The sequence below is a fragment of the Ursus arctos genome, unplaced genomic scaffold (genome assembly GCF_023065955.2).
Source record: "Ursus arctos isolate Adak ecotype North America unplaced genomic scaffold, UrsArc2.0 scaffold_31, whole genome shotgun sequence".
Classification (NCBI taxonomy): domain Eukaryota; kingdom Metazoa; phylum Chordata; class Mammalia; order Carnivora; family Ursidae; genus Ursus; species Ursus arctos.
This window is the reverse complement of record NW_026622997.1, coordinates 673,295-795,190: the sequence shown is the minus strand read 5'-3', so window position 1 is coordinate 795,190 and position 121,896 is coordinate 673,295. Positions and strand designations below refer to the sequence as shown.

The 121,896-nt window shown below is 46.9% G+C and overlaps 4 protein-coding genes and 9 non-coding genes across 23 annotated transcripts; 5 read left to right on the top strand and 8 right to left on the bottom strand.

Moving 5' to 3' along the window:
- Positions 1–347: 347 nt before the first annotated feature.
- Positions 348–17,694, bottom strand: TRIM27 (tripartite motif containing 27). Of its 2 annotated transcripts, none has more exons than XM_026489525.4 (8): positions 17,099–17,694; positions 15,838–15,933; positions 13,491–13,745; positions 6,979–7,001; positions 5,157–5,272; positions 4,993–5,025; positions 3,499–3,525; positions 348–1,971 (listed from the first exon to the last, which is right to left on the bottom strand). In XM_026489525.4, the coding sequence occupies exons 1-8, from the start codon at positions 17,516–17,518 to the stop codon at positions 1,376–1,378; spliced, it is 1,566 nt and encodes a 521-aa protein (XP_026345310.1). In that variant the 5' UTR covers positions 17,519–17,694; the 3' UTR covers positions 348–1,375. The 2 variants fall into 2 exon arrangements, with proteins under 2 accessions (XP_026345310.1, XP_026345311.1); XM_026489526.4 differs by having other exon boundaries at positions 13,491–13,721; positions 17,099–17,691.
- Positions 17,695–34,371: 16,677 nt separating this feature from the next.
- On the top strand, positions 34,372–34,477 carry TRNAL-CAA (transfer RNA leucine (anticodon CAA)). Its single transcript has 2 exons — positions 34,372–34,409; positions 34,432–34,477. It is a non-coding gene; the product is annotated as a tRNA-Leu (tRNA).
- Positions 34,478–34,776: 299 nt separating this feature from the next.
- TRNAQ-CUG (transfer RNA glutamine (anticodon CUG)) lies at positions 34,777–34,848 on the bottom strand. The gene has a single exon. It is a non-coding gene; the product is annotated as a tRNA-Gln (tRNA).
- Positions 34,849–38,268: 3,420 nt separating this feature from the next.
- On the bottom strand, positions 38,269–38,350 carry TRNAL-AAG (transfer RNA leucine (anticodon AAG)). Its single transcript has one exon. It is a non-coding gene; the product is annotated as a tRNA-Leu (tRNA).
- Positions 38,351–38,989: 639 nt separating this feature from the next.
- TRNAM-CAU (transfer RNA methionine (anticodon CAU)) lies at positions 38,990–39,062 on the top strand. Its single transcript has one exon. It is a non-coding gene; the product is annotated as a tRNA-Met (tRNA).
- A 1,813-nt stretch (positions 39,063–40,875) lies between these two features.
- Positions 40,876–40,948, top strand: TRNAK-UUU (transfer RNA lysine (anticodon UUU)). The gene has a single exon. It is a non-coding gene; the product is annotated as a tRNA-Lys (tRNA).
- A 2,161-nt stretch (positions 40,949–43,109) lies between these two features.
- Positions 43,110–43,182, bottom strand: TRNAM-CAU (transfer RNA methionine (anticodon CAU)). The gene has a single exon. It is a non-coding gene; the product is annotated as a tRNA-Met (tRNA).
- Positions 43,183–48,990: 5,808 nt separating this feature from the next.
- TRNAF-GAA (transfer RNA phenylalanine (anticodon GAA)) lies at positions 48,991–49,063 on the bottom strand. The gene has a single exon. It is a non-coding gene; the product is annotated as a tRNA-Phe (tRNA).
- A 369-nt stretch (positions 49,064–49,432) lies between these two features.
- Positions 49,433–49,504, top strand: TRNAE-CUC (transfer RNA glutamic acid (anticodon CUC)). The gene has a single exon. It is a non-coding gene; the product is annotated as a tRNA-Glu (tRNA).
- Positions 49,505–52,969: 3,465 nt separating this feature from the next.
- On the top strand, positions 52,970–53,051 carry TRNAL-AAG (transfer RNA leucine (anticodon AAG)). The gene has a single exon. It is a non-coding gene; the product is annotated as a tRNA-Leu (tRNA).
- Positions 53,052–57,998: 4,947 nt separating this feature from the next.
- ZNF311 (zinc finger protein 311) lies at positions 57,999–72,408 on the bottom strand. 10 transcript variants are annotated; one of them, XM_026489522.4, is made up of 9 exons: positions 71,035–72,408; positions 70,620–70,698; positions 69,219–69,335; positions 67,097–67,188; positions 66,688–66,838; positions 66,238–66,342; positions 62,579–63,999; positions 60,898–60,987; positions 57,999–59,229 (listed from the first exon to the last, which is right to left on the bottom strand). In XM_026489522.4, exons 1-8 carry the CDS (start codon positions 71,041–71,043, stop codon positions 60,940–60,942), a joined length of 2,022 nt encoding a protein of 673 aa, XP_026345307.2. In that variant the 5' UTR covers positions 71,044–72,408; the 3' UTR covers positions 57,999–59,229; positions 60,898–60,939. The 10 variants fall into 10 exon arrangements, with proteins under 10 accessions (XP_026345307.2, XP_057160842.1, XP_057160841.1 ...); XM_057304859.1 differs by lacking the exon at positions 57,999–59,229 and adding an exon at positions 60,531–60,631; XM_057304858.1 differs by lacking the exon at positions 57,999–59,229 and having other exon boundaries at positions 60,544–60,987.
- Positions 72,409–80,973: 8,565 nt separating this feature from the next.
- LOC113248140 (olfactory receptor 2W1-like) lies at positions 80,974–81,918 on the bottom strand. The gene has a single exon (XM_026489524.3). The coding sequence runs from the start codon at positions 81,916–81,918 to the stop codon at positions 80,974–80,976; it is 945 nt and encodes a 314-aa protein (XP_026345309.2).
- A 33,028-nt stretch (positions 81,919–114,946) lies between these two features.
- Positions 114,947–119,301, bottom strand: LOC125283545 (olfactory receptor 2W1-like). The gene has a single exon (XM_057304860.1). It carries the CDS (start codon positions 115,889–115,891, stop codon positions 114,947–114,949), a length of 945 nt encoding a protein of 314 aa, XP_057160843.1. The 5' UTR covers positions 115,892–119,301.
- Between the last annotated feature and the right edge of the window lie 2,595 nt (positions 119,302–121,896).

Here is a 121,896-nt window from a genome sequence, read left to right as displayed (position 1 = left end):
CGCAAGGGCTTAGGCTGGTGGCCGTGGGCTGGGAAGCCAGGTCTGGGCCCTCCGATCTATGCCGACCATCGCTGCATTATCCCACACCAGTTACGAAAAGGCCTCGAGAGAAGCCTGTCCTAGTGAAATTGCGAGATCAACCAATACAGAGCTGTAGGCTGCGGACGGCCAACACTGCTTTCTCCCCACCATGGGAGAGTGACATGGTCCACGTCCAGTATCAAGTAAAATATCGGCCGGAACCGGATTCGGGACCCGTAAGGGAAATCACCACCACAAACCAACCCCTTCGATCCCACTCCAACCCCTACGAACCCACTCCCACCAAGACCCAGAAAACAACAATGTAAACAACATCCATAGTCACTTTATTTTCAAACAGAGGGTCATGTACCCAAAGGGAAGCAGGACTAAGAACCACTGGGGGGGCTGGAAGTGATCTGCCTTCTGGCCCCAGACTGCCTCGGGGCCCAACGGCTATGGGGATGGAACCGCCCCCTGATGGTACACACATTAGAAAGGTCAATTCCCCCATTCCCCAAAGGAAATGGGGAAAAGGAGGCAAAAAGTCAATGGGTCCCCAGAACACTGCCTCGGAATCATTCCAGGGATGGTGTGTGACTGACCGTCAGTCCACAGATGTGAGGGGGGGGGGGGGATTCTAGAACGATGGGTGGTGTTGGCAGAAAATTATCCTGGACGGTGTGCACCCGGCACCAGGATACGGCTTTCATTAGAATGAAGGGAGCAGACAAAGCCCTCGGAAAGATACAGAGGCAAAGAGCACATTGATTAGAACAGTATCTCGTAACAGCGGGGGGGGCCACTTCCCACCATTACTGTAAAATAACTAACTAATCAAAACACATATAGGCCTCTTGAGTGGAGTTAATAAAACTACGGCGGAATGGGAATCAGGGAAAGAGGTACTATTCCCAAAGGAAAACGGGGTTAGAGGGAGCCATGCTGACAGGGCCAGGCAGGTCCAGTCTAAGTTCTTAGAAAGGAGCCCTGGTCCCGACACAGCAAATATCCACGATCACTATGTGGGACCGAACCAGGGGAAGCCAGGCTGAGCCACGGGGAGTACGCTGAATGCTCTCCAAGGATTATCCCTACTCTGCATCCCCCCCAGTACTGTGTCAAACCGAAGTGTGGGGACACTGGAGGTGGACATGGGGTTTTTACTTCTGGGCAATCTTCTGACAGTTTGCACGGGAAGGGAAAGGACAGCGGACACCCCGTCTCCCACGGCAGGGTCACAGGCAGTGGCAAGGACATCCAGCTGCGATAAGCGGGACGAGGCCAGGCAACAAGACGCCTCAGGCCTGGGGTGGGATTGTGGCCAACAGCCCTCCTGGCCGGGTTCACCTCCTCAAGGGGAGGTCTCCATGGAATGAGCGTGACTGCCAACGTGGCCAGAAAACCCATCGATGCCACTCATGGGGCAGATGATGAGAGGGGCTGCGCTCTTCCCTCCCGAGTAACTCAGACTGAAGTAGGGCCGCACGGGCCCACAGAAGGTGGCGTGAGAGAAGGTAAAGGTGTGACACCGCTCTGTCACGTTGTAGAAGGAGACCTCGCCCGCGTCATAGTCCAAGAAGATCCCCACCCGCTGGAGAGGGGTCCGCAGGGGGAGGGCCGTCATCGGGGAGGTCAGAGCCCAGTATTCTTTCCCGTACCACAAGGACACGGCCCAGAATCCATTCTGGGGGGCGGAAGTGACGCCACCTTTTCTGCACACCGAGTCTTCACAGACACCTATGGTCCACTTGGCTTTATCTCCCACCTCCACCTCCCAGTAATGTCTCCCAGCGATGAAGCATGGAGAGCCCAAGACACAGGGGAACAGGTTGAACCGCTCAGGGTTGTCGGGCAGGTCCTGCTGGAGGTAACTGTACCGCACTTGCCGCAGGTTATCGGAGAGGATCAGGCTGGGGTAGGCTGTGTCTGGGTCCAGAGTCACATCCACTGCGGAGACACCGAGGGCAAGGGGGCGGTCAGCCGAGGCCGGGACGGCACACCCGAGGACACCCAGCGCGCCTCCCACGTCCCCCCATGGACAGAACACGAGCAGCCCACGCAGGGCTGCGCTCAGCCTCGAAAGTCGTCCTGGAGGTTACAGGTATTCAGAGTGCCGAAATTATACCTCCATTCCCTTTCCTTCAAACATCTCAAGCCACACTGCCCATCATAAACTGAATTCCCAACTTAAATTTGGGGTTCTGGGTACGTAACTAGGGGACTGCAAACCTGTGTCACCTTCAGGGCCGCCTGGGTGGCTCAGTCGGTTGAGCGTCTGACTCTTAGTTTTGGCTCAGGTCATGACGTCAGGGTCGTGACAGGCTCTGTGCTCAGCGCGGTGTCTGCCTCGGTTTCTCTCTCCCATCCCCTCTCCCCCATCCCCACGTGTTTGCACGCTCTCCTCTAACATAAACAATCTTAAAAAATCACTTTTATATCCTCCATTCCACGAGATCTTCCCCAGCACATGCAAACCCCATTCATCTTCTTCTAATGTCCAACGCAACACCCACATCTTCCCGAGAAAGCTGCTGTTAACCGGCCATCACGCTCTCCCTCTCCTAAACCTGAAACTACCCCCCGTGTCACGTCCTGGGGTGTTCAGTATCACAGCTTCCTGCTTTAGAGCACTGGTATGATTCTCTCCGCTGCTGCTCAATCTTGCTCAGGGGGAAAATTCCCAGCACTACCTCCCCGGACCACAGCTCAGGCGGGCTACATGATGCCCACAAAACGTTCCTGACGGGCAACCGTGGGGGTGACCGAGAGCCCCAGGTACTAGGTCCGTGGTCCAACCATCCGTGCACAGCAGTCACTGATCTGTCCCCCAGCTCATAGGTGTGCCTCGTACCTCCAACCAGACACCCAACTCCAAGCTCCTCCCTTCCCCCTACAGAAGCCCGCACGGTGTTACACAGTGCAGGACACGCGCACGGTATCCAGCTAATACTTGCTGAAGGACGAGGTATGGGGCACAGCGGTGGACACCGTAGAAAGGACACCTGTTGTACGCCTCTCTTCCACGCAGCTAAGATGTGAATACCCCTGGGACCACAGATGTACCCAGTTTCCCGACCCTTCGGTGATGCTGATGGTCAAGGAGAGCTGAGTTCCTGCCCCAGCACAGAGGGGATGACCCGAGATGCCTGCACCCCTAGCCCTCAGAAGAACAGTCGGGCCCCGAACTCCTGGCAGGACGACTGCAGAGCACACACGGCCCCCGAGCGCGGCAGGCAGCGCTCCCCTGCTGGGGCGGCACCCGAGCCTGATCTGCCTCCAGCTCGGAGGCATTTTGGGAAGCACAGATACTGTAAACACAGAAACAACCCATGGTTTTCGTGGGTGCTGTTTATCACTCTGAGACGCGTAATCTAAAGAACCCCAATTCAGGCAATTTCCAAAATCATTCACACTAGTACTTGGGTCTTTAGGACTTTTTCTCCTGTTTCATATGGTTTTGTGTCCAACACCTACCTGAGTATAACTGAGCTTCTCTCAATTCTGAAAGAACAAGAGAGAAGGAGTTACGACATGTATTTCCAAGAACCACCTAACTGAAGGGGCTTCCCTGAGAGTCCCCGTAAAGCTACAGTCTCATCAGACAGCCCGGAACGCCTGTTGCCAGTCGTGTGCTGACTTCTCTACACAACCTGTGACTCCATCGTTGAACCAAGAGCCCTAAGGGAAGAGGGACTGGGAACTCTGGTGGAAGGGTAACCACGTGCTTGAGACGGGTAGTAAATGGGGTCAAACTGAGCCGAGATCAAGAATTCCACCCCCCAGTGGGCCAGCTGGCCCTGCAGGGGGAAACACGGTCCCACGTCCACGTCAGACGCGACTCTCAGCTTTCCTAAGCCACCTCCGTGCTAGGGGCCGGTGCTCAACTGGGTGGTGCCCACTACCACGCTGGGGCGGACAGGACCACTCACTTCGCGCCACTCAGCAGTGGACAAAGCATGTGCACAGTAAGCTCTCACAAGCCTTTTAAACGGCAAGAGAGGAGGAGAAATCAGTGAGAGCCAGATCACGGAAGGCCACGCCGTCCGGCGTCAGGCACCGGGGCAGTGCGGTTTGTCCCTATTTGTTTGACTGTGGAAGACACCTGAGTGTCCCCCATGTGTGTATCTGAAAAGATAAAACGCAAACAAGGTCTCAGGATACGTCCTACAGAAAACCAGAGATGATGGGGATCCGTAGTTTGTAACAAGACAAGGGTTTACCAACTTACAGAGGTTTCGGATCCCACTAGACAGTCCAGGGATTTGAGCACTTAGGATACAGCCAAACGTCACCGAGTGCGACCTCCCTGTGCTCGACCAGAACCAGACTGGCATCAAATTTTCCGGTCGGAAAATTTTACATCTACAAGGGCTTCCCTTGAATACCTAACCCACTTGATTTAATAAACATAATACAAGGTTTATTATACGTCAGGCTCCATTCTGAAGGCTTTAGAACTTAATCCTACAACCTCATGAGGTAAGAACTATTCTTGTCCTCATTCTACAGGTGAGGAAGTCAGCGTAGAATCCTTCCTAAGTGCCAGAGCTGGGCCCAGGGCAGCCGGACTCCCGAACCCCCGCTCCCGTCCTCGACCCGGGCTGCTTGATTCCCGCCCCCATCCCCACCCCCAGCCTGCCCTCGAGCGGGAGGAGAGCAAATGAAATGCAACCAGGATGGTTTCTGTTCATTCTTTTTCCCAATTAAAAAAGAATTAAGCAAATTCTGGATTAATTTTGGGATTGCCTGTTTTTCACCTCAATACAGACTGAGAACTGAGTGCATATAAAGGACGTCATATTCAAAGGAGAGGCTGTGAATTGAAACAACTGAAGCAAAAGGAAGATGCAGCCGATGAGAAGGCGGGCCAGTGGGTGCCGCCCCCTCCCATCGCCCCCCACTTCTAAAGTAGATGTCCACCTTCCCAGGAACTTCAACATCAAAAACCCAGTAAATACATAAATTTACCTTGGATTTTCTCCATATCTGACTGCATTTTTTCTAGGGGAGAAAAGACGACATTCAGTTTGCATCCCACATCTGGCCGGAGAGTCTGTCCTCCCCTCAGGCACGACAGATATTCAGAGCACGACCACATTTCCCCTAACGGACCCCTCCTCTCCTCCTAGTACCTGTGAACTGCTTGAGGCTCTCGGTCAAGAACAGACATTTTTGCGCAAAAATGTGGATTTTCTCTTGCAGGTCTGGAGGTGTGATCCAGGGCTCAGGGATGCGGATTCTTTCAGCCCTATGTTTAACGAAAAAAGAAAATGAGTAAATCCCTCCCCCAGCCCCGCCACTTGCAGAGCCCAGACCAAGCCTGGGTTAAACTGACCGGCAGTCTTTAAAAGCAGCCACCCCAGCTCTCTCCCTATCCTCCTCCTAGGCTCTGATCCTCTAAACATCTTACCCATTTTCATTCCCCCCACAGCACCTAGCTCATGGACTTTCAAATGACTTGTCCTCAGAAAGGTTTACTGAATTAAACTGAAGGTAAGGCTGACCTTGCCAGAAAGCACTAGATTCCTAGACAAAGTCCTGGAGATTCAGGGTGGGCAACAACCCAGAGCCCTCAGGTTCCCAAGTACGGTGAGAACCCCTCCAGACAGGTACGCGCCCTGCTCGGGGGTCCATGGCAAAAACTGATTGCCGGCTGCCTCCCTAACATCCCTCCCCCCATCTTCCAAATTATACGGGTTCGTGGCTGCCCCGTCTAGATGTGACCTTATGACTGGGTTCTGCCCAATAAGAGGTAAGTAGTGTCTCGCAGTAATTTGAGAAGACTGCTTAGAAAGGAGTATGCTGTGACTTACGTCCCCCGTGTGGCTGGCATTCCATTTCGGACTGTCAGACCGAGGACCACAACTCAGGGACAGCAGGAGAGTGAGGGAAGGAGACCACCAGCCCAGCCCAGGGCTACCTACCTGCACATATATGGCGACAATGTCTTAAATAATGTTTAAGCCTTAAGCCAATGAAATTTGGGTTTCCTCTCTCACACAGACAAACATTAATGTCACAGAGAGCGAGGCTCTTAAGACCGACCTCCCTGTGCTCGGCCGGAACCAGACTGGCATCAAAAAGCACAAGTAACAGGTCAGGGCAGTAATCGCTGGGGCCATGTGGCTGGGACTGGACACCTAACTCCTCTCCCTCGAAACCCTCAATTTCACCAGCATCATCTATCCACGTGGCACTCCAGCCAACCTACTCCGTCTACGCGGCCCTGCCCCAGCCCCTCGGGTGTTCGCACACAGCCCCACTGGACTCCTCTGCAGGGTTTTCACCACTCAGTATCTTAACCAGCTTCAACGTTCAGCTCCTGCAAAGTCAGTCTCTGTCCCGGTGGGCACTCCTGCACCAACAGCGCGTTCCCAAGGCCGACCCCGCTTGCCCTCACGGTCTGCCCTACAAACACTAGCGAGCCTCGCCATCTTGCCCGCTGAGAGCTCTCCCTTCTCCTAGAGCTTCTCCTCACTCCCCCCGACAACAGAGCCAAGCAACAATGAGAACAAGAGAATCCGGGTAACCCAGCACTAATTCTGCAACTCTGAACCAGTCACACTCTTCTGAGGCCATATTGTCCCCATTACGGAATTAGGGGGAGTCCTGGGGGGAGGTCTCTGAAACTCTGAAGCAGCAAGGACGACAAGAAACCTTGTACTTTGCCCAGGTGTGTGTGTGCCTTCGCTCCCTCCATGGACGTGTCCTCACAAACCATGGGAGCCCCATCCTACCCGTCACCCTCCCAATTTGTCCGTAATTCCTGAACTTTACGGAGAAGAACTGGTCCATCTAGCTCTTTGCACGCGAGTGACTTGTTCAGAGACGGGCAGGGTGTGTGTCACTCTGGTAAGATGTCCTTCTCGGGCTCTGGGCTCCTTCAGGGTTTATGAGCGCGAGGCCAACGCCCTCCTGCACTTGATTTAGTGCTGGGGAGGGAGAACACGGTACCTGCTCAGGGTGTCCCCGATGTCCTGCAAGAGAAAGGGAAAGGATGACCGCGAGGAGCCAGGGAGACAAGGAACAGGGTTCACAGTGAAGGAGCTACAAATCTGGGGTGCACACTATTTGCTATCCCAGCATTTCCTATGTCCTGCTCCTGCCCCACTGGCCAGGGACCTCACACTTTCAAATTTCCTAACAAGAGTCCCACCCTCACACCCCAACTGCCTACCTGTCCAGTTTGCTTTGACTTTTTCTTGTGAAATAATTTCAAATACACAGAAAAACTGCTAGCATAGAGCTCCTGAATACTCCTTCCCAGATTATTATTACCACATTTACACTCAGAACCATTTGAGAGATCACTGTTTACATTATACAACGTATCTTTGCCCCCTTAGACTTCCTAAGGGCAAGTACGTTTTCTTACAGAAATACCGTCCAGTTATCAAACCCAGGAAAAGGAGCACTGATCTAATGATCTGTGAATCAATGATCTGAATGAACCTTTATCTAACCCACAGTCCATGTTCCCGTCTAACCATCATCTCAATAAAGTTACCTGCAGCTACTCCCCTCCCCGCTCAGTGACCCATGACCATTCTCCACACTCAGCTGTCACGACACGTCTAGTTCCGTAGCACCGATCTGTCTTTCGTGACACTGACTCTGGTTTAATATAGGCTATTTACTCTACAGGAAGCCATCCCTCCTCTGGGATCGTCCCCTCATGATGAAACCCAGGCTGTATCGTCCGTGAGGAGGTATGGTGTGTCTTCCTACAGGTACATGACACTCGCTCGCCCCTTACTGGCCGTATTCTGATCACTGTATAGCTACCATCTTTCCTTTTGTAACTAATAAGCAATCTAGGAGTGATACTTTGAAATTATGTTAGTACTCCAATCCTTACCAAACTTCCTCCCTTGGATTTAGCATCCACTGATAATTCCTGTCTGAATTAACTTTTACTATGATGGTTACTAAAGGGTCATTGGCTCGTTTCAAAATCCCTTCTATATTACTTAGTCGACATTTTACTAGGAGTAATTTCCCCCTTTATTATTAGTATGGGCTCATACATTCTTATTTAATAGGTTATAATCTATCACTGTTCTTACTTATTTTGGTGCTCAAAAAGTCTCCTATTCCATCGCACCCTATTTTCCCCATTCCCATCTGGTTTACCCTTCAACCGTTTCCTCCACAAAAATAAGCAGATACATGATGTTCCAATGATCTCTCTTTTCTTACACAACAAGTAGCACACTCTATACTCTGCACTATGACTTTCACTTAAACATTCCCAGAAACCCCTCTCCATCAGTTCTTAGGTATCTTCCTTGCTCTTCCGTACAGTTGCCCAGAATTCCACTGTATGGACACACACAGTTGATTCAACCTCTTTTCTCGGCTTGGAAGGTGGGGTTTTCCCAATATTTTGCAATTACAAACAATGTTACATCAAGTCACCTTGTATGTATGTATTTTTGTACGTATTTTCATACTTAGATTATATCTTGAACATAAATTCCTGACAGGATTCTTCGTCAAATTCTAACTACATAGATACTTCTGTTAAATACTGCCAAAACAATGTCTTCCCACCAGCATTCCCACATCCTTGCTAACAGTGTACTGAATTAAGAAAATTTTGCTATTCTAATGGGGGAGAAAGGGTATTATAGTATGGTTTTTAATTCGCATCTCATTTTTTTAAAACAAAAATTTTAAAAGACTTTATTTGTCTGATAGAGAGTGAGAGAGAGCACAAGCAGGGGGGAGGAGCAGGCAGAGGGAGACCCAGGCTCCCTGCTGAGCAAGGAGCCCGAGATGGAACTCGATCCTGGGATCATGACCTGAGCTGAAGGCAGATGCTTAACCGACTGAGCCACCCAGGTGTTCCTAATTCGCATCTTATTAAAAGTACAGTAGAACACTTTTTCACAAGTTCATGGTCCAACCATTTTTTTGGTAAATTGCCTATTCATATCTTTTGCTCATTTTTCTATAGAACTTGTCTTCCCCCCCCTCAATTTTTTGAATGTTTTTTATATATTATTTCTATTATCCCTATTTGTGATATTTGCTGCAATTTTCTTTCCATTTGGCACTGGTCTTTTTTTTTTTTTTTTTAAGATTTTATTTATTTATTTAGCAGAGCGAGAGACAGCCAGTGAGAGAGGGAACACAGCAGGAGGAGTGGGAGAGGAAGAAGCAGGCTCCCAGCGGAGGAGCCTGATGTGGGACTTGATCCCAGAACGCCAGGATCACGCCCTGAGCTGAAGGCAGACGCTTAACGACTGCGCCACCCAGGCGCCCCTGGCACTGGTCTTTTGAAGACTTATTTATTATTTTAGAGAGAGAGAGTGCACGGGAGCAGAGGGAGAGGGAGAGAGAACCTCAACCAGATCCCCGCTGAGCACGGAGCCTGACACAGGGCTCAATCCTAGGACCCTGAGATCATGACCTTAGCCTTAATCAAGAGTCGGGCGCTCAACCGACTGAGCCACCCAGGCACCCTTGACACCGGTCTTCTGAATGGTTACAGTGTATAATGTTACGTTTTTCCATTGTGCTGTTACCAGCTGTCTTAGTTACACAGGCATTACAGTACGTTCTAATGTCTAATAGGGCCAGTTCCCACCCACAGCTCTTCTTTCTGTGTTTCCCAGCTATTTTCGTGGGCTCATTTTTCTATCTGAACTTTACCATCACTGTGTCTAGCTCCAGATAAAGTGTGCTGTGTTTTTGCTGGGATTGCATTAAGTTTACAAATTAACTTATGACGAACTGATGTGATGATATCAACATGTCTTGGCCAAGAACAGGGATGTCTTTTTTATTAGCTCAAGTCTATCTTGTGTCATCAGGAGTGTTTTATAGTATTTTCCACACAGGTTTTTACACATTGCTTTTAAGTTTATTTAAGTTTATTCCCTGGTATTTTACTTTTTTTTCTTTTTCAATTGGAAATGGGGCACCCTTTTCTAAAATGTCTTCTGGTGGTTATCAGTGCAAAGAAGGGCTGCTGATTTCTGTCTGTTACCTCACATCCTACTGTCTTGAATTCTTTATAATTATATAACACATATTCTCCAAAAAGACAGTATAATATCTTTTCTAATTCTTTTCTTTTTTTAAAGACTTTAAGTAAACTCTACACCCAACGTGGGGATCGAACTCAAGGCCCCGAGATCGAGAATTGCATGCCCCACTCACTGAGCCAGCAAGGAGCCCCAGGCTTTTCCAATTCTTATGCCTGCAATTGTTCTGACTACATTGGTTAAAACCTCCAGTACAAGGTTAAAGAGGCAGATAACGGTGGGCATCTTGCCCTGTTCCTGACCTCAGCGGGAATGCCTCTAATAGTTCCTCTTAAGTAAGATTTAGCTTGCTTTTCCAGGGCCACCCACCATAACCCTCCCTCTCTCTCATTCCACGTGCACGACCCCTCTCTCTTCAACAGACCCCATCTGTTCCAGAATGTCCTCACAAATATCTCCCGTGTTAAGAACACAAGTTTTGAAGCCTCAGTGCTCGCATTGGCAGTACGCACACCAAGTGGGGGGTGGCCCCTGCAGACGAACGCTCCAAGCTGCTGAAGCCCATCACGGCGCCATCAGAGCACTGCCCACAACCACCCCACGGTGAAACGAGGCGGACGTCCCTCAGCTCGTGGACGCAGCCCGAGTCCACAACATGTGCTGTCTACCCACACCACGGAGCATTATCCAGCCACACAAAGAAGGGAAGCACCACCCGGGCTACAACGGGGACGAACCTTGAGAAAAGTACCCCGAGTGAAAGAAATGCGATACAAAAGGCCACATATTATGCAGACACTGTGTGTCTCCACATAGTGGAGGATTGATGGTTGCCAGTCGGGGGAAAGGAACAACTTTATTTAGTGGATACAAGGTTTCCTTTCGAGGCGCCGACAGCGTCCGGAACTACACAGTGATGACTGGCTAAACGCTACTGAGTCGTACACTCTGAAGCGGCCGAGACGATGAGCTGACGTTACGTGTATTTTATCGCCGTAACAGAACTAAACCGAACCCTCACTGCACCTTGCAAAGCGCTAATCCGGGGAGCACCCAACCACCTGCTCGCCCCACGCCTGCCCCACGCCTGCACGAGCGGTCACGGGCTCGGAAAGCGCGAGGGAAAGTCGCGCAACAGGGCAGACCGACCCCAACCATAACCCTACTGTGTCTCACAATCCTCCGGGCTTCCCCACACTCTGAAACGGTAATTCCCAAACTGCCCCTATTCTTCAAAGCTTGCTTTCCCTAACTCCTGCTCGAGGGCCGCCAGGGATCCTGCTTTCCCATGTCAGACATGAGAAGCCGCGGGGTTTCTGCTACCAAACCTCACCCCACCCCCTCCCTCCCAAAGATCTCCCAAAACTACCTCCTCCCCATGTGCCTTAGTCCCCTTCCCTTCCCTTCCCCAGCAGACCTGAGTGAGAACTCACCTACCTCACGGCTTCAGGGAGTCTCCTGGTGGATCCTTACAACAGACCCTCCTGCTGCATATTCCTTTCCAGTGCGTGGAGCTTGCTTCTTTAAGCAGCCCCTCCCAGGAAGGCCCACGACCCCACCCCACCTCTCAGTATTTTCTTACCTCCCCTCCCGGTGTTTTCCCTTGACCCAGGCACCTGCTGCTGCACTGGCCGCTCGCCCTGCCCGTCCCCTCCCTATCACGGCTCCTGCCCCAGGCACCTGCTGCTGCACTGGCCGCTCCCCCTGCCCATCCCCTCCCTATCACGGCTCCTGCCCCAGGCACCTGCTGCTGCACTGGCCGCTCCCCCTGCCCATCCCCTCCCTATCACGGCTCCTGCCCAAACTGCTCGCTGCGGCGGTCCTATCTGAGGGCCCGTGATGCCCTATCACGGCTCCTGCCCAAACTGCTCGCTGCGGCGGTCCTATCTGAGGGCCCGTGATGCCCATGGTTTTAAACCAAACGGATGTCGGCCCTCAAGTGCATGGGACTCTGCTGTCCACCCCCTCTTTCCTGGTCACACTCTGCTTCTCTGGCCAAGTTCCCGCTGCAAACTCCTCCTTCATCCCTGGCCATTAAATACTGGTGTCTGTTGAGGCTCAAGGCTTGGCCTTCTTAGGAGTCCAAAGCAGGCGTCGGTCAAGTTTTTCTCAAAGGCGGGACAGTACCCACTTTGGGTTTTGTGGGCCAGGCGTCGTCTCGCAGTTGCAGCCCTGCCGTGTGGTGGAAAGTAACCCCGCGCAGCAAGTACGGGACGGGATGCGTGTGGCCAATAAAACGTACAGACAACGAAGCTTGAGTTTTACATACTTTCACACAGCACGAAACAAAATTCTTCTGATTTTTCCTCACCGTTTAAACTATAAAAACCAGGGGCGCCTGGGTGGCTCGGTCGGTGAAGCGTCTGTCTTTAGCTCAGGTCATGATCCTGATCGGGGTCCTGGGACCAAGCCCCTGCTCAGCAGAGTCCGCTTCTCCTTCTCCCTCTGCCCTCCCTTCAGCTTGCGCTCTCTTTCTCCCAAAGAAATAAAATATAAATAAATAAATCTGTAAAAACCAGGGGTGCCTGGGTGGCTCGGTCGGGGAAGCGTCCAACTCTTGATTTCTGCTCAGGTCATGATCTCAGGCTAGTGAGATCACGCCCCCAGTCGGGCTCTGCACCCAGCGTGGAGCCTGCCTGAGACGCTCTCTTCCCCTCTCCCTCTGCCCCTTCCCCACTAAACACCACCACCACCACCACCACAAGAAAACAGAGAAACAAAAAACAAAACCCCCCAAAACCGTCAAAACCACGCTTAGCCTGCAGGACATACAAAAGCAGGTGGGGCAGTTTGCTGACCCCCGCCGTACGCCCCCAGGGCTTCTAATGACATTTACCCACACCCATGACCCCCACTGTTCAACTGTCTGCCCTGACGTCAGAACACGAACTTCAGGGGAGCCTCTGCACCCTTAACCCCAGAGCTGGGAACCGTGCCTGACCCAGAACAGTTCACACGCAGCGAACGCTCAACAGCTCACCTCCCGTGGCCAGTGCAGCCTGTCACCCGCAGGACAGCAAGGTGAAACCACGCACAGCCCGGGCCAACTGCTCCCTCTCAAGGGCTCAGTTTTGTGGCTGTGCCAACGCCCACACAGATGCGAACATTACAAGATACTGCACGGAGACGGTCTTTAAACGGCATGTGGGCCAAACTCCTCATTCCATCAGGGGCAGATCAGGTCACTGAAGCCCGGAGAGGTCAAGAGCTTTGTGTGTGACCAGACCCCCTGGCACAGGACAGGCCTGGGCGTCAGGGGTTCCCTCTGCTCTTTCTGTGAGACGACGCAACTGCCCAATCCAAGCGGTGTCGATCGGAGCTTCCGCGATGCCTGTGTTCCCTCCGACAAGCCCAGAGAGCTGGGCTGGGGCTCGCTACCGCTGGGGCTGACGGGGAGGAGGGGGCCCTCGAGACGCGTGGCAAAGGGGGAAGGGAGACTTTGTGGCGGGCCCGTGGCGGGGCTGCGAGCCTCACCTGCAGGAGCTCCCTGGTGGGCTGCTGCTGCTTCTCCTCCAGCTGCGCAATCAGGCCGCTCAGGTGCGAGATGTTGCAGGAGAACTGGGTGATGGCGCCGTTGATGCTGTTGTAGATGGCCAGGTCCAGCTCCTCCAGGCGGGCCAGCAGGCGGTACTCGTGCTCCTTCAGGGAGTGGTAGAGCTGCTCAAACTCCCAGACGATCTTCTCCCTCTCCATCTGGGTCAGGCTCTGCGCAGGTGACAGGGCAGGGCACTGAAGGGACGAGAGGCTCCCTTCTAGACCCTCGTGTTTCCTCCCCGACAACGCACCTCATCCCAGCACCTTGTTCCCTCGCTCACGACTGGACACACGACAGCTGAGAAGTGTTACCCCGGGGGGATAACAAAGGCACTCAGTCCGTGAGGGTCAGGTTCACGTGACACGTAATCACAGGTGGTACGTGGGGACGGGAGGCTGGTACAGCCTCCACAAAAGCACCGTGGACACAGTCCGTGGGAGGAACAGGAGTTCACCCTGTGGTCAGAGCGGGCAAAGATTCCATCTGGCTGAGCACGTGAGCGTTGAGGGGAAGCCGGGAAAGGTAGGAGCGCAGAACACACCTTGCCTGGCAGGCCAGGGTGGGGCAAGACTTTGTCGCAACTGGGAGCCATGAAAGGCGGCCAGGGAAGGGATGGGGTCGGCTACGACCACGCGGTGATGGACTGAACACTCAATCCTCGCATTGTCACTGGGACCACATCCCTGAGGCCCTTCCTGTGTAGCCCGTACCCCATTTCTGGCCTCCAGGAGTGTTCGTCAACTGCCCGTCACTGGCTGTGGGTGTGGTTCTGCCCTTCCTTCTCTACCCCCTTCCAACGACAGGGCTCAAGGCTCCCTGCAGCTCCCTGCGTTTACTCCTGGGGAATGAAGTCTTATTGGGGTAGAGCCACACCCATCATGCACATGTTATATTTAGCTGCCTCTGGGCTATGACAACACAGTTGTGGTTGTGAGAGATGATGTGGCCCACAGAGCCAAAAATACAGAAGCCTGTCGACACCTGTCCTAAGCTCCGCCCCTCCTGAGAATCTTCCCCAAGCACCGTCCCTCTCGCCGCCCTCAGCACTCACTGGGCAGCACACACCTTCCTTCCAAATCCTCTGGGTAAGGTCACAGCTCTCCTTAGCTGAAGTCTTTCAAAGACATAAATGATACAATGTAACCTCAGAAATGGAAAATTAAAGCTGAAAGAGACCATAAAGAGCAACTGATTCAGGGCTTCTGGAAGGGGCTGCTCCTGGCGCCCCGGTGGGGCAGTTTTGCCCGCCATGGGACTCCCTTGTACTGCATGACCTCCCCTCCGCAGTCACTCAGTTCCTCGAGTGACAACCGAAGGAACACCCACACGCCACGGGACGGAAGGAGAGGGCAGCACCAGCCTTGCAGAAAACCACAGGCCAAGTCCAACGTACCCATTTCACAGAGGGGGAAACAGGCCAGAGAGGGTGCATCACTCCCACCATCTATGCAGCTGGCTAGCGTCAGAGCCAAGAAGTATGTCCCAGTGTCCTGATTCTCAGAGAAGGGCTTTTTCTCCCCTGGCACTCCTCCCACAGAGAACACAACGGTTGTGCACATGGTGACTCCACTCAGACACACTAGGAGCCCGGCCGCCCGTCAGCCGTGTTTTCAAGCGAGGGGAGCTGAGGTCTCGGGAGCGCAGGCAGAGCAAATGGTGGTTATCTGAAGACATCATGAGAGTAAGCTCCCTGCCCCAAAGTTCTGTCCTGCACCCTGGCCAGGACTGACAGTTTCACAAGACGGTGCTGGACTCTACTAGTCTAGGAGTTTGCTTTTCAGTTGCAAGCACCTGTTGGGAATTTCTCCTGTTTTATTTACAATTAAAAAAATTGCTCGAACACCTGTGTGCTGGATATAAGGATATATTATAAGAGTCTCCGTACTTTTTGGTTTTTGATTGTCAAAAGCCCCAGATGTCCCGAGCACATCAATCACTTGTCAGCCACCGTCAGCACCCGCCTGCAGAATGGCACCAAGGGAGGCTAAGCTGCCCAAGAACTTCCCTACGTCAGTGCTGTCAAGGATCAACCCCGACCTACACAAGACTGGCAGGCTGAACTTTTGATAGGTCAGATCTCCAGGGGTTCCAACTTCACTTCTTCTATCCCTTCCCCCCAAATGCGGGAATCCCTTGTTTCTCCAGGTGAGTTCCCCACTCCCATGTGGGGTTGTTTCCCTCACACCTGGACGTTCTGGGTGACCTAAGGTTAAGGGAAGTAATACCCGCCTTCAAAACAGAGTGGCCGGCAGCAGCGATATTCTCTTGAATTCCAAACACCCTTACCAAGAGCTCAGCCCGTGCCTGCTCCCCCTGCGCCCGACGCCTCTTCTTCAAGTCCTTCACTCTTTTCAGGTGCTCTAGCTGGTTCTGGATTTGCTCCTGAGAAAAGCAAACACAGGTGCACAGTTCAAGATTAGGCAGACCCCAGCATCGGCATGGCTGACGTGCTTATCACATGCAGCCCACATTTCTGAGGCCACGTCCCTGCTTAGAGCCTATCCTTGGACCTGCTGCCCTCGCAGGGCACAGGGGGTCTCCACACCTCTCCCTGGCAGTCTGCGTGTAGCTTTAGCTGGTGGGCCACCTGCCTACACCTGGAAGGATACTGCATGGCTCAGTGGAAAGGTGAGTGGACTAGGAGGCTTAGAGCTAACTTGTGGCTCTCCATAGAAGCCACAGAGATAATGATTTAAGTTCTCATTTCCCTCACGTGTGTCACAGGCAAACACCACCTTCCCAACCTACGCCAGGGTTACTGCCAGTGTGAGTAAAGGAATATATCGGAAAGTTATAGCATAAGTGCCAAGTGATGAATTAGGCACGAATGTACGCACATTCAAACATCGCTCCGCACTTCCTGTCCCGCAGCCCTGAAATACACAGAGAAGACCGCAGGCGCGCTCTTCCAACGTCGCCTTACACTGTTGTGGTCAGTACTCTGTTTCCGCGTCACTGTTCGGCTGTGCGGTCTGTTGACTCAACGGTCCACAGAGCGCCACCCACTCATTTTATTTCGTTTATCTTCCCGGCAACTGTGTAGAGTCTCACGGTGCTTCAGTGACTTCGGCAGGAAAGAGCTGTTCTTTTCCGGGAGCTTCTAGAACGGGACGGAGCACTGGAAGTGCTGGGGAAGGGCTTACAGACTGCGTGATGGGCACCTGCTTGCCGCGCGCACAGCCGGTGCACGCGAGTGTGTGTTGCGTGAGATCATCTGTGATCCGACAGGAGCACAGCGTGGCGATGTGTGCCTGCTTTTACGCACATCCTTTACCCCGTCAAGGGAGGGCGGGGTCTCCGTGGGTAATGTGCCCGAGAGCCGGTAGACACAGGGGCACCTGGGGGGGGGGCACTCCTGGCTTCCTCACCAGCTACAGGTTCTCCCCAGTCTGAGTGCCGAGGCTCTGCAGCGGACAGAGAGGAAATGACGGCTGTGAACCCCACGTCCGGCTCAGCCATTTTCTAGGCGGAAAAGAGGAAGCCCCTTGGCTCTCTCCTCCCTTTGTCCGCTCGCGCTCCCGCCCCTCCCGCGCCGCGCGGCCCTCACCTTGAAGCCCTCCACCGCCTCCTCGAGCGGCAGCACGCTGTGGCCGCGGTGCTCGCGGGAGCGGTCGCACACCACGCAGATGGGCATCTGGTCCTCCTCGCAGTACAGCTTCAGCGGCTCGCGGTGCTTCTCGCACACGCCCATCTCGCCCCCGGGCCCCGACGGCCGCTCGGTTCGCAGCTGCTTCACCAGCTGGGTCACGTTGGCCAGGTGCCGGTTGGGCCGCATGTGCCGCTGCGGGAAGGTCTCCCGGCACTGCGGACACGACACGTTGGTCTCCGCCGCGCCCCAGCAGCGGGTGAGGCACGCGCAACAGATGTTGTGGCCGCAGTCGAGCATCATGGGCTCGGCGAAGTACTGCAGGCACACGGGGCAGGTGGTCTCCTGCTGCAAGCACTCGGCCACGCTCCCGGAGGCCATGGCGCGGGCCCGCGGGGGCGCACGGGCATGGGCCCTGGCGCCCAGCTCTGCGCGGAGCCCAACTCTGCCGCGCGCCCTCCCGCTCGCGGCTTCCGGGCGGCGCGGGGAGGCGGGCGGGCGGAGGGCGGCGCCTCCCGGCCCGGATCCCGGACGCGCGCGGGCCCCTGTGTGGCTCGGCCCTCCCTGCGCCGCGGCGCCCCGCCGAGCGGGCGTGGGGGGTCCCGCGGCCGCGCCGAGCCCCGCGGCTGCGCGAGGGGGCCGCCGAGGGGCGCCGCCGGCCGGACTGGCGCAGCCGGCGCTCGGGGCGCGCAGGACAACGTGGCCGCGTCCGAGCGGATCCCGGCGCGAGCGGAAGGGGCGGCCCCGGGGCGGGGCTTGGCGCGGGCCCGGCTTGCGACGCGCATTCGCGGCCTCGGGTGCGCACGGTTGCTCCCGAGCGAACGGGGAGGCCCCGCCACCGCCCGGGGTGCGACGCGCGGGGGCGCGCTCCTCGGGGCCCGGTGACCGCGGCCGACGGTGTTCCGCGGGCGGGACGGGACGCGGCGACCCCGCCTGCGCGCTGCGGGCCCCGCGCCGAGCTCCCGAGGCCTGGGCCTGGACCCCGAGGCTTTTGTTGGGTGTCCTGCCCGGCGCCCGGGCCTCGGCGCCGCAGAGCGGGCTGGATGTGGGTGCGGGAGGGGGAGCCTCCCCGGGAGGCCGGAGGGTGGGAGTAGCCGACTGATTGCACCATTAACCCCACTTGCCGGCGCAGTTTTGTTTCGGAAAAGAAAATCTTAATTATCTGATGGCAACATTTCTGCAGGACAGAATGAGTCAGACCAGCCCGGTTCGGCTTCTTCCCACTGTGCCAGGGCCAGCCGTTACCCTTGCGAGCCTCGGCTTCCTCTCCGGTGACAATGGGGGATGAGCACCGCACCCCAACAAGGAGGGAGACATCATCACCTCTTCAGGTGTTTAACCGTCGGGGCTTCGTCCGCTGGCGTACAACGTCCCAGTGCGAGGAGCGCTGGTAGGACCCGGCCGCGTGCTCCTTCCTGAGGTGCGGGTCGGCGATGCTCCCGCGCTGGGTCCAGTCGATACCCGTAGTCCTGCCCTGGCATTCCCTGGTCTCCTCTCGAGCTCATTGAATCCAGACAGCCTTGCCTCGCTTTGTTTCCAACTTGCCTCTGTTTCCTTTAATTTCCATGATTACACCTTGGCCGGAATTATTTCAACACTGTCAGTTGCAGGCGGTTATTAGATGAGTTGGTAGCCGGCTGACCGTCAGCTTTTCCACTCATTTCCCTGTTGCCAGTCTTTCCCTCCAACCTCTTTATAGAACGCCTCCAGCGTGAGAGTCATCATTAATAAAACCCTAAAATGCCCCTTTCATTCTCTCCCTTCTCACTCAGAAATCTTCAAAGCTTCCTTTTGTGCCTCCAGGACGTTGTCCAAACCCTTGGGCATCCTCTTAGGAAGCCACAGTCCCAACCCAGCCTCGCAGGGCTTGGGCTGTGCCTGCCTCAGTCCTCTGCAAGGCCCGCTCCTCAGTCCGACTCCTTCCTGCCGGACCGACTGCACTGACCTCGCTCCTTTCCAGCCGGCCTCCCGTGTTCAGGTAGAACTTCAGCTTGGGAGTACTTGGCTCTTTTCTGGGGGAAGACTTTGACTGCCTTGCACAGAACCCTCACTCTCTCAAAGGTCTCAATCAGGGCATACATTTAAAGTAGGAACTGACTTTGGTTTTCACGTAGTCCAACATACTTCATAAATAAGGAAACTGGTATCGGATGCTTAAGTGGGGACAGACTTCTCTGCAGACCCTCTGTGCTCTCAATTTGGAGTCGCTCTAATCACATTGAAAGTAATCATTATTTATTTATTTGTAAAGTGATGGGCGTACAAACATAAATGCCTGTTAGAGGCAAGAGGGGAGCTTAAATGAGCAGCCCAGACCAGGGAGCAACAGGGAAAGATGGGGACAGTGACTCATTGCGGGACCGAGGTCTTCCTAGGACGCAGCGACTTCTCCTCTCTTGCTAAAAACTGCTGTTGAGAAACTGGGCCCAGCATACTGCCAGATTTTCAGTTCAAGAGAAGGCAGAAACCTGGAGGGTTTTTCTTCTTTTTTTAAAGATTTAATTTTTTATTTTACAGAGAGAGAAAGGAGCACGGGGTGGGGGAGGGGCAGAGGGTGAAGGACAAGCCGACCAGAGTGCAATGCCAGGCTTGATCCCAGGACGCTTGAGATCATGACCTGAGCCAAAACCAAGAGTCAGACGCTTAACCAACTGAGCCACCCAGGCGCCCCAGAAATCTGGAGTTTTGTATGAAACTTACTGACCTTTAGCTGTTGAAAACTAGAAGTTGTGAAATCATCTCTGCAGCTCAGTTGACCTCCTGGCCTCCAGCCGGGGACTTCTGGCACACGTATCCATTTTAATACGTGTGTTTCAATCTTAACACAACCTAGAAAGGACTGTTGCTTGACTACTGTATACCGAGTTTCCACTCCCTCCTCCAAGTTTCACCGCAGACAGCAGCATAGCAGTTCAAGGGTAGTCCCAGCCCCTCGCTGCTGGTCCTAAGGTACAGTACGTGCTCGAGGACGCGACCCTACGGGCTGGAACCTCGTCCAGCTGGTTATGGATCTGCTGCCGGGTGAACTGGGGGGGGGGGGGGGCACAGGCCCTGAGGCCTCGACCCAGCCTGGCCCAAAGAGGCACCCGGGGTTCTCAGTCTCAGGAGAAAGAATTCAAGGACAGACACACAGCATAGTGGATGAGTGACCCAAGCAGGAAAGTTCACTGAAGTGAAAGTTCCGGGGCACCTGGGTGGCTCAGTGGGTGAAGCGTCTGCCTTTGGTTCAGGTCGTGATCTCGGGGTCCTGGGATCGAGTCCCCGTGTTGGGGTCTCTGCTCAATGGGGAGTCTGCTTCTCCCTCTGCCTGCCACACCTCCTGCTTGTTCTCTCTCTCTCTCTTGCAAATCCTTTTAAAAAAGTGAAAGTACCATCTCAAGATGTGAGAGCAAGAGAGAGCAAGAAACAGAGACAGAGAGACGGCGTGGGCTAGACCGGCTGGAGAGGGAGAGGGAGGGGAGTGTGCAAGCCAGCAAGCTGCATGCCGGTGGAGTTCACCTTCTGTCTTTTACGGACAGCTGTTAACTAGGGCAAGGATTTCTTGGAAGCAGGGTTTCCCGCTTTTTCCTCCTCACTTGCTCAGGGGTTTCCTGTCAAGGCGCCGCCATATTGGGTCTGTCTGGTGGGATCCGACAGGCCTCGGACCTTCCCCACAGCCGGCCGTGGGGGCCTCCTTGCTGGCCTCCAGGCATCCTGTTAGAGCCTCACTGACTGTCAGCTCTAACACTGGGGTTAATCTTTGTCCTTCCTTCTTCTTTCAGCCTGGAATGTGCACAGGATGGTAGGAGCTTGGGCAGCTGTCCTGGACCATGAAGCAATCTTGAACACTGGAAGCCAATTAGGATGGTGTAGTGAAAGGTAAATAAGCCGGAGTCCTTACACACTGCAGAAGGCTTGCTTCAAACTTCATATATGTGAGAGAGACTAAAGCCAGGGTCTTGTTTAAGCCACTTGTTTGGATTTTCTGCATATGCAACAACAAACTAAACCTAGCTAATAAAATACAATTATTTTTAATGAATTTTTTTCTTTTTCACATTTTAAAAATTTAAATTCAATTAGTTAACATATAGTGTATTAGTAGTTTCAGAGATAGAGATCAGTGATTCATCAGTTGCATACAATACCCAGTGCTCGTCACATCACGTACCTTCCCCAATGCCCATCCCCCAGTTACCCCATCCCCCACCCACCTCCCCCCCCAGCGACCCTCAGTTTGTTTCCTATGATTAAGAGTCTCTTATAGTTTGTCTCCCTCTCTGACTTCATCTTATTTTATTTTTCCTTCCCTTCCCCTATGATCCTGTTTTGTTTCTCAGATTCCACATATCAGTGAGATCATATGATAATTGCCTTTCTCTGACTGACTTATTTCATTTAGCGTAATATCCTCTAATTCCATCCATGTCTTTGCAAATGGCAGGATTTCTTTCTTTCCTTCTTTCTTTCTTTCTTTCTTTCTTTCTTTCTTTCTTTCTTTCTTTCTTTCTTTTTAGTAAAGCAGTAGAAGCTTATTAAGTGAAGATACAGAAAAAGCTCTCAAAAGTGAGAGATAAGGGGACAAATCCAGACCACCCTACCCTAGGCGTGTGGGCTGGGTGTCTTTATGATAATCACCTGTGACCAACAAAAAATAACCAGATCCTAAAAAGGAAGTAAACCATTGAAGGTGTTATCAGTAGAGATTTTAAAGGGATTTAAGCGCCGGGTTAGCTTCCTATAAAAGACCAACCCCAAAGGCCCTCCTTGGCACCCCTGTCAGGACCCCTCCATCTTACTTCTTGTACCAAAATATATTTCTGATCAATGAAAGGTTTAAATTTAAAAAAAAATGAATCTCCAAAAGCTCTTTTTAAAAAACAGATTGACATTTTTAAAAACGTTGTCACCTACGGGCGCCTGGGTGGCTCAGTCATTAAGCGTCTGCCTTCGGCTCAGGGCGTGATCCTGGCGTTCTGGGATCGAGCCCCGCATCGGACTCCTCCACTGGGAGCCTGCTTCTCCCTCTCCCACTCCCCCTGCTTGTGTTCCCTCTCTCACTGCCTGTCTCTCTCTCTGTCAAATAAATAAATCTTAAAAAAAAAAAAAGTCACCTAGAGGAAGGTCTTTCTAAATATGACCACAAACCCAGAAACCACAAGTGGGTACATTTACATAAAATTAAAAATTGAATGACTTCTATAGAGAAAAGTACTTTTAAACAGTCGAACAATAAAGGAAAATTAGGAAAAAGTGTCTTTAGCAAATAACACAGTGGATAACTTCCCTTGAGAGACAAAATACTTTGGCAACTGTAAGTAAACTGCAGAGAGGAGATGAGAAAAGAATGTGAACAGAGGAAAAAGAACGATTGGCTCATGAGCGTGAAAAGGGGTTCGACTCAATGTTCATGAAATAATGTGAAGCTTTCAGTTTATGAGATTGGTAAAGATTACAGCGATTGTGAGGAAATCGGCCCTCCGTGCACCGTGGGAATGTGAGTTGGGAGAACATTGTGGAGAACAATTTGGCGGTAGCTAAAAAAAATTTTGAGCCATCCACTCCGCTTCTCTCCCATCTGCACAGAGGTGATGGTGACTTAGGGTTCTAATCAGAGCATTGTTTGGATTTGTGAAACACTGGACCCGACATAAGCACGCTTCCGTAGGGGACAGGTTGTGGAAAACACTGCAGGCTTGCGTGCAATACTCGGTACCCAAGGAAATGAGTCAAACCTACGTATATAATACGGACAGACGTCTGAGATCCTTTCATTCGTTAATTCATTCCTTCAACAAGTGTTTGCTTAGTGTCCAGCACGTGCCAGGCTCTCTTCTGGACTCCAGGGTACTGCAGGGAGCCAATCAAAGTTCTGGGCACATGGAGTTGCTTTCGGAGGGAAAGATGGACAATAAGCAAACCAAGAAATGAATGCATAGTGTGAAAGATGCCGTGAAAGTGAGTCCGGATGTGAAGGGTGGAGAGTGACTGGCGTGATTCTGTGTACTGGGCAGCCAGGGGAGGGAGCCGAACGGCGGCTCGGATGGGTGTGTCAGAGAAAATTCACGTAAAAATCTGCACTCAAATAGGAAGTGTCCCAGGATGGGGAGAACAAAGCCAAAAGAAATGGAGAAAAACTAAACTTCCTTAGAAAACCCATTGACAAATCCTTGAGATACGCAGAGTGACCTTCCTGAAGGAACTCAGAGGCCTTGATGTTAGTACTTTGCTGAGGACAGAAGGCAATCTTAGCCCAATCCCCGGGATCCCGCAAGTCTACTTTAACGTATAAAATCCCTTCAGAGACAATTTCTTTGATCTCTACCCCCACAAGGTCTGTTAGCAATCATCCTCCAAACATACGTCCGAAGGGTCTCATGACTGTTTCACTAGACAATCGCAAATGACCTTATCTGACCTGCAGCTAGCCCCTCTCGGTCCTGAAAGCCTGGCTTCCAAATTCCTTAGAAACTTGTCCCTAACCCCCTCCCAACTTAAAAGTATATCGTCCCCGGGGATGCACTGTATGGTGACTAACATAATATAATAAAAAATCATTTAAAAAAAAGTATATCGCCAGTCACTCCTAACGACCCCAGTGCAGCTCTTCCTGCTCATGGGTCCTGCCCCTGTGACGAGGGAGCGGAAGGCGGGCTGAAGACAGAGTGTAAGCTGACAGCCCGCAACCTTCCCCTCCCCCAGCCCTCACTCGTGGGTGGGAGACCTGTGACGTTCCTCCAGGAAGCTCCCAACCATCTTCATGTTAATGCCTTGCTAGAGGGGAAAACAACCTTAACTCGACAATGGCCAGGCCTCTGGTATCTTGTAGGTATCTTGTAGGTCTGTCCTCTTTAGCCTATGAAGGTTCTTTCGAAACCTCCCTTTCCCTTCCCCCAATTCCGGAGTATATAATCCTCAAGACCCTGGGGCCCCAGCGCTTTCTGCCCACGGCTCCCGTCCCCGTGCTTTAATAAATCACCGTTTTGCACCAAAGACGCCTCAAGAATTCTTTCTTAGTCGTTGGCTCTGGATTCCACCCCACCGAACCTCACCTCTATTCCAAAACCACATCACCCATGCTTTAATAAAACCACCTTTCTCGCACTGAAAATATCTCAAGACGTCTTTACTGACCGTTGTTCCCAGACCCCAACGTCACGTGACATCATCCCAGAACACCGAGACAAATCCTCACACCGTCCCGAAGACCCTAATTTTGAAGGTTCTTACCCACAGCAAATTTCCCTTCAATGTCTGGCCACCGCAAAAGGACTTTGGGAAGGGAAGTCTTTCTGAGCACATTGCTAAGCAGAATAAAAACCTGGGTTCCTAAGCAAAGAAGGAGGAAGGTGAAAATGGGTATTAGCAGTTTCTGTCACAAGCCCTGGGTTAGCATATCTGTGACCTAATTTCAGAGTTTCTATGAAACACCTCCTTTTGACGCTTCCCTTTTCCCCATTTCTCTGACGTCACTCAGAGTAGTAGGTGAAACATGACCAGGGCCAGTCCTGCTCTGTTCCTCATCCTGTCCTTGTCTCCTTCATTTTCCAGCATCTTCCCTCCGCCCAAAGCCAAGTGTCCCCATGAAGCCAGCCCGAGGAGTGTGCAGGACACAGGCTGTGTGTCGTGAGGGCCCGCGGAATAGCAGACACCACTGTCACCGGGGGAATCCCACGTGCTGAGAGGTCACTTCCTGGAGAAGATGAAGGCCAGACCTGTCTTTAGGCGAGGTCGAATTCCTTACAGCACAAAAGCCATGAACACAAGATGAGAAAACCTTCATAGAAATATTAGAACTGTCTCCAGTAGTATAGGTAAGAAGCCTCTCCTTCATCATTCATCTGACCCCAGGTGGACGAGCATTTCTGGGCCACGCGCAAAAGGCGGCAAAGTAAGGAACCCTACAGCCCCTCTTCCGTTCCCTTGCGTCTTGCTGATCTGGAAGGGAGGGATAGCTGGTGCCGGAGGGGTGGGGGGTGCAAAATGCAAGGGGAGGGGAGGGATTTGCTAGGTCCACAATTTAAAAATCCTGCAGAGAAGTGATCAGACTCCCCGTAAGTGGAGACGCTTCTGCATTTCTGCGTGGGGTGAAAAGTTGGTGGACCTGTTGTATCTTTTGAATCTTGTACCGTGTGCATGCCTCCGTTATCCAAGGCTAATTAAAAGAAAACAAGGACACAAATGAATTCTCAAGGGCATAAAGCACTCCTTTCTGCGCAGAGAAGTGGATTCTCTGTTTTAAATTTCAAACTGTCAAGACGGTTTTGCCTGAGTGAAGGAATGAGTTTTCTTTCAGAAATTTCCTTTTTGATTTTGAGAAATATTGGTCCATTTACAAATAAGTTCTGAAATTTTTTCTAACGGGAAAAGAAACACGAGGTATTTCATTTTGAGATAGCAGTCTGTCCATTCCTCAGCATCCGAAAATTTCCATTAGAAGACGTCATTCATCTTGCTATTTTCAGATTTATTTACTGTTTAAATCTAAGTTCTTTTGGTCTAGTGAGAAAGACAAGGAGAACCAAAGTAGTTAAAAAGAAAGCAGCAAAGAAAAAATCATCAAAAATGTATTAGTTTAAAAATTATGGTACACACTACAGTGCGATTCTGTCATTAAAAAGAACGTATGTGCGGATGTGAAAGGTCATCCACGTGTTGTTTTGTTAGAAGCAAGTTGTAGGTCATGTAGAATGAATTCTTTTGTAAGATAATAACATACAAATGTACACACTAAAAAAATACGTGGAGGAATATGACCCAAATTAGTAAGGGTGTAACGTGTTGTGAACGCCTGGGCGGCGCAGTCCGGTCGGTGGCAGACTCTCGGTTTTCAGCTCAGCCCATGATCTCAGGGTCGTGGGATCGAGCCCCGCATCCGCTCTGCCCCCCAGGAGAGTCTGCTTGGGGTTCTCTCTCCCTCTCCCTTCGTCCCTCCCTGCTCTCTCTCCAAAATAAATAAACAAAGTCTTAAAAAAAAGTGGGGGTGATATGTCAGAAGGACTGGGAGGAGGGGATAGATTATGAGTGATGTCTACTTTCTAGGTTGATTTTTCTGCAATATATGTTTTATTTTGTACAGATAATTTAAGAGTTATAAAAAGGGAGGGATTTTAGAGAGCTAGGCAAGTGACCAAAGGGTTACAAGCCAAGAAACCGAGGCATTCTCTCTCCTCAGACTTTTCCCCCAAATATAAAACTCCGTGTTTTATTATATGATTAGCAGTCTTTGCAAGCCCCTCAGATCCTTTGGGGCTGCCCACGACAGTGGTAACACTGACACCATCGAGGTGTTGTAAACTGTGAGAGACTCTGACTTGCTCTGAGCTTAGGCATGAGTATGTGGAAGAAATGTGGACAGGACGTCCGGATCCACTTGGCCAGGTGCCTTTGGGTAAAGAAGCATCGGTGACGGACAGACTCTGAGCCCTGAACCCTTGCAGGAGGGAGGACCACTGAGGCTCTGTGAGCCGAGCAACCCCGGCACCGCATACCGATCGGAGGCTCCTGCGGTGGTGGTACGAGGGGGTGTTGGCCGGGAAGGAGCTGATGGAACGATGGACACAGGACCGGGTGAGACTCCGAGCCCCGTGCGCTTCTCCTCAGCTGTCTCCAGAGGATGGAGCAGAAGCAGGCGAGGAAGAGAGACCCTGAAACAGACGACTGAAGAAGCACGGAGTGATGGATTGGTGCTGGTCCTTCCTCTTCTCATTCAGGTCGATGGAGGAGAGATGAGTTGTTCGTTTAATAGGTATTAGAGTAGGTGCTTAGAAGCTATTGTATACTGGGCACAGAGTCCCTGGATCCTGCGAGCTATGGGCCCTTATTATGATCCCCGTTTTCTGGCTGGGGAAATTGGTAAGGATACTACCTTGGGTCACAGAGTCAGTGAATGACCAGCCAGGACGGGAGTCCAGGCCGACTGGGTCCACAGTCTGAGCCCTGACCACTACACAAACGGTCTCTTCATCTGACCCGGGGCTCTGCCAGACACTTTTTTTCCCCCCACCCAGACACTGAAATTGCTGGGTTTAGTTCTCCTGACCACACTCCCTGTATAGGTTATTACTTCGAGTGACCAGTACGAAGAGTCCTAGGTTATAGAGCGATCTAAGACCAGACACAGGATATGAGAACTCAAGGCATACTCAGGTAATACCATCCCTGAAAAATGTGATTATCTCCAGTCTCTTAAATATTAACTTTTTTGAATTGGTCATTTGCTTCCCAGCTTTTAACTGTGTTCTGTTTCCTGAGGATCAGATCTTTGGAGACAATGGAGGAAAAGCTAATCTGACCTGTCCTTTTTTTTTTTTACATAAAATAAATTTTTTGACATAAAATAAATTTTATTTATTTTTTTGACAAAAGAGCATGAGCAGGGAGAGGGGCAGAGGTGGGAGGGCCAGAGGGAGAGAGACAGGTAGGCTCTCTGCTGAGCATGGAGCCAGCTGCAGGTTGATCCCAGGACCCCAAGATCATGACCTGAGTCCAAGTCAGATGCTTAACTGACTGAGCCACCCAGGCGCCCCTGACCTGTCCTTTTAAACGGCAAGCGTTTAGGGGATTTTGTTCAATAAAGGTGCTTGGTTTTTTTTTTCCTTTTTTTTTTAATTACAAAAAGCTTTATTGCTGTGATTTCCTGACAGATGATGGGAACTCATAGGTTTATCTAGTTTACATTTTATTGGCATTGTACAGAAATTCTTTAGTATAGACATTTTTTGTGGCATAAAAGAAGTTAACCTTAAGTATTTTAATTTTTATAAGTAATGTTGATCCAGAAACATTTGTCAAATAAAAACAAATCTGGACTTAGCAGAGACTTTACTCAAAAGGATAATTACAAGGAAGAGAGAGGCACTCTTGCAACAGGGGGGACTCTGTGCAAACCTCTGAAAAGTTAGAGTTTTTTGTTTTTTGTTTTGGTTTTGTTTTCTCGTTTGCGTTTTCATCTTTAATTACACGTTGATTGAGCACATACCATCTTACAGCCCGGGTACAGCAGTAAACTAGGTAGACATGTTCCAGGCGCTCACGGTTTCTGCAAATAGAGAAGACCTGTAACTAAGCCAGCAACTGTAATCAAGTGCATTTTGTGAAAATCTCCAATGTGCAGGAAAGTTGAGAGACGCGCATAATGAACATCCGATTATCCTCATTGGGTCAGACAGCAGCTGCGGGTTTTGCAGGCAGGAACCCTGGTGTGAGCACCCGAGGTAGGCCAGATGCTGCCCTGGGGGCTGGGTGGGCAGGGACGGCAGCTCCCTCCTCCCCGTGTGTGCGGTCTACTCCCCGCGCTCGGACCTGGGCTGGGCTGCGCACACTGTGACCAACACAGTCCCGCGCAGAGACTCCCCTGTGCTGGGCGGGCCTGAGGAGGACCGAGGGCCGCGCCTTGGTCTCTTGGGCCCGCCGGCCACCAGGGAACGTGTCTTCGTCGGCCTGGGCTGCCGTAACAATACCAGACTGGCTGGCTTGCACTCGCAGGAATTTGTTTTCTCAGTTGATTTTCTGGAAACTAGAAGTCCAAGATCAAGCTGTCAGCAGCGTTCGTTCTCCCGAGGCCTCTGTCCTTGGTGTGTCCTTGCAGGGCCTTTCCTCTGTGCACACTGCCTCCTGGTAGCTCCCCGTCGTCTTCTCAGGACGCTGGCCCGTCCTCACGACCTCGTTTCGCCTCAGCTGCCTCCGTAAAGGCCTTATCGCCAAACACGGCCCCGCTGGGGGTTAGAGCTCCGGCACAGGAGTTTCCAGGAGACACAACGGAGTGCACGGCGATGTGTGACTGCGCCACCCCGGGCTCTGCAGCGGGGATGGTTCCGCGGAGCCCAGCCTGGCAGCCGAGCCCTGGATTGGGTGCCCTTGGTTAGCCGGGGTGAAACAGGTCGGTAAGGAGTGCACTAGGTGACCAGGCAAGTCGGCCTGCGGTTACCCAGCGTGATCACGGTGGGTAGGAGAGGCGTCCCGGCTAGCAAGCAGGCAACCGTGGAAGGACCCGGAGCACACTGGGCCTCAAGAAGATGATGTCACCTCTTCGAGCTCTGGGACCACTTCTCTTCCGTTTCTGTGCTGCACTCGAACAGGCAGCTGCCCCAGCTCCCTGCAGGCCACCCACTCCCTCCGAACCCGCCCCTCGGAGAGCCTGCAGTGTCCGCTGAAACAGCAGTTTCTCCCTTCCTTTAGTATCTTCAGAGCTCATGGTCTGGGGCACCTAAGGGACACTGAGCAAGAAGTCGTCTTGGGTTGTAATTTCAAACATAGGATGTAAAATGCACATAACGGGCGCAGGTCTTCAGTGTGGAGCCTGATGGATTGTTCCGTGTGTGTACCAACAATCGGACCATGATGTTGATCTCCCCAAGGCTCCCTCACGCTTCCCCTCCGTCAGTACCCACCCCCAAGAGTTACCCACGGGAAACCACTCTTCCAAGTTTCCAGAAATATTAATTTTACCTGTTCTTGAAGTTCATATAAATAAAATCACGCACAAAACAGCAATGAGATGCCACCTCACGGGGGTCAGAATGGCTAAAATTAACAGCACAGGGAAAGGAAACGACAGGTGTTGGCGGGGATGCAGAGAAAGGGGCGCCTCCTGCACTGTTGGTGGGAGTGCAAGTTGGTGCAGCCACTCTGGAAAACAGTATGGAGGCTCCTCAAGACGTTAAAAATAGAGCCACCTTATGACCAAGCAACTGCACTACTGGGTATTTACCCCAAAGATACTGATGTAGTGGAAAGAAGGGGCACATGCACCCCAATGTTCATAGCAGCATTGTCCAGAGTAGCCAAACTGTGGAAGCAGCCCAAAGGTCCATGGACTGATGAGTGGATAAAGAAGATGTGGTGTCTATTAACACACACACACACACACACACACACACACACACACACAATGGAATACTACTCAGCCATCAAAAAGGATGAAATCTCGCCATTTGTAATAACATACATGGAGTTAGAGTGTATTACGTGAAATAAGTCAGTCAGAGAAAGACAAATACTGTATGATTTCACTCATAGATGAACATAGGGGAAGGGAAGGAAAAATAAAATAATATAAAACAGACACGGAAATAAGCCACAAGAGACTCCTAACATGGAGGACAAACTGAGGGTTGGTGGAGGCAGGTGGGTGGGTGGTGGGCTAGATGGGCATAGGGCAGTAAGGAGGGCACTTGCTGTGATGAGCGCTGGGTGTTGGATGTAAGTGGTGAATCACTGAATTCTACTCCTGAAACCAATGTTGCACTGTATGTTAAGTAACTAGAATTTAACTAAGAATTCGAAAAAAAAGGAATTCTGATCTGAAGAAAAACATTTTGTAACTGTATCATGAGGGTTGTTAACTGGACTTACAGTGTGATCATTTTGCAATTTATACAAATATTGAATCACTACATTGTATACCTGAAACTAATATGTATAACGTTATGTGAATTATATATCAAAAAAATTGTTTTAAATATTTTATTTATTTGACAGAGAGACAGCCAGCAAGAGAGGGAACACAAGCAGGGGGAGTGGGAGAGGAAGAAGCAGGATCCCAGCCGAGCAGGGAGCCCGATGCGGGGCTCGATTCCAGGACCCCGGGATCACGACCTGAGCCGAAGGCAGAGGCTTAATGACTGAGCCACCCAGGAGCCCATATATATAAAAAAAATTTTAAAACTAAAAATAAATAAATAGAATCATACAATAAGCACTTTTTGGTGTCAGGCTTTTTTTTTACTCATTACATTTGTAAGATTTGTTCTTATCTGTAGCATAATTCAATTTTTATTGCTGCTGCTGCTGTAGTGATTCATTGTGTGACTATATCACAATTTATCATTTTGCCACTGATGGGTATTGAGTTGTCTTAAGAATTTTATTCTATTATGAATAGAACTGCCCCGAACATTCTTCTGCATGTCTGTAGATGGACAAACGCACTCATTTCTAGTAGAATTAATGCATCAAGGATATGCTTCTGTTCAGTGTTTCAGACATGCCAACAGTTTTCCAAAGTGATTGTACTAATCTACATTTCCAGCAGTAAATATATGAGAAGTTTAATTGTCCAACAACTCACCAACATTTGGTGTGTTTGTTTTGTTTCTTTAAATTTTGGCCATTCAGGTAGATTTGTAAGGTAACTCATTGTAATTTTAGTTTATTTCCCCTGATTATTAATGATATGGAGCATCTTTTCACATGGCTGCTGAGCATTTGAATGGCCTCTTTACTGAATGTGTGATCAAGTCTTTCACCCACTAAAAAAATAAGGTATTTGTCTTTTTTCTGGCTGATTCATAGTAGTGCTTTATATATTTGGAATGAGTCCCTTGCCAGATATATGTATATTGCAAATATTTTTCCCCAGTTTATGGCTTCCCTTTTAACTTTTTAAATAATCTTTTTTGATGAGCAGTCTTTAGTTTTGATGAATTCCGCTTTATCTACTTTTTTCTGTTTGGTTACTACTGCTGTTTTTGAAATCTTTTCCTACCCCAGGTTCAGTAAGATATTCTCTTTCTTCTAGAAGCTCTACTTTCCCTTTCATATTTAGGTGAATGATCCATTTTGGATTCATTTTTATGTTTGATATGTTAAAAAGAAAACCACAATCCCCAAATGGCCCCACTTAGGTTAAGGCCCCAAGTCAGTACACCAAGACTTAATCCCTGTCCTGACTGCAGTTTCAGCCCCCAGAAGTGTAAGCTTTAACCAGTCAACATGGAATTTCCTGGTCAGTGCCAAAAAGGTAATCTGTCGCATGGGCCCTCTTCATCCCCCAAAGGTCAGCCACCTACTAAAACCCTTTTGTCCCTAAATGAAGGTGATTGAACCTGAAATAATCCTTTTTTTCTGTTGATGACTTTCTTGTCCTGCCTTTAAAAACCTTTCCCTTTCTGTAGCCCCTTGGAGCTCCCCTCTACTTGCTGGATAGGATGCTGCCCAATTCATGAGTTGCTTAATATAGCCAATTAGATCTTTAAAATGTGGTCAGTTGAATTTTTGTTGTTTAACAGGTGTGAGATAGGGGTCTACGTCTATTTTTCCCAGTTGGTCCAGCACCATTTATTGAAAAGCTGGATCACGAATTTGCAAATGCATATATGTGTATTCACTTCAGTTTAGCACTGTGTCCTTAAAAGCAGAAAGTAGATGTGCTGATGGAAAACCAGGTCACCAAAGTTACTTGTTTATTTTAACTAATTATAAAACTTACATCAGTTCATATACATTGGGGTGGTTTTAGCAGCTTTTAAAGATTTCTGTGAGGTTATAATTGACCATTAAGATCATTATTTGTCTTAATAATGGCATTTTAGGGACAATTTAATTTTCCTTAGCTGAGCAGAGAAAGGACAGATTGAGAGACATAAAAAGAATATATTCATGAAAGTATGTTTATTCTAAGAATATATCCATAAGAATCCTTTATATTTAAGCATATGTTCTTCATGAATTGCTTTTTGGGGATGTATTTATTTACCCACTCTTCATTAATTCAACAAATACTTATTAAATTTAAATTCTCAAATACATATTTCACTTTTAGTTAAATCACTGTTGAGTTCTCGTCATTATGAGTTCGTAATATTTTTCAGACCTGGGCTGCATGATCGACCATAATTAGTTTTTCCTTCCTTTGACAACCTTTGTTCCTCTCACACCTAATTGCCTCCTCTGTCTCTGATTACTTTTCTTAAGTGTTTATTCCTAATTCGGCAGCAGCTTTCTGACCCTGTTATGGCCCAGCGCGGGGCGACGTCAGCTCCCTTGGAGCTCGGGCTGTGACCCCCTGCTCCCGCCTGCCGCACCCTGCACCTGCTGCTGTCGCGCGCGCACGCAACCTGGAGCGGGTCCGCACCAACCTGCTGCGGTGCGTCCCCTAGTCCCGATTTCACACCTTCTTCCTTCTTACTGGAATTCCACGTTTGGCGGAACAATTCCCCCCGAGCGTCTTGGGGAAAAAGACATGGGAGGCCATTTTTTATTTTTTATTTTTATTTTTTGGAAACCTTGCAGGACCGGAAACGCCCGCCCACCCTTCTCTGGCCTCAGGTCTGGGTTCAGAAGTCTACGGTGATTTCCAAGATCTCCTCTGACCTCAGCGTCAGGGCTGGTGTGGAGAAGACGCCATCCTGATCCTAGTCCTTTGCAAGCCACGTTTTTTCTTTTCTCTCTGGAAACTTGTGGGAACTTCACTTTATCCCTGAGGTTCTGATATTTCATGATGTGGGGCTTTTCTCACACACGACGCAGGGCATTTGGTGGGCCTATTTTATCTGGAGATAAAGGTCTTCGGTTCTGGAAAATAATCTTGTGTTATGTTTTTATCTCCTTTCCTTCATTTTCTCCGCTTCTCTTCCTGGAAACCACGGTGGTTTGACGCACACCTTCTACCAAGTACCCTTTCATGCTCTGTTGGACTCTCTTCTGGTTTCCATCTCCGCCCCACACTTTCAAGGAGATTTCTGCAACCTTATGTTGAAATTCTTACAAGGACATTTCTGCCATCATAATAGTAATTTTCAGGCTTCCCCCTTCTCTCCTTGTTTCAGGAACGCTGTATCTTCTCTTACCTCACTGAGGACTTAATTATGCTTTTTAAAAATTCAGTTTCCCGCATGTGTGTGTTTCGCTTTAGCTCTTTCCCAGCTCCTGTGTCAGTTTTGGTCTTTACCCTGGAAATCTCTGCACGAGCATCCGCAGAGAGCTGCTGTCCGTGGTTCCCGGCCGAAGACCGGCCTGCGCACCTGCTGCTGGACGCGGGGCTGGAGCCAACCCGTGTGCCTGCGGGGCCTGCGGGGCCGCCGTCTGTTCCTTGTCGCCCGCGGACCCCGGGCTCCCGCGCGCAACTCAGTCCGCAGCGGCCGGCAGCTCCCCGCCCGCTCGCCCCGCCCCTCTGCGGTCTAGACCCGCGCGCCGGTGGTCTCCCAGCCTACACCCGCTGGGCTCCGCGCGTTCTTCCCGAGCCGCGCTGCTGGTAGACACAGGGGCTCTCCAGTGTCAGCTGGGGCCATTCCGGGCCCGGGGTCCCGGCGGGGCGGGGAAGGCAGAGGGCGGGAGAGGGATCCGAGTCGCCGCCTGCGTCCAGAGCAAAGCCTCGCGAGTTCACTCCAAGTTCCGGATCCGCCAGGAAAGCGGTTCAGTTCATTCGGGTTTCTCGGATGCACCCGAAGCGGTAGGAAATCCCGGCGGCTCAGAGGAGGCGTTAGTTCATAAGAATGAAAGATTTTACTTCTTCAGGGGGCGTACCTCCGGGTGTCAGGATGGCCGAGTGGTCTAAGGCGCCAGACTCAAGCTTCGCTTCCTCGGAAAGAGGGTTCTGGTCTCCGAATGGAGGCGTGGGTTCGAATCCCACTTCTGACATACCCTTTTCTCCGCATTTCTTCGGTTTTCTTTCTGCTTTTCCTTCTGCGACCCAAGCAGCGGGCTCGGTGAGGTCTGTGCCCTCCTTCCCCCGTCCGGGTTGCAGTCGGCCAGGGCCCTCGTCGTCCCCGGTGCCGTCTTTGTGCACCGCACGCCGACCCGGGACGGAGACGTGGGCGCCCTACCGCGGGTCCTGCGCCCGGGAGCCGGGGGCCGCGGCCGGGGGTCCTGCCCCAGCCCATCAAAAATCGCCGGCCGTAAGGGAAGCAGGAAGTCCGGTAAAAAGACGGGAAATAGGAAGGTTCCACCGAGATTTGAACTCGGATCGCTGGATTCAGAGTCCAGAGTGCTAACCATTACACCATGGAACCCCACTTGATGATGCTTGTATACGCTGTCCATCTGAGATCTCTTCTTCCTTTGAGCCTTCTTTTAAAAAGAAAATGAGAGCTGCATAGAATACAATTGAAAATGAAGCATCCCTTTCAATGAAAGTTCTGTCTCTTCTTTCTTCTTGATTTTTTTTTTTTAATCTACGAGGGCATTTTTTTGGGGGGTAAGTGGAAAATCCCTGCACTTTCCAGCCTCCAGGCGATGGAAAGGCCGAACCCCGAGCAGCACATGGGTGGCAGGTGGTGGGAGGGGCTCTCACCCACCGTCTCCACCGCGCCTAATTCCCGGGTTTCTTCCCCTGGATGTCAGGGCAGCGCAGGGACCGGAGGATATTCTCCCAGTGGTTTTGATGTTGCCCTCATTTCTGACTCACGCAAAGGCAAATTGGATTTTCATCTCTCTGTTCAAAGGGGAGAAAAGAAAAGTACAGCATCTCCTTCCTATAGCTTCGCTTACTCATTCCAAGGACCTGCAGACGCCTTTGGAACAACCTTGCAGGGCGGTGCTGCTTCCCTGGCAGCGGTCATCGTGGGCTCGGAACCTGGAAACCTGCGGTCCCACTCGAAGAGGTCTCGGTGCTGGCCCGTCTCTCTCCTCTTTGACCCCAGGAGCCTGGTACTAACAGAAGCTTCATCCAGCGTGTTGCTTGAGGCCATAGATAATAGGGTGAGTGCATGAATATTCAGTGGAAGGGCCCAGCGTTAGACACTGGGAGGGGTTCCTTTTCTTTCTCTCCAAGCTAAATCTGACAAGGCTCATAGGGATGACTACCCCATCGTTTGTTTTGTTTTGCTTTGTTTCTGCCCTTTCCAGGTCACAGCTCCCAGGTGGACATTCCAGTGTTCACACAGAACCATAAACAGCTGTTCTTGGGTATGGATGGCAAGAGAGGACATCTAGTGCTAGGCATACTCATTTAGTTTTTCAAAATCTTAACTTCATTAAGATAATGTGATTATTTACGTAGTAACTGTAAGAACAACACATAATAAAGAGATCGTATATACACCATGACTGGAGGAAACACTCAGATATAAACTGCCCTTCGCTCAACATAAATTGACCGTCTGTTCTCCAAGTGCTCTGGTAGCCCTCCCCCCAGGCTGAATTGCTAAGGAATCCTGAATCATTTTCTGTAGCTCATCCTTTTGCTGGATCTCCAACCCGGCAAGGTGCCTGTCACAAGATAGAGGCTCAATAAACATGGTGGGGGGAGAGAAGCGAGAAAGTCGACTTTTGGCCAGGTGACTAACGTTCTCATGTTTATGCACACACAACTTTCCATCCCATGTTCACTAGTCTCCTGGCCTTAAAAGATGGTCTAATTCATCTTAGATCTGAGGAGTGAACCAAGTCTTTCTCCCCCAGTACAGGTGGCATCCTTTTTATTCCCATGAGCCGCAGCCTTATTTCTTAAAGAATTAAAAAAAAAAAAATGTCCGCTGGTTTTAAAAGGATACCAGCCCATCAAAAGGCCATTATTTAACTATGGGCTTTCAACTCCTCTCTGAGGTAGGCAAGGGGAAGGGGTATGAATGACTGCTTTTTCAGCCTTAGCACATTTATTCCCTAGGAAAGGATACGTGGGTAAAGACCTGGAAAATGGGGCAGGTGGCCATGGGTTCGTTTATTTTTGAGGGTGGAATTCAAAAGGGAGCACCTTCTCCTTGGATTGCCCGTGAGTGGTTCCAAATCCCGCAGGGTGAAAGCGAGAAAGTGAGACCAGCAACGGGAGCAGTGTGGGGAGGGCGGAGAAATGCCTGGGCCCCACAGTCCGGAAACAGGCTGTCGTCTGGTGATCTAAGCAGAAATGACCTGCACTCACCTGGTAGCAGAGCTGAATCCAAAGAGCAAGTCCTTGTGGCGTCATCGGACTCCTACAACCAGCCTCAGCTGGGCTGTCCCGGAAAAAGGGGCTTCAGAACACATGACCCTACGTGAAACCGAAGATCTCAGGGTCTTCCTGGGTGCTCCGCTCTGTATACCCTGCTCACTTCGCAAAGTAGAAAGCTATTCTTTCATATATTTATTCACTGAAATTTACCACACGTGTGTATTCCGCTTTCCCGATATGGGGAAGCCAGAGAAATGCGGCTTTGTGTCCGACGAAGCTCAGGACGCAGGAGGAAAAGCCGGCAATTACACCACAGTTTCCGAAAGTTTCGGCAAATGCGAGGAATGGATTGAGGGATAAGTGAGCATGCCAGCGCACACCCACAGGAATACCAGTGAAGGAGGAAAGCCTGCCGGGGTCGGGAAGTTGCACCGAGGCCTCCTGCGCTGGCCCCAGCACGCTGCATTGCTCCTTTCCTGTTTATCGGGTTGGGGTTTTAAAAAATTCATTTACAAATTCATGAATCCACTTATTTGATTTATGAGCCAAATATGCAGTCGTTCTAACACCTCTGGCAGAAGTGTCTCAGGTAAAATTTATAACTTCCCCCCTTTCTCTCCTCGGGACCCTGTTACTAGCGGCAACAGTCCGAAGTGTGTCCTTCTATACCTCGAGCTGTTGTACCATTCGGTCACATTCTTTGTTCTGGTAACACTATGTCTGGCTCTCTTTCATAGTTCAAGCTCTCTCTCGACCGCGGAAGTTGTGCCATCTTGGGGCGGTCATGCGTCTAACGCTTGTCTTCCCTACGAGGCGCCAGGGCGGGGAACCTTGCTGTTTGACTCTTTGTAACTCTGCAGGGGGAGATCAAGGGAGGCTTCCAGGAGAAAGCGCTTCCGAGCTGAGACCTAGGGGATGAGAAAAGGCCTTGAAGTCGGAGGGAAGCGCTTGGAGCGGGAGCAGGGGGAGCCCAGGCGCGCACGCAGAGACGCGGAGGGGCGGGCGCCTCTGGTCTGCGGGCTGAGAGCGGCCGAGGCGAGGCCGGGCGGTGCGTGCGGTCGCCGCGGTGCGGATGAGCGCAAGGAAGGCTCAGAACGTGGAGCCAAAGGCCGCGGGCACGGCGAGAACAGCGCATTCGGGGAGACTGACCGCTCCTCCGTCGTCCATCGTTTATTGAGTAGGAAGCGCGGCTGTATGCGCAGGGCCTAAGAAAGCACCTGGCACGTAGAGATGCTGACAGGTACTTTGTAACATAAATGAGTGGGTGAGATGAAGGTCTTTTACATGTTGGATACTTCTGGGTGGTGAAAATACAGTGATGGAGGGAGTCAGTATCACACACAGTAAATGCTCATGAACTTTTTGTTGATTGAAATAATTAATTGAAGACCCACAATGTGTTGGGGGCGGTGTGGATGGGTGCTCTCTGCGGCCCCTGGGAAAACAGAGGGTGTAGGGGAGGGGCTCCTGCCTGGACTTGGAGTCTGTGGATAACTGTCTACACTGCGAGTGAGAAAGGGACACGTATGCAGCCGGAGAGCCGTAAAAAAAAAAAATGACACCCTGGCAGCGGTGGGATTCGAACCCACGCCCCCGAAGAGACTGGAGCCTTAATCCAGCGCCTTAGACCGCTCGGCCACGCTACCGCCCGAGAGCCGCGCGCCGCCTACCCTTCTCCAACCTGAGAGTCGCGCGTCTCTCGCCCTGCTCGCGTCCCCTCGCCGCTCCAGCCCGCAGCTCGCGCGGGGACCCCGGCCCGCTGGACGCCCCGCTCGACTTCCTCGCGGCTCCAGGCCGGCCCTGAGCCCGACGCCGCGGCGGAGACCCCCGCCGGGCTGGTCACCAGCGCTGCAGCGAGAGTGTGGCTGCAGATGCGCGGGGACGGCGGGCAGTGAGCCCCCCGACTCCAGGAGCGAGCAAGTCCGGCCGTTTGGGGGCGAGCCCGGGAGCTGCTAAGGGGGAACAGAAGCAAAGGAGGAATCCGGCGGACCGCAGGGCGGAGGCAAGACGCGCTCCCGCCCACCGCGTCCGGCCTCCGGGAAGGTCCAGGTGTCTCCGGGTGGGGCGGCAGCGGGGTTCGCGCCCAGCCCGGCTCAGGTGCGCGCACGGCCGCGGCTCCGCGGGAGAGGTCGCGAGGGCCGGGCCGGCCGCCCTGTCCTGCGCAGCTCAACCCCGGACTGTGGACGGCTTGGCGCGAATTGCTCTGAAACCCCGGCCGCAGGATTGGAGACGGCCAGTCGTACGGTGGTGTTGGTAAGCGTTTTGTGCAGGTGACAGACGCAGGTGCCTCCTTAGCGCAGTAGGCAGCGCGTCAGTCTCATAATCTGAAGGTCCTGAGTTCGAACCTCAGAGGGGGCACTACTTTTCGTGTTTGAGTGTTGATGAATCTTCCTTCTTTCCCTAACCTTTTTTTCCGCTGAAATGTGCACAGTATATCTTTTTTTTCCCCTTTAAACCGAGGAACTCGCTTGATAAGATTGGCGGGCAATTTTCTGTTGTTCAACAGAACCGTGGAATGTTCAGTTACAAAACAGTGATTTTCCACTAAGCATTCAATACTCCAAAGTTCTTCGGGTTCTTTCCTAAACCAATTGCAGATGCAGGTAGAAGATTTTCAAAACGCCTTTCAGATAGGCTTGGCAATTGTTTCTGTTACAAAAACACCGGGGTCAGAAACTTACTGGCCCTGGGGCCCTGAGAGGAGGGGCCGCAGAAGGCTGTTTGGGGATGGGGAGGGTGTAGGATGGTGTGCAAGACGTTTTCATTAATTACTGATTGGTCATCTCTTACCGTTTTTCTGGAATTTCTTACCAACAGATCACCCGAGACATACTATGTGAAAAAATATGATCCCCGCTCAGTCTCATTACATGTCCCTCTTTTCCGCGCCTCCTCCTGTTACTGGACTCAAATCACCAGAGAGAAACAGGAAGTGATATTTAGAGTCAAGAGAAACACGGACTCAAACAAAAGCGGGCATGATGGATACTTAATATCTTGCTCTGAACATCTCAGCTAATGGAGGAGGAATTCACTGAGAACCGAGGATAGGCCAGGCACTAGCCAAAGCCGGGTCCTTTCCTCTGAATCTATTCTCTCTCAGCTTTAAATCCATCCTTGAATACTGCGCGCTGTGATGTCAGGGCTGGGCACCCACCAATTACCTTTCCCAAACCCTCGCCAGGGGACTTGAATGCAAGCAGCTGAACAGCATTTTGGAATCCTGGGCCTAGGACGTGCTCTGTACCACTGTCCTCCTGCCACATGGTCACTAGGCCAAATCTGTGCAGCCTTCGATGGCATGGTGGCCTAGTCTGTGTTCCCATCATGCCTTCCCCCATTCTGGCCCATTCTGTACGTGAGACCAGCATGGTCTCTCCGAGATCACCTCTGATCATGTCGTTTCTCCCTGCTTAAAGTCCGCAGTGTCTTCAGGGCGCTCGCCTGGCCACCATAACCTCAGAACCTGTCAGTCTCTGCTGGGCGCCTGCCTTCCTGTCTCCCTCCACACCATCAACACTCTCCCCAGCTTTCCGCCTGCCAGCACCCCGGGCCTGCCTTCCGCTCTCTGAGAGTGCTGTGCTCTCTGCTCTTCTGGGCATGCTGGAGCCTCATTTTTCTCCAACTTATCATACCAAGCCTTCAATTCTCAGTTTAAACAAGACGTCCTGGGAGAAGTCTTCTCTCACCCCCTTGAAGACATCACCTCCTTTTACAGTCCGTGCTATTTGGGGCGGGGGATGTGTGTGCACTATTTATAGCATGCATATTTTCCCCCTAATTTTCTCCCTCTATTCTGCCTTTATTCTGATTGAAGTCTATTAGGTTTTTCCATTTTACCTTATTCTAGTATAGTTGTGAAGACCACCTCAAATCTGCCTTTAATGGTGGCGTGAATAAATGCATAATTAGAAACAAACCCCATGACAACCATTGTGTTAAAACAAGGATGTGAGTTACTTTTCCCCAGGGACCTGGGGTCAGGAGCTGTCTGGAGCCATATTCAAAGGGACAAGGGTGGAGTTGGGAATAAGGAAAAGGAACACAAACAGAATTTAGAAAGAAAGTCATTAAAAATATTAATAATGATAGAATAAAAAGAAAGATATTTGCACCAGGACATACACTTTTTTTCACACTAGGACATAGGGGAATCCATTCAAGTCATAGGGCCCGGGTAGCTCAGTTGGCAGAGCATCAGACTTTTAATCTGAGGGTCCAGGGTTCAAGTCCCTGTTCGGGCATGGTTCTTGGTTTTCCGTGTCTAACTGATTCCACCTTTGCAACAGTGTCTGTTTTATGCAGAAATGGGACAGGGACAGATTACCTAGGTTACAACACCAACAGAACAACATTAGAGTCAGGTACTTCTAGCCCACAAAACGGGTAAGTAAGTGAAGAGAGATAGTGGTGAATAGGTGGGCGCTTTACAGTAAGATGGCCCAAATCTATGTGAAGAAAACTAACTTGTGTGTGGTTCCAGAGTCATAATCCTTGCCTTTGATCTCATTTAACTAGAAACATTAGGCCAGAGTGAAGTTACTACAGCTGCTTTGTTGGCCATTTCTAGAATTCCCCGAGTGAAGCAGAAGGGCTCTACTCAAGAGCTGGTTGGTAAATGAATGTCTGTGGAGGCTTTTTTGGACATTCAAGTTCAATAAGGGTGAAAAGGATAAAAATTAAATAGAACTAAAAACTCTCGTCTGACCTTGCATTGTACAGTATCTTATAAAGCTATTGCAACCTTGTTTAGGAGAATAACATGCTACGATCAGAACTCCGAGTTTCCATGTCTGCCCACCACACGGGCCAACACAACTTTAGATCAGCTGGGCTTCGTTTCTGGTGGTGAACGCATCAGACCATTGTTGCTCGATATCATAGATGTTTCATTGCTTCTGTTACTCCCATCACAGAGGCAAAGATTTGATTTCTACTGTAGAGTTTGTTTTACAGAGGTGAGAATATGTCCACCAACCACGAATATGGCTATAATACACTCACATTCTGGCTTGGAATGTCTCTGACGTGTGGTTACTGTGTGTCAGTCCTGCAAGCCTCAAAAACTCTGGGGTAAATTAAAAAATAGTTTCTGTTCTACAAACGAAAGGTACAGATTCTGAACAGTGATGGCTCCAAGAAGGATCAAGCATTCTCTAAGCCACTGCCTGAATCCCATCCAGTTCTTTGGCCTCTCCCAAATCTTTAAGTGCATGTCTTCTGGAACCAGAGGCCGAAGGCCCAGAAGACACTAAGATGAGTCCTATGTTATATGCCTTCTTGCGTCTGCATCAGAATGAAGTGTTGCGAGAGCTCTCCTGAAATACCGCTTCTCAGGTACAGACGTTTTGCAGGAGCAGTCCGAGTACTGCCCTCTCCTCTTGTACCACTGAATGAATCAGAGAGGGACGGCCGCAGGGGGATTTCAGTAGGTGTGTCTCCCGTGGGGAGTACTGCAAAAATCCAAATTTGAGATGTTCATTGTCTTGAGTAAGAGAGTGATAGGGAATATGGAAGGAAAAGAAGATTTAATGTGCTAATGAATTCATTGGTTTAGTTGGCAAGTGTTCATTGTTGGATGCTGAGCCAGGCACTGGGAACACAGGAGTGGATAAACAGACAGTGGTGACTTTCACAGAATACGCAGTCCAAGCAGGTGGATGGGTACTGGAAAGTAGGGGTGTTACATAGAAGGACAAAGCAACTGCATATAGTGATAAGCGCTACGAAGAAATAAGACAGGTGCAGCGATGTCGTGGGGGGTTGGTGGCGGAGAGACGGACTGGATATTCATTTCCTACGGCCGCCTTAACAAATGGCCACAAACTAGGTGGCTTAAAATAATGGAAATTCATTTTCTCACAGTTTTGGAGACTAGAAGCCCCAAACCTGGGTACTGACAGGGCTGCGCTCCCTCTGAAGGTTCCAGGGAAGAATCCTTCCTTGCCTCTTCCCAGCTTCTGGTGGCTGCTGGCAATCCTTGCACATGTGGTTTTGGGGATCACTGACCACTGCCGAGAGGGTGGGAAGCTAGTCGGGACCAGATTATACAGGGAGGTCAGGGCAAGGAGACCATGCGTGTAAGAAGAGGAAGCCACAAGACTTGCTGAGAAAATTCAGTATCAGGTTTTCATTTATCTGTCCATTCGTTTTTTCAATAAATTAAGTTGCACCAATAGATGGAGAGCCTCCCAAGAAGGGATAGAAATCAGAGGAACTTGGACAAAACGGCTTGTTTCTTGGAAAGAGGCGAAGATAAGTCACTGCACGTGTGGAACTACGGAAGCATCTCCGTGCGCACATCTACCAATCAGGAGGAAGAAAGTCGAGACTCGGCCTCTTCGAAGGCATTTCTTCGGCCCAGTGGGGGTCCTTTCCTGACCCAGTAAGAGCGCAAAACAGAACTGCCCCCTCTGAGGTTCGAACTCAGGACCTTCAGATTATGAGACTGACGCGCTGCCTACTGCGCTAAGGAGGCAGGTGATGATAGGTCCTCAGCGCATGGATTTAGCGCTGGATTTTACTTCGCTTCGACTTCGTTCTGTCCCAGATTATTTCCCCTCACGCTTCACAAATAAAAGGCTCTCCTGCAACAGTTTCTGAAACCTGAGCCGGAGGGAGGAGGTGGCCGTTGGTGCTCCAGCCTTCGCTCCCCGTCCTCTGAGCCCCGACCCCACCCCGCAGCGGAAGGACGTGTCCTGGACCTGGGCCCGGCCCTGCTCGCTCACCCGCCGCCGCGTCCGCGCCTGTGCTCCGCACCCACAGCTTACGCACCGCGGTCCACGCCTCGCGTGCGCCCGTCCTGCCAGCGCCGACGAGCTCCTCCTGAGGCCGGCTGCCCGGAGACCCCTTCGGTTCGGAGCTCAGCGCCTAGGGTTGTCACACGGCGACAGTTTCACCCCTCCGGCCACCCCGGGGCTGGAGGCATCGCTGCGTCCAGGTGCACCTGCCCGTGTCATCCCGCTTCTGCACCTGCCGTGGCGGTGGTCTGGGGGTCGCGCGCTCCGGGCTGCGGCTCTCGGTGACTCCACTGTGCGCAGTAAGCGTTCCGGCAACAGCGTGGTTCTGCCCCGAGACGAGCTGTTGCGCTTTGAGTTCCAACAGTGCTGGCTGAACGACTTGCGACGGCCGTGTCGTGGAGCGCGATGGTACTTTAGGCTCAGGTGCTGGACGAGGCTACGCTTCGCTTCGGCTGTAGCTCCCATCTGTCACCGTGCAGCGCGGTTACAGGACCCGACCGTATGCCCTGCGCGGCGGACCTCTCGCCCCGCTGCCCTGTGCGTTCCAGTGCCAGTGTCATTGCTGACATCGTGAGTCGCGTGACCACATTGTCTAAGGCCTTCCAGAGTGAACATGAGAATGCGTGACCCAGACATCACCGAAAAAGTCGAAGGAACTGTGTTACTTCAAGGCAGATGGACCAACAGGTCCAGCTGGATGTGGGCGGTGCCCAAGACAGAGGGTACGGCACGGTATGCGGAGCCGGGCTGGGGACTGACCCCGCCGCAGAAGGACGTGTGGACTTGCACAGGCAAACGGAACCTGCGAGTCGATGACGTTCTGAATCAAAGGGTTTTTCTCCTCCCAAAATGACCCCACTCAGTTGAAAATAGCGCTGGGTTTAATACTGGAAAAACCACGCATTATCTTACTGATTGCTCTGTCTCCTGATTCGGGGGTTGCATCGGTGGACAAACAAAACAGGGCATTTCCATACCGTGTTCGGGTCCCTTGCAGCGTGAAGCTGACAACAGCAGGTGACCTTGCTCTCTACCATCCGGTGTCAGCTTAAGTCATGTGTCAAAATACAGAAGCAACAACGAAAAGTCCCCCCTAGCTCCTACCTACTTTGACTTGAAGCACAGCATAGCGTCGAAAACCTTCCTCCTGATCCTTACCTAATTTAATGAAACTACCCATACGTAAAACGATTTATTGTTGGAATCTTGTTCAGATACAAACTGGAGCTTGCTTGCCTATCTGCATGTTTGGCAGAAAGTGCAAATATAAACTTGGCAAATTCCATCTAGCCTATGAACTTTTTACCAAAGAAAATGAAAAGATATTATCTGGTGAATGTTCCATGGATCTTGTAGGCAACACGGCTAAGAAAAATCGTGGTTTGTTTGCTCATGATGTTGAGGCTGTCGTGGTTTATTAAGCTTTATGGTCAATGTTTACTTTCTTCAAAATGGCCCTCGGCTCCCAGCTGGCGGAAAACAAAGACCCGGGTTTTGGAAGAAAGGAATGCAGCCCGCCAACGCCTCGATTTCAGCGTGGTGAGTCCACACCAGACTTCAGGACTACAAACCTCGAAGCTAATCAGTTTGTGTCACTTAAAACCAGTAAGTTTGTAGTAATATGCTGTTGATGAGGTTGGGAAAATCGGTGAGGTTCGCTGGGGTGGAGTCCGGAGCCCACAACCAAGAAAGAATTCTTGAGCCGTCTTTGGTGCAAAACTGGTGGCTTATTAAAGCACGGGGACAGGACCCGTGGGCAGAAAGAGCTGCTGCCCCGGGTTGTGAGAGGGCTGATTATATACCATGGGGTTGGGGGAGGTGAGGAAACAGGGAGGTCGAGAAAGTACTTTCATGTGTTAAAGACGCACAGGATACCGGAGGCCTGGCCATTGTCAAGTTAAGGTTGTTTACCCCTGTAGGAAGGCATTCACATGAAGATGGTTGGGAACTTCCTGGAGGCTGCAGATTATAAGGACATTTAATTGTATCTACATTCCCTTCCGGAAGTTAGGTTATTGGTAGAAATGCTGCGTTCTTGTAAACTGCTAAGACATTTGTAAACTGAGGGAGACTCGGGTCTTGCAGGATTGTGGTCTCTACAGGTTAACTCTTTCTTTGTCCTTTAGGGCGGCCAGGAGTGCCTGAGGAATGTTGTATACATCCTATGGGAGGGGGTGTTGTGGGGTGTCAGCTCCTGCTGTGTCCTCAGCCAGCCTTCTGTTCCCTCGTCAAGGGCAAACTTAGGGAGGAGATCTGAGTGTGTTAATACAGCACGATCAAGAGATAACGTGAAGTGCGGCCTACTTTGTCAGCCATCTTGGGCCTGTCTGGTTTAATCCAGTTTCTTGTAGCTTTGTTTTGGATGCGGCCAGGACAGGCCTCCTCCTTGCTGGCCTCCAGGCATCCCGTTAGAGCCTCACTGACTACCTCCTCTGACAGAACTGTCACAGGGTCACTTCAAGGACATTCCATTAGGCCAGCCCAGATTCACCGGGACTCGGCCACAGGACGATCACTGACAGACGTGCGACTTTGGGGCGGCTTCGGAGACTGGCTAAATCGTCTTTCTCTCAGCCCGTGCACTTCGACTCTGCTCGGGTTTAGTTAAGCTAATAACTAGTGATTTTCAAGGTTGGTTTCCCTGGCAACCTGTCTCCTTCCTCAGGGGACCTGGAGCTTTCCAAAAGTCACCTTATTAACACAAAAGGCACCTTTGTGGATCTCCTCACTTAGAAAATTCCAAGGGCTGTTGGAGCTCTGTGCAGGAACACAACCAAGACTGAATGTATCTTTATTATTGTTACAAAGGAAAACCACAGGCCCCACATGGTGTCATTTAGGCCAAGTCACCAAACCCGGGCTTAATACCTAAACTGACTGCAGTTTCAATGTCCCCCAGAAATGAAAGTCTTACTGGGCCAGTGGGGAGTTTTCTGATCTGCACTAAAGAGAGAATCCGTCGCTTGGGCCTTCTCCCTCCTCAGGAAGGAAGTTGAGGTAATCCATCTGTGAAGACCCTCCCGCCCCTTCTACCGGAAAACTAACTTCTTCTGCGGGGGGAGGGGAGGGTGTCTGTCAGGCAGGTTACCTCACTAGTGCTGATCACGGGATTCCCAATTGATTGGTTTAAGACTCCATTTCTGGGAGAGCCAAAGCGGTCCTTAAGTCTTGGTTTGGTGACATGGGGCTTAACATAAGTGGCTCCATTTTGGGCCTGTGGTCTTTTTTTTTTTTTTGAACATTGTCCTATGCTTGACCTTTAGGTTTTGCCTGCAGTGAAGGGTGGTGTAGTCAGTGGGACTGGAAGAAACTCTTCTTACCAGCCTCATACCCTAGGGACAGCTCCACTCTGCCCTGGGCCTTTCTGAAAACAGTAAGACTGTATCACATTTTGTCAATACTGCTGCCTAAGAATTGCATTGTGCGACAACGGTATAATCCAAGACAGATTTGCAGTGGTCTGAACTTCAAGTTTTTCCAGGGACTTCTCCCACAAAAACCTGTACACGAGTGTTCTTATCGGATTGGACAAAAGACCTGAAGAGATATTTCACCAGAGAAGATACACAGATGGCAAATAGGCAGATGAGAAAGGTTTCAACATCATCAGCCGCTGGGGAAAGGCACGTTCCCAGCACAAGGAGACGTCACCGCACACCTGTCCAAATGGCTACAATCGAACTCCTGACACCCAGGTACTGCTGAGGCTGTGTGTGTGGTGGCCGGGGTGTAAAACTGTCCAGCCGCTCTGGAAAGCAGTTTGCAGTTTCTCTGAAAACTAAACGTGCGAGTACCGTACACCCAGCAGCTGCACTCCTGCCTATTTATTCCAGAGAAATGAAGGCTGGGATTTATACAAAAACCTGTATGCAACGGTCTACAACAGCGTTATTCCCAATAAGTCTGGAAACACCCCAGATGTCTTTCAGTGAGAGCATGTTCCAAGTGTGCTGAATTCCTACCACAGAATAGGATGAAGAGGAGCAAAGTGTCCACGGCCTGGACGACCTGGATGCATCTCAGAGAACCACAGCGAGTGCAAAAGCCAGGCTCAACATCTCAGCAGGTTACATGCTGTGTGAGTCCATACATCCCGCTGGAAATGAGGAAGCCATGGAAATGGAAAGCCCTTCAGTGGTTGCCACCTGTGGGGAGAGGGGTGGGGGGAGAGTGGGTGTGGCCATGAAAGGTCAAACTGGGGACCCCAATGGTGATGGAAACGTTTTGTATCTTGACTTGGTCAGTGTCCCGCTGGGGACTGAAGTTTTGCAGGGTGTCAGCACTGGGGGCAACGAGGTAAAGGTGCCTACTTGGGATCTCTGCCTATTACTTATAACTGCACGTGAGTCTGCGGTCGTCTAACAATTACAAATTAACCCCAAGGAGATGGAGGTCAGGAGCTGGAAAGAAGCCATTTCTAGAGTCCTCACAAGAGGGAAGAGGACAGTGGGAGACAGAGCATGCAGGGCCCAGAGAAGGTGGCAGGAGTGAGGCCCCAAGAACCACGGGAACTGCTCCGGGAAGGACGGGTGGCCCGTGGTGTGCAGCTGCACACGATTCAGTTTAGGACCACAAAGAACCGCGGCATTCCAAGGCTGGGAAGCGGGGGTAATATTCTCCTGGGATCGGAAGGCCGACCTCAGTGGATGAGCGACGGAGGAGGCAAAGCGGCAGAACAAACGCTGTTCCCGCGGCCAGTTTGGTGGTGGGTGGAGGTCTGGGCAAGGATCACGAGGGAAGACGCGAGGGCTCGTGCGGGTCCTTGCCGTGGGAACAGGGAGAGCCTGGCATTCCGGGGTTTGGAGAGCGGCGGACCTGGGAGCGCGAGCACGGACCGCGCAGAACGCAGCGGCCAGAGCGGCCCTAAGCTCGGGCGGGGTGTTCACGGGTCTTGGAAACGAGGGGACGACGCGTGGAGCCAGCGCGCCGGGAGCAGGAGCAGAGGCGAGGGAGCGAGGGCCGCGCCCGGTCCCTCCCGTCCTGCAGCCCCGCAGCCCGGGTTCAGCGCGGAGGGCGCCCTGTGGCAGGCACCTGCCCTGCGGCCCCTTCCTTGCCCTTGTGGCGCCTCAGAGCTGCGGGGAGCCCACTTACGCAACACCTGTTTGCTGAAGGAGCGTGGGGTGGAGGTGTGGCTCTTCCCTCTGCCGGGGGACCGGTCCGTCCGCGCGGAAGGAGGCCGGGGGAAGCGGGTCACGAGGTGGGAATGCTCGGGAGCAGGAGGAACCCGTGGGCCTCCTGGCTTTGGCTCCGGTTGTTGGAAGAAAGGGTGGGTTTGGACAGAGCGGAGCAGAGCCCGAGCCAAGAACGGAACCTGCGGCGCGTCGCTCAGAAGACGGGGCCGTGGTTTTCCCTCCGCTCCTCCCCGCCTCTTACACGCTTCCCCCGGCCTGTCCCCCTGGAGCCTTCCTGTTACCGCACACTCTTCCTCTGTTTCCCTCTTTTTGGGAAAAAGACCACTTTTTTTCGGCTCAACGAGTATTTTCATATCTCTTGTAGACAAATTCAGTATTTTTATTATTTCAAGCTCTAAAAAGGGGTCCTCCTCCTGCCGAAACCCGGGATCGAACCAGGGACCTTTAGATCTTCAGTCTAACGCTCTCCCAACTGAGCTATTTCGGCTCCACCCCTCCTGCTCTGAAGTAACGCGGACGACTTCATCACCGAAGTCTTTCTGTCCACGACATTCCAAGTACTTACTTAAAAACACCGCGGCAAGACCTTGCAGGGGACGGAAGATAAATTACAAAAACGGTTTTCGCCCTGGACGGACTCCCCCGACTATGAGAAACACGGGGAGACAGGCGCAGATCGGTGTCGTGAGAACTGCCGCAAGGACTTGTCACCTCTGCCATTCATCCAGGGCGGGGTTCAGGTGCCTCCGTTGGCGGGTGCGGCCGGGACGTGAGACGGCCCCGCCATTTGCCGCAGCTCCCATCAGGGACAGGTGCATGCAGCCTGTAGGCTTGTTCTCAGGCGGTTCCAACACGGTCCCTGGTGGTCTAGTGGTTAGGATTCGGCGCTCTCACCGCCGCGGCCCGGGTTCGATTCCCGGTCAGGGAATGCTCATTTTCTTGTTGCGCAGGCCGAGGGGGAATCCTGTAAAGACTCAGCACTAAATGGTGTGAGACTTAACTCTTAGTTTTCACACGAGGCATCTTTTGCCTAGAAATTCTCCAACACTGTTGATAGTCCAAGTGCAAAATGACAAGCAACGTAATTGTTTTAGGAAACGTAATTAAAGAGCACTCCCCCTGCGTAGACCGCGAGGCGGCAGTATTCAGTGTTCGACCGTCTCCTGTCGTTTGGATGGCCCTGTCGCCCGAGAATTTCGGAGAAGCGGTCCCCCGCAGGGTTGTTTGGGACGAGCAGAGCATCTGCAGGACGGGAGGGGCCGGGAAGTCACCTGGCGGCGGCGGCAGGTGCACGCGGGGTCGCCCGGCAGCCCTGCCCCGGACGCTGGTGCCGGGGACGGGGAAGTGCTGTGGGACACCCAGACGCGGCACACGCGGCCTCAGCATCCCTGAACGCGTACCTGCGAAAGCGGATGGTACCGCCGGCTTTGTCAAGGTTCCGTGTCTCTGTGCTGCCTGGCTCCGGCCTGAGCACCGTGGCACGGGTCTTTGCTACTTGGTTCGTCTAAATAGCAGCCACATTGTAATGCTTATTTCCTTCTCATTTCTCATAAAAGTTCCAAGCACGCTTGACCTCTCTGCAAGCTGCCAAAGGTCGTGGTGCCTCTGATCTTGCTTCACCAACAGATGGGGACATGATCGTTAGACGATCATGTTAAATGAAGCAGTAGTCTTCTTTCAGGTTAATTGCACATTCCCTGCCTCCCCCCGCCCCCATATAGAAATTAATGATTTCCAAAACCTCTGTGAGCTGGGACACTCGTTTGTCATCTTGCCAATACTTTCCTTCAGTTAATACACTTTGACACATGTATAAGATTAAATTGTCTAAGAAGTTTGCCTACTATGGACCTGGGTGCTAGGCTTGGCACTGAGTGCATGTACAAAACCAAAATCCACAGGCAGCAGTCTGGTGAGCAAACAGAACCAAAAGCTACTGTGCTAAGATACAGATTAGGGAGATTTTTTTCTCCATGGAGAAAGAGTAACAGCCTATAGCAGAAGGAGAAAAGTCATATAGCTTTCAAAGAAGAGTCCCTTGTCTCTAATCTAGTTAGCTTTATGTGGAGAAGTTAAAAAAAAAGCATTAAGCACATTCAGGGGTCCCACCCAGACTGCTTGCTCCCTAAAAAGAGATGTAAAAAGAAATGAAGCAAAGGATTGTTGCTACCTATGGAGAAGACAAAATATGACAACAAGAAAAGATGACGTGAAGTCACCTGTGCAGGAAGCAGTTGCCATCAGGCTTGGAGGGCTGATTTCCCATGAAAGGTTAGGCAGAAAAGCACAGAAGAGCTTCAGTATATTCTGCAAGCTGACAGACTCTACAGCTCACACGTGGTCAATCCAGCTGAATGAGTGAGCGGACTGCTGATAAGGTCACTTTCTCTCAACTTCCTTCCTCATTGCTCTGCATGTTTCCCCCTCTGAGTTCATCATGCAGGAATGCAAACACGAGAGAGAGAAAACTGGTTCCTGGACTGACGTCTTCATGGATCACAATGAAGTTTGCGAATCACTGACGCAACACCTAGCAGGAGGATACTGTTGCTCTGTGTCTCTAAGCGTTAAAATGGTCACCAAGTGGTGAGTCTGTACCAAGCTCTGGCCATCTTGCACTCAGAGATCCAGAACCCGTGGGAACACACAGTCCTGACAGTGGAGAGGAGTTTGCTACTGTGGTGAGGGATTGAGGGACAACCAGACAGAGAGCTCAGGTGAGGACAGCGGGCACTGCAAGTGAGGAAGGAGGCTCCCAGCTTGGGATAGATGGTGGAACAGGGGACAGTGAGGCTTTGGCAAGGAGGAAGAGAAGGTGGTGACTGTGTTACTTTTGCTCTCTTGATAAAAGATTATCTATCCCCAGGAAAGAACATCTGGTAATTGCTAAATTTTTGCAGCTAAGGATGATTGAGATACCAGTGAACCAATTTGTGACCTTTTAATTTACTGATTGATTGATTGATTGTAGCAACACTAACACTTCATTGATTATTCGTCGATCTGTCCTCCTCCTCCCACCTGCTTCCCAGGGGCAATCCTGAAGTCTCATTCCACATAATCACTGGCTGTTTCACGTGCCTTCTCTCCACTAAAAGGAGGAAGATGGACAAACACGAACCAGCCCCACAGATGGCACTTCCACACGGAGCGGTGGGTGGCGCTCTCTTTGGGCAAATTGTGACTCTGAGTTGTGTTCCTGGGGTCATTAAAAAATGTAATGAAAACAAGTAACTCGATGAGCAGGACGTGAATGTACCTAACGCCACAGAATTCTACACTTACAAATGGTTAAAATGCGAAATTGTAGGTGATGTCTGTTTTTAACTACAACTTAACACAACCAGACACCCCGTCCTGGGCCGGGAGTGAGTTCCAGGCTCTGGAGCGAGCGAGTCCGTCATCGCCAGGCTGAAAAGCTAGGGTTCAGCCAACTGGAATATTCTCTTCCCCGGCAGGTGGACGCACACTGTAAGTGCCAGTGGAACAGGTGCTCTCACACTCGGTGCAGGCTGGGAACTCTGCAAGCTAGCGATCAGGCCAACATTTCCCAAGGGCTTCACTGACGCCCAAAGTCAACCCGCGTCCCTTAAACTCCACCGGCCATATCTGAGTCCACGCGTGTCTCTCAAAGATGGCACTCCCGTCAAAGCCCTGGGAACATAAGCCACGCTTCCAACGCTGCTGGGCTCCCGTGGGAGGGTCTGAGGTGGGCGGATTCTCCCGCGGAGCCCCGGGCCGCATCCTGCTCATGTGGGGGGCGCTCCCACGGGAACCTCATAGGGAGCAATCCGGGGGGATTTACAGGAGGCGGCGGCCTGCCAAGACTGAGCAGAGAGCTTCGCAGGTGCTGGCCCTGAAGCAGCAGAGATGGCAGAAGCAGGGCGGCCGGGAGGGCGCGGGGCGGGCGGGGCGGTGGCCACGAGGACACCCCGGTTCTGGCGGCCGGTTCGGCAATTCGTCACGGCGCGGTGCAATCCACGAGCGTTCAGGCGGGGATTTGTAAGGAAGGCCAGCGTTCCCCGGAATGTCCGCTGTACACACGCCTAGAATTACTGAAGAGGAAGGGCCGAGCAAACAGAAACGGCAGCTTCTAACTTCACGGCGACCTTATTCCCGACACAATATGCCACGGCATACTTCCGGTCTCAGCCTCCCGGGCGGGTCCCAGCGTCGGGTCCTGGAGCCCCGCGCCTGCGCAGGGAAGCGAAGCGCACACCGCCGGCGTCCTGCCTGTGACGACATAAGGATGCGCCGGGGGCAGTGAGGAAAGCCTGTTGCGAGTCCGAGGGCCGAGACCCCGCGATGGGCGGAGGCTCGGGCGGGGCGGTGGCTCCGTGGGGGCGGTGTTCAAGTCTCTAGGGGACCGTGAGGGAGTCCCTGTACCGGAAATGGTAGCGTGGCCGAGCGGTCTAAGGCGCTGGATTAAGGCTCCAGTCTCTTCGGGGGCGTGGGTTCGAATCCCACCGCTGCCAATGTTTTTTCCTTCTTTACGCCGAGTGTGGCCGGGTCCCCCAGTAAGGACGCTCCTCTCCTCCTGGAACCGCTGTTTGCCCAGCGGCCGGAGCCGGTCCCCCCGGGAACATTCGCCCACGCGGGGTGTTCGTCCACGAGGACAGGCCGGTGCAGTGCAGGTGCGGCGGACGCGCAGTCCCACGGCCGAGAAGCGCGTTTGTGCACGACTGCGGCCATCCTCTCGGATCCCTGCAGCGCCTGCCGCGCGGGACTCGTGCTCGGGACCCTGTCATGCAGAGCGGGGAAGACACCGCGGAAAGCGCCGGTGCTGGTCCCACGGCTGCGGACCCGCGGCATCGCCAGGTGCCCCCCAGCCTCGGGTGACCCCCCAGCGTCGGGTGCCCCCCAGTCTCGGGTACTCCCCATCCTCGGTGCCGTCCAGCGGCTGCCTCCATCGCCGGCTCTCTCGCCCTCTGCACGCTTTTCCGCTTGCAGTCCCCTGCGCGCACGTGTCTGCGGCTCGGGGCAGGGGTGCTCCCTGCCCTGAGCGGGTCTTATGCACACATGGCTTGTCTTTCTCATCTTCTGGTCCTTAGCTTCAAGCTGTTTCCTCCCGGAAGCCCTCCCTGGTCTGCCCCTCTCCCTCCCAGCAGCCCGGAGTTACGGTTGGGGGGTGTGGAGGGGCTGTGGAGGAGAGCTCGGAGTCCCCCACGCCCACCATGAAGTTTAGAGTCTGGGGGGTTCACAGCATTCGGCAAGTTATTTTGCACATACGGTATAATTTCTACCAAAAAAGATGGTTCTGTGTGTGTGGACTTCAAAGCTGCCGGTATAAGAGAATAGAGAAGTTAGAGAATAGCAGGGACCGCACGCCGACTGCAAGGACGCGCACCCCCTCGTTCCCGTGGCTCCCGGTGGGGTGGCCGGCCAGCTTTCACCCATTCTCAGTTTCTGCTTTGTCATTTTCACTCACCAAAAACCAATTCTCTGATTCTCTGCGGACACCAACAGGTCGCACAAGACTGTACCCCACTTTGGTTTTAAAAGATTTTTAAGTAATCTCTACACCCAAGGTGGGGTTCAAATTTACAACCCCAAGACCAAGAGTCGCAGGCTGTATGGACTGAACCAGCCGGGCACGTGGACTGTAACCCACTTCAGATGGTGTTTGCAATCCCAGACTTCCGTCGTTCTGACTGACCAGCTATAAATCAGGGGTTCCGAGGACCCCCTGCTCAGGTTAGATCATTTGCTAGAATGGCGCATAGAACTCAGGCACACGTTTGACTTTCATTTACTGGTTTATATAAACAGATGTAACTCAGAAACAGCCAAAGGGAGGAGATGCACAGGGCCAGCTCTGCAGGGGTGGGGGAATACCGAACTTCCGTGCCCCCTCCAGCTGGGCCCCCTGCCCAGCACCTCCATGCCTTCATCAGCTCTGAGGCTCTCCCAATTCTGTCCTTGAGAGTTTTTTTTAATGACAGTTTCATCACGTAGGCATGACAGGTTATAATCCCCAGCCCCTCTCCCCTCCTGGGAAGGTTGGGGATGGAGGTGGAGGCTGAAAGCTCTAGGCTTCTGACTGTGGCTCTGTCTTTCTAGCTTCTAGTCCCATTCTGAAACTATCTAGGAAGCTACCCAGCATGGCCTTGGTAGAGCAAAAGACGCTCCTGGCACCCAGGAAATTCCAAGGGACTTAGAAGCTACGTCAGGAACTGGGGACAAAGACCAAATATATCTTTCTTATTGTCCCACAGAGTCAGTAACTGTCCTTTGCCCTGGACTGTCTTTCAAGAATATGCATGTGAAGAACAGCCTTGGAAGACAGAGACAGTGTCCGTCTGGTGCAAAGGACAGGCGTTCTTGCTGAGCTCCTGCGCTCAGAGTTCCTCTTCTGGTACGCTACCCACTCTGTGAGCAGGCATCCATCTGGGCCCATCTGAGCCACCCGTGTGGGAATTAGTGCTTTCCAAGAATCTGCAGGGAAGCTGATAATCTGGCTCCTGCTATTACTGCGAGAAATAAAACATCCTTTATCTCTGAAGGGTGGCAGAATATGTCACTTTGGCATAAGAATTATTTTGAGCTAAAGGCACTTAACAATACGGGTGCAGGAAGGGTGCTCTGAGCCTTTCCTTTTCCTTCTGGAAGGCAGGAGATAAACCCCTTATGTGGAAGATGTCCTCCCTACATACCAAGATGAAAATCATTTTCGTAACACCAAGGGCAGGACGTTGAAGCTGAGAGGATTCCGTACAGACCTTGGTAGGGGAATTCTCCCTTTAGCCTCCTCATCTGTTTTAGTTACCTTCCCACCTTTGCCTCTCTTTGTTCAACGACATGAAAGCAGTTCAGTTCTACCACTTACTGCTGGGTATTCATTTCCTTCTGAGGGTTCACATGTCATGTAAAACCTTTATGAAGTAAGTTTGCATGGTTTTCTCTTGTTCATGTCCTATGTCAGGCCCAGAAAATCCTGAGAGGGTAAGGTCAATTTTTGCTTTACATCTCTGACCCAGGAGTCTCTTGTGTTCCGGGAGCAATCTTGAGGTTAATTTGTTACCTTGTAAATACAGTAAAATATCAGAATGTTCACAGTTCTTGACCGATGCATGTTGTCAACAGGAGAAAGGAGAGAAAAGGAGACACTTCGGTGTTCAGATTGTTACCACTTAAGTGTAAATTATAATTTAAATTTAGGAATTACAGTGCTGCAAAGGGACACAGGTTATGAGACTGCATAAAGCCAAAAAATCGTACTCTCTTGTTATTTCCTTATTTGCCCTTTTAGACACTTGTCTTTTCTTTCCACTTTGGAGTTTGAGAGTTGCCCTCTGGTGCTCATGACCCCATAACTGATTCCCGTCTTCCATCCTCTCAGTACAGCATATTGTTTTATTCTGATTCATGTATGAAATGATGGTGATACTGATGAACTATCTGATGAGATTTTCCATTTTGTAAAATTTGATCATATTGGATTTATCTTGTCACTTGATTAATTTCCTGTCACTCTTGCCTATTATTCCCTACTTCATCACAATAACAGTGAAACTCCTAAATGCTGTTTTCTCACTGGTCAGGGCAGCAGGTGTTATTTCCCTGGAGACCTTCCTCCCAGACTGCTGCTCTGTCAGGCGCGTCCGGATCCATTGCACAGAATTGGGGTTTGCCTTTGCCACCTCCTTCCTCTTGCTGTGAGTCTGCTTCTCGGATCCCCCCTCCTTTTTTTTTAAACTCTTGATTTCACTAATTTGCTTGGGTGGACTTCATGATAAGATAAGCATGTGAGATAAAATTTTTGAGAACTTTCATGTCTTTAAAATATCTTTATTTTACCTAATAGTTGATTCATCAATTGATTATAAAATCTAAATTAAAATTGTTTCCATTAGGATTTTGAAGGCATTACTCTCTGGTCTGCCATCTTCAAGTGCTATTCTTGATTACTCCAAAGCTAATTAATGTTCTTGTCCTTTGTATTTGACTTTTCTTTTTCCTGCCTGAACACTTTGGCAATCTTTCTTTTATCCACAGTATTTTGTGCAGATGTTTTGCCCTTCATTGAACCATATGCTTGGCAGGCCTTTCCCTCTAGAAACTGATTTTCTTACCTGATTAGATAATTTCCTGTCTCTTTTGATCATTTCATTGTTTTGGAACTTCTACTAATTGGGATTCCTGGATTGCTTTTTTTTTTTTTTTTTTTTGGTTTCCCTTTTACTTTATACATTTGAAAAGATACGCAAGTATAAAACTTTTGAAGCACAGGATCAGAAGGAGCACTTTTGAACATATCACTCAAGACTGAGAATTGCTCCGTCCCATACGGGGTCCTGTCGCTCCTTGTGGCACTTTGGTGCTTCAAATGTGGCTCACGTGACTGGGAAAGTGCATTTTTGATTCTAACTGTTTAAAATTTAAATTTAAAAGAGGGTTCTGCATTCTGTTATTGGAAAACTTCTAAGTATGTTTGGGACAACTTGGCTTTGTGAATTTATTTTTTTTAACTATAAGTTTTATGAAATCCAAATACAGATCTAAGCATAGTTTTCTAGTGAAAATCGAGCAGACAAACCGAGGGGTGCTGTAAATGGACAAGACAGCACAAAATAAAATACTTCATTAAAATGTTTTTGATTGTATATTGAAATGATAGTTTGAACACACTGGGCCACGCAGAAACATACTACTAAAATTAATTTATTTATTTTTATTCTTTTAATGAGGACATTTTATTTTTATTTTTATTTTTTTTTTTTTTAAAGATTTTATTTATTTATGTGACAGAGAGACAGCCAGTGAGAGAGGGAACACAGCAGGCGAGTGAGAGAGGAAGAAGCAGGCTCCCAGCAGAGGAGCCCGATGTGGGACTCGATCCCGGAACGCCGGGATCACGCCCTGAGCCGAAGGCAGACGCTTTAACGACTGCGCTACCCAGGCGCCCCTAATGAGGACATTTTAAATTGCGTATGTGGCTGGCATTAAGTTTCTGTGGGACAGGTCTGGCAAGAGTATTCCTGAGACTTATGGGCCTCTCTCCTGCCCCATCACTGTGACTCCTTTTCAGAGGCAACCGTTCTACTAAATTCTGTTTATCATTCCTTTACTTACACAAATAATACTCTTAGGAATACATCACCAAACAATGTATTATTTTGTCTTCCTTGCTTCTGAGCTTTATAAATCTGGCACCAAACTGTATGCCGTCTTCTGGGCCTGGCTCTTCCCATTCACCCAGGGCTCTCCACCACCGGCCCATGGTACTGCGTAGGTAACACAATTAGGTCATTCGTGTTCGCTTCTGTAAGATATCCATTGTTTAAATATGGCAAAACGTGTTTTTCTACTTACTGCTGGTGAACATTTGGGTTGTTGCTGGGCTTTGCTATCATGAGCAGATACGCCGTGAAAATCCTCGTGCGAGGGTTTCTCGGGGCGCATCCCCAGGGATGGATCTGTAAGGTTGTGGGGTACAGGCCAGCTTTACAGGACGGCATCTGTGCATTCTCCAGAGTGGCTGCATGAATTTACAGCATCACCAGGAAGCACTGCAGCCCCACGTCCCGGCCAAAACTGGGTGAGGCTGGCGGGAGTCCCACACGTTGTCACTGTGCTCAGCTCCTTGTTATGGAGACTGGACTGCTTTCTGTGTCTAGTCGTCTTTCTTTGAAATACTTCTTCATGCTTTCTGCCTTTTTTGGGGTTGTCTTTTGCTTATCGATTTAAAGGAATTTTTATATAAGGTCAGACCGTATTAAACTGCCACTATTCAGCCTTTAGATATGGCCATTCGTATGACTCAAACTAAAATATTTATTCACTTTTTTTGAGGGAGAGAGAGTGTGCATGGGGGAGGGAGGGGCAGAGGCAGAGGGGAGAGAGAATCTTAAGCCTGATGCAGGAGGGGATCTCCCACCCTGGAGATCGTGACCTGAGCCGAACTCCAGGATCAGACGCTTAACCTACTGAGCCAGCCAGGCACCCCCAACCTAAAACATTTTAGATGACAATTATTTTCCAAGTGTATGTGTTCAAAATATCTTTTTTCAAGTCATGAGAAAATAGTATTTTCCCTTCTTTATGGTGAATTTGCTTAAAGAAATTCATTTTAATCCAGTTGAATTTATCAGAACTTTTTCTTTAAGATTAACCTTTTTTGGTGTCTTGAGAAATCCTTTCTTAACCTGAGGGTACAAATACTATCCACAATTTACTCATAAAAGGATAAAAGTTTGCCTTTCATAAGGCTTGGCTATTCTGACTAAGAATTATACTGAAAAATAAATTTTAGACTCAGTTTGTCATTTTCCACAAAAATGCACTCTTAGAATTTTTATTTAGGTTGCAATGAATCTATTGATCAATTTTGGGAAGAACTGACATCTTTATAACACTGAGTCTTCCAGTGCATGAACAAATAATACAGCCTTGACCAAGAACAGGCAAGTCGGTCTTGAAGAAAAAGAAATAGGACTTAACTCTACCAGGTGAAAAGGTATTTTAAAGCTAACCAGTTTGGCATTGGTGTAAGGACAGACAGTAGATCGGTGAACAGAAGGAAAGGCCAGGACTCCAGACACCACCCTCACAAACCCATCTTGCACGTGCTCACCGACTGTGAAGACTGCCGAGGGTCTCAGTCCTGCAGCAGGAAACCCCAGGGGACCAGCAACTCCAGGAATCTTCTGCTTCCTGAACATTTAAAAATAAACTGTGAGAGAGCACTAAAGAAATTTCAGGTATTTTGCCTTGTGGAAAAAGAAGTGCTTGATTTGTCTTGAAAACTCTGAAAGACTATCTTGTGAGCCGTGGGTGAATCTTGCTCGGTAAGGAGAGCAGGGCCTCAACTGCGCAGAAGCTACAGAAACACGTTTCTTTTTTTTTTTTTTTTTAAAGATTTTATTTATTTATTCGACAGAGATAGAGATAGCCAGCGAGAGAGGGAACACAAGTAGGGGGAGTGGGAGAGGAAGAAGCAGGCTCATAGCAGAGGAGCCTGATGTGGGGCTCGATCCCAAAACGCTAGAATCACGCCCTGAGCCGAAGGCAGACGCTTAACCGCTGTGCCACCCAGGCGCCCCCAGAAACACGTTTCTGTTCATGGGTGGCTCAAAATCTGAAACCTGTATCTTGTTCCGCTTTGTAAAACCGAGAGAAGTGGGCATTCTCTACTTCCGTTGTGAAGGTAAAGTGAAAACAATCTCATTGTATCAATGATCAGAGTGACAATTTTCTCAGATTTTGCATTAAGGTAGTCAAGTTAAAAAAGTGTGTTACCTGGTGAGTTTCTAAGTAAATTATAACTAAATCAATAACTCTAGTTTCGGTAACTCTTCAGAATTAGTTACAAACATCTTAGGGTTTTAAGAAATACTAGCATGTTTTCTTATTCAACTATGCATCTCGTCTTTGAACTCCTTCCATGGTATTCCTGCCGAATTTACTACCTATGGCAGACTTTACTCCAGCTTTGGACCCCTTTTAAATGTACAGGCTTTTCCCACAGGTAAAATATCTGAACTTTCTTCAGTGTTTCCCCCCCAACGCTCATTTTAGTATTTACTTAATTTTTGTTTGAATTCCAGTTAGTTAACATGCAGTGAAGTATTGGTTTCAGGAGCATTCAGTGATCCGTCTCTTACACACAACACCCAGTGCTCCTCACAGCAGGTGCCCTCCTTAGTGCCCGCCCCCCTCTAGCCCATCCCCCACCCCCTCCACCGACCGCACAACGCACAGCACTCATTTTAGACGCAGGACTGAGAGTCCTTAGGCAGTCTTCACAGCAGGTGTCTGCACCACAGCAGTGTTCTAGGGAGACGGTGGTCACGTGCACCATGCACGGGTGAGGATGCGTCTGGAATGCTCCTATTTGGGCTCCACACAGAGGCCTTTCATGTTTCACAACAGAACGTGGGCCTGCTACCCCCTGCCGCTAATTGGTGTCTGAAGAGGTGAGCTCTCCAGTCAGGGGCACACCCACCCTCAAGGCTGGTCCGGGCTCTGTTACAACGACTGCACAGGCCACACGAAGGGCTGGCCGGTTCACCGGCTGGGATGACTCTGAGTCCAAAGTCCAAAAGCACACCGTAGCCTGTGGGCAAAACAGACGTTCTGAGCACGCACATGCCTTTTCTAAAAGCTTACACGTGTGGCTGTGAGACACAAAACCTCCGATTTTCTAGGAAAGCACGACAATATTCCGTCGAGCGTTAAAGAACAACTATTGCTGTGTGTGCATGGGTGGCTCAGATTTGTAGACGACCAAACAAGGGGTTCTCATCCTCAAAACTAATCGGAAAACCACTGTCAGTTGTCCAGACACATCCTGAACTCTGCCCTTATGTCATGTTTTCTCACCAGAAAGCCACATATCCAGAACTTCGTCCTCCAGAGGCAACTTCACGGAGTTACGTCTTCAAAGTTTCCATCTCGGCTTTCATCACCAAACTATGTGAGAAACAGTCACATAACGAACACGGCATTTCCTGCAGAAACTGAGCCTAAGGGACAATGTTTCAGTCTGCCCTTTTTTAAAAATAAGAAACCATGTACTCCCCTCTGGAATTTGTTACTAGAAAATCACATCTCTCGGACACCTTGTTTTTAGTATTAGATAGCACATAACCATTTCCCAAAAGTTTTTCTGTGAAACAAGAGCCCAGGAAAATGCTTCCAACAGGACTGTGTGGTCAATTACTTCCGGAAAGCAGTGGTTTTTATTGCTCCTTTAAGATTTAGATGAACATATTTTAAACTCTGAGAAGTCTTTAAGGGAATTTAAAAAACCCACCTAGCTAACAGTTCCTAAAGTCATTATTTTAAAAGCTTTAACTTGTAAAACACCTTTGAGAAATGTTGGATAACCCACTGCTCATCCTTCTCTTTCTCTTTTTTTTTACCAGCCGAGGAATTTAGGACTAAACTTAATTCTCAATTATGGTCATTATATTAATTAGGTTGACACATTTGCATCTTCTTATAGGATTAAAAAAAATTTTTTTTTGGAGGGAGAGAGGGGGAGAGAGAATCTCTAGCAGACTCCACTAAGCGGAGCTCAGCTCACAACCCCGAGATCATGATCTAAGCTGAAATCAAGAGTCTGGCGCTTAACCAACTGAGCCACCCAGGCGCCCCTAGGATTTTCAATCTCTAGTTAACAGCCTTGTTGACTGTATTTATTTTAATTCTGTCTGTAAAACGTACTTGTAACATTTGAAAGGGTGTATGTTAAGAGAGATTGAAAGACTTGGAAAGGTAGATGCAAACTTCTCATACATTTGAAAGAGCATTTCATGTGTCATGCAAATAGATATAGTAAATATTTAAGAAATCAACACATGCACAGTTTGATGTATTTATAACAAAGTGAGGTGGGTTTCATGCTCTTTCCATATGTAAACGGTTACTGGAGCAGCATAGAGCTGAATCCCGCTTATCGGTAATTTCTAAATCTGCCCGATCTCAGCAATCCTGAACCCACATGGAAAAGTTCCATCCAGTCTTTAAGTTAAAACTAAACAGAAAAACCTTGGTAAAAAGATCAGTATTTTATCAACTAAACCAAGCTCCGAGCCGAACTGAGTTGCAGCCGCCCATCTAAGAGGTGTGCTGCCGGCCTTCGGGAACGGCGCGGGCCTGAGCCCCTGGGAGGCATTTGCGCAGAACTTATAGCTAAGTGACCCTGCGCCGCTGTCCTCCTTGTACACCTTAATTTCCTCATCCTTTCGGGATGTCTTATGGATTAAAGGGATTAAAACTGCAAAGCCGTGAGAAGAGTGGCCGGCACGTGCAAGCACTGGGAAGTATTCGGTGCTAGAATTGCTGATTGGAAGTCCCCGCACAGCAAGGCCGGGCTCCGGAGCAGGAGAAGCGGGAACGTGCACACACAGGCTCGCTTCCCCAGGGGCTGCCGGCCGAACACGGGCTACTGAGACGGCCGGTCAGGTCCCGGGGAGAGGGCTTTCCCACTCTCGTCGAGTGCGTGCGCTCGCCATCCTCCGTGTCGTCTCCTCTTATGTCCCGTGAGGTTCGCGCTCACCCGGAAAGCTCTTCCACACTGCTCACACTCATAGGGTCTCTCCCCGCTGTGCACCCGCTGGTGCCCGAGCAGGGCCGCGCGCTGCCGGAAGGACGTGCCGCACTGGCCGCAGGTGTACGGCTTCTCCCCGCTGTGGATGCGTCTGTGCTGCGTCAGGACCGAGCTGTGATGAAAGGCCTTGCCGCACGCCTCGCACGCGTACGGTTTCTCCCCGGTGTGGATTCTCTGGTGCTTGGTCAGGTTGGACTTCCCGCGGAAGGCTCTCCCGCACTGTGAGCAAGCGAACGGCTTCTCGCCGGTGTGCACGCGCTGGTGGACGGCGAGGCAGTGCCGGTCCTGGAAGGCCTTCCCGCAGTGCGCGCACGGGTACGGCCTGTCCCCGCGGTGCGCGCGTTCGTGAGCCCGGCGCCTGCACTTATGACGGAAGGCGCGCCCACACTGCCCGCACGCGTACGGCTTCTCCGGCGCGTGGCTCCTCCGGTGCCGCCGGAGCTCTGCCGGGCTGCCGAAGGCCTGGCCACACTGCGCGCAGCCACCGCCCGGCCCCCGCGCGTGCGTCCTCGTGTGCTTGCGGAGGTCCGAGCTCCGGCGGAAGGCCCTCCCGCACGTGCCGCACGCGTAGGGCTTCTCACCGGTGTGGATGCGCAGGTGCTTGCGGAGGTCGGAGCTCCCGCGGAAGGCTCTTCCGCACGCGCCGCACGCGTACGGCTTCTCGCCGGTGTGGGTCCTGGCGTGGAGGGTGAGGCAGTGCTTGAGCTGAAAGGCCTTCCCGCAGACGGCACACGCGTGCGGCTTCTCCCCGCTGTGCACCAGCTGGTGCAGACGGAGCCGGCTCCTGCTCTCGAAGGCCTTCCCGCACGCGCCGCACGCGTGCGGCTTCTCCCCGCTGTGCGCTTTCCTGTGCCGGCAGAGTGCGGCTCGGCTGCCGAAGGCCTTCCCGCACTGGGCGCAGCCGAAGGGCTTCTCCCCCGTGTGGGTGACCCGGTGCACCGACAGCTGGCTTCTGGTCTTGAACGCTTTCCCGCACTCGCGACACGCGTGTGGCTTCTCGCCAGAATGCACGCGCTCATGGAGAACCAGGGCGGCACGGCCGCTGAAGCTCTTGCCACAGTCGGCACATCGGTGGGGCTGCCGTTCTGGGAGGACTCCGTTCTGTGGAACACGCTTCGGGGCTGCACCGAAGTTTTCCCTGGTCTTTCCTTCGTTGCGGGTCACCTTCTCCTCTCCCAGTGTCTCCATCCCGGGCGCGTCCCGTGGATTCTCTAACTTGACATCCTGGACACCAGCTCCTCCAGCCTCAGCATCCTGGGACAGGGCTTTCAGGAGATGTTCGACTCGGACCCGGCAGACGTCGCCGCGGTCGAACACCTCCTGTTCTGAACTCGCCTTCTCATTCCCAGGCCAGGTCCTGTCCGCTGATACTTGGACAAGGAAATGAAAATGCCAGATGTTCAGACGTCGGGAAACACGGGGGGGCGGGAGGGGTGAAAGGGCGAAGCCGCTGGAAGGGTACGTGACGCCCGGGCTGGAAGAAGGCTACGGTCACGGCCAAAGGCTGCCAAGACAGCTCAGACTCTGCACACTTTCCAAAAACCCTTAGAAACCTACTCGTTCTCGAGAATCTCCTAGTGTAGTGACTGGCAAACTCATTCACCCAGTCACCTCAGTCAGGAAACTGAGTCACATTCAACCCTCTCCCTCCCTCAGATTTGCTCAGCGGACATTTTACAAATCCCACCTGTCGTGACACGGACTGCAGTCTGACCCCCCAGGGACCCGTCTGCTCTGCAGTGTAACTCTTCCCGCCGGGGGCCAGGGCACATCAGAGCTGGGCCATCCCCCACCCGAAACAGGCCAGGTTCTCTCTCCTTGGACTCGCACCCTGACAACAGCCAGTGCTGGGGGATGGTGCACCGCCCGGGGGAGGGAACGTTCTGCCCTCGGCACCGAGCAGCAAGGGGACAGTGGGGTGAGGGGCCTCATGTCCCCCTGCTCTTAGGTTCCACGACACCCCTGAATAATAAATTCTCATTGTTTTGCTTAAGTTCGCTTGAGTTAAGTTCTGCAGGCAACCAGAGTTCAAATCAGTCTTCTCTTTATCTCAGCTCTACCCCTTCCTCTCTATTTCTGCTGCCAGGGTTTTTCTGCTCACTAACTGCCACCCCACCCCCAACTGTCCTTTAATCTGCCTCCCCTTGAATCTGTGCTCTACTCTGCTTCCAGATCGTTCTAAAAATCAAATCTAATCATGCCACTCCTCAGCTTAAAATGTCTCAGCGGCACTGCATTGTTAACAAGACAGGAAGGAGGTGAAGCGTGCAGCCAGATCCCCAGCTCTGGAGTGGGACCACAGGCTGCAACCCTAGCTCTGACCCTCCTGGCTGTGCAACCTGGGAGGACGACTGCACTCCCTGTGCCTCAGGTGCTCATCTGTACGACGGGATCGTTACCTAAGCTAATGTGTGTAAGCACCTGCTACACGGATGGGAATGCTTCACCCATGTCAGCTCCTATGGTCAGAATAAAGCTCCAAGTCCGCAGGTTATAAAAACCCCTCTGAACCATGACCTTGCTCCTGCCCTCCCCACACCAGCCGCTCAGAGCCCTTTGCTCTGGTCACGCTGCTCACGCTTCATGAATGCGAGAGTGCATTCTCCCTCTGCCCAGAATGCCTCTCCCCTCCTTCCGCTGAGCCACCTCCCTTACGCCACACGTTTGGTTCATGGTCATTCCCTCCACAGTCATTTGGTCCCCAGTCCGATTTAGACGCTTCTACTCCGTGTTTGTACATCCCAGGTACCACTCCGTGACTCTCACTATTCTGTGCTGTATCATCACTGACTACCTGCCTTCCCTACTTGGCAATAATGTTTGACGCCATCTCCAGTACCTTGTCTAGTGCCTATATACAGTAGTTGCTCAATAAATGTTTGTTGGATGGTAGGAGGGAGGAGGAAGGAAGAGCAGGTATCGTGATAGGGCAGTTGGCTCGGTCTGTGGGTAAGGGACACGTTTTGAAGGACAAATAGAGAAAACAGTTTGAATGAGGAGCTGGTACTGTTTCACGACTGACGAGGTACACAGGTCAGGGAGCGTGGAGAGGCAACGTGAGAAAGAGGGAGGCTCAGGTACAGAAACAGGGAGGGCACAGTGGAGACGGGCTGAGGGGAGAGATGAGTTTGCCTTCAGGTGTGCTGGTCTGCAGATGACAACGGTCTGTGCAGTAAACACCAGGAGTGAGAAACAAGAGTGCTGCCCAGGAAAGGGGAGAAGTGAGCAGTGTCCATGCACCGGGCACCTGCCGCCCAGCTAAGAGCTGAAGCCGTGAGGGCAAACAGAGAAAGGCAAGGGTCAGAGGCCTGAGGCTCAATGTGGGGAAGGTCCTGAACAAAAACTAGGGGCAGTAGAGCAGCGTTCTCTGGGCACTGGAGGAACTGATACACAGAAGGGAGATGAATTCACTGAGCTTTCTCTGAGGCCCAAATTGCAAAGGGCCTATCAGATAGGGGGAAAGAAGCAATTAGATCATGACAGAATAACTGCCCCAACTGCTTTGCTGCTATTTGTTTTCTCTTCGTTAGGGAGCCTGGGCACTAAGAACATTCTACGTCCACCTCCCCAGGGCACCCGGCAGGAGGCTGCAGCTTCCCATCACTCACCTGGGAAGGAGCAGGTCAGGAAGCCCCAGTCCTGCAGATCCTGAATGAAGGGCTCGGCCCCCTGCTCCAGGTGGGAGATCAGAGGTGGCTTAGGGACTGCAAAGCCTGGTCGTGGAGAAGGAACAAGAGTGTGGAGAGCAACACTACCAGGGTCCTACACCCAGCCTTGACCCCTCTGCCCACGTAGGGAAACAAGGAAGAAATGGCCACTGGGGTACAGAAGGGGTTTGTTCAGGGGTCTGGTCGCATGGAAACACGCGTACAGATATTCTCAGACAAGTCATACTCAGAAGGGAGAGGAGGAGACCCTAGGGACCAGTCCCTGCTCTTGTGACTACCTTGCTATGTAACAGAGGCTAGAATATGAGGCCCCACGTACATCAATAAAAAATACAACTGAAAGGAAAAGGAGAGGAAACAGTACTGAGCCAAGCGCAGGGACGTCCTTACCGACCGAGATCATGTTCCCGTAATTCTCCAGCATGACGTCCGCGTAGAGGTGCCGCTGAGCGCGGGTCAGACACTGCCACTCTCCACCGCTGAAGCACACGGCCACGTCCTCAAACGTCACAGAGTCCTGAAACAGTTCCCTGCCGCTGTCCTGGAGAAAACCCCCCCGGTGCCCTCAGGACAGAGAGGCAGGACAGGACTCTTGGGAGAAGGTTTACAGAGATGAGAGGCGGTTACTGTGTGTATTTGGGAGAGGTGAAAGGGAGTGGACACAAATGGCAGAGGCGACAACGAAGGAATGGGGATGTTCCTGGTGAGAGGGAGCACCTGCACGTGGGGTGGGGGCGTCAGGGATGAGTGGAAGGAGGCAGGGCTGTATTTCCAGAAGGATGGAGGGGCCGCAGCTTACTTGGGCCGGGCTCATCGGTGCGCTCTTTGCGCCTGGCCGGTCTCCTCGGCTTCCCTCTTTGGCAAAGGCAGGATGCGGAGGGGTTGGCAGGGCTGAGGGAAACGAGGCGGGTCAATCTGGCACAGTACTACCGAAACCTTCCTCTCTCCTCCTCTCTTCCCCTGTGTAGAAACTTCCCAAACTCCGTCTCCCCCATTATTTCTCCAGCTTCGGGTTCGGTTTTGGGCAGCAGGCCACGGCACAAAGTCATGCGGATGGCCAGCGTTCTGTCCGTCACCTGCTATGCGTTTTTGTCTGGTCTCTCTTTACCCTAGAATGACCTCGCCCCTCCCCAAACGCACGTCACTGACTCCTGGCTTGTGGGATAACCTCTCTTTCAGTATCTGGACTTTGAAGTCACTTCCTCCAGAAAGACTTGGGGTGGGGATGGGGGGATAGAAAGGAGGGGAGGTGTGGGACAGAAATATCCAGAAACGGCCCGAAACTGATTCCTTTCGGTAACTTACTGGCTGCTCTACCTCCAGTTAGTTTCTCCAAGAAACACCACCTTCCCCTCTCCTATTAAGCCGTCCTCCCCACACCAGCGTAGTCTGGCACACTGCTAGTTAACGGGGCCCTGATTTCCTCCTGGTGGGCCAGCTCAACCTTCCTGTAGCCTCACTGTTTGCGGCAAGTAACCTTTCTAGAAAGTTCATCAACACATCCCAAATCCCGGCTTGAATGATCTCTTCCAGAAGATACCAGTGGGGTTAGTCACCAGTGGGTAAGACCTGAGGACTACCCTGTGGCTTTAGGTCCCCAAAATTTCATTCCAATTTTACCAAAACTTCAATTGAGGAGCAAACTGGTTTCTTCCCAGAGAAACCTCCCCCAATTCTTCTCTGGTTTAGGCGACTCTCAGCTTTTGACCAAGACCCAGGCTGTGTGTGGGTCTCTTGGGCCCCACTCTGTCACTCCATGTCTCACTCTGCAAGCCCGCGCTCCCTAATTCTTTGTCGCACACAGTCCCACACCCGCCTGGCCTGCACACAGCTCACAGCAGACGCTCGCTCTGCTCTGCTCCTGTGACAGCAAAAACACAAACCTCCCAACTGTGTTTATTTTTTTCATCCACATTTTATCACGAACATTTCCAAGTACACAGAAAAGCTGAATCGTAGTAAAGATCCACATACCTTAACATTTGTTATGCTCTATCGCACATCTGTCCAGCTAACTAGCCTATTAATCCACTTTGTTTTTTGCTGCATTTCAAAGTAATCGAAGGTATCAGCATACTGCACCCAAAACACTGAACCAGAGTTCAGCATCTGTTTACGTTCTCGTTGAGGGAGAATTTACTACAGTAAAACAAACCAGTCTTGAGTGTACCACTGGATGGCCTTTGACAAGGCGAACCCCTGTTTACCCCAACTTCCCTCCAGACGTAGCGCACCTGGACTTTTACTGTACCCTCTTCACAGACTGGGAAAGTTCTGCTAACTCAGCGGTTCTTCTTACTCTTTTTTCTTTAAGTGCTTATCACACTAAGAATTTGTTTTAAGTGTGGAAAAAAATAGGTAACACAATTTACCATCTTAACCATTTTAAGTGTACAGTTCAGCAGTGTTAAAAATACAATGTTGTGTTGGGGCGCCCGGGTGGCACAGCGGTTAAGCGTCTGCCTTCGGCTCAGGGCGTGATCCCGGCGTTCTGGGATCGAGCCCCACATCAGGCTCCTCAGCTGGGAGCCTGCTTCTTCCTCTCCCACTCCCCCTGCTTGTGTTCCCTCTCTCGCTGGCTGTCTCTCTCTGTCAAATAAATAAATAAAATCTTAAAAAACAAAAAAAAACAAAAAAAAAAACAACAACGTTGTAGAATCTCCAGGACTTTTTCATCCTGCAAAACCAAAACTCTCTACCCATTACCCAAGTTGCTATTTCTCCCGCCTCAGTCCCTGGTCACCACAGTGATTCTCGGGATTTATTTCTTAGCTTTAGATTTTGGAAAGCCAGTGTCTGCCCTCGAGTTAAACATGAACTTGGAGACAGGCTATGTGCTCAAACGGCACGAAACTACCTTTGCCAATGCAGGCCGCGGTAACAAGATACCCAGACTGGGTGCTTACACACTGGAAACCTACTTCTCACGGTTCTGGAGGCTTGAAGTCTGAAATCCAGGTGCCGGCATGGGCTGTGCCTGGCTTGCCGTCCTCCGTCCTCACCTGTGGGGGACGCAGTGAGAGTTCTGGTCTCCTCTCCTAATAAGGACACGCACGAATCTCTTCATGTGGCCCCACCCTTACGTCTTTATCTAAGCCAAATTACTTCCCAAAGGCCCCACCTCTAAATATCATCACAATGGGGGTTAGGGCTTCAATGTGTGAATTTTGAGGGGACACAAACATTCGGTCGGTCACTAAACTACTCGTTAAAATGGTGTACAGATATTATCTAGGATGAGATTCATTCGTTTATATTATATGTTAGGTAACTGTATACTTTATGGTCCTGAAAATCACCTATGGGAAGAGAATTTAAGGTCTTATGAAAAAAAGAGGACCAGGAGACTCAGGTCAGATGTGAACCATAAGAGGGTGTATAATTTTATATTTAAAAAAAAATGAATTAAAATAAACACCCAAGTTAAGCAATGTTGCTTATCTTCTACCTCTCTTAAATTTGTACCGAATATGTTCTATATTATTAATTTTCCTTTATGATTCGTTATATAGTTGAAATTTCAGGATTTCTCCTCTGGAAGTTCCAATAATATACTTTTTCTCTTTGTAGATAATATATACTAAAAGCCTACTTTTGGGGTGCCCAGGTGCCTAGTCCTCTGTCCAAAAGTCTTGCCTTTCAGGGTCTGCCTTTAGGACTCCCGAACTGCTGAATGCTGTCTCCTGGGTTTTACCTCCATCAGCCACAGTCTTGTCCGCTTTGCTCTTCACACACACCACCACTCAGCACTTCTAAGCCCAGCCTCACAGTTCCCCATCTTCCTGTGTTTTTCCCAAAGCTTTACGACAAAACCTTCGCTCCTCCTTTGCTGCTGTTCTATCTTCTGTTTCTCAGGGACTCATACTATACTTCTAAAATCTCAGGGTTCCAAAAAGGTCTAAAGAACTAAAATTACATACACTCAACATGGACATGGTGGCAAAACCAGTGGGGTAGGAGCTACCGAAAGATACCACAGGTTTCATGTACGCCTATATGAGTCATCTATCACACATGTTGAGTTGTATGTATGTAAGTGATGGAATGCCATTTCTTGGTAAGTTGCTTTGTAGAATCTTCTGATTATTTTTTTCCAAATTTGATGTAAGATGAGGGCAGAAACTGAGTAATTTAGTTTCTTGCAATACTGATCCAAGCCTAGTATAGACGTAACAGAAGAATTCCAATAAATGCTCAATAAGGAGCGGATTTCCAGGCCCCAGGAAGCATCTCCTCCCTGCCTCCCTCCACCCCCGGCCCCCGGCCACATCCCAGCTGTTTTCAGCTGCTGTCCTCCTGGCACAACACCCTGTGTGCCTCACCTCTTTCCTGCAGGAGCTCAGCCTCAGGGGTCCCAGGCAGCTGGCGTGGTGGGCCTGGACTCTCGTGTGACACCATCACCTATTAGGAGACACAGAAAACCTCAGGGACGCTACCGACGGGAGGAAAACAAGCTCTAAGCAACTATAAAGTTTAGTCCATGGAAATCAACTCCCAGACACACCAAGAGGGGAGAGAAATTCAGGGACTCAGTCCCTGATACACCTTATGAAAAACAGAAAAGTCTTTCAATTCCTCTCTATCACCGGAAAGCTTTCATGGTCACCAGGCCGTCCAGGAAAACTATTTTGAATTTTGAAGCGGGAAACTTCCACCACAGCCCCCACTGCTTTCCTTTTCTGTACTCACTTCTCCTTCCTCCTCCTCGGGAAACGCTGCAGACCCTCCTCTCCTTACCTGCTGCATCTTTTCACCCAGCTTTCTCTACAGTCTTCCACCGCAGTCCAGGTTCTTCCCTGCTGCTTGCGTCAAACTCCCAAAGTCAGTTCTGGCTTTGCCCAGACAACAAGTTTGGACGTGGCCTGGGAGATGCCAGCCAAAGGGCCCCTGCTGTCCCACCGGGCAGCTTCAAGTGTCACACAGGGCCCTGGATTTGGGGTTCATCAGCAGCATTCAGCTAGCTGTGGTCTCACATCTTGTTTTCCTGAATAGTCCATGAAAAGGGAAAAAGAGGACAGTGAACACAGCAAACAAAAGGAACTGCTGGGCATGATCTCTGGGAGAAGAGGGGCCCAGGGGGACAAACTGAAACCGCTATGTGTCTGGACTAGGACCTCTGCAGCTCCCAACCTTGTCCAAGCCGCCATCCCCTGCCTTGCTCCCCACTGTTACTCACTGGTCTCCCCGCGTCTGTCCTTCCCTTCTGCCTCTTCTCAATACGACAGTGAGAGTGCTGTGCTTAAGCCATAAACTGGATTATTTCATCTCCGCGTAAAACCTGCCATTCTCCAGCTTACTGCACACAGCTGAGCGCCCATTCCCTCTGACCCCCTCGCTTACTCAGAATGAAAGCGGGTCTTACCCAGGCATGCATGCCTACAGGCGTGCCGGGTGGCGCTCCCACGCTTCTCCTCCTCGTTCAGCCGTCCGGACTCACACGGACCTCTCTTTTCTGCCTCAGGGCCTTTGCACCGGCCGCCCCTCCACCTCAAGCAATCCTCAGGGCAGATGACCTCGCTTCCAAGCGTTGGCTTGGTGTCATCTTCCCCACACCTACTCTCGGGGCCCCCCTAAGATTGCCACCTACTCTCTCCTTCCGATCCCGACGCCTTACCTGGCTTTTACCTTTGCTCTATTCTTTTCACTAGCACTCGACCACTTTCCAACACGGTAAGTTACTCAAATACGGCGTCGGCGGTGCGTGGTCGGTGTCCCCCCACGAAACCGGGGGCTCCCAGGCTCCCGAGGGCGGGGATTCCCGGCCACCATGATCGCGGCTCGACTTCAGCGCCTCCAACAGCGCCTGCCCCAGCGGCTCGGCGAACGAATGCGTGCGCGGACGCTGCGGGGGACAGGAATCGGGGGGACAAAAGGGAGAGGAGGAGCGGGAGGGAGCCAGAACACCTGCGGGGAGCCCCGTCTGGGGGGCGAGCCCGCCGCGGACCCCTCCCCGCGGACTCGGCTCCAAAGCCCGCCCCTCCCGCTGGCGACCCTGGGGCACCCGGCGGCTGAGCTCCCGCCTCGCCCGCACTGGAGGCGCAAGCCTTCCCGCCCGTACCTCCCCAGGCAACCAGAAACCAGGGACATCTGTGCCAGCTCCACTTCCTAGTCCTCCACCACCCACTTCCGGTGACTTTCTAGGAAACGCGGCCACTCGCTGGTCGGGACTTCCCCGGAAATTCCCGCGGGCCCTCTCGCGCGCCCGGCCCGGGAGTTCGCGCGAGTTCCTGAGGGCGCGAGGGGCGCGGGGGTCGCAGCGTTCAGTGCGTCACAGCACAGCGACCCGTTGTGGTCCGGCTTTGGGTTCCTCGCTGGAGTGCGCGGGAGTTTTGTGACGTAAATATATGAAAAAGTCACTTTTAAATATTAGCCAAAAACACAAGATGAGTGATGGAATGCTCTTTTTCAAAAATTTAAAAAAACCCTTACGAAAATTTAAGCCTACACAAAAGTTGAGCGAAGACTGATGAGCCCGCATATACTCATCGCTCAGACTTAATAATAAGTAAGATTCCGCCGCACTTGTTTCGTCTGTCCGCCCCAGCCCCGTTTTTCTTGCTCAAATATTTGAAAGCAAACTCAGAAGGTGTTATTTCAGCATTATGTTTTTGAGAATGCATTTCTTAAAAAATAGGGACATTTTCTAGCAGAACCACAGTGCCACTATCCCACCTAAAATTTTTAAATAATTCCTGGTTACCATCTAGTACAAAGTGCGTACTAAACTTGCCCAAATGTATAAAACATGACTGGCTGTTGGCCAAAGTGGACATGGTTTTTTGGGGTTATTTCTTTAAATTTTCTTTTAATTGAGACCTAGAATAGTTCCTCTTTCCATCTCTCACTCACCCTCCTAACCCCAGTTAAACAAACTGGGTCATTTGTCCTGAGTTTTTCGCATGCTGGTTTTGTCCATTTGTATCTTCATTTAATTTATTTCTCTAGGCTTGTATTTCCTATTAGCTAGATGTTAGCTCTGAAAGTTTGATTCGCGGTGGGTTTACCTGTGTGCGTGAGAATCATTCTTAGGTGGTGCTATGTACTTGTTTTTTTTTTTTTTTTTTTAAAGATTTTATTTATTTATGTGACAGAGAGACAGCCAGCGAGAGAGGGAACACAGCAGGGGGAGTGGGAGAGGAAGGAGCAGGCTCATAGCGGAAGAGCCTGACGTGGGACTCGATCCCGGATCGCCAGGATCACGCCCTGAGCCGAAGGCAGACGCTTTAGCGACTGCGCCACCCAGGCGCCCTGTACTTGTTGTTTTGTATCAGGAGGCACACGAGGTCTGACTGTTCCACTCTCTGGGATGCTAACTTGACAGCTGGATATTTCCAGGTAAAGTTCCCCATCAGCCTTTCATTTGGTGCTTTAACCTACTGATCTTTGCCTAAATCCGCCATTTCATTAGGGCTGGCAAAATTGTGATTTTTCTGATTCAGTAATTTTTGTCATATTTATGAACAGGAATTTCTTTTACAGAAGGATTTTTCTCTCATCAACATATAAATTTAGGGCTATTTGGTTTTCCTGAAATGTAGTTCATACGGGAAGGACAATAAATGTTTACTTTTCTCAATTTAAGTGCCAGTGTTCAGAGTAAGTGGCTTGCCTCAGGTGCCATGACCACTGATGCGCTGGCCGTTCTTTGAAATGGCCATGGGTGAGCCCCGCCTTCCAGGATTCTTCCCACGTGCAGCTCCCTTGCACATTGTGCCAGAGCTGGTGTGTGTGGCCAGTGGACTACGCAGAAGTGATGATACGCTACTTCTAACGTTAAGGTATAAAGGACATTGTGGCTTCCAGCTTTGTGTCTCTTTCTCTCCCTGCCTCTCAGATCACTCACTCTGAGGGAGGCCAGCTGTCACACTGTGAGGAGTGGCCCATGTGGGAGGACTTGAAGGCCCCTGCCGACAGCCACTTGAGAGAGTTTAGACGTGCATCCTCCAGCCCCCAGTCAGACCTTCAGATGACGCAGCACAGCTCAAAGACCCAAAACCAGCAGCTAAGCTGCTCTCAGATTCCTGATCTGCACAAACTGTGTGAGGTAATAAATATTTGACGTTTGATTCTAAATTTTGAGGGTACTTTTTAATGCAACAATTCATAACTATTTTTTTATTTTGGTTTGGTTTCTCTTTTTGAACCTCATTACAAGCTCATGGATTTTTATTTTTATTTATTTTTATATTTAAGGGATTTTATAGCTTTATTTTCTTCTGGGTTATAACTTTTTTATTAAGAAATAAGGCAATGATGGGGCACCTGCGTGGCTCAGTGGTTAAGCCTTTGTCTTCAGCCCAGGGTGTGATCCCAGGGTCCTGGGATCGAGCCCCACATCAGGCTCCTCCGCTATGAGCCTGCTTCTTCCTCTCCCACTCCCCCTGCTTGTGTTCCATCTCTCTCTGGCTGTCTCTCTTTCTGTCAAATAAATAAATGAAATCTTAAAAAAAAAGAATAAGGCAATGTTATTTGTTTTAGGATCTATTATGATCCATTCTTTTTTTATAATAATATTTTTTATTATATTATGTTAGTCACCATACAGTACATCCCTGGTTTTTGATGTAAAGTTCGATGATTCATTAGTTGTGTATAACACCCAGTGCACCATGCAATACGCGCCCTCCTTAATACCCATCACCAGCCTGTCCCATTCCCCCACCCCCTCCCCTCTGAAGCCCTCAGTTTGTTTCTCAGAGTCCATAGTCTATTATGATCCATTCTTAATTTTTTTGTTAACATGTAATGTTTTGTTTCACGAGTACAGATCTGTGATTCATCAGTCTTACACAATTCACAGAACTCACCATAGTACATATCCTCCCCAATGTCCATCACCCAGCCACTCCATCCCTCCCCCACTCCCCTCCCACAACCCTCAGTTTGTTTCCTGAGAGTAAGAGTCTCTTATGGCTTGTCTCCCTCTCTGGTGTTGTCTTGTTTCACTTTTTCCTCTCTTCCCCTATGATCCTCTGCCTTGTTTCTCAAATTCCACATATCAGTGAGATCATATAATAATTGTCTTTCTCTGGTTGACTTATTTGGCTTAGCATAATACCCTCTAGCTCCATCCACGTTGTTGCAAATGGCAAGATTTTATTTTTTTGATAGCTGAGTAGTATTACATTGTATATATATATATACACACCACGTCTTCTTCATCCATTCATTTGTCGATGGACATCTAGGCTCTTTCCGTAGTTTGGCTACTATGGACATTGCTGCTATGAACATTGGGGTGCATGTGCCCCTTCTTTTCACTACATCTGTATTGTTGGGGTAAATAACTAGTAGTGTAATTGCTGGGTTGTAGGGTAGCTCTATATTCAATTTTTTGAGGAACCTCCGTACTGTTTTCCAGAGTGGCTGTACTAACCTGCATTCCCACCAACAGTGTAAAAGGGTTCCCCTTTCTCCACATCCTCGCCAACATTTGTATTTCCTGACTTGTTAATTTTAGCCATTCTGATTGGTGTGAGGTGGTACCTCATTGTGGTTTGGATTTGTAGTTCCCTGATGCCGAGTGATGTTGAGCACTTTTTCATGTGTCTCTTGGCCATTTGGATGTCTTTGGAGAAATGTCTTCACGTCTTCTGCCCATGTCTTGATTGGATCATTTGTTTTTGGGGTGTTGAGTTTGATAAGTTCTTTATAGATTTTGGATACTAGCCCGTTATCTGATATGTCATTTGCAAATATCTTCTCCCATTCTGTAGATTGTCTTTTGGTTTTGTTGACTGTTTCCCTTGCTGTGCAAAAGCTTTTTTTTTTTTTTTTTTTTTTTTAGGATTTTATTTATTTATTTGACAGAGAGAGACAGCCAGCGAGAGAGGGAACACAAGCAGGGGGAGTAGGAGAGGAAGAAGCAGGCTCTCAGCGAGCTGCATGGAGCCCTATGTGGGGCTCGATCCCAGGACCCCGGGATCAGCCCTGAGCCAAAGGCAGACGCTTAATGACTGAGCCACCCAGGCACCCCTGTGCAAAAGCTTTTTATCTTGATGAAGTCCTAATAGTTCATTTTTGCCCTTGCTTTCCTTGCCTTTGGTGATGTGTCTAGGAAGAAGTTGCTGCGGCTGATGTCATGGAGTTTGCTCCCGTGTTCCCCTCTAGGATTTTGATGGATTCCTGTGTCACATTGAGGTCTTCCATCCATTTTGAGTCTGTTTTTGTGTGTGCTATAAGGAAACGGTCCAGTTTCATTCTTCTGCATGTGGCTGTCCAATTTTCCCAACACCGTGTGTTGAAGAGACTGTCTTTGTTTCCACTGGACATACTTTCCTGCTTTGTTGAATATTAGTTGACTCTAGAGTTGAGGGTCCATTTCTGGGTTCTCTATTCTGTTCCATTGGTCTATGTGTCTGTTTTTGTGCCAGTACCATGCTGTCTTGGTGATCACAGCTTTGTAGTATATCTTGAAATCTGGCATTGTGATGCCCCCAGCTTTGTTTTTCCTTTTCAACATTTCCTTGGCGATTCGGTGTCTTTTCTGGTTCCACACAAATTTAAGGGCTGTTTGTTCCAGCTCTTTGAAAAATGTCATTAGTATTTTGATCGGGATGGCATTAAGAGTGTAAATTGTTCTGGGTAGCATAGACATTTTAACTAAGTTAATTCTTCCGATCCATGAGCATGGAATGTTTTTCCATCGTTCTGTGTCTTCTTTAATGTCTTTCAAGAGGTATCTATAGTTTCTAGAATATAGATCCTTTACCTCTCTGGTTAAGTTAATTCCGAGATTATGTATGATTTTTGGTGCTATTGTAAATGGGATGGATTCCCTAATTTCCCTTTCTTCAGTCTCATTGTTCGTGTATAGAAGTGCAACCGATTTCTGAGCATTGATTTTGTATTCCGCCACGTTACTGAATTGCTCTGTAAGTTCTAGTGATTTGGTGGTGGAGTCTTTTGGGTTTTCCATATAGAGTATCATGTCATCTGCGAAGAGAGACAGCTTGATTTGCAGAAGATTTTACCTTGGTGAAGTCCCAAAAGTTCATTTTTGCTTTTGTTTCCGTTGACATTGGAGACGTGTCTAGCAATAAGTTGCTGTGGCTGAGGCTAAAGAGGTTGCTGCTAGTGTTCTCCTCTAGGATTTTGATGGATCTGTCTCACATCGAGGTCCCTCATCCATTTTGCATTTATCTTTGCTTGTGGTGTAAGAGAATGGTCCAGTTTCATGCTTCTGTATGTGGCTGTCCAATTTTCCCAGCACCATTTGCTGAAGAGACTTTTTTTTTTTTTTTTTTTTTTTAATGATTTTACTTATTTGTTTGCCAGAGAGAGAGGGAGCGAGCACACAAGCAGGGTGTGTGGCAGGGAGAGGCAGAACTAGATTCCCTGCTGAGCAGGGAGCCTGAAGCGGGACTCAATCCCAGGATCCTGGGATCATTACCTGAGCCAAACGCAGATGCTTAACCAGCTGAGCCCTTCCCAGGCGGCCCGAAGAGACTTTTTTTCCATTGGATATTCTCTCCTGCTTTGTCGAAGATTAGTTGACCATAGAGTTGAGAGTCCGTATCTGGATTCTCGATTCTGTCCATTGATCTATGTGCCTGTTTTTGTGCCAGTACCATACTGTCTTGGTGATCACAGCTTTGTCATATAGCTTAAAATCTGGAATTCTGATGCCCCTAGCTTTGGTTTTTGTTTTCCACTCCTCTGGCTATTTGGGGTATTTTCTGGTTCCATACAAATTTTAGGATTGTTTGATCCATTTCTGTGAAAAAAGTTGATGGTATTTAGATAGGGATTGCATTAAATGTGTAGATTTCTCTGGGCAGCATAGACACTTAGTAATATTTATTCTTTCAATCCATGAGTGTGGAATGTTCTTCTGTTTCTTTGTGTCTTTCTGCATTTCTTTCATAAGTGTTCTGTAGTTTCTAGAGTATAGATCCTTTACCTCTTTTTTTTTTTTTTTTTAAAGATTTTTTATTTATTTATGTGACAGAGAGACAGCCAGCGAGAGAGGGAACACAGCAGGGGGAGTGAGAGAGGAAGAAGCAGGCTCCCAGCGGAGGAGCCTGATGTGGGGCTCGATCCCGGTACGCCGGGATCATGCCCTGAGCCGAAGGCAGGCGCCCAACGACTGCGCTACCCAGGCGCCCCGATCCTTTACCTCTTTGGTTAGGTTTATTCCTAGGTATCTTATGGTTTTTGGTGTTATTGTGAATGGAATCGATTCCTTAATCTCTCTTTCTTCAGTCACATTGTTAGTGTACAGAAATGCAAGTGATTTCTGTGCATTGATTTTGTATCCTGCCACATTACTGAATTGCTGTATGAGTTCTAATAATTTGGGAGTGGAGCCTTCTGGGTTTTCCACATAAAGTATCTTGTCATCTGTGAAGAGTAAGAGTTTGAGTTCTTTGCCAGTTTGAATGTTTTTTGTTTCTTTTTGTTGTCTGATTGCTGAGGCTAGGATTTCCAGTACTACTTTGAACAACAGTGGCGACAGTGGGCATCCCTGTCGTGTCCCTGACCTTAGAGGAAAAGCTCTCAGTGTTTCCCCATTGAGAATATTTGCTATGGGGTTTTCATACATGGCTTTTATGAGATTGAGGTATGTTCCTTCTATCCACCTACGGTGGAGAGTTTTAATCAAGAAAGAATGCTGTACTTTGTCCAATACTTTTTCTAATTTGTCTGATGTGAGAATTGCTACCCCAGCTTTCTTTTGAGGTCCGTTGGCATGGTAAATGGTTCTCAATACCCTCAGTTTCAATCTGGAGGTGCTTTGGGTCTAAAAATGATTCTCTTGTAGATGGTATATGGATGAATCTTGCTTTTTTATCCCATCTGATACCCTGTGTCTTTTGATGCCAGTGCTTGGGAACTCTGCTGTTCTAGGCACCCCTGTTCTTTCTGTGACCTGTGGGATCCTGAGTCACACTGTCCCACTTAGGATTCTGCCCCGCTTTGCCACCTGAGCACCTTTCATGCAGGGACATCACTCATTGGAGCAGACTTCCAGAAGTTCTGACTGTGTGCTCCACTGCTCTGTCACTTTCTGGTAGCTGGCTTATGGAGGCTCCCTCCCTCATGGTTTATCTTCTGATATGTCCCCTCAGATTCACTTCAACTCACCTCCTGTCTTGCAAAAAGTGGTCAATTTTCTATTTATGGAGTTCCAGCAATTATTTTCTTAAGTCTCAGGTTTAATTCATAGGTGTTCAGATTGATTTGCTAGGTATCTACTAAATTCAAGGGACCAGATGAAATGAGGTCCCCTAACTCTTCTGCCATCATCTCTCCCTTCCATTTTCTAAATAATAACCTTTTCTATTGATTTCATTTAGGCAAAACTCCTCATTTCCTTCATTTCTCCTATCTAAGATACTTGAGAACTGTTACTCACCTCCTTTCACACATGTATAGGAAGGAAATTAATTAAAGTCCACAAGACCATTTTAAATTTCTTTTTAGAGACTCAGCATCTCCCACTTCTCTGTAACAGTGGTTCTCAAACTTCAGCCTGATTACCTGTAGTGCTTGTTAAGAAACATCAGTTGCTGAGTCCCTGCTCAGATGGTTGGTCAGTAGGTCTGAGGTGGGCCCAAGAGTGTGCATTTCTGATAAGGCACCAGGTGATGCTGTTGCTGCTGATTGAAGGACCACACTACCTTCCAGGAAACGCCTGAAGTCCTTATCAGGCCATGGAGGGTAGAAGTTAAGCTCCTCTAACAGAGAGACCCCAAAGTAGAGTGGCTTAATTAATTTTAAATGGTTAGCTTTTCCTCCTGTAATAGTGTGGAGGCATTGCTCTGCTGCAGGGGTGGGTCTGTTCGGTTCCCTCATAGGGTTTGGTAAAGCTAGGTACCCTCTGCAGTCACATTCCAGCCAAGAGGAAGGGGGAGGGGGAAGAGTGAGAGCATATGGCTTCATATGTGAGACGATAACCCAGGAGTTGCCCACATTGCTTCCCTGGCATTGTGTTGGTGGAGGCCAGGCTCCGAATGCGATACGCACATTGTGGCCCTGCATCCAGTTAAAACTAGAAGCCGAATGTGGAACAGATATCAGTATACGGTACCTGATCGCCAGCACAAAGGCCCTATTGGCAGTATCAGGTGCCGGAAAGGGAATGTTATTTCCCATGAAGGTTTTAATTCTGGTGGGAAGAAGTCGTGTCCTGTGTAATCCTACATTAAAATAAATTTCTCGGGGCTCCTGGGTGGCACAGCGGTTGGGCGTCTGCCTTCTGCTCAGGGCGTGATCCTGGCGTTATGGGATCGAGCCCCACATTGGACTCCTCTGCTATGAGCCTGCTTCTTCCTCTCCCACTCCCCCTGCTTGTGTTCCCTCTCTCGCTGGCTGTCTCTCTCTCTGTCAAATAAATAAATAAAATCTTAAAAAAAAAATTAAAATAAAATTCTCTGTGAAATATTTTCTTAATACTTTGCTCATATCTTGATTATTGTATTTAACCACATTTCATAATTATATGTTTACTTATCTGTAATCCTTGAGTAGTGTTGAAGCTTTTTAAGTGTATGAAGCTTCTTTATGTGTCTATCTCTCCTTGTAATTTCCATCTACTTCCTACTTATTTACAAAGTCAGTACCTACAGCAAATCTTGGTACGTGGTGAACACCCACTAAAAGCTCTTTGCATAAATGAATCAGTTCATCTTCTGTTGGTAAAGGTCAATATTTCCTAGCTGTCTTCCATCTAACTCATGACTTGGCTGACCATTTTCCTAAACATAGTGTTCTCTTTACTGCGTTCTTCACATCTTTGTTTCTTAAAGTGTAGATCAGAGGGTTAAGGGTGGGTGTGATGATCGTGTAAAAGAGAGAAAGGAACTTCCCCTCATCTTGGGATGTGCTATTCTGTGGCTTCATGTACATGTAGATGATTGTTCCATAAAACAGAGTTACTACTGTGAGGTGGGAGCCACATGTATTAAGGACCTTACGCCACCTTGCCTCTGATTTGATCCTCACAACTGCTTGAGTGATAAATCCGTATGAGATGAGAATTAGTGATATAGGTGCTAGAAGAAATACCACTCCAAGAGCAAATACAGTGATCTCAATTACTTTTGAGTAGACACAAGCCATCTTGATCAATGCTGGCATCTCACACAAAAAATTATCTACCTCTCGGTGCCCACATCTTGGCAAATTCAAAGTTAAGGAGCATACAGTTAAGGCACTGCCGAGGCCACCCAACCAGGCGGTGAGCACCATCTTCTGGCAAAGCTGAGGGTGCATTATCACTGTGTAGTGAAGAGGTTGACAGACAGCAGCATAGCGGTCATAGGCCATCACAGCCAAGAGAAGACATTCAGCAGATCCCAGGTCAAGGGCAAAGAAGAATTGGAGCACACATCCTCCATAGGTAATAGACTTTGTTGGACCCCATAGATTCACCAGCATCTGGGGGATAATGCTAGTTGCATAGCAGAGATCCAAAAAAGACAAATTGGATAAGAAGAAATACATGGGAGTGTGGAGCTGGGCGTCTAGGTAAGATACAAGAATGATGGTTGTGTTTCCTACCAGAGTCACAATGTAGAAGATGAAGACAAGCCCAGAGATGATGCGTTCCAGTTGGGGTCGATCAGAAAACCCCAGCAGGATGAAATCCGTAGTGGAACTTCCATTGTTTGTGTCCATGGCTCCTTAGGAAAGTCTAGGAGACAAATCACGGTAATCAAAATAGCATCAGCTCTAGGCAGAAATAAAAATCTCTGTACTTTGCCATGAGTATCCCAGATGCAGTTGTTGGTGTGCTCTCTCCCTTTTGGAACACCTCTGTTAACACTCTCCCTGTGTTCAGTGCCCCAAACCTCTCTGTGTTCACTCATAACCAGGGTGGTTTTGACAATAACATGGCAAACCCAATCACACTGAATTGTAAGTCATTGAAGGAACTTAATATGCCATGACACCTATGGTTCTGTGTGTTTTGGTTAGGTAAGAAATCCACGTTAATGATATAATTGAAGAGTGAGATGTATTTTGAGGAGTTGTTCTTTCTTGAATATATGGCATAAGCGTCACTTAATCATGACACATTTTTCCCTTGTCAAAGGAGTGCAGTTTGGGATAAAAAGTTACATGACCCATTTTCTAGGGATGAGCTCCACCATTGGTAGCAGGGTCACTTCCATGTTCGCTTCTAGACGTGTTCGTTCCAGCCATTGTCATCACAGCACCACCAGCCTCCTCCTCCTGTTTCCGCTCCTACTCATTATTGCAGACACTGCTGTTCCTGCACCAGTTTTGGTGTTCCCCATCATAGTGACCTTGTGTGGTGCCAGGAAAATATCGTCTTTCCTTTTAACCTTCATTTCATGTGCAGAGGACCCATGTTTCTTGGACTACCTTTCATGACTGCTGTTACACTGTCAACAGCCTACTGACTTGTTGCAGAGTTAAAAACTAATTCCAGAAACATTTGGTTACCACATACACACAGCAGTCACCCGTGTTAGCTCCTACTCACCTGCCACTCAGCAGAATTAGCAAGGGAGGGAACTCGAACAAGCAGTCAGTGGGTTGTTTTTCTGCATGGCCTTTACCAATTATATGAGTCAATCCTCTGGTAGCTTTGGAACCATGTAGGTAAAGCCTCATTTCAATTCTGAAAGATTACAGAAGAGGGATTAAGAACACATAGATTTCACTATTTCTGAATACTTTATCATATCATTAAATAGATGGAATGTTTAATGATTGGATTATTTATACTTTTTCAGTTTTTAATTTTTTTTTTTTGGCTTATAAATGTTTTTTGCATATAATTTCTGACCATGAACTTCAGACCTAGGGTGCTTTGTATTCAGAGTGTGTTTGGGGACAAGGACTAATAAATTTATTTGCTGCCGTTACAGTAAAGTAAGGAAATTAAATTACAGTATATTTCGCAGTTTAGTTAGAACATGGAAGTGTTACAGTCGTGAAAAGGAACGGTTATTATCAAGTAGTACGAGATAGGGATATCGTTTTTCTCAATACAACATGGAAATTTAATTTAAGTGTGAAGTTTTTATGTGGTCGGAGGTCAGCTAAGTTGAGCGTAGTGCTTAAGTGCACAGATTCTGGACTCAGAGCTTGGTGTCAAATCCCAGCTTCACTACTTGGAGGTAATGTGTCCTTGGGCGGTTTTGTAACCTGTTTGTACACCAGGTTTTCTGTATGTTCACTGAAGATAATAATATTCCTCAAAGGGAGGTAGTGAGGGTTAATATTTGTGAAAACACTAGGAACAGTGCTCGGTTCATATTTAATATTCAAAATTAAAAATTGTATTCACCTACCCACAAATTATTATTATTCTATTTACCCCTGCTCTCCTCATTTTTCACACTGGTGATTTTACCACGATAGGCTAGAACTAAACTTGGAATGCTTAAAATTTTACGTTTGCCTAACTTTTTAAATGCACAGACACTCATGTACACAAAAGGGCCCACAAGCAAGATGTACATACTGAACCGATAATCCCAGAGGCAGGAGAGGACAGAGGATTTAGCTCCCAACATGGATTATAAAATGCACTGGGTGTTCTCTAAAAACATAGCATTGGGATAGTGTTGGGAATTAAAAGGCCATAGAATTTTAAAGTTGAAATAGACTCAGAAAGCACGATCCAGCCTTCTGCCCCTGAAGGAGGTCTTCCACAGAATGTTCACACACTCCTGTTTTCAGAGCTTCGTAGCTGTCCTTTCATCTGTGCGTCATCCCTACATCCACGCACTGGCTCTTTTTCTTTATTCTGGAAGTAACATGGAGTAAGCCAATTCAACATGACTTCATTATGAAGAACAGTTTATTATACAACAAAACATAAATACAGAGAAAAGCAAAAGTTTGATGAGTTCAGGTGAATTTCTTGTAACTAACAGGCAGGTCCAGAGACAGCACCTTGGCAAGCACCCCAGGAGCTTCTTTGTGCTGCATCCCAATCGTTACCCATCCCTGTCCCCGAAGTATTCACTACCCTGATGTTTATAGTAGTCACCTCCTTGTATTTTATAGCTTTATTACCCAAATATGCATCTCTATACAATATTGTTTAGTATAGCTCATTAAAAATTGTTTATATGTCTTTTGAGTTTCCTTCAATATTAGAACCTAGTATCCAATATGATCTTGGCTTTATGTTCGCAGACTAAGTTCTTGCTGGCTGTCAGCTGCCCCTAACGCTCTGTGATGTTTAATTACCATGCTTCTTCGTTTGCTGTCAGTTGGACTCACCGTGGCTTACTGAGTTCCTCCAATTGGCAAGTTGGGAAGTGAGCACGTACTCTAGGTATGCTGTACAACTGAAGACGGACAATTTCTAAAATACCTGTTAGCTAGGTTTTGCAGCTGAAAAACATTACTGGCTCAGTTTAAGCTTTGGGTCCCATAAGGCCCCAGGAATCCTTATCAGATGTGTCAAACCTGAAATTACACATTATGTAGTTTAATGTTGTGAATCCAAATATAGGACTTTTCCTTTATGCTTGTAAACATTTCCATAGTGGTTTAAGCTTTGCGTCTCAACTTTTAGCTATTTTTAAAATTTTAACATATAAGTGAATGTAATATTAAAAAGGAGAGAATGCAAGCTGAAGAAATGGATGTTAAAAAAGAGATATTTCCGGGGCGCCTGGGTGGCTCAGTCGTTAAGTGTCTCCCTTCAGGTCAGGGCGTGATCCCGGCGTTTTGGGATCGAGCCCCACATCAGGCTCCTACGCTAGTAGCCTGCTTCTTCCTCTCCCACTACCCCTGCTTGTGTTCCCTCTCTGGCTGGCTGTCTCTCTCTGTCAAATAAATAAATAAAATCTTTAAAAAAAAAGATATTTCTCCTGAAACAGGTTTTCATTTTTCATGGTGTGGACTTTTTTTTTTTTTTTTAATTTTATTTATTTATTAGAGAGAGAGTGCGAGAGCATGAGGAAAGCGAGAGGAGGGGGAGGGGCAGAAGGAGAGGGAGAGCAGGCTCCCCACTGAGCAGGGATGCTCAAGGCAAGGCTGGATCCCAGGACCCTGGGATCATGACCTGAACCGCAGGCAGATGCTGAACCGACTGAGCCGCCCAGGCACCCCTGGACTTCAAGTTTCTAATGTTCCTTTGTTTAGTGAAATGTAAGAGAATAAAAGCAAACATATTTAAACATAATTTGAATGTACAGAATGATATAGAGAGAAAACTAGAAAGGAAATTAGAACATATTTACGTTTCAGGAAGGAAGAGTTCACAGCTGTCGTGTTCTTACATAGTCCAAAGGTGCCCATGTTCCCATGATGACGAGCCTTCATTTCGTGGGTAATCAGCGTTCTTGTTTGGCAAGTTACTGAGTCCATGAAATACTGATTAGCCCCCACTTTCTTGTACTGACAGCAGGATCACATTTGCATTGAATGCAACAGCTGAACTAAGATTCAGTGAGTTCTTTAATGTGGATATTGGAGAAAAACTACATGTGGGACAGGTGGAAAATTGGATGAATGGTTTGTTGAATGTATTTTTGATGGGATATTTGTTGTCTTTTGTGTGCACTCCTGTTGGACACGTTTGTAGGTGGATTTCTGCCCAATTCAACCAGGAGAGCCCTCTACTGGTCTCTGTGTGCTCCAAGAAGTGTTTTTGTAGGACTCTAAAGGTTAATGTGGTGTAGACCCCGGGGGACTAGTGCCCCACAGAGGTGATTAATAGATCTTACATCCTGGTCAGAGGCTTACCCAAACAACTATTTTAGGAAAGTTTCCCTTAAGACATTGAGTTTCACCTGTTCTTTTGTTCCTTATTTTTCCTTTTAGTTTTCCTCCATGGAAATTAATTTCAGAGATGAACTTATTTATGTATGAAATTTACTATTGAATATTGAAAATATAATGTAAACCATGTCTATAAAAAGTAACACATTTAATTGAACTTTTTTTTTGAGTCGGTGTGACATCAATCAAATTGGAGAATAGTAGGCAATTTTCTAGGTGTTGTGTTTGCAAGAAAGAAAATGTTTGTTTTTAAAAAAATTAATCATAAACATGTGATTCATGAGCCATATCATCACTGTTCTGTTTTCAGTGAGTTAAAAATAGTACCATGGGGGCGCCTGGGTGGCGCAGTCGTTAAGCGTCTGCCTCTGGCTCAGGGCGTGATCCTGGCGTTCTAGGATCGAGCCCCACGTCAGGCTCTTCCGCTGGGAGCCTGCTTCTTCCTCTCCCACTCCCCCTGCTTGTGTTCCCTCTCTCGCTGGCTGTCTCTCTCTGTCGAATGAATAAATAAAATCTTAAAAAAAATAGTACCATGAACATAAGTAGCCTACCACGCAACTCAGGAACGGGGGTCTCACTACCAGCTTATAGCTCCCTCTATGCCTTTACACTCTCTCTTCTTCCTCCCTGACCCCCAGGGTGATCTTGAATTTGGTGTTCATCACACACGTGCATTAGAATATGATTTGTGTACCAACCCACTCACATGCATATGTCAGTGTCTAAATGACATGTATTTTAAAGATTAGTTTATTTGAACTTCCACAAAAGATATCACATCTTATCTGTGCTTTTGGGACTTTCCTTTTTTCACCTAATAATCTCACCTGTCAGTGAGATTATCCAATATATTTTGTGTAGGTGTGGTTCATTTATTTCCACGACTGTATAATATTCCATTTGTGAATATATTACAATTAATTTGTTTCTTCACTTTCTGATTACAGTTCTTGGCTTATGTGAAAGGCATTAGGATGAACAATTTTTTTTATGTCTCTCAGGTCCTGTTTGCAGGAAGGTCTTTTGAATGTATGCCTAGGACAGGGATTGCTGGTTATGGGATAAGCAAACTTTAGAAGGCATTTTCTTCCAAAGTGGTTCTATCAATTTATCCCATGCTAGTTTTGTAAAAATTATTCCATTAATCTACATTTTCTCCAATGCCTGGTGTTGCAGACTTTTAAGTCATTGCCAGCTGAAAGATTGTAAGTGCTATCTAGTTGCCATCTTGATTTTCATTTCCCTAATAACTAATGAGGTTGACTACATCTTCATGGATTTACTTCTACGTATAATTGTCTGTGAAAAACCCATTTGTAGATTCTGACAATTGTTCTTTGGCTTTGCTTCTCCTTTTTTTCTTCTTAATTTATAGGGTTCTTTATAACTGCTTTCAACTGTCTGTTGATTGTGTGCCCAGCAACATTTTTTCTCTGTTTGTCGCTTGACATTTTACTTTAAAAAATGTCTCTTCGTCATCAGAATTTGTAAATTGAAGCATGGAAGAATCTTTTAATTGGTGGGCGCCTGGGTGGCTCTGTCGGTTAAGCATCTGCCTTCAGTTCAGGTCATGATCCCAGGGTTCTGGGATCGAGTCCCACGTTGGGCTCTCTGCCCAGAGAGGAGTCTGCTTCTCCCTCTCCCTCTCCCTCTGCCTGCAGCTCCCCTGCTTGTTCTCTCTCTCTCTCTCTGTCAAATAAATAAAATCTTAAAAATAAGAAAAAAAGAAATTGTTCTCTATTCTAAAATGAGAAAGATACTAAGGTTCCTAAACGTTTTAAAGTCATACCCTAAATATACCTAGAATTAATATATTTATATGGTAGAGGGTGAGAGACCAAATTTGTTTTGCCATGTAAGTAACCAAATTCCAGTTTAATTTACTGAAATAGTTTTACTTTCCCCAGAGATGCCATCATAGCTCTTGAATATATAAAGGTCCTGCACATATGTGTGCGTGTGAGGGTGCTGGTATGTTTCTAGCTTTGAATTCTGCTCTACCACTCAGTATGTCTTTTCCTGGGATGATACCACTTAGTGTCAGTTTTTTTAATATCTTATTTTATTTAAATTCCATTAATTAGCATATAGTATTATTAGTTTCAGAGGTAGAGTTCAGTTATTCATCAGTTGCATATAATACCCAGTGCTCATTACATCACATGGCCTCCTTAATGTCCATAACCCGGTTACCCCATCCCCCCACCCTCCTCCAGCAGCCCTCAGTTTGTTCCCTATAGTTAAAAGTCTCTCATGGCTAATCTCTAATTTCTTCTTACTTTATTTTTTCCTCCCTTCCCCTATGATCCTCTGTTTTGTTTCTTAAATTCCACATATGAGTGAAATCGTATAGTAATTGTCTTTCTCTGGCTGATTTCACTTAGCATAATCCCCTCCAGTTCCATCCACATCATTGCAAATGTAAGATTTCATCCTTTTTGATGGCTGAGTAATATTCCAGTGTGTGTGTGTGTGTGTGTGTGTGTGTGTGTGTGTTTCTCACATCTTCTTTACCCATCCATCTGTCGGTGGACATCTTGGCTCTTTCCATAGTTTGGCTGTTGTGAACATTGCTGCTATGAACACTGGGGTGCAGGTGTTCCTTCAGATCACAACGTTTGTATCTTTTGTGTACAGTAGTGCAAATGCTGGGTCATAGGGTAGCTCTATTTTTAACTTTTTAAGGGACCTCTACACTGTTTTCCAAAGTGGCTGTACCAACTTGCATTCCCACCAACAGTGTAGGAGGGATCCCCTTTCTCCTCATCCTTGCCAACATCTTTGCCAACATCAATTGTTGTTTCCTGACTTGTTAATTTTAGCCATTCTGAGTGGTGTGATGTGGTATCTCATTGTGGTTTTTTAAAATGTGAGGTACAATTGATATATTAGGCTCATGTGCACAACATACTGATTCAGTATTTGCATGTACTGCAAGGTGGTGATCACCACACTAAGGTTAGGGAACATTCATCAGCCTACAGAGTTACAAACTTTTTAAATTCTTGTGATAATGACTTTTAAGATCTAATCTCTAAGGGGCGCCTGGGTGGCTTAGTCAGTTAAGCGTCTGTCTTTGGCTCAGGTCATGATCCCAGAGCCTGGGATCAAGTCCTGCGTTGGGCTCCCTGCTCAGCAGGGAGTCTGCCTCTCCCTCTCTCTCTGTCCCTCCCCCCTGCTCATGCTCTCACTCACTCTCTCACTTGCTCTCAAATAAATAAAATCTTAAAAAACAGATTTACTCCGAGAAACTTCCAAATATGCAATACAGTATTATTAACTATAGTCAACACGCTGTGCCTTAGGTCCCAACCCGTTAATTGTTGTATAACGAGTTTTGATCCCCTTCACCATCTCACCCACCCTCACTTCTGGCAACCACCCCTCTGTTTTCTGTCCAGGGTTTTTTTTTTTTTTTTTTTTTTTAAGATTCACACATTGTTGAGGTCATATGGTATTTGTCTTTCTCTGTCTGATTTATTTCACTTAGCATTATTCCCTCAAGACCCATCCGTGTGGTCACAAGTGGCAAAATTTCATGTTTAAAAAAGATTTTATTTATTTATATATTGAAAGAGAGAAAGAGACATAGAGAAAGAGAGAGAGAGAGAGAGAATGAGCTTGGGTAGATCAGAGGGGGAGGGAGGGGGGGAGGGTAAGGCATCTGAAGCAGACGCCACGCTGAGCATGGAGGCAGACCTGGGGCTTGATGTCATGACCCTGAGATCATAACCTGAGCTGAAATCAGGAGTCAGACCCTTAAATTACTGAGCCACCCAGGCACCCCACAATTTCAATTTTTAATGGCTGAATAATATTCTGTGGAATATGTATTACCACATTTTCTTTATCAACGGGCACTTACGTCTCAGCTGTTGTAAGTAATGCTGCAGTGAACATGGGTGTGTACACCTTTTCAAATTAGTGTTTTTGTTTTCTTGAGAATAATACCCAGGAGTAGAACTGCTGTACCATAGGGTAGTTCTATCTTTAATGTTTTGAGGAACCTCCATACTGTTTTCCAAGGTGGCCACCCAACTGACATTCCGACCAGCAGTGCAGGAGCAACCTGCCCAGCTGGGGAAGCCCGGTGCTCACTCACATGTTCCCACGGCCCCTGACGGAGAAGTTGCAGGCTGAGGAGGTCTCTCTTTGTCTGGAGCTTTGCTGCTGTGGGTTTGAGGAGACCTGGGTAGTAAAGGGAAGCTGTTCTTCAGGCATCCAATCTTGGGTTGGTCTCTGCTCCAACGGTGTGCTGGGACTTCTCTGCTGGATGGCCAGAGTGAACAAAGGCACTGTCGTCTGTTGTTTGTGTCACAATCAGTGTTCTTAGGGTGGGAGATGGTAGACCTCTTTTGCTATATTGATGATGTCACCCTTCTGATTCTAAGCATTTTATTTTATTTTATTTTTTTAATTTAAAATCAATTAATTAACATAGAGTATTGCTAGTTTACTGATTCATCAGTTGCATGTAACACCCAGTGCCATAAAATACATGAAGCACCCTCCTTAATGTCCATCACCCAGTTACCCCATACCCCTACCCACCTCCCCTCCAGCAGCCCTCAGTTTGTTTCAGTAGTTAAGAGTCTCTTATTATTTGTCTTCTTCCCTGATTTCACCTTATTTTATTTTTCCTTTCCTTCCCCTATGTTCACCTGTTTTGTTTCTTAAATTCCACATATGACTGAAATCATATGGTATTTTTCTTTCTCTGATTCACTTATTTTGCTTAGCATAATACCCTCTAGTTCCATCCACGTTCTTGAAAATGGCAAGATTTCATCCTTTCTGATGGCTGAGTAATATTCCATTGTATATATATATACCACCTCTTCTTTATCCATTCATCTGTTGGTGGACATCTGGGATCTTTCCATAGTTTGGCTATTGTGGACATTGCTGCTATAAACATTGGGGTGCAGGTGCCCCTTTGAATCAGTATTTTTGTATCCTTTGTATAAATACTTGGTAGTGCAATTGCTGGGTTGTAGGGTAATTCTAGTTTTTCCTTCCTGAGTACTCTACATACTATTTCTGGAGTGACTAAACCAGTTTACCTTCCCATCAACAGTGTAAGATGTTCCCCTTTCTCCGTATGTTCACCAACATCTGTCATTTCCTGAGTTGTTAATTTTAGCCGTTCTGACTGGTGTGAGGTGGTATCTCATTGTGGTTTTGATTCCTATTTCCCTGATGCCGAGTGATGTTGAACATTTTTTCATGTCTGTTAGCCATTTGTATGTCTTCTGCCCATTTCTTGACTGGATTTTTTTTTTTGGGGGGGGTGTTGAGTTTGGTAAGTTCTTTATAGATTTTGGATAATAGCCCTTTACCTGATAAGACATTTGGAAATATCTCCTCCCATTTTGTAGGCTGCCTTTTAGTTTTATTGATTATTTCCTTTGCTATGCAGAACCTTTTAATTTGATGAAGTCCCAATAGTTTATTTTTGCTTTTGTTTCCCTTGCCTTGGGAGACATGTCTAGTAAGAAGTTGCTATGGCCAAGGTCAAAGAGGTTGCTGCCTGTGTTCTCCTCAAGGATTTTGATTGTTTCCTGTCTCACATTTAGGTCTTTCATCCATTTTGAGTTTATTTTTGTGTATAGAGTAAGGAAGTGGTCCCGTTTTATTCTTCTGCAGGTTGCTGTCCAATTTTCCCAACACCATTTATTGAGGAGACTTTGTTAATACCCATCACCAGGAAGGAGGGCACATATTGCAACGAGCATTGGGTGTTATACGCAAACGATGAATCATGGAACACTACATTAAAAACTAATGAAGTACTGTATGGTGACTAACATAACATAATTAAAAAACAAACAAAAAAATGAAGAGACTTTTTTCCATTGGATATATTTTCCTGTCCAGTTTTGTTGAAGATTAGTTGACCATAGAGTTGAGGGTCCATTTCTGGGTTCTGTTCCATTGATCTATGTGTCTGTTTTGCGCCAGCACCATATTTTCTGGATGACTACCTATTTGTAATATGGATTGCAGTCCAGAATTGTGATGCCTCCAGCTTTGCTCTTCTTCTTCAGGATTGTTTTAAGTATTCAGAGTCTTTTGTGGTCTTATGCAAATTTTAGGATTTTTTTTCTAGGTCTGTGTAAAATGCTGGTGTTATTTTATAGGGATTGCAGTAAATGTGTGGATTGCTTTGGGTAGTATAGACATTTTTACAATGTTTGTTCTTCAAATCCATGAGCATGGAATGTTTTTCCATTGCTTTGTGTCATCTTCAACTTCTTTCATAAGTTTTCTATAGTTTTCAGAGTAAAGATCTTTTACGTTTTAAGTTTATTCCTAGGTATCTTACTGTTTTGGGTAGCATTGTAAATGGGATTGGTTCCTTGATTTCTTTTTCCCCTGCTTCATTTTTGGTGTGTGGAAATGCAAAAGACTTCTGCACATCGATTTCATATCCTGCAACTTTGCTGAATTAATTGTATTAGGTCTAGCAATTTTTTGGTGGGTTCTTTTGGTTTTTTTACATAGAGTATCATATCATCTGCATATAGTGAATGTTTGACTTCTCCTTTCTGATTTGGATGCTTTTATTTCTTTTTGCTGTCTGATTGCTGAGTCTACGATTTTCAGTACTATTTTGAATAACTGGCGAGCGCGAACATCTTGTCTTGCTCCTGACCGTGGAGTTACAGTGTCTGTTTTCCCCCTTGAGAATGATATTAGCTGTGGGTCTTTTGGATATGGTCTTTATGAGTTGAGGTGTGTTCCCTCTGTCTCTACTTTGTTGAGGGTTTTTATGAAGAAAGTTTGCTGTAGTTTGTCAAATGCTTTTTCTCCATCTGTTGAGAGGATTGTATGGTTCTTATCCTTTCTTTTATTTATGTAGTGTATCACATTGTTTTGTGAATATTGAACCACCTTGCAACACAGGAATAGATTCCACTTGATTTGGTGAATGGTTTTTTAAAAGGATTTTATTTATTTATTTGAGAGAGAGAGCGAGAAAGAGAGAGCACGAGCAGGGGGAGTGGCAGAGGGAGACGGAGAAGCACGCTCCCCGCTGAGCAGGGACCCTGGCATGGGGCTTGGTCGCAGAACCCTGGGATCATGACTTGAGCTGAAGGCAGATGCTTAACTGACTGAGCCACCCAGGCGCCCCAGTGAATGATTCTTTTAATGTATTATTGGATTCAATTTGCTAGTATTTGTTGATAGTTTTTGCATCCATGTTCATCAGGGGTATTGGCCTTTAGTTCTCTTTTTTTCTGGTCTTTGTCTTGTTTTGGAATTAGGGTCAATCTGGCTTCATGGAATGAATTTGGAATTTTCCCTTCCGTTTCTATTTGTTGGAATAGTTAGAGAAGAATAGTATTAACTCTTCTTTAAATGTTTGTTAGAATTCCCTTGTGAAACCATGTGGCCCTAGACTTCTGTTTGTTGGTAGATTTTTGATAACTGATTCAGTTTTTTTTGTTGGTTATCAGTTTGTTCAAGTTTTCCATTTCTTTCTGTTTTAGTTTAGGTAGTTTACATGTTTCTAGTAATTTTCCCATTCCTTCCAGATTGTCCAGTTTGTTGGCATATTTTTCACAATATTCTCTTATAATTGTATTTCTGTGGTACTGGTTGTGAATTAACCTTTCTGATTTGTGATTTTATTTATTTGAGTTCTTCTTTCTCTTTTCTTTCATGTCTGGCTAGGAGTTTATCCATTTTATTAATTTTTTTAAAGAAACATTTCCTGGTTCCATTGATCTGTTCTACTGTTTTTTCTTTAATTTCTATAACATTGATTTGTTTTAAAATTTATTTCTCTTCTGCCGGACTTTGGCTTCATTTTTTTTTTTTCTTTTTCTAGTTCCTTTAGGTGTAAGGTTTAGTTGTGTATTTACGATTTTTTTTGCTTTTTGATATAGCCTGTATTGCTGTTTCCCTCTTGTGAGTGCTTTTGCTGCATCCCAGAGGTTTTGGACCATCATATTTTCAATTTTGTTCGTTTCCATGTATTTGTTAATTTCTTCTTTAATTTCCTGGTTGACCCATTCATTCTTTAGTAGGATGTTCTTTAACCTCCGTGTATTTATGGTTCTTCCAAATTTCTTCTCCTCCTCCTCCTCCTCCTCCTCCTCCTCCTCTTCTTCTTCTTCTTTTTTAAGATTTTATTTGACAGAGAGAGAGACAGCCAGCGAGAGAGGGAACAGAAGCAGGGGGAGTGGGAGAGGAAGAAGCAGGCTCCCAGGGGAGAGCAGGGAACCCCATGCAGGATCCCAGGACCCTGGGACCACACCCTGAGCTAAAGGCAGATGCTTAATGACTGAGCCACCCAGGCGCCGCAATCCAAATTTCTTCTTATAGTTGATTTCATGTTGCATAGTATTATGGTCTGAAAATATGCGTGGAATTATCTCAATTTTTTTATAACAGTTGAGACATGATTTGTGACCCAGTATGTGATCTATTCTGGAGAATGTCCCATGTGCCCTTGTAAAGAATGTGTAGTCTGCTGCTTTAGGATGAAATGTTCTGAATATATCTGTTAAGTCCATCTGGTCCAGTGTGTCATTCAAAGCCCTTGTTTCCTTGTTGATCTTCTGCTTAGATGATCTGTCCATTGGTGTGAGTGGGGTGCTAACGTCCCCTCCTCTTATTGTATTATTATCAATGTATTTCTTTAATTTTGTTATTAATTGGTTTATATATTTGTATGCTGCCATGTTGGGGGCATATATATGTATAGTTGTTAGATCTTGTTGTGTAGGCCCCTTTAATTATGATATACTGCCCTTCTTCATCTCTTGTTACAATCTTTGGTTTAAAATCTGATTTGTCTGATATAAGTATCGCTACTCTGACTTTCTTTTCACGTCCATCCCCTCGCTTTCAATTTGCAGGTGTCTGTATGTCTGAGATGAGTCTCTTGTAGGCAGCATATAGATAGGTCTTTTTTTTTTCGTTTAAATCCATTTTGACACCCTATGTCTTTTGATTGGAGCATTTAGTCCATTTACACTCAGAGTGATAATTGGTAGATAGGAATTTGGTGCCCTTGTATTATTTGTTTTGTTGTCTCTGGAGATTTTCTCTGTGTTTTCTAGTCTTTGTAAGTTTTGGTTTTTCTTTGCCACTGAGAGTGTCCTCTTTACAATTTCTTGCAGGGCTGGTTTAGTGTTCATGAACTCATTTTGTTTTTGTCTGGGAAAGTCTTTATTTATTATCTATTTATCTTATTTTTCTACTCTGAGTGATAGCTTTGCTCAATAAAATATACTTGGCTGCATATTTTCCCCATACAGTATGTTGATATATCATGCCACTGCCTCTGGCTTGCCGTATTTGTGGAGAGATCTGCTGCTAACCTTATTGGTTTACCCTTGGAAGTTAGGGACTTCTTTTGTCTTGCTGCTTTTAGGATTTTTTCTTTATCTCTATGTTTTATAAATTTAAGTACAACATGTCTTGGTGTTGGCCTTCTTTTGTTGATTTTGATGAGAGTTCTCTGTGCCTCTGGGATTTGGATGTCTCTTTTCTTCCTCAAATAGGTAAGTTTTTAACTATAATTTCCTTGAGTAAATCTTCTGCCCCTTTTCACCACTCTTCTTCCTCTGGGACTCCTATGATAGAAATGTTAGTATTCTTTATGGAGTCACTGAGTTCTGTAAGTCTAATTTTGTTTTTTTTTTTGTTTTTTTTTAATGATTTTTTATTATATTATGTTAGTCACCATACAGTACATCCCCGGTTTCCGATGTAAGGCTCGATGACTCATTAGTTGTGTATAACACCCAGTGCACCATGCAATACGTGCCCTCCTTACTACCCATCACCGGTCTATCCCATTCCCCCACCCCCCTCCCCTCTGAAGTCCTCAGTTTGTTTCTCATAGTCCATAGTCTCTCATGTTTCATTCCCCCTTCTGATTACCCCCCCTTTCTTTATCCCTTTCTTCCCCTACCGATCATCCTAGTTCTTATGTTCCATAGATGAGAGAAATCATATGATAGTTGTCTTTCTCTGCTTGACTTATTTCACTTAGCATTATCTCCTCCAGTGCTGTCCATGTTGTAGCAAATGTTGAGAACTCATTCTTTCTGATAGCTGAGTAATATTCCATCGTATATATGGACCACAACTTCTTAATCCAGTCATCTGTTGAAGGGCATCTCGGCTCCTTCCATGTAAGTCTAATTTTGTGATCAAGGTTTTTCTTTCCCTCTTTTGTTCACCTTCATTATTTCCCGTGTTTCTGTCTTCTATATGACTTATTCATTCCTCTGTTTCATCCATCTTTGTGGTTAGTACATCCAGTTGGTTTTGAATCTTGGTTATTGCATTTTTCATTTCAGCCTGCTTAGTTTTTAGCTCTTTTATTTCTGCAGTAAGGGCCTCTGTTGTGTTCTATGCTTTTCTCAAGCCCAGCTAGTATCCTTATGATTGTTGCTTTAAATTCTGGATCAGATAGATTACTTATATCTGGTTCTATTAGATCCCTCTCTGTGACCTTTTCTTTTTCTTTCTTTGGGATGAATTCCTCTGTGTTGGCATTTTGAATAGGTCTCTGTCTTCTTCTCTGTGTTAGGAGAGTCTGTAATGTTTCCTGCTCCTGGCAGTAATGGCTTTATAAGAAGAGATCATGGACTGTCCGAGGCCCTGCGCTTCAGGAAGTGTGTCTGGTGTGTGCTGCGTGCACTCTGCTGCTGTGTTGTGGTGCTCTATCCCTCAGGTCAGTTGCCTGCACAGTTTCTCCTTGCCTGCAGTGGGGAGTGTTTGGACCTTGGCCAGAGTGTGGCGAGTTTAACTTGGTGTACTCTGGTCTGCTTGTTAAAAGAAACTTGATGCTATGTCCACTAGAGGTGAAGCTTGGCAGAACTCTCTGGTCAGTACATATGGTGTGTGTGGGGATGGTGCTGATCTGGGAAAGGGGCTCACTGTGCTGGTTCTTAGGCACACTTGCCCTAGAATAGCAGTACTAGCAGAGTGCAGTGGGGTATTGCTTAGTGTAAGCCATCGTAGTTGGTGCTGTACTGCTTCTGGAAGTTAGTTTATGCTGGGGGTCAGGGGAAAGAATGCCCCCCAGCCCTCTCCCTCATCTCCAGCATCGGGTATTTATACTTGCTGTTGTCAGGAAAGGCCTCCTAGAAAAGTAACTTCCCTTTGTGTGTCCTAGGTATTTTTCAGATTTCTGTTTTCACCCTGTCTATGTCTGGGTTGCTTGCCTGCCTGGAGCAGTGCCGTGCACTTTGGGCTCTATCCCACCAGGCCAGCTGAGTTTTCAAACTCCAAACATTAGGGACCTGGTATGGTGGGGACCTGGACTGGTCTTCTGGGGGATGGTTTTGCTGTGCTGGGACTGATTGCAGGTTTGACCCAGATGGGCAGTCACACCAGAGCACAGGAGTAAGGGGTTTGGAGCAAAGTGCATTAAAGAGCCAGGGTCCAGGTTAGCCGCACTCAGTAGATGACTCTGTGCCTGTGCTCAGGGGCTGGAAAAGGTAATGGTGACTGCCAGCCCTTTTGTCCTCAGGGAGTCCATGCCACCTCACTCAGTCATGCAACAAGAGGAGGGAACAGTCTCTCCCAGTGCATCTTAGGCATTCCTCAGATCACACCATCTGACCCTAGGTTACCTGCCTGCCTTCCCTGCAGGGGTACTGAATCACCTTCAGGGCTCTATTGCCACTCTACGGACCTCTCAAACTCCAGGCTTTGAGCCCTGCTGGTTTTAAGAACGCATAAAAACTAGCCCCTCTTGTTTTCCCAGTTGGTGTCTTTGGGGTAGTGTTCGCGTTTTGAGATCCTCTGTGTGTTCTTCTCTCTCTCTCTCGCTTCTCTCCACAGTGAGGGCTCCCTCTCCTCCAGTGTACCCATGATCCATTTCTACCTCAGACCATGTCTTTGCACCTCCTACTTTCCACGGTTGGCCTCTTCTCTCCCTCTGGTTGCACAGTGTGTTCTGTCAGTCATCAGATAGATTTCCTGGATATTCAGTATTATTTGATTTTTATCTAGCTGTGTTTGGTGGGTGAGGCAAGCCTAGGGTTCTCCTACTACTCTACCATCCTAGCTCCTCCCCTAAAATGCTTTTTAAAGATCAAACACCAAAGCTTTTGGGGAGATGAAACCAAATAAGAATTTGATGATAAAATTCAGGAAATTACTATGAAGTGCCTTGACTGCATGTCCTTTATTTGGGATGCAAGGTTGGCACTACTCAAATGTTTATTCATACACACAGGATATTGGTCTGTTGAAAAGTCAGTCTGTTTTTTTCCTGCTTAAAAGTGCATGGTTTTATTTTTTTGTCTTTGCTTTTTTTTAAAACTAAAGTATAATTAACGTACAGTGTTATATTAGATTCAGGTGTACAACATGATGATTCAACAGTTCTATACATTTCTTAGTGCTTGTCAAGATAAGTATACTCTCAATACCCTTTATATACCTCACCCATCCTGCCACCCACCTTCCCTCTGGCAACCAGTTTGTTTTCTGTATTTAAGAGTCTTTTTTTGTCTCTTTTTCTTTCTTTTTTTCTTAAATTCCACGTATGAGTGAAATCATAAGGTATTTGACTTATTTCACTCAGCATTACACTCTCTAGATCCATCCATGTTGTTGCAAATGATAAGGTACCAGTTTTTTTTATGGTGAAGGACCTGAATAGATATTTCTTTTTTTTTTTTTTTTAAAGATTTTATTTATTTACTTATTTGACAGAGAGAGACAGCCAGCGAGAGAGGAAACACAGGCAGGGGGAGTGGGAGAGGAAGAAGCAGGCTCATAGCAGAAGAGCCTCATGTGGGGCTTGATCCCAGAACGCCGGGATCACGCCCTGAGCCGAAGGCAGACGCTTAACCACTGCGCTACCCAGGCGCCCCTGAATAGATATTTCTAAAGAAGACAATCAGATGGCCAACAGACACATGAAAAGATGCCCAGCGTCATCAATCATCAGTGAAATGCAAATCAAAACCACAATGAGATATCGCCTTTCAAATGTCAGAATGGCTAAATAAAAAAGAAAAGGAGTAACAAGTATTGGTGAGGATGTGGAGATAAAGGAACTCTCTTGCACTGATGGTAGGGATGTGAATTGTTCAGCTACTGTGGAAAACAGGATGGAGGTTCCTCAAAAAGATATGGCATATGATCCAGTATTTGCACTGCTGGGTATTTAACGAAAGAAAATAAAAACACTTCTATTTTGTTTTATTTAATTTATTCTATTTTACTTTATTAATTCCAGTATAGTTAACCTACAGTGTTACATTAGTTTCAAGTGTATAATATAGTGGTTCAACAATTCCATACATCACCCAGAGCTTATCATGACAAATGCAAAAAAACCCAAAAAACAAAAACCGCCACCACTAAAAGGAAAACAAAAATACTAATTCAAAAACATATACGTTTATTGCAGCATTATTTTCAATAGCCAAGTAATGGAAGCAACCCAGTTGTATATTGATAGATGAATGGATAATGAAGTTACAGTTTATATATGTATATGTATACATACAATGTTACTCAGCCACAAAGATGTGCATGGTTTTATTTTTTTATTTTTTATTTTTAATATTTTTTATTATATTATGTTAGTCACCATTACAGTACATCCCTGGTTTTCGATGTAAAGTTGGATGATTCATTAGTTGCGTATAACACCCAGTGCACCATGCAATACGTGCCCTCCTTACTACCCATCACCAGCCTATCCCATTACCCCACCCCCTCCCCTCTGAAGCCCTCAGTTTGTTTCTCAGAGTCCATAGTCTCTCATGCTTCATTCCCCCTTCTGTTTAACCCCCTTTCTTTATTCCTTTCTTCTCCTACCGATCTTCCTAGTTCTTATGTTCCATAGATGAAAGAAACCATATGATAATTGTCTTTCTCTGCTTGACTTATTTCACTTAGCATTATCTCCTCCAGTGCCGTCCATGTTGCAGCAAATGTTGAGAAATCGTTCTTTCTGATAGCTGAGTAATATTCCATTGTATATATGGACCACAACTTCTTAATCCAGTCATCTGTTGAAGGGCATCTCGGCTCCTTCCACGATTTAGCTATTGTGGACAATGCTGCTATGAACATTGGGGTGCATATGGCCCTTCTCTTCACTACGTCTGTATCTTTGGGGTAAATACCCAGTAGTGCAATGGCTGGATCATAGGATAGCTCAATTTTTAACTTTTTAAGGGACCTCCACATTGTTTTCCAGAGTGTCTGTACCAACTTGCATTCCCACCAACAATGTAGGAGGGATCCCCTTTCTCCACATCCTCTCCAGCAATTGCTGTTTCTTGCCTTGTCTATTTTTGCCACTCTAACTGGCGTAAGGTGGTATCTCAGTGTGGTTTTGATTTGAATTTCCCTGATGGCTAATGATTTTGAACATTTTTTCATGTGTCTGTTAGCCATTTGTATGTCTTCATTGGAAAAGTGTCTGTTCATATCTTCTGCCCATTTTATGATTTGTTTATTTGTTTCTCGTGTATTGAGTTTGAGAAGTTCTTTGTAGATCTTGGATACCAGTCTTTTATCTGTAGAATCATTTGCAAATATATCCTCCCATTCCATGGGCTGCCTCTTAGTTTTTTTGACTGTTTCCTTGGCTGTGCAGAAGCTTTTTATCTTGATGAAGTCCCACAAGTTCATTTTATCTTTTGTTTCTCTTGCCTTTGGAGATGTCATGAAAAAGGTTGCTGTGGCCGGTGTCATAGAGGTTGCCGCCTACGCTCTCCTCTAGGATTTTGATGGATTCCTGTCTCACATCGAGGTCTTTCATCCATTTGGAGTTTATTTTTGTGTATGGTGTGAGAGAATGGTCAAGTTTCATTCTTTTGCTTGTAGCTGTCCAGTTTTCCCAGCACCATTTATTGAAGAGACTGTCTTTTTTCCACTGGATGTTTTTTCTGCTTTGTCAAAGATTAGTTGCCCAAAGAGCCGAGGGTCTGTTTCTGGGTTCTCTATTCTGTTCCACTGGTCTATGTGTCTGTTTTTGTGCCAGTACCATGCTGTCTTTGTGATCACAGCTTTGTAGTACAGCTCGAAATCCGGCATTGTGATGCCCCCAGCTTTGTTTTTCCTTTTCAACAATTCCTTGGCGATTCGGGGCCTTTTCTGGTTCCTCACAAATTTAAGGGCTTTTTGTTCCAGTTCTTAGAAAAATGTCATTGGGTATTTTGATCGGGATAGCTTTGAAAGTGTAGATTGCTCTGGGTAGCATGGCCATTTTAACTATGTTAATTCTTCCGATCCATGAGCATGGAATATTTTTCAATCTTTTTGTGTCTTCCTCAATGTCTTTCTTTCTTTTTTTTTTTTTTAAATGATTTTTTATTATATTATGTTAGTCACCATACAGTACATCCCCGGTTTCCGATGTAAGGCTCGATGATTCATTAGTTGTGTATAACACCCAGTGCACCATGCAATACGTGCCCTCCTTACTACCCATCACCGGTCTATCCCATTCCCCCACCCCCCTCCCCTCTGAGGCCCTCAGTTTGTTTCTCATAGTCCATAGTCTCTAATATTTCATTCCCCCTTCTGATTACCCCCCCTTTCTTTATCCCTTTCTTCCCCTACCGATCATCCTAGTTCTTATGTTCCATAGATGAGAGAAATCATATGATAATTGTCTTTCTCTGCTTGATTTATTTCACTTAGCATTATCTTCTCCAGTGCTCTCCATGTTGTAGCAAATGTTGAGAACTCGTTCTTTCTGATAGCTGAGTAATATTCCATCGTATATATGGACCACAACTTCTTAATCCAGTCATCTGTTGAAGGGCATTTCGACTCCTTCCACGATTTAGCTATTGTGGACATTGCTGCTATGAACATCGGGGTGCATATGGCCCTTCTCTTTACTACGTCTGTATCTTTGGGGTAAACACCCAGTAGTGCAATGGCTGGATCATAGGGTAGCTCAATTTTTAACTTTTTAAGGGACCTCCACATTGTTTTCCAGAGTGTCTGTACCAACTTGCATTCCCACCAACAATGTAGGAGGGATCCCCTTTCTCCACATCCTCTCCAACAATTGTTGTTTCTTGCCTTGTCTATTTTTGCCATTCTAACTGGCGTAAGGTGGTATCTCAGTGTGGTTTTGATTTGAATTTCCTTGATGGCTAATGATTTTGAACATTTTTTCATGTGTCTGTTAGCCATTTGTATGTCTTCATTGGAAAAGTGTCTGTTCTTATCTTCTGCCCATTTTTTGATTTGTTTATTTGTTTCTCATGTATTGAGTTTGAGAAGTTCTTTGTAGATCTTGGATACCAGTCCTTTATCTGTAGTGTCATTTGCAAATATATTCTCCCATTCCGTGGGCTGCCTCTTAGTTTTTCTGACTGTTTCCTTGGCTGTGCAGAAACTTTTAATCTTGATGAAGTCCCATAAATTCATTTTATCTTTTGTTTCTCTTGCCTTTGGAGATGTGTCATGAAAAAGCTTGCTTTGGCCGATGTCGTAGAGGTTGCTGCCTATGTTCTCCTCTAGAATTTTGATGGATTCCTGTCTCACATCGAGGTCTTTCATCCATTTGGAGTTTATTTTTGCGTATGGTGTGAGATAGTGGTCAAGTTTCATTCTTTTGCATGTAACTGTCCAATTTTCCCAGCACCATTTATTGAAGAGACTGTCTTTTTCCCACTGGATGTTTTTTCCTGCTTTATCAAATATTAGTTGCCCAAAGAGCCGAGGGTCCATTTCTGGGCTCTCTATTCTGTTCCATTGGTCTATGTGTCTGTTTTTGTGCCAGTACCATGCTATCTTTGTGATCACAGCTTTGTAGTACAGCTCGAAATCCGGCATTGTGATGCCCCCAGCTTTGTTTTTCCTTTTCAACAGTTCTTTGGAGATTTGGGGCCTTTTCTGTTTCCATACAAATTTAAGGACTATTTGTTCCAGTTCTTTGAAAAATGTTCTCGGTATTTTGATCGGGATAGCATTGAAAGTGTAGATTGCTCTGGGTAGCATGGACATTTTAACTATGTTAATTCTTCCGATCCATGAGCATGGAATATCTTTCCATCTTTTTATGTCTTCCTCAATGTCTTTCAAGAGTGATTTATAGTTTCTAGAACATAGGTCCTTTACGTCTCTGGTTAAGTTAATTCCAAGGTAACGTATGGTTTTTGGTGCTATTGTAAATGGGATGGATTCCCTAATTTCTCTTTCTTCGGTCTCGTTATTCGTGTATAGAAATGCAACTGATTTCTGAGCATTGATTTTGTATCCCGCCACGTTACTGAATTGCTTTATAACTTCCTATAGTTGGGAGTGGCTTCTTTTGGGTTTTCCATATAGAGTATCATGTCATCTGCGAAGAGAGACATTTTGACTTCTTCTTTGCCGATTTGAATACCTTTGATTCCTTTTTGTCGTCTGATTGCTGTTGCAAGGACTTCTAGTACTATGTTGAATAATAGTGGTGAGAGTGGGCATTCTTGTCGAGTTCCTGATCTTAAGGGAAAGGCTTCCAGCTTTTCCCCATTGAGAATAATATTTGCAGTAGGCTTTTCATAGATGGTTTTTATGAGATTGAGAAATGTACCTTCTATTCCTACACTCTGAAGGGTTTTAATCAGGAAAGGATGCCCTCAGTGTCTTTTAAGAGTGATTCGTAGTTTCTAGAATATATATCCTTTACGTCTCTGGTTATGTTAATTCCAAGATAACGTATGGTTTTTGGTGCTATTGTAAATGGGATGGATTCCCTAATTTCTCTTTCTTCTGTCTCATTATTCATGTATAGAAATGCAACTGATTTCTGAGCCTTGATTTTGTATCCCACCACATTACTGAATTGCTCTATAACTTCTAATAGTTTGGGGGTGTATTCTTTTGGGTTTTCCATATAGAGTATCATGTCATCTGCGAAGAGAGACAGTTTGCCTTCTTCTTTGCCGATTTGGATACCTTTTATCCCTTTTTGTTGTCTGACTGCTGTTGCAAGGACTTCTAGTACTATGTTGAATAGTAGTGGCGAGAGTGGGCATCCTTGTCGTGTTCCTGATCTTAAGGGAAAGGCTTCCAGCGTTTCCCCATTGAGAATGATATTTGCTGTAGGCTTTTCATAGATGGTTTTTATGAGCTTGAGAAATGTACCCTCTATCCCTCCACTCTGAAGGGCTTTAATCAGGAAAGGATGCTGTATTTTGTCAAATACTCTTTCTGCATCTATTGAGAGGATCATATTATTTTTGGCTTTTTTCTTGTGGATAAAATCTAAGACACTGATAGATTTGCAAATATTGAACCATCCTTGGATCCCAGGGATGAATCCCACTTGGTCATGATGGAGAATCCTTTTAATGTACTGTTGGATTCTGTTAGCCAGGATCTTGTTGAGAATTTTGGCGTCCATGTTCATTAGGGAAATCGGTCTGTAATTCTCCTTTTTGATGGGGTCTTTGCCTGGTTTGGGGATCAAGGTAATATTGGCCTCATAGAATGAGTTTGGTAGCTTTCCTTCTGTTTCTATTTTTTGAAATAGCTTTAGGAGAATAGGTATTATTTCTTCTTTGAACGTTTGGTAGAATTCCCCAGGATAACCATCCGGGCCTGGAGTTTTGTTTTTTTGAAGGTTTTTTATCACTGTTTCAATCTCTTCATAATTAACTGGCCTGTTTAAAAAATCAATTTCTTCCTGTTTCAGTCTTGGTAGTTTATGGGTTTCCAGGAAGGCCTCCATCTCTTCCAGATTGCTTAATTTATTGGCATAAAGCTGTTGATAAAAGTTTCTAATAATCCTTCCAATTTCATTGGTGTTGGTTGTGACCTCTCCCTTTTCATTCATAATTTTATTAATTTGGGTCCTTTCTCTGTTCTTTTGGATAAGTCTTGCCAGTGGTTTGTCAATTTTATTTATTCTTTCAAAGAACCAGCTTCTAGCTCTGTTGATCTGCTCAACTGTACTTCTGGTTTCTAATTCATTGATTTCTGCTCTAATCTTGGTCAGCTGCTTCCTTGTGCGTGGATTAGGCCTGTTCTTCTGTTGCTGTTCCAGCTTCTTGAGGTGAGAATATAAAAACTATTCTTTTGAGAGAGGCTTAGATGGCTATGTATTTTCCCCTTAGGACTGCCTTTGCAGTGTCTCATAGGTTTTGGACCGTTGTATTTCCATTCTCAGTGGTCTCCATAAATTGTTTAAATTGATTTTTGATTTCCTGGTTTATCAAGTCATTCCTGAGCAGAGTGGTTCTTAGTCTCCAAGTGTTTGAGTTTCTTCCAAATTTTTCCTTGTGGTTGAGTTCCAATTTCAGAGCGTTGTGGTCTGAGAATATGCAGGGGATAATTTCAGTCTTTTGGTATCGGTTGAGACCTGTTTTGTGCCCCAGAACATGGTCTATTCTTGAGAATGTTCCATGGGCATTAGAATAGAATGAATATTTTTTGGTTCTGGGGTGTAGTGTTCTGTATATATCTATGAGGTCCAACACGTCGAGTATGCTATTCAGAGCTCTTGTTTCTATGTTGGTTTTCTGCTCTGGTGCTCTGTCTATTGCTGCTAGTGGAGTGTTGAGGTCCCCTACTATTAGCGTATTTTTATCTATATGTCTCTTTATTGTGGTTAAGAGTTGGCTTGTGCATCTTGCTGTTCCCCTGTTGGGGGCATATATATTTATAATTGTCATATCCACTTGTTGGATACATCCTTTAAGAATAATATAGTGCCCTTCTGTGTCTCTAACTATAGTCTTTAGTTTAAAATCCAATCCGTCTGATATGAGAATTGCTACCCCACCTTTCTTTTGAGGTCCATTGGTGTGAAAGATGGTATTCCATCCCTTTACTTTCAGTCTGAATGTATCTTTAGGTTCAAAATGAGTCTCTCGTAGACAGCAAATGGATGGGTCATGTCTTTTTATCCATTCTGCAACCATGTGGCATCTATGGTAGCATTTAGGCCATTTACATTGAGACTGATTATTGAGAGATCTGATTTTAATGATGTCATGTTGCCAGTAAAGTCTTTGTTTCTATAGATAGTGACTTTCTGTTCTGTATCCCTCTTGGGGCTTTTTTACTTTTATAGAACCCCCCTTAATATCTCCTGTAGGGCTGGTTTCGTGGTTATGAAATTGGTCAATGACTGGCGATTCTGGAAGGTCTTTATTTCTCCATCAATTCTGAATGACAGCCTTGCTGGATAAAGGATCCTTGGCTGCATGTTTTTCTCTGAAAGAGCTTTAAAAATGCCCCCCCAACCCTTTCTCTCATTCCTGGTCTGTGTAGACAGGTCTGATGTAATTCTTATATCTTTGCCTTGGTACATGAGAAATTTCTTTGCCCTGGCCACTTTCAATACTGTATCCTTGGATCTAATATTTGCGAAATGCACTATGATATGACGTGGTGTAGGTTTGTCGTGGTTGAGCTTGGGAGGGGTCCTCTCTGCCTCTTGGACACGAATGCTTGTTTACTTTGAAAGATTAGGGAATCTTTCAGCTACAATTTGTTTAAATTGTATGGTGACAGTGGTGACTATACGTATCATGGTGAGCATGTCATAACGTATATGATTGTTGAATCACTATATTGAACACCTGAAACTAATAGAACATTATATGTCAACTGTACTTTCCCCCCCAGACTCCCCCAAAAAAGGATTCCAGTACTTTGGTCACTTGTATTTTTCTTGCCTTTTCTCTGTCCTCTAAGTGAAGAATAGAGTTTGTGTCTTAATCCCTAGATAAGTAACTTATTTACCCCTCTGGCAGCTATGGTCCTGAAGGGTAGAGAGGAATGACCACTGCACTTTGGTTTGATTTATTGATGGTGGTCCTAATATTTTCTGAGAAATCAAGACCTGCTGCATTTTCTCGTCCTTTCTCCCAGAATGGTGAGGACATCTCTGTGGACCTGGTTAAAGAGCAGTGTTTGTTGTTTAAAGTTAGAAATGTAGTTAGGGAGATTTTAAAAGTATGCACCTCTGCCTGAGAGGGAAGGCAGACCCTCGGGACCTCGTTATTGAGCTGGCTGAGTACAGGGACTGAGAGTGAAGAATTCATTTTCCCCAGGTCCCCAAGGACTCTGTCATACTTGGAAGAGAGACCCGTTGAGATGTTTTATCCCCATACTCAGTACAGCTCTTGAAGTTTCCAATATTTCATATCTGTTCACATGGCGATGTAACCTCTGGGGTCATCTCCTTCAGAGAAGAAAGAGACAATTAAGGACTGTTTATCACTGAAGGCTAATTGAGGTCATCCCCCTCCCTGAGCCTGTCCCTTGTGGACCGTTTCCTTAGTGCTGGTGCCGCTGGGCCATCTCCTCAATGCTCTTGCCGCCTCAGTCCTCAGACGTTGTCAGTAATCAGCATCATTCACTCCCCCCAGAATGGTAGCAGGTGAAGAATTTGGCCGGAAACTGAGAATAGGTCCTAAAAGGGGCAATATGGTTTTGTACATTCCAGAGACAATGATCACAATGATCTTTAATGTGTAATTGTTATTCTTAACGGGGCTTGAAAACACTGGCTGCAGAAAAATACATATAATGCCATATGCTTCAAGTTTAAATACCTACAATGTCTTACTTCATATCATGTCAGGGTATATTACTATGTAATAAAATGTGATGAACAATAAAGATAAAGCAAAAGTCATAATAGTGATCACCTCTGAGAAGAAGGAGTATAATTGTGCAGGAGTAAACATGTGCCTTTACTTATTGATATTGTGCTTTATTTCTTAAGTTGAGCAGTGTAGGTAAGTGTGTTTCCAAGAAGAGCAAAATGGTAGCAGGGCCAAGCCTCAGATTCAGTAGCAGTCCACTTCTGTGCTGTCTCAATTTTAACCAAGTCTGGACTTTGAAATCCTATGTCCACTTTTGTCTTTTCTTTTTCTTTTTTTTAGATATTATTTAATTTCAAGTTATTTAATATGTAGTGTATTAGTTTCAGGGGTAGAATTTAGTGATTCATTACTTGCATATAACACCCAGTGCTCATGACATCAAGTGCCCTCCTTAATGCCCATCACCCCAGTTACCCCGTCCCACCACCCACCTCCCCTACAGCACCTCTGTTTGTTCCTAGAGTTTTGTCTCTTATGATTTGACTCCCTCAATGTTTTTATCTAATTTAATTTTCCTTCCCTTCCCCTATGTGCATATGAGTGAAATATATGGTATTTGTCTTTCTTTGACTGACTTATTTCCCTTAGCATAATACCCTAGAGTTCCATCCACATTGTTACAAATGGCAAGATTTCATTCTTTTTTATGGCCGAGTAATATTCCATTGTATTTATACACACCACATCTTCTTTATCCATTCATCTGCTGATGGATGTCTGGGCTCTTTCCATATTTTGGCTACTATGTACATTGCTGCTATGAACATAGGGGTGAATATGCCCAGTCAAGTCACTATTTTTGTATCCTTTTGATGAATACCCAGTGGTGCAATTGCTTCGTGGTAGGGTAGTTCTATTTTTAACTTTTTGAGGAACCTCCATACTGTTTTCCAGAGGAGCTGTACCAGCTTGCATTCCCACCAACAGTGTGAGGGATTCCCCTTTCTTCGCATCCTCACCAACATGTGTTGTTTCCTGAGTTGTTAATCTTAGCCCTTGTGACTGGTGTAAGGTCATATCTCATTGTGGTTTTGACTCATATTTCCCTGATTCCAAGTGATGTTGAGCATCTTTCATGTTTCTGTTAGCCATCAGAATGTCGTCTTCAGAGAAGTGTCTGTTCATGTCTTCTGCCCTTTTCTTGAGTGGATTTTTTGTTTTTTGGGTGTTGATGCTCGACATCACTACCCAGCAGGGAAATACAAATCAGAACCACAATGAGATACCACCTTACGCCAGGTAGAATGGCAAAAATTAACAAGTGAATAATTAAAGTTTGACTACTTCCTTGCCAATTTGGATGCCTTTTATTTCTTTTCGTTATCTGATTGCTGAGGCTAGGACTTTCAGTACTATGTTAAGTAACAGTGGTGACAGAGGACAGCCCTGTCTTGTTCCTGACCATAGAGGGAAAGCTTTCAGCTTTTCTCCATTGGGGAAGATGTCTTGCTGCTTTTAGGATTTTTAAAATCTCTATATTTCGCTTTTTTTAATGACAATATGTCTTGCTGGTGGCCTGCTTTTGTTAATTTTGATGGGAGTTCCCTGAGTCTCCTGGATTTGGATATCTGTTTCCTTCCCCAGATTAGGGAAGTTTTCAGCTATAATTTCCTTGAATAAAGCTTCTACCCCCTTTTCCTCCTTTTGTTCTTCTGGAACTCCTGTGATAAGAATGTTATTTTGGTTTATGGAATCACTGACTCTCCTAAGTTTACATTCGCAATCTAATACTTTCTTCCCTTTCTTTTTAGCTTCATTATTTTCCATAATTTTATCTTAATATCTCTTACTCATTCCTGTCCTTCTTCCATCCTTGTGGTCATTACATCCAGTTGGTTCCAAGTCTGAGTTACAGCATTTTTCCTTTTCCTTTGGCCTGACTAGTTTTTATGTCTTTTATCTCTGTGATAAGGGCCTCCCTGATGTCTCCTATGCTTTTCTCAAGCCCAGCTCGTATCCTTATGATTGTTGCTTTAAATTCTGGATCAGGCATCTTACTTATATCTGTTAGATCCCTGGCTGTGGCCTTTTCTTGTTCTTTCCTTTGGGATGAATTGCTCTGTGTTGGCATTTTGTCTAGTTCTCTGTCTTCTTCTCTGTGTTAGGAAAGCCTGTTATGTTTCCTGCTTCTGGCAGTAATGGCTTTATAAGAAGAGATCATGTACTGTCCACGGTCTGGTGCTTCAGGAAGTGTGTCTGGTGTGTGCTGCGTGCACTCTGCTGCTGTGTTTTGGCTGTTCTTTCCCTCAGCTCAGTTGACTGCAGAGTTTCTCCTTGCCTGCAGTGGGGAGTGTTTGGACCTTGGCCAGAGTGTGGCGAGTTTTAACTATGTATGCTCTGGTCTGCTTGTTGAAAGAGATCTGGTACTGTTTCCACTAGAGCTGAAGCTTTGCAGAGCTCCAGTCAGTAGAAGTGGTGCATGCATGGGGTTTGTGCTAGAATCCTGGGAAAGTGGCTCACTGCTCTGGTTCTCAGGCACACTTGCCTGAGAAAAGCAGCACCTGCAGAGTTCAGAGTGTCTGAGTTTGGTTGAAGTGGTTTAGGCCACCACTCATGGTGCCGTGCTGCTGGCTGCTTACTGAACTTAGTTTATGCTGAGGGGCAGGGCAGAGAAATTGCGTCAGCCCCTTCCCTTGTCCTGGAGAGGTGATTTCACGCACACCAGCATCTGGGAAACCCTCCCAAGGAGTGAGCATTTTCCCCCTTTGTGTCCCAGGCGTCCCTCAGATCCTTACATTCACTCTGCCTGTGTCCTGGCCATCTGCCTGCCTGGCAGCATAGTGCCCTTGACTTCTATCTCAGGCAGGCTGGCTGAGTTTTAAATCTCCAAACTTCAGGGATCTGGCATGCCTGGTCCCATGCTTGTCCTCTGGGGGGTGGGTCTCACTGCTCTGGAACTGATGCATGTTTGTCCCAGAAGGGCATTTGCACCAAAGTGCAGGTATTTGGAGCGTGGAGTAAAGCCCAGCAAAGAGCCAGTGTCCAGGCTTGCCACCGTCAGCAGGTGTCTTCGTGCTTATGCCTGGCGGGGGGGGTGGTGGTGATGGCACCCACCACCTGTTTTGTCCTTGGTGAGGCATTGCCACGTCTTCCAGATGCACTTGAAGGAGGGGGTACTGTCTCTCCCAGTTTGTCACAGGGGATCCTCAGGTCACGTGCACTGATCCACGGCTATCTGCCCTCCACAGGAGCACTTCGGCACCCTCAGGGCTCCACACCAGCCAGGCCACAGACCTCTAAAACTCCAGACTTTCAGCCCCACTTGTTGTAAAAACTCACAAAAATCAGCCCTTCTTGTTTTCTCAGTCAGTGGCTTTGGGGGAAGTGTTTTACTTGTGCGGTCTCTCTCTCTCTCACCTCTCTCTGTGACCGGAGCTCCTTCCCCTCACGGTACCCACTATCCATTTCTCACCCGAATCTTGTCTCCACACCTCCTACCTTCTATGATCTGGCCTCTTCTCCCCCTGCAGTTGTGCAGTTTGTTCTGTCAGTCATCAGATAGATTTCTTTTTTTTTTTTTTTTAAATATTTTATTTATTTATTTGACAGAGAGAGACAGCCAGCGAGAGAGGAAACACAAGCAGGGGGAGTGGGAGAGGAAGAAGCAGGCTCCCAGCGGAGGAGCCCGATGCGGGGCTTGATCCCAGAACGCCAGGATCATGCCCTGAGCCGAAGGCAGACGCTTAACAACTGCGCCACCCAGGCGCCCCCATCAGATAGATTTCTTGGTTATTCCAATGGATTTGATATTTATCTAGCTGTGCTCAAGGGAAAAGAAGGCCTAGGGTCATCCTAGTCCTCTGCCATCTGGTCTCCTCCCTCCTTAGGGTTTTCTACATATGATATCATGTCATCTGCATATACAGACATTTTTTATGTCTTCCTTTTGATTTCAGTGCCTTCATTTCTTTCTCTTGCCCAGTTGCTCTGGCTAGGACTTTTCGTACTGTGCTGAATTGAGGTGGTGAGGAGGGACAACCGCCAGCGAATGTGATGTTAGCTGTCGGCTTACCACATAGGCCTCTAAACGTTGTGGTATTGGGGTGCCTGGGTGGCTCAGTCAGTTAAGTGTCTGACTTCAGCTCACGTCATGATCTCAGGGTCCTGGGATCAAGCCCCATGTCAGGCTCCCTGCTGGGTGGGGAGTCTGCTTCTCCCTGCCCTCTGCCCCTCCCCGCATTCATGCGCACTTTCTCTCTCCTTTCTCTCTCAACTAACTAACTAAAATCTTAAAAGAAAAAAATATTGTGGTATCAACCAATTCGGAGACTGAGTGCAGGGCTCACAGCAACCTATCTGTCAGGAAAAGGCAGAGAGGGGAGCGTGCCTCTGTAGGACACGCACCGAAGCAGAGACCTCATTATGACACAGACGGTCAGGCCCTATGCTTGCAGTACCATCACCCGCCCAGCAGTGCCCGTGGCACCTGTGGCATCATCCGCTAATACAACCATGGCACCTGTGGCACTGAGCAGAAATGGCAGTAGGGCGCTTAATACAGGGGATTTACTGGTTGGCATGCTCCCTGATAGGCACTTAATTTTGGAATTTGCTATTCGGAGATCATTCATGGGATGGGGAGCCCAAAATGAAGACAGTGGATGTACTGCAACTGGGGGCTGGTGCATGAATTGGAAAATAATGATAATAAAGTAAAACAAGAGGCCATGTTTGTACTCTGAGTTCATGGAACTTTTCTTATCAGCAAGATACAATGATACAAGGGACAGAAACTTTTCTTTTGATATTTTCATTGACAAGAACGTGAAACATGACCCATCATTTTCATGTGGCCATTATAAAGGTGCACTTATAATTGATAAAAATAGCTGAAAGCTAAGTTATTCTTTAGCATATTTCCTTTGATGGCACCACTGCATCCTAAAAGAGTCTAATTGCTCTTGAATCCTCACCTCCTAAGAAAATGTATGGTTTTATAAGGTATGGCGGTAGTGAGTGTCCTCCCTAAAAAAGTGGCTACTGTTGCTGACAAATGACAAATAGCTAATATTATTCTCTCTTACAGAGGAATTCTTTTCTTTTAACACAAATTTGCCTTTTTTTTTTTTTTTTAAATTAAAGAACTGAAAGCAGAGAGCGGAAACAGCCTCACGTCCATTTAGGACAGCTTTGCTGCCAACAGAGTTATTAACATTTTTAGATCCAGAATTCTGGGTAAGTGATTTTCAGCCTATGTCTGTCATTTCTAGTGGTCCTGTTTGTTTCTTTAAAAAATATTTATGTAGCAGTAGACTAATGCAACCAGGAAAGAGAGAAATGTCTTTTTCTCCAAATTCCTGAGAGTACATTTGTTACCAAACTTTTTTATGGTATTCTAAGAAATCTCCAGCATTTGACCCTGATTAACTGAGGCCATCCTTGGGTCCAAGCTGTCAGTCACCAACCTAGAAGACCGTTCATGCCTTCCTCAGGTGCTAGAGCCTGGGTATGTTTCCTCGTGAATTGGTTTGGCTCAGGGGAGATCTCAGTCATCTGTGCAGACCGGGACAAGCATGTGCTATAACACGGAGACATTGTTTTTCCAATCTTGTTGTCACTGTCAGCATCTTCCTCCCAGTGACACTTTCACATCACAGTTATATGGGGAGTCTGTTCATGTACAGTGGCCTTTGGAGGGGCACCAGTCACTGTACTAGCTGAGATTTTTTCCGCTCCTCTAGGGGCGAAGTTTTTCTCCCTTGGGAGTGATTTATCTGATGTGAATGTATTCAATACATTGGGAGAAATAAATCAGCTAGTCAGTGTGACCCAAACTTTAGTGTGGAAGGGAATAATTTAAAAGGAAATCAACTAAAATGTTAACAGTCATTATTTCCAGGTTATGAGATAATGAGAAACTTTTTCTTTTATTTCTCCTGTTTTTCTCATGTCCAAATACACACTTGAAAGGATTCTATAATATTATGCTGGTGAAAGAAAACCTATAGTGTCTTTCCCTTCTCTTAGGTTTCAGGTGTTGCAAATGTCCTAAATGTTAAAAGACTGAATTTGTTGCTCCTGTATTCAGGAACAAACCTAAGGTTGCCAAATTTTTGTTTTGTCAACTAAGAGCATCAAGCCCCTTTCAGAAATTACCATTACTAACACCATAATTCATGAAAGAAAGAACATTATAAAATTGAAGAACTAGGAGGAGGGCACTTGATGTAATGAGCACTGGGTGTTATATGGAACTGTTGAATCACTAAATCCTACCTCTGAAGCTAATAATAATACAGTGTATGTTAACTAAATTGAATTTAAATAAAGAATTAAAAGTATCCCAAACAGCCAGAAGATAGTATTAAATAACAAATGACCTTTTATATTGAATTCATTTCCACCATTTCTTTTATTTAAGAGACTTAAGAAACTGTTACCCACCTCCTTTCATAGGTGTGTAGGAAGGAAATTAATTAAGATCCATAAAACCATGTCATTTTTCTGTTTAGAGACTCAGCATCTCCCACTTCTCTGTAACAGTGGTTCTCAAACTTCAGCCTGATTACCTGTAGTGCTTGTTAAGAAACATCAGTTGCTGAGTCCCTGCTCAGATGGTTGGTCAGTAGGTCTGAGGTGGGCCCAAGAGTGTGCATTTCTGATAAGGCACCAGGTGATGCTGTTGCTGCTGATTGAAGGACCACACTACCTTCCAGGAAACGCCCGAAGTCCTTATCAGGCCATGGAGGGTAGAAGTTAAGCTCCTCTAACAGAGAGACCCCAAAGTAGAGTGGCTTAATTAATTTTAAATGGTTAGCTTTTCCTCCTGTAATAGTGTGGAGGCATTGCTCTGCTGCAGGGGTGGGTCTGTTCGGTTCCCTCATAGGGTTTGGTAAAGCTAGGTACCCTCCGCAGTCACATTCCAGCCAAGAGGAAGTGGATGGAGAAGGGTGTGAACAAAGGCTTCATGTTTGAGATGATAACTCTGGAGTTGCATGCATTGCTTCCCTGACATTGTGTTGGTGGAGGCCAGGCTCAGAAATGTGATATGCAGCATGGGACCCTGTGCCCAGTTAAAACTTGAGGCAGAAATCAGAATCTGGTGTAATCCTACATAACTAAATTTCCCTGTGAAATATTTTAATGCTTTGTACATATCTCCCTTTCCGTACTTAACCACATTTCATAACTTTATGTTTACTTGTCTATAGCCCCTGTTTGGTCTTGAAGCTTTCTAAGTGTATGAATTGAAGTTTATGTGCCTGTATCTCTTTCTGCTTGTAATTTCCGTCTACTTCCTACTTATTTACAAAGTCAGTACCTACAGCAAATCTTGGTACGTGGTGAACACCAGTTAAATGCTCTTCACATAAATGAATCAGTTCATCTTCTGTTGGTAAAGGTCAATATTTCCTAGCTGTCTTCCATCTAACTCATGACTTGGCTGACCATTTTCCTACACACATTATTCTCTTTACTGCGTTCTTCACATCTTTGTTTCTTAAAGTGTAGATCAGAGGGTTAAGGGTGGGTGTGATGATCGTGTAAAAGAGAGAAAGGAACTTCCCCTCATCTTGGGATGTGCTATTCTGTGGCTTCATGTACATGTAAATGGCTGTTCCATAAAACAGAGTTACTACTGTGAGGTGGGAACCACATGTATTAAGGACCTTACGCCACCTGGCCTCTGACTTGATCCTCACGACAGCTTGAGTGATAAATCCGTATGAGATGAGAATTAGTGATATAGGTGCTAGAAGAAATACCACTCCAAGAGCAAAGACAACGATCTCCATTACTTTTGAGTAGACACAAGCCATCTTGATCAATGCTGGCATCTCACAGTAGAAGGTATCCATTTCCCGGTGCCCACATCTTGGTAACTTCAAAGTCAGGGAGCAAAGAATTAAGGCACTGCCAAGGCCACCCAGCCAGGCGGTGAGCACCATCTTCTGGCAAAGCTGAGGGTGCATTATCACTGTGTAGTGAAGAGGTTGACAGACAGCAGCATAGCGGTCATAGGCCATCACAGCCAAGAGAAGACATTCAGCGGCTCCCAGGTCAAGGGCAAAGAAGAATTGGAGCACACATCCTCCATAGGTAATAGACCTTGTTGGACCCCATAGATTCACCAGCATCTGGGGGATAATGCTAGTTGCATAGCAGAGATCCAAAAAAGACAAATTGGATAAGAAGAAATACATGGGAGTGTGGAGCTGGGCGTCTAGGTAAGATACAAGAATGATGGTTGTGTTTCCTACCAGAGTCACAATGTAGAAGATGAAGACAAGCCCAGAGATGATGCGTTCCAGTTGGGGTCGATCAGAAAACCCCAGCAGGATGAAATCCGTAGTGGAACTTCCATTGTTTGTGTCCATGGCTCCTTAGGAAAGTCTAGGAGACAAATCACGGTAATCAAAATAGCATCAGGTAGAAATAAAAATCTCTGTTCTTTGCCATGAGTATCCCAAATTCACTTATTCATGTGTTTTCTGTCATTTTGAACACCTCTGTTAACACTCTTCCTGTGTTCAGTGCCCCAAACCTCTCTGTGTTCACTCATAACTAGAGTGGTTTTAACAATAACATGGCAAACCCAATCACACTGAATTGTAAGTCATTGAAGGAACTTAATATGCCATGACACCTATGGTTCTGTGTGTTTTGGTTAGGTAAGAAATCCACGTTAATGATATAATTGAAGAGTGGGATATATTTTGACGAATGTTCTTTTTTGAAATTTTGACATAAGGATCACTGATCAGGACAAATTTTTTCCTTGTCATAAGAGTGGAGTTTGAGATAAAAAGCTAATTACCCATTTTGTTGGGATATCCTCCACCATTTTGTGGCAAGATCACTTTCCATATTCATTACCAAGTGTGTGCATTCCAGCCATTATCATCACATCACCACCAGCCTCCTCCTCGTGTTTCACCTCCTACCCAAACTTTGCAGACACTGCTGTTCCCGCATCAGTTTTGGTGTTCTCTTATAGTGCCCTGTTTGTGCATACATTTTCGTTGCCAGGAAAAAATTGTCTTTATTATTAACCTTGATTTCTACATACAGAGAGCGTGTGTTTGTTTGAATATCTTTCATGACTGCCATTACACCATTTAAATAGCCTTAGTGACTTGTCACAGAGTAAAAAGTTGAACTTTCAATTCCAGCAGCCTCTGGTTACCACAAACACACAGCCACCACCTGTGTTAGCTCGTACTCGCCTCGACATCCAGCAAAAGTAGCAGTGGAGTTAACTGGAGCAGAAAGCAGCTCATTAAGGTCAGTGAGTTGTTTTTCTGCATGGAATTTACCAACTACATGAGGCAATCCTCTGGTTGCTTCGGAATTCTATAGGGAAAACCCCATTTCAATTCTAAAAGAATACAGAAAGGGGATAAAATATATATATTTCCCTATTGTGAATACTTTAGCATATCATTAAATAGATGGAATGGTTAATGACTGAATTAATTTATAAATATTTTTTAGTTTTTGTTTATAATTTTTTATTCATATAATTTCTGACCATGAACTTCAGACCTAGGGTACTTTATATTCATAGAGCATTTGGAGTCAAGGAATAATAAATTTATATTCTGTAGTTACAGTTAAATAAGTTAAATTACCTGCAGTATATCATGGTTATAAGAAGTTCAATTATAACATGAAAATATTACAATCATGGAGAAGGAACTCTTACTCCCAAGTAGTAAGAGCTTGCGATATAGTTTGTCTCAATACAACATGGGAATTTAATTTAATTAATGATGTGAAGTTTTTATGTGGTCGGAGGTCAGCTAAGTCGAGCATAGTGCTTAAGTGCACAGATTCTGGACTCAGAGCTTGGTGTCCAACCCCAGCTTCACTACTTGGAGGTAATGTGTCCTTGGGCAGTTATGTAACCTGTTTGTACACCAGGTTTTCTGTATGTTCACTGAAGATAATAGTATTCCTCAAAGGGAGGTGGTGAGGGTTAGTATTTGTGAAAACACTAGGAACTGTGCTTGGCTCATATTAATTCTCAGAATTAAAAATTGTATTCACCTACCCACACATTATTATTCTACTCACTCCTTCCCGTCTTCATTTTTCACACTGGTGATTTTATGATGGTCTAGAACTAAACTGGAATGCTTACAATTTTATATTTGCATAACTTTTAAATGCACAGACACTCATGTACACAAAAGGGCCCACAAGCAAGATGTACATACTGAACCGATAAATCCAGAGGCAGGAGAGGACAGAGGACTTAGCTCCCAACATGGTTGATTACAAAATGCACTCAGTATTCTTTGACCACGTAAGGTTGGGATAGTGTTGGGAATTAAAAGGCCATAGAATTTTAGAGTTGAAATAGACTCAGAAAGCACCATCCAGGCTTCTGCCCCTGAAGGAGGTCTTCCAGAGAATATTCACACGACTCCTGTTTTCAGAGCTTCATAGCTGTCCTTTCATCTGTGCCTCTGGCTCCTTATGGGAGTGAGAGATGCCTCTTTAACAGAGCATTGGCTCTTTTTATTCTGGAAATAACATGGACTAAGTCAATTCAACATGGCTTCATTATAAAGACAGTATTATTTTATAATAAAACACAGATACAGAAAAAGCAAAAGCTCGATGAGTTAAGGTGAATATTCTTGTAACTAAAATGCAGGTCAAGAAATAGAACTTGCAAAGCACGCTGAGAGCTTCTCTTTGTGACTTGTCCTGATTGTTACCCATCCCTGTCCCTCAGAGTATCCACTATCCTCATGTATAATAATCACCTCCTTGTATTAATAGCTTGGTTACCCAAATGTGCATCTCTAGACAATATTGTTAAGTTTGGCTCATTAAAATTTTTTATATGTGTTTTGAGTTTCCTTCAATATTAGAAGCTATTATCAAAGATACCCTTAGCTTTATGTTCCCATAATAAGTGCTTGGTAGTTGTCAGCTCTTCCTAACACTGTATGATGTTTAATTACCATGCTTTTCTGGTTTCTATCCATGGACTCACCATGGTTTATTGAATGCCTTCCATTAGTGAGTTGAGAGATCAACACAGTACTGCAGGTGTGCTATTCCACTGGAGAAGGCTGTGAGCATCCATGATGCACATGCAGTTCCTAAAATAGATGTTAGCTAGGTTTAGCAGGTGAAATACATTACCAGCTCAGTGTCAGCTTTGGTCTCTTAAGAACCCAGGTATCCTTATTGGAAGTGTGAAGCCTGAAATTACACTTTGTAATTTTATGTTGTGAGTCCAAATATAGGACTTTTCATTTTATGCTTGTAAACATTTTCCGTATGGGTTTAAGCTTTAGATCTCAAATTTTAGCTATTATTGTAATTTTAATTTAAGAGTGGATGTGATATAAAAATGAGAGAGTACAAGCAGAAGTAACAGATGTTAAGAAAGAGGTATCAGTGTTTTCACTGAAACAGGTTTTCATTTTTCACAGTATGAACTTCAGTTTCTAGTAGTATAGCATAAGTTTGCATGTTACTTTATTCAGTGAAATGTAAGAGAATAGAAGCAAATATATTTAAACATAACTTCTATGTATAGAATGATGTGGAGAGAAAACTAGAAAGAAAATTATATGTTGGCTAATTGAATTTTAATAAAAAAAGGAAAAAAATAAAAAAGATGGGCATTAAAGATGGCACGTGATGTGATGAGCACTGGGTGTTATACTCAACTAATGGATCATTGAACATTATATAAAAAACTAATGATGTACTATATATTGGTGAATTGAATTTAAATAAATAAAAATAAAACCAGAAAGAAAAAAGAAAATTAGAACATATTTACGTTTCAGGAGGGAAGAATTCACAGCTGTTGTGTTCTTACATAGTCCAAAGGTGCCCATGTTCCCACGATGACGAGCCTTCATTTCACGGGTAATCAGAAGGATTCTTGTTTGACAAGTTAGTGAGTCCATGAAATACTGATTGGCCACCAGTTTCTTATGCCAAAACCACAATCATATTTGCACTGAAATGCAACAGCTGAACTAGGATTCAGTAAAGTCTCTATTTAATGGGGATGCTGGAGAAAATCTAGATGTGGAACTTGTGGAAATGTTGGTGAATTTGATTTGTTAATGTATTTTTGGTGGGATATTTGTAGTCTTTTCACGTGCACTCCTGTTGGATACATTTGTAGGTAGTTCTCTGCCCAATTAAACCAGGAGAGACTTCAGCTGGTCTATTTGTGCCCTAAGAAGTGTTTAGGTAGGACTTTAAAGGATAGTGTGTTAACTTGGTGTAGACCCTGGGGACTAGTGTCCCACAGAGGTGATTAACAGATCTTAGACTGTGGTCAGAGGCTTAGCCAAACAACTATTTTAGGAACTCTTCCCTTAACACATGGGTTTCACCTTGTCTTTTTTTCTTTTTAGATATCCTCTATGGAAATTAATTTCAGAGATGAATTTATTATGTATGAAATTTACTATTGAATATTGAAAATATAGTGCAAACCATGTATATAAAAATTAACATGTTTAATTGGTCTTTGTTTTTTTAAATGTGTAAGATATCAGTCAATTTGGAGAAGTATAGGCAATTATTAGGTTTTCTGTTTGCAGGAAAAAAAATATTTGATTTATTAATTATTTTTTATTCACTCATTTATTTATTCATTCAACAAATGCCTACAGTGTGTCAGGCACAGTTCATATACTTAAAATGTGCTACCACATATATATTTCCATATCCCTCCTACTCCACATCACTCCTATCCCTTGCTGGGCCTACTGTGATTCTTTTTTTTTAATAAAAAAAATTATGTTCAGTTAGCCAGCATATAGTACATCATTAGTTTTTGTCGTAGTGTTCAGCAATTCATTGGTTGTGTATAACACCCAGTGCTCATCACAACATGTGCCCTTCTTAATACCCATCACTTGGTTACCCCTGCCCTCCCTTCTGTAACCCTCTGTTTGTTTCCCTGAGTCTAGAGTCTTTCATGATTTCTCCCATTCAGTTTTCCCTCATTCCCCTGTTGTCATCTGTGATATTCCTTATGTTCCACATATGAGTGAAACCATATGATAATTGTCTTTCTCTGATTAACTTATTTCACTTAGCACAATCCCCTCCAGTCCTATCCATGTCGATGCAAATGGTGGGGACTCGTCCTTTCTGATGGCTGAGTAATATTCCATTGTATATATGGACCACATCTTCTTTATCCATTCATCTGTTGAAGGACATCTCAGTTCTTTCCATAGTTTGGCTATTCTAGACCTTGCTGCTATGAACCTTGGGGTGCATGTGCCCCTTCTTTTTGCTATATCTGTATCTTTGGGGTAAATACCCAGTTGTGCTATTGCTTGGTCACAGGGTAGCTCTATTTTAACTTTTTGAGGAACCTCCATACTGTTTTCCAGAGTGGCTGTACCAGCTTGCATTCCCACCAACAGTGTAAGAGGATTCCCTTTTCTCCACATCCTCACCAACAATTGTTGTTCCCTGTCTTGTTAATTTTTGCCATTCTACCTGGTGTAAGGTGCTTTCTCATTATGGTTTTGATTTGAATTTCCCTTATGGCTAATGATGTTGAGCATTTTTTCATGTGTCTGTTAGCCATTTGTATGTCTTCTTTGTAGAAGTGTCTGTTCATGTCTTCTGCCCATTTCTTGAGTGGGTTATTTGTTTTTGGGTGTTGAATTTGAGAAGTTCGTTATAGATCTTGGATACCAGCCCTTTATCTGTAATGTCAATTGCAAATATCTTCTCCCATTCCGTGGGTTGCCTCTTAGTTTTGTTGCCTGCTTCCTTTGCTGTGCAGAAGCTTTTTATCTTGATGAAGTCCCAAAAGTTCATTTTTGCTTTTGTTTCCCGGCTTTTGGAGATGTACCATGAAAGAAGTTGCTGTGGCTGATGACGAAAAGGTTACTGCCTATGTTCTCCTCTAGGATTTAGATGGATTCCTGTCTCACATTGAGGTCTTTCATCCATTTAGAGTTTATCTTTGTGTATGGTGTTAGAGAATGGTCCAGTTTCATTCTTCTGCATGTGACTCTCCAATTTTCCCAACAGCATTTATTGAAGAGACTTTCCTTTTTTCATTGGATGTTTTTTCCTGCTTTGTCAAAGTTTAGTCGATCGTAGAGTGAGGGTTCATTTCTGGGCTCTCTATTTGTTCCATTGGTCTATGTGCCTCTTCTTGTGCCAATGCCATGCTGTCTTGGTGATCACAGCTTTGTAATACAGCTTGAAGTCAGGCATTGTGATGCCCCCAGGTTTGGTTTTCTTTTTCACCACTTCCCTGATGATTTGGAGTCTTTTCTGGTTCCGTACAAGTCTTAGGATTGTTTGTTCCAGCTCTTTGAAAAGTGCAGATGGTATTTTAATAGGGGTGGCATTGAAAGTGTAGATT

What these genes read in the sequence shown, in the direction of transcription:
- TRIM27 (XM_026489525.4), bottom strand. Translation starts at nt 17,518, where the DNA reads ATGGCCTCCGGGAGCGTGGCCGAGTGCTTGCAGCAGGAGACCACCTGC. An exon ending in AGGCACGGGCTGAGCTCTTG is followed by an intron (nt 13,746 to 15,837) that starts GTAAGGGTGTTT and finishes TCGTCCCTTCAG; the next exon opens with TGCCCTGCCCTGTCACCTGC. An exon ending in CCACCAGGGAGCTCCTGCAG is followed by an intron (nt 7,002 to 13,490) that starts GTGAGGCTCGCA and finishes TTTCTCTTGCAG; the next exon opens with GACATCGGGGACACCCTGAG.
- ZNF311 (XM_026489517.4), bottom strand. An exon ending in CACCGATGAGCCCGGCCCAA is followed by an intron (nt 66,839 to 67,096) that starts GTAAGCTGCGGC and finishes GGTTTTCTCCAG; the next exon opens with GACAGCGGCAGGGAACTGTT. An exon ending in CCTGACCTGCTCCTTCCCAG is followed by an intron (nt 64,000 to 66,237) that starts GTGAGTGATGGG and finishes TCCTTGTCCAAG; the next exon opens with TATCAGCGGACAGGACCTGG.
- LOC113248140 (XM_026489524.3), bottom strand. Translation starts at nt 81,918, where the DNA reads ATGGACACAAACAATGGAAGTTCCACTACGGATTTCATCCTGCTGGGG.
- LOC125283545 (XM_057304860.1), bottom strand. Translation starts at nt 115,891, where the DNA reads ATGGACACAAACAATGGAAGTTCCACTACGGATTTCATCCTGCTGGGG.